The following is a 110,860-nucleotide window of genomic DNA, read 5'->3' as shown; positions in this document are numbered from 1 at the left end:
ATCAAGTTTTTATCCTCCCTCTGATGCTTTTGTGCTGCATGTCTTCAGAATGCTGAGGAATGCTGAACACATTCATGTTTGGAAAGATCAGTAACAGGAAAACTTTGACAGATCATATTTCAGATGTGCCATTTTGTGTATCTTAAGCAGCTTTCCCCTCAGATCAGAAATCAGAAACGTTCTCTCCAAAACAAAGAACAAAGCTGTTCATCTGGGCGTCTTCTGCCAGTCAACTGTTAGCACTGTAAAGAAGTTATACATATGTATACCTGGAATGTAAATAGTGCATGCTTGGTAACTTATATTTAGAATAAGGCATTGGCTATTTTAGGTTATTTCTACACTAACATTTGCAAAAAAAAAAAAAAAAAAAGCCTTAAAACATGTCTTAATTTTAATTCTCCATCTTTCGTACATCAGTAGTCTCATCCTCTTTACACATGGACTGTCTTCTTAGCTTTCAACTGAATTCACTTATTGAGTTTGTACAACATGGACACAGTGGTAATTAATAGGTCATTAATGTAAGAGTAATTACTGAGACAATAGGGAGGCAAAGGCATCCTGTGGGCAGACTGCTCTGAACGTAACAGAGGTTGTGAGAAACTTGTACTGTGTGTATAACTCCCAAAATAACAATGCTTTCAATAGCTGACATCAATATTTTAGTGTCTTTTGATCTTATTTTTTTAAAAGTGCAGCAACAGATGAATATTTTATCTTGGTGCCTCGTGCTCATCCTCTGTACTACTCCACTGTAAAGTCTCCTGAGGTCAAACATACCGGGTCTTATAACAACTCCTGTTTCCTGTTTTAAATATTCAATATAGCTATATGAGATTCAGTCAAATATTTTTAGTGTGTCTTGTCAAAATAAAGTATGAATGAAGTATCAATAGCAACACTATTTGTATATTATATCTTTTTTTATTCATACTTCCAATCTCTATTTCACATGAACCAGAAAGCCACTTTCATCTTCAGTCTATGAGGCAAAGTCATCGGCAAGTCAAAACCTACGCACAGCGCAGGTTGGATTCTTTTGTCAGTGTGTGTGTGTGTGTGTGTGTGTGTGTGTGTGCACACTGCAGATATACACAACATATACTTACAGTATATTTATCTCATGTATAAATTTCACTAAAAGTCTCTCTAGAGATCAAAACATTTTCTAAAAAAAAAGAAAAAAAAGAAAAAAAAAAACCATACAGTAGAATTCTTTTGAACAGAACGACACCAGTACATATTCTATCAAGACACACTCGAAGAGCATTCGCTATGAGTTTGATCAGTGGTCGTTTTCAAAAGGTTGTGTGATTCCTACCGTGTGTTAATAACCAGGCATGTTAGTGAGTACTGTGTTGTGTGGGTGGCACTAATGTCTCGCCGGCTCTGTGACAGCAAGGAAAATGCCAATTGATACAGTCAATGAGGCGCAAAATTCATTAGTTGTCAGTGACAAAATGGTGGCATCCAGAACTCTCGGGTCACCTTGGTTCCAAAACTGTGAAGCGATCATACAATCCTTTGTGTAACGCAGATTACTGTGTGTGTGCACGCTGGAGAAGAAAGACTGGAGAAAAAAAAAAGCCACTAACCGGTGTTATGAGTGAGAGATTGAAGCTTAGATTTATTTAAGTCAAATTTCTTGGTACCAATGAGAAACACAGGAGTTCTGAAGGGAATGATGAAGGTACAATTTGCATAAATGTAGAGATTGATGAGATTGAATTCAGGTCTGCTGTGACAGTTCCTCTGGGGCCTGTGTGAATATTTAATTTGGACTGGGGAGGATGTGTTTCTTGTCCCTGTGAAGGATTTCACTCAGCCTGGACAGTGAAATAAAGTTTCAGTGTCCCAACATTTAAAATCAGGTGTGAATAAAACCAGAGTTGGGACTTAATCAAGCATTTATCACGTCTCGTTCAGATCAGAATGAGAATGTACGTTTTAAACAAACAAAAAAATACAATTCAAGCATCTGAAAAGGAAAAAGAAAAAGAAATCCATTTCATCATACACTTTTAAAAACAAACACTTTAAAGCATTTCAATCACATTTTCATATATATGACATTTCTGTACCATCATATACATGAAGAATAACTTCATTATAATCTTTCATGTTGTCAGGATTGTGAAAGTGATTTCTATAAAACAGAAAACATTTCCAACCACTCACATTCAGGTCTTAAGGTTTCCCTGTTATCCTTACTCAGTGCCTTCTTCAAATGTACTATACGCACACACACAACAGGGGTCCAATCCTGAAGCTTTTCTGCTGTCAGTCAGTAACACGCCATGCAGGCACACAGACGAGATACCGTTTCCCTCATACAAATCATTCTTGCCTCGCCTTGAAATAGACAAGAAAGTGTCAGTCTTTCATTGGGCTTTGGGATGAGACACTGAAAGAGATCCGCATGTTATCATGTCAAATAGAACAACGCACAGATATTCTATTTGGGCAGAATAACTATTTTTGAGCATTAACAAACCAGCAGGATTAAAAATCCAACAATTTCTGCTGAGTTTGAAAGTTGTAAATCACCAGTGTGATTGTCAAATGAACTAAAATACAGCACAGAAACAGTTTCCTCAGCCCTGCATTCACCTCCAAACAAAACTGCTGCCATTTCTTGCTTTCATTCTTTACCCGAAAAGGCCTTAAAGTGCTTCACTTTCTCTTTTTTTAACACAAAGACGTTTTTTCTGATTTTTGGAAGTGCTTTCATTACTTAAGTCTGTCAGGTGTCAGGGGTCTCTGTTGACAAACTCTTAAGAGATGCTCTTTGCTGCACCTAATCCAGTATATATATAATACATGACATACATGATAAATACTTCATTTAAAACAACATGATCATTTGTGAAGGTACATTTCTACTTCTTTCTTTTGGTTCAATTTAGTTGCGTAAAGTTAATTCTCATGCTTTCATTGCATCCAAGACAGTCACTTGAAATGGGGGAGGGGAGAGTATAATATAGCTTTTTTTTTTAAAGAAATAGTTTGACATTTTGGGAAATACGCTTATTAAGTATATTATCATTTATATGTTATTATAAATAATTACACTTATTTATAGTGGCTTATCCAACTTTTAGCCAAAAGCGAATATCTCCATTTCTCACAATGTCAAACAATTCCTTTTAGCAAAGAGTCGTCAAGCCACTAATGTGGTGACAAGTATAAAGAGTTGCTCACAGAGGGCAGATGAAGGGTTCATCTCCAAAATGTTGTATATCCATTTACAAGAGAAAAAAGTTCATTATTTAATCTTAAATATTTAGATGATTGAGCCTGTCTCCCTTTTGTCAACCATGGATTTCAGCTACTTAGACTGTGACATCAATCGATAGTTTAAGCAATCTATCAGTTTTTTAAAGTAGGTGTAACTTGATTTCAGATTTTGGATATGTCATTTTGGAACAAAACTCTTCGATTGTAAACTGTTCCCTGGTGGGGCTAATGCAAGGCGGCATCCAAATGCATTAGAATAAAAAAAAAGGCAGTCTGGCTGCAGGAGCCAGAAAAGAAAAAACCCATAAGAAACATACAAGTGTGAAATGGTAAAAATGTCACACTTTACAGCACACACACTTGTGCGCACACGCACTCACACACGCACTCACACACACGTGCGCGAATATAATCGCGCGAATGCAGAATCATACTTGCACACTGGACATGTCACAGACATATCTGGCATGCATTTTTAGAAGAAAACACTTTTTGTTAGAAATTCTTTAACTGGTCTAGAGCTCTGATAATTTCTTTATGTACATAAATTAACAATAAATATAGGTAATGTTTATATATTTTGAAATATATATATATTAAATAATGAAATATTCTTATATATTTCAAATATATTCATAGAATTCTTTCTAATTTCAAACATTTTTAAAGAGATATAGTCACAGTTTAGTAATAAAACATGTAAGAACACAGGTCTCCCTATTGGTATGGCTGCAGCATCCCCTTTTTTAAAAAATATTAATAAATTGTGATCAAAGTCTGGCCTTTTTGTTTAGGCTAATACATTCTTACTTCAAGGATGAGAAATAATGCAAAGTAAGGTAGCTAACACTGTGGCAGGGGCAACAGATGATGTGAATTGTGTGTAAAAGTACTGGCTTAGATCATTTTAAAGATTTTCCTTAATAAACATTTCAACGGTCTGACAGGGAACCAGCCCTGCCAGAGACCATACAGGCCAGGTTCTTTTCCTTTTTGGTTGTGGGACGATAACTGTACTCAGATCACATGGAGGTTTACCAAAGGGACACTGCAGCGAGGACCTCTAGGGGACTATTGGTTTGGAACAGTCTAGAGAGTGTAGAAAGCCATTAAGACTCGAAAGGACCCCCCTTTCTTTGACTCGATCTCTCCTCGTCTTCTGTTCTTCTTTTTATGACACACATAGACTGGAACTGGACCACATTAACACTGACTGAGGGGAGCTAGGTTGTCTAAACGCATGCAGTAATTTTCCTTCTTTCTCTCTGCCACTGTCTGGTCGACTTGGCTTACAGTAGGATGCACTTGGAAATAAGAGAGTAGAAGGAAACGGTTTTCCCACAGGTGCAGAGAAGAAGCAAGTCTCGCACTCTCCCACAATGCCTCAGTGATGTTGGGTACACCTCAGTTCCTGTGTGTGGTAGGGGCACATTCTGTCCACGATTTCCTCCTCCTGGGGGTTTTAACCTCTGTGCGCTGGACACGACTGTTCCTCTCTTTGTGTCTATTGGACCAGCTCATCGTTGGTCCCCCGCCTCCCTCCTCTGTCCTCTCTCTGTCCGTCTCGCTGCTGCCTGCATACTGGTTCACGAACAAAACAGGTCCTATATTGCACAGCATGCCCTCATGGCCTTGTGGTGGTGTGTCAGTGGTAGCGACTTCTCTTCTCTTCAGCTTCCGAGCTGTAGTCCCTTAAACCAATACCTCGCTGGAGGTTCAATAAAGAGTCTTTCATCTGAAGAAGAGGAACAAGAGGAGAAAACAATGCGTTACCATGTTTATTAAAGACAGTAAAATAACACTGACCTACATTAATGCATGGGACAAGTAACAATCTCCTTTCTTGCTTTAGGTTATTTAATTATTTTTCCCATGGTGCCATTGGGCAACACTTGCAACTGGTGGTCATTCAGGGGAGGAGAAGGTTATTCAATAGCTTCCCTAAAATACATTTATTTACAGGCTCTATTCAAATCATTGGCTCACCTTTGGGGTGGAGTGGTTTGTTTAATTGTAATATTCTCAGGATGGAAAACTACATTTTTTACAGATTTTTTGATGGCTATATTTGAACTGGGAACGTTATTAATACATGGACAGTGACTTAAACCCCTCTCCCGGCCAAGGTATTTTCTGATATTATTAGCTGCTGGTGGGATACCTCCCGTACTTCAGCAACAGATACAGAAAATACCCTCTCATTTGTGGCACCATACATTGTGTTGTAATGTATTTTATGATGACCCTGATGAAGGTTGTAAGCTGAAAGACCGTGGTCTGACTATAAAGTTGTTCTTTATACTGCAAGTGTTGCTGGGACTTTCACTTCTTCAGACCTTTTCCCCCTTCTCCTCTGCACCTTGAAAGTAAGTGAAGTTGTGCCAGAAACCCCTACTCTGCTTCTACCATTTGGTTGTTTAGCATGAATTTATTATGATTCTTGAGGATAACGGGACAAATGTAGACAATGTTACATCACAGTGAGATACATCAAGTCACACAAGCAGTGTCTACCCATAACCCCCAAAATAAAAGCAAGCCAATTCTCGAGGAGTTGCCGTACCTGGTCTAGCAGCACTACCGACGACTTGATAATCTCCCTCCACTTCTGCAGCTCGGTGTCATGGTAACGCTGCTGCGCCTCCAGGAGTTGGGCCCACTCCATCTGCGTCTGAGGCAGTTTACTGGGAAACATGCACATGCACACACACACACATACACACACACACACACACAACATCAGGGTGCAGCCGCTGAAGCATGACTTCCATTTTGAGGGACTGCCAACAAACAGTTTGGTAAATTGTTTCAGTAAGCCCAGAGCTATTCAGTGGTAATTTTAGGAGCTCAGTGTTTTCCTGTCACACACGTCAACGGCCATATGGATATAGTTTAGTGTGTATGTTTAACTGTGTGTGTGTGTAAATGTGTATGTTTGTAACTGTATGTGTTTATTTGTGTGTGATTGCCTTTTGGGCAAACAGCCAAATAACTACAGCAGAACTCCATTCAGTCTCATCTCTGCAGTGACAGATATGTTTTTTTAAGACTCCAAAATGCCCAAAATATGAATCAGCCATGTTGAATCTCTGTAATAAATAAGTTTTGTATAAATGGGTGCTAAAAAGGTGTGTGTGTGTACCTTTCATGAAGCCGCAGACCTTGCCAGGTTGTTAAGGACTGTGCAGAGTACTCCAGCATCCACAGCTTGTAAAAGAGCATCATGTTGAGGAACACCAGCAGGACCAGGCTGAAGGAGGGCAAGACGGAGAGTCAACAAATGAGTCTTTCCCTTTGCATTTTATTCATTCAAAATTCCCCTAATCTGTAGATGGCAATGCCAATATGCTGGGCATACTGTTTCTATATATGCATCTGGCATCTGGCTATGCCGACTACTCAGATTATGTACCTTAGACAGATCCTATGGATGGCAATGAAGGGAGAGGAGAGAGAGGTTACACTCAAGACACCAACAATGAGATATTTATAAGAGTGCAAAAAAAAAAAAAAAAAAAGTAATCCTATATCAGACAAAAAATCCACAAACTCATTTTATGAACTCATGAAACAAGTGACTCAGAGAAAATTCTCTGTTTTAATATATGTGAGATGAGCATGTGCATCCTGATAGCCAGATATACAAACATACCAATATGAGAGATTGTGTGTGTGTGTGTGTGTGTGTGTGTGTGTGTTGTCTGCTGCGTACACAAAGCTGATGATGAGCAGCAGTTTGGAGACGCTGTAGAAAGCGAGGCCTCCGGGCAGGTGATGGTGTTCTGGACTCTGGTGTCTGGTTTGTGTGGAGCCTGCCACTTGTTTGATCCTCTGAATCACTTCCTCATCTGTCGGCGTGGTCACGGGGCTGAGCGCCTCGTCCAGGTGCTGGCTGCGCATGTGGGGGAGTGGCCTCTTCTTCCGCCTCACCGTGGAATTTTTCACCACCTTGGCCTTCGGAGACAGCTGGTGGGACTCATTTAGAATCTCCTCCAGCTTGGACAGCGCAATGTCTGAGGAAGAAGAGGAAGACAACTTTCACAAATTCATATCGAATCTCATCCAGATACAATTAAAGATTGACAGACGTGTTGAAAATATTTACATGTTGCAGTTGTTATTGTGTATCTGTTCACTTCTCTTCTCTAGTAGTGGCAAAAAAATCAATGTGAAAACTAAATCTGTGATTCAAAGACAAACTGTCTCATCTTGTACAATTTATACAAAGTGCAGTGCTACATGACTGTTACTTTGCAAACCTTCTCAAAAATACCATAGCGAATCCCTACTGATACATCTGTGCAGAAATAGTTCTTTATGTTTTTAATAGTCAAACGAGACAGACTACACTCCAAGTTTACCTAGATGGCGGAAGTTCTCCTCTATTCCGCTCCAGAAGTTTCTCTCTATGAAGCCTTTCACCAGCCCCCATGGCTGTTTCCTGTAGCGCAGCTCTGTCGATACCCTGGCAGACATAAATGCATTTATACTTTTAGAGAGACAGCCTTTTATAATAAGATACAAAACTGGAAATATAAATTGGTAGACTATCCAATTGGGAGCAAATTCAAAAGTAATGTTGAAAAACAATCCAAAATAAAATAACATAATACATAATCCATGTCTTACTTACCGTAACCGACACTTGTTCTTGGCCACCCTGGTGAGAATGTAGTGGTTGAGAGTGTAAAAGTAATCGTGGTAGGGCACGTCGTGCGTGATGACCTCGGCGTCGATGATGTAGCACTCACTCTCCTGACTGGCTTTGTACAGAGTCTGACAAAGGACAGAACATGTGCTTCAAATGATTGCCATTTTTAAAGCCATCTCAAACTCAGAAGGCAGAAACAACACTCAGAAGTGTGCCTGATAAACCAGGGTTGACTGTACCTGTGTCTCACTGGCTGTGGATGTTTTGGGGGCCAGGGGGTTGGACAGCGAGATGGTGTACATGATCTCTCTGGTCTGGTTCCCAGCATCCTCCTTCTTCCACGGCTGGTACGCCACATCTAAACAGCACAATGATGAAGGAGAGAGAGAGAGAGAGAGAGAGAGAGAGAGAGAGAGAGAGAGAGAGAGAGAGAGACACAGAGAGAGGCATGACTTAATTAATTAATTGAAGCCTGCAGGGGAGCGTATTACCTTTATTGGTCAGAGGTCAGCTGTGTAGAGGCATCAGAAATACTGACCTGAGATCCGTCTCTGCTCCATGAAGTCACTCATGAACTGCGACTCTGTGAAGAGGATGTCGTAGAGCTTGTCCACACTGAACTTGTAGACCTCATTGATGTGTTGCCTGCCATTCAGATCTTCATGGAAGGCCTGTACTTCACCTACACGTCCGAGAGACACATAGACAAGAGGACAATAAATTCACTAGTTTCAGATGTTACTGCTATCATCTACATCATCCTGTTATGAGTCACTCAAAGCCTTTCCACTAGATAAATACATCATTTATGAAAAAGAGAGGTGTTCATTCTGTTCTGTACCTTCGTCGTGCGTTTCAGAGGAGTCACTGAGCTCAGTGGGGATGTCTTCGTTGTCGTTGAAATCCAGAGAGGGTGAGGGGACAGGACCACCAGGCCCGCTGGTATCATTGCTCTTCTCTTCCACTACCAGTGGCAAAGGAAGCAGCTCGCCATCTGTTAGGAAGTCTGCATACTCTTCTGCTTGGAGATCGAACTGGGACAAGACAAACAAATCACATCAATAATGTTTTCATATTTATCAAGAAAATATCTTATTATTAATATCTAGTTTTCTGAGAGGTGTTGCACTTGATTTGACATCGATGAATGTGTGTATATATGTGTATATATATGTGTGAGTGTTGAAACAACATATGTCACTTACTGTGATGGGTGTGTCATGGTTGCCTGGGCTGGGGATGGTGCTGTTTGGGACGACCTTCTTATGTAACAGAGGAGGACTCCCCTCAGGCTTGGCCTCAGCACTGCTCTTAGACAAGTTGTCATTGTTGATCTCATTCTCTTCATTGGGAATCTCTTCACTGAACCTGAAGGCACCAAAGAACAGCGACAAGAGCAAAAACTTAACTCACATCTACTCATTTACATCATGAATTAGGTCTTTGTATGACCTGAAGCAGTGTTTGCAGACTTTTTATAGGGTGATTTGGCCTAGGTGCTAGGCGGGCAGTAGTTCAGACGTTTTGATCACAGCAAAATTGAGTTAGTATACGTGTGTGCATATAAATCTGTGTGCAGATGAAAGAACCTCAAACCCACAAAGTAGGCGGTTTTGGATTTCATTAAAAGTGTGGGAATGAACTGAAAATTCTTTCCACTTCACTTTACTAATAGGTATGTAGACTATTATCTCTCATTAACAAAGCCATAATCACTTCAGGACCATCTAATTGGACCTCAGTTCAGCCTTTGAAGTAAATCTTTCCTCTCACATTGTCAGTTTGAGTACATAGCCTACGTTTCCTCAAAAGCGAGTTGACACCGCAAGTGCATTGGAGACCAAACAGGTTCAAACCATGACTCTGTATTGATTTCGCCCAGTAAATCCACTACAGACATGAAGGGAAAATGTAAATGAAGGACTGAAGAGTGATCTTTGTAGCCTACAGATGAATGCAGTATTTGCTGCGTTGCATCTTCTGCAACCTTAAAGCTCTCCCTAGTTGTTGAGCAGCATGCAACCCAGCTGGTAAACCAAGGAGTTCAACACAGATACTACAAGTTGCAGCGTAAATGAGCTGAGAAGGATGTTAGGTGCGTAATTTTGCATCTAAATGGATTATCTGAGTGTGTGCTTGTATGTGACAGAGCATTTTGGCTAATTAGGTAATTGGCTGCTTAATGTTTATAGCAGTAACCATAGTAACTGACGCCGCAGCATAAACAGACTTACCCCATCGTGTTGAAGTCATCATCGGGGGGAACGTAGTCCTCGTCATCACTGGTTAGGCCGAGCTCGTTGCCATAGCACTGATGAACAAAGTGCCACAGTTCTTTGGGGCACAAGGGCTGGAGAGGCATCGACCAATTACAGTAAGAAATGAGAAGACTGTGCGTGCGACCTACCTAGGCACCTAATCACCAAGTAAAAGATCAGATTTGCTTACCTTGTCCAGCAGCGCATTCTGCCACAGTCTGAACATCATCATGTAAGTTCGGTCCCTGGCTCCAAATGAGGTGAAAAAGTGCTGTGAAGAACACACGATAACCATGCATGAGTCTGGCTAGCACTGGAACGAAACAACGCTAACTGTGGAAAACAAAGGCCAGTTTTGAAGAGCACTGTTTAAACCATTGTATTCTGGGATTATTTTCATTACTAGTGACATATTTGGCAGTGGCAGTGGGCATTAATATGCTGCCAACCATTCTCCAGTCACTTTTAGTCAATGTGTGGCAGGAACATGTCTCCTCAATGCTGGTACTAATATAAATGCCTGTATTTTCATTCTGTATCTTTTACCTTCTCAGTGTCTGTGCAGACCTGGATAGCATTGGGAATGAGGCGGGCAGTCTTCTCTTTAGTCATCGAGCAGATGTCCTTTAGCCGCACTGTCAGCTACACACACACAAATGCATACAATTATACACACACACACACACACACACACACACACACACACACACACATTATAGTATGATCCAATGCTGCCAACAACTGCTAACAAGCATACCAGTGTTTCCCAACGAAAGATGTTGCTATAGAAACAGATCCAGTTCTCAGAGAGGTAGAGTCGTCCTTGCAGGAGGATGTCCCGTTGAAGAGCACAGGAGTAGTCTGGAACATAAAGACGTCAAAGTAATCAGAGAAATTACAAAAGGAATCACAGAGAAACTATGTTATTACAATACAAATCATCAAAAGTATGTTCATCTCTAGATCAGAAAAAAGAACAAGCAAATAGCCAATCAAATTCACTGTCACAACCTCACTGCAGTAAATTTCAGTGCTCCGGCTGTGTGTATAGCTTGTTTATTAGCTGTGAAATCATTATTACTAAACCATGTCAAATCAGTCACACTCTAAGCTCAGCTTTACACTAGAGTTTTATGTTTGAAGGCATTTCAGACAATGACAGTATTCATTGGAGTTGAGAAAATTATGCAACAACAAATTGGCTAAACTTGTGACACTATGTGTTCATGGCACAATGCGGTAGGTAATTTAGACTGCTGGAAAAGTTAATTATCAGGTCATAAGTTACACAGAGCAGAGAGAGTACTGTTTGCAGTGTCACTGATAAAGACATATTTGAATCATGTCATCATGTACGTGCATGTCCAATATTTGTTTGAGTCTCCTCTCTGTTGAGTCTCCTCTCTGTCATTTTCTAATCAGTAACAATTTAGCTGCACCCTTCCCATCCCTCAGATGGTCCCTGTTTGTGCATGTCGTCCACTCACCCACAATGAGTCTCTCTGTGTCTGGGAGCTGCTTGAAGAGTTTCCTAAAGTCCTCATTGCGCTGCTTGTATGTCGGGCTCAGCACCTGCAGTGACAGGCAGAGTCAGAAACACCACCACACACACGCATATGCTTCAAACTCACACTCTTCATGCTCTCTGACTTGCTCACTCACAAGTGTTGTCTCCGCCACGCAGCCCGAGTTATTTGTTTCCATGACCATGTGAGAAAACCGCGTTAAAACCACCCACAGGTTTGATCAGGATGTCTGGTTTACTCTAATTATAGCGTGGATATCATTCTGTGGGTGATTTTGACCGGCACTGGAAATGGATGTATGGTGAATGGCAAGCAGAGGTATGTGACCTGAGTTATCCCTAAGGCTGCATCGTTATTGATTCTAAATAAAGTGACTCAAAGCGCAATCCCAAAAACATCAGCCCAGCTGCACATCATTCAATACACATGCTGCAATGACAGAGCATTTCTAATATGAGTAATACAGAGCAAATCTGGCAACGAGGCTTCTGTTTAGTGACGAGGGGTAGCACAACTGATGGAACCCCAAACGAACCTCAAACTTGACACAGTAGTTTTGTTAACCTGGTCAAAAAAACATTTCAGCACTGGGAGAGATCACACTCTCATTTGCTTGGCTTCAGCAGACATGATTATTAACAGAGAGAGACTGTGATGCATAAAATCTCCAAATGTTGCCAAAGTGAGAGCTCTCACTGTCTGTGCCAGATGCTTTTCCTTCAACAGGAAAGCTTCAGGAAACAATAGCCGCCAATACAGTAACAAGAGGTATAGTGAGACAAAAGAAAAATATATTTCTCTGGATCAGGGCTGGTGGGAAAAGAACAGCTCGTTCACATTAAAAATCACTGCGTGTCCCTCCCTTGTAAAAACAATAACATTGAAATACTGTTTGGGAGTATTGGTTTCTGCTTCTACTGGCCGTTGAGAAAAATGCAGTGATGAGAAAAAGTGCTCTGAAAACATGTGAGTGACATCTCTGAAAGCCCCCGCTAATTGCCTGAAATTGAGTTTAACTGCACAGACCATCAGGATGCTTCTTTCATAAAACCTTTATCCATGACCAGAAACAAACAAACAAACACACCTACTCTGTAGTCCAATGAACACTCCAAACAACAGGCCTCTATGAGCTAGGGGAGAATTCAAATAGCTATGACTCATACCCAACCCAGTTGTTTTCTTTAGTAGTGGGGAATTACCACAGAATGCTTACAGCAGTGTACAGTGAAATGTTTTCCCCTCTCTTGTGACTGCACTCTGCCCCGAAACAGAGCTCGATAATCTTTGCCAAGCCAACATTTCTTTAGCTTCTTCACTTCATTTTGTTCACTCCTCTCAGCTTAAGTGGAGGTCAACTTACAGCAGGGATCTCCTCAGAGTCACACTCAGGGTCCTGAAGGTCCGAGGCAGCCCAGCCCCACTCCCAACCCCACTCCCCTCTAGCCGGACCCTGCAGAAGCCACCCTGCCAGTGCCTCATCCAGCTCCAGCACGGCCTCCCAGTCCGACATCGTACAATCCTCGTACAATTCCATATTTCACCGCGCCAGATCCTTTTTGGCGCCTGAAAGGAGGCAAATTTTCCTAAAAGGGGGCCCCAGCGGGCTCTTCTGATGTTGGAGAGAGTTGTCAGTTACAGTCGGTTTGGAAAATAAGAGTGGAGACAGCTTGTGAGTCCAGTGGTTTGGAAGCTGGAGTATCCGCCCCCTGTTTTGGGTGCTGCTCCCAGTTCAGTGTTGAGCGGTGGACACAGCACACTCCAGCCACATGATCCTTGTCTCGCTCTGTCGTTTTCTGGCTCTCTCTCTCTCTTCCTTTCACACACACAGGGAGAGGAGTTACGGCCGTTGCCCTCTAGTAACCCCGGCCAACAAGTCCTTTATTATCATGCCAGTAGCTTTTTCCTTTTTTCCCCAGCTTACTCCTCCTAGTAAGTGTGTGAGCTGAGCTTGTGTGTGTGTGTTGCTGTCCAGGTCTGAGTGCCTTGTAATTGCCTAGTTTACGACCAGCAAAGAATGAAGCAGACTAATGTAAACAAAGACGTAGCTCGAAAGGAAAGACGCTACAGTAAGAAGAAAGTAAACAGGGCTGAATAAATAAAGAGAAATGAATGTTTTCAGTCCGCTGAAGTGTGTGCTGAGTCCGTCTTGCTGTCTGACAAAGTGATTGAGTTACAGAGAACAGATGTGAGCATAACCTCCAGTTACCTCCGCCTGCAAAACAACACCATCAATCTTGACAGGGTCTGCAGTCTAGAGCTTCAGTCGCAGGGTGAAGAGGTTGGACCAACATACTGGAAATATTTCTTTATTTCATCTGATCATTCATTGTATCGATAAAAAGATGCTGGAATCCAAATGAAAGGTATCCAAAGCTCCGATCAGCGTTGACTTGAAGGTATTGAAAGTATGGAAGGTATGGAAGTGGTCCCCTACTTTCTCCCCGCCTAAGTATTGAGGTCATTCATGTACTCTTGATACTTGATCACCCTCTGTCACTCTTAGCAGGCAAGAAAGACGCAGAGCTCGCAGCTCCTATTTTGGCAGTGCTTAAAAAACAATCGGCACGCATGTCCTCCCACTATTCCCAACTAAAAATATTTCAAGAGTCAAGAAGGTGGGCATACTGATGGAGGTCGCAGTGGCAATAGAAGAAAAACACAAGTGTTGCTAAAGCGTGCAGCTCATTGACTCCTGCTGGAGTAAGAAAATGTGTAGCCCACATTTATGTGCACTTGAATGGAGCCATGACTTCCACCTTTCCTCTGCTATTATTTCCCAATCCTCACTTTAACCAGACACATCTGAAGCAGAAAAAAATAGACTCGGAAAATAATCTTCAGTCAGCAGGCCTCATTGGAAAACAGTGCTGATCATTCACACACAGTTATAAAAAGGCCTTCAACCAGTTAAAAATGCCTTTACATCATGTGGATGAAATTTCAACGGAATGTGGGTTCATCTGCTAAAAATCGACTGCGGAACAAAACGTTCTTCGAAACGTCCGTGCTGAGAGCAGTCCTTTATTTCTCGCACATTCAAGTCTTTTTCTCCAATGAATCAAGCAAAGAAAGAGGCTGTTGTTGACTGATGCGGCGTCCAGTGTTCAGGTGACAGTGTGAGAGTTGGGATGAGGTGGAACTGTGGACACACACTGTTTATAGATTTAGTTAACTATTAACTCGCTGGACAAACAGCAGGAGATGGAAGAGGCTGGTACTGTAAACCAGGGTGGGGTTTTAGTGTTTTAAGGGGGGGAGGGCTGGAAGTGTGTGTGTCCATCCTGTAAACAACAATCCTTTTACAAGGGTTGTTTTTTTTTTTATTTGATGGGAAGTCAGGCAAGGTATGTGCGTGGGTGTATTGATCCGAGTGAAGCAATGTGAAAATGCTGATCAATGCAAATCTGAACAAATTCAAATCATTCACTGTCTAAAGTACAAATCGCATGTGTCTGTGCTCCGTTTGTCAGTGTTTTCCCTCTTGTTGCTAACTGCCTGGAGGGTGCCGCGGAAGCGTTTGCGACCAACTTGTGTAGATGCAAAGCGAATGAACAGGCGCTGTCAGAGGGCTGCTGAAGAAAGATGGCCACTGTGTGCATCTCTAACAGGCTCAGAACTCACAATAGGACGGATGGACTTTTAATCATTGTGGATTCAGTGCCATGGGAGGTCATCATTGCCGTGTAGAGTTGCACACATACACACTGTCCTACATGCAGGCGCATACACATACAGTCCCAGCCAACTGAAGTAAAAGTACCGATTGGACATATTTCACTTATTTACTGAGCTTCAGTATTAATTTTATGAGTAAGGTTGCGTGTACAAGATGTCAGGAACACAGCCCTAGTATTGAACATTTTTTTAAATGGTAAATTCACCATCGTGAACCCATGTGATGGTAAATTCCACACAGCAAAAAATCATCTATCTACATAAACCATTTGGTTAAAAACACTGTCATTGTGGTTTGATGATTAGGAACACGTCACCCAGTACAACAGTGTGGCTCACTGATGACTTTTTAATAGTTTTTGGACAATAATGGAGCTTTTTGGCACAGAGGAATAATATATCATAAGATATAGTATCATTGCTGATTGATCTCATTGATGCTTTTAGTCTTTTCATAGGATATCACAAGCTTTATCTTTGAAGCAAATAAGATAAATAAGATTTTGATTTTTTGGGACTACATAGTAGGTAATATAAGTTGGGGGTATACAAAAATCTGTTCATTAGATGACCGTCCTGGTATCTTGTACACTTGATGCAAACTGTGTTGGTAGCCAGTTGTATGTTATCTGTAAACATGACACTTGCATTTGTTAGACATTAAAAGTGTAAAATTCAACTCTACATTGTTACTTGTGTTGCTCATTTCTAGATGGCGGGTCAGTAGAGGAAATGTGAGTGGCTTACTACAGCGGAGTGCATTAGAAAAGTATTTAAGAAGCTGTCTGGACTTTTTGGACCAAGCCTCTTTTGAACTCCATTTCTCTACCTTCCCTGTGCTTTCTTCTGATTGTCGTACCTGGACCCTAAAGCCTAAAAGTCCTACTGCCCTTGTTAATTAGGACATATGTAGACAAAGATACAGAGAGGCTGGAGGGAAACATGCCACGACATAAAGCACCATGCTCCATTCCCCTGTTGTTCAAAGGCATTCAAGGCTCGTCCAGAGGCCCTTGGGATGGTTTGTTGATTTTTTTAGTACAGTGAGAAACTCAGTGGGCCTGCTACCACCTGTTGCGTACCAGAATTAGAAGTCTGAGTGGTGACGGTCAAAGGCAAATCCAGTTCTCTCTTACTAATAATACATTTTAAAGAATTTAATAAGACCACTATTATGAGAATTATTCTGTACTTTCAACTATAGAACTTTAGTTGGACAAATACTGTTACATGTTTAGTGTCAAAATGACTTCCTCCAAAGTATGGCTTTGCTGAAAGGTGGTAACAACACTGACTTGAAGTCAATGAAATGAGAAACAGGCAGGAGAGTTATTATCATTCCACCAGTCTGAGAACCAAAATACAGAGATAGAGAGACAGAAAGATATCCAGGGTTGCACAAGAATACAAGTCATGCTTACTCTCAGGATGTGTTGTCTTTCATGCTGGGGAGAGAGGGGAAGAGTGTATACACAGGGAATAAAAAAAAAGAAATAAAACAACATAAAATGGGAAAAAGTCCAGTAAAGACACTTCTGGAGAAACTACGGTTTCACACAGAGAGGTGTAAAGTAAAACACTTATTATTCTTGCTCACTTTGTGGGCTTAATTAACACAACAGGCAGTGTATAGGTTGGTTGAAAATAGTTATTTAGATTGTTCAGCAACTGACCAAAGAATTATAGTGGGGTCAGAAGTAGTGTTAGTGCACCATCTTGTGGCGCAATATAAAATTGCAACACTCTGGCTTTGTGGAGTCTAAATTGTGTCTACCATGAAGAAAAAAGAAAGTAATGTTATTAAGTGTTTTAAGTCCTGCTGTAGCCTTTGTATTCCCTTGATTCCCTGAATCAGGAAGGTCCACCTGTTGCTCTTTTAAGCCCGTGCTAATCCCTGCCTGGAGGACCAGTAACCCACACTAGTGGTTTGGTGCTCCAGTAAACAGGGTCAAGGACACCGACCTTTCATCACATAAGCAGCACTCGCCACTACAACAGCTCCAGTAGACTTCCAGGAGTCACCCACATGACGCGAACTCACACCAGCACACATATACACCCATAAAAGACTTACAAGATCACATGTGTTGATAATGTAAATAAAAACAAGGTGTGACTTACGTTGTACCAGCTTTGGCTCTTCTGTGGAGAGAGAAAGAGAGACAGAGTATGTATTTAACTGTGTGAAACTACTACAAATACAGCAGCAGGCTTGTGGGTTCACACAGACATACAGAGGGAGCGGTGTGAAGGTCATACTGTACCTCACACTCCTGCCAGGAATTACAGGAAGTTATCAACACCATTTAAAATCCAGAGTCTGTATGTTTCGTTTCAGCTTTGCTTGATTTTGAACCTCAAAGTGCTGAGGTAAAAACAGTGAAATTCTCTTTCAGTTCGCTCACTGCGGCCAACAGATAACACTGATATTTACAGAGATTTATTGAGCAATCACATAAACAAATCTTTCAAAATAAAATGATTTATGAGAATCTGCTTCCTTTACTGGCAGAACTGAAAGTAATTTCACTCCAAACCTGCCATATACTGCGTTAATACATTAGATATATTGTTTTAATACTGTTATCGTGTTTTTATTGAACATTCCTGTAATACGATATGTCAGTCTCTCTGTCTTTAGAAGTCACCTATAATTTATCTGACAATTGTTCCAGTGTAAAATTATTCCAGGAATCTTCATTTCACATTTTACAACCATTTGATTTATGAAACTTCTTAGAACGAATTAATAACAAGTGAAGCGATGTCACCTTCTTAGCAAGTTTTCTTGGTAAGACTTGGTGACCTACTATCATTTATAACTTTGTGTGCTCTTCATAAAACAACAAAGTGATTCTCTTGCAGTTCATAACAGCAGAGGGCAGCAGAGATATATCTTAATCATGACTACGACATTACAACATTTTCCAGCCACATGTAAAACACACTGTTCGCTCTAACAGTCTAAGAGCAAAGGTCCAAGAGGGGAAACATGCAGGTGATCATTCAGAGGGTGAAACAAGGAAGAGGGTATTCACGGGGGGGGGGAGAAGGAGAATAGAGAGGTAAAAAGTGATATCCAGTGTTTGATTCCAGTGGTACAATTTATAAAAGCACCAAATTTTAAGTTAAACCAACAAAAAACTAAATATTATTTAGACATTTTTACGATAAGTTATAGTTGGACCTTTCCTAGCAAGACCACGGTTAAACATTACTGCATTTTTGCAAACTTGATGATAGCGATTATCATAATATAGCCGAAGATTGAGAGAGAATGTGTTTCAAACATTTTCTTGTGTTAACCTGGTGGATAATAACTCTTACAAATGGACACTAAATGTAGAAAAATGTATTGCATATATCTGTTTGAAAAACCTGAAACACATTACATTTCTCTTTGGTGTCTCGCGTCATCAGTTTTCTCTGTGTCTGACAGGGTTTGGTGGGTATCTAGAGTGCCTGGTGTCAGTGGGCAGTACGCTGCAGTAGCAGGCCTGAGGCCTGGCTGTGACGATAGCTGCGCTAATGTGGGCTAATCTGATTTGAAGGTGACAGAGACACGAGAGAGGAATTACTTTGAGGCCACTGTCTGGATAAAGTGTGTGTGTGTGTGCCACTGTGGTTGACTTTGTGTGACTGCACGCTAGTGAGTTTGTGACATTCATGACAGCATTGTTTACATGGAGAGAGACTATTTATTGTGACTGTATACATGTGGAGCAAAAGAGAGACAGTGAGTGAGAGAAAGAGAGAGAGAGAGAGAGAGAGAGAGAGAGAATATCCAACAGTTAAATAGAGTTTTGCCTGGGACTCCTCTGGGATTTTCAGTGGTTTTGGTCTGTTTCTATAACTCTAAACCGTATTATTTGGTTTAAATGTCACCACATATGGGGTTGTAGATTACAGAAATGTGAACAGTTTCGCTTCAGAAGAATTAATAACGACCACATTTCGAGGAACATCTTTTGTGTTAAACTTGTCATTAAATGAAAAAGTGAATTTTGGAGGAGAAATCAGCCCAGAGTTAGAAACATCAAAAATGTCTCGCTCACGATGGCAAGCAGGCCCTTTAAAATACTTCTTGTCAGTACAGATTAATCAACAAAACTGTTGGAAAGTACTCAAGAGAACAGTGCATGTGATGGACCTGCCCAGTCACTGTAAATACTAGGGTGGCATCAGTTTTTAGATTGAAAAAATTTATCTGCTTATGACTTTAATGCAGGCTTTAATTGATGCAGAATCTTGAATATAAAGACATAAAAAAAAAAAAAAAAGCCATTTTACACAGTTCACAAATCACGGTCCTTTCACCACATTAATTCAGGGGATGGAAAGCATGGGAAAGGACACGAGGGACTGAAACTATCAAGGGTATCCTACAGTCGAACAGCTACAGAGGAAGTGGAGGGCCAGGGGATTTAATGGGGGCCAGCAGGGATTGTCAATGGGTCAAATGAAAACAAGAAGAAATGCTTACTTTAATCAGGTTTAGTCTGTCATACTGAAAGAAAATTAAAGAGAAAACAAAATGTTAACCAAAGCAGTGAGCAACATGAACACAGAAAGGAATAGAAAATGAGAGGAAAGGAGCTGAGGTCCAATGAGTGTATGGCTCATAAACCTCTCTGGGGTACATAACTGCCATTACAATGTGATAGTTTCAGAGGTCTGACGCTGAAAATGTTTCTAAATTTAACTCTCCACCTAGCTTGCATGTTACATGAGAAGCCAGATTGATTATTGTCAAATCATCATCATATGGCGCTTGCTCCAGAGAGGCACCCCTTTCGCTGAATGCACTCTTTTATTTGGATTGCATTAGAGCTAGGGTGATCAAGCTCACGTTGCCAGGACGACCTCACGCCATGTCATGTGACCCACTGCTGACCACAGAGGCTCAAGTGTGTGTGTGTGTGTGTGTGTGTCTGGTGGGGGGAGGGGCGTGTTGTACTAGGGTTGGTGGGGCTGGGGGGCTTGCACCGTGGCACACAAGTGAAAAGTGATGTAATCAATTGAGATGTATGTGTGTGTGTGAAACAGACTGTGCAACTGCATAGCAGCAAATAGAGCATCATGAGGCTGCTATTCATATCAACCTCTCATTTATGATCTTCCTGTGTCTGAGCGTCCTATTTCTGCCTGTGTCTACAACATTCTCACACAAGTGAGACCCTATATACTGACTCCCTATATACTCAAACGCCATATATTTTATGAGTGACAAAAAAAAGTGGGATGAAGCCTGACAAGTATTTAATTGAATGGATGAAGCAACAAAGCAGCCTGTGGTGTATTTAAAGGAAGGGGAGGGGGGTTTTGGGCTCATGGTGCGAGTAAAAAGAGCAGGAGGGATCCTCTCATGTGGCAACAGAGAGGTTGCTCCAATAATGATGTGGTGCTGGAGCTCTGGACTGGGATGCTGGCAGGATTTTTAAGAGTTTATCCCTCAGCAGTCGGGCAGCTACACAGCATGACAGATATAAAGCTCTCATTACCAAAATGTAACAACGGGGTAAGTTTGTAAAGGGAAGGACGGGACACAGGCCAAAGCGGATAAAAAAGGAAAAGGGAAAGAGAAGAGAATTTATTTGCAGTATTGTTTATTAGGCAGCAGATTTTCATTCTTGGAAGCGGACAGAATCTTAATAAAAGTGTGTATTATCCTTTTTAATTCTTTTTCTTCTCTACATTTGAATAGCAAAAAAAGAGCAGATTCTGACCCTGACTACGTTTATAGACACGATTGATACAAATATTTGAAAATATAATCAGGAATTTGCTACATTGCATATCACCAGAAAGGGAAAGAAAGGAAAGTACAGGAGAGGAGAGGAGAGGAAGTGAGTGCAGTTGTCTGTCTTAAGAAATGTCCATCTGCTATGGTTGTGGGTGCAGATGGGGCTTGGAACGGTTGCAGTGTGCACAGGAACAAGCTGGGTTCAGGTCGAAGCATTGCAAACGGGATTCGGACATTTCCACAGAGCAGCTCACAAGACAAGAGGTGGGGCAGAGGGGAGGTGGGCACAGAGATATTTGAAGAACAGAAAAAAGAGTAATGCTTACTTTGGAAAGTCGCTTGTGAGACTAGCATGCAATCAGGAGAAGAACAAAGAAAAATCAGATAGAAAAATGAAAAGAAAAAGAAATAAACTGCAAGAAGAAACAGCTGAAAGTACAAACAGAAGAGCTGAACAGTCATTATCAGATGGCACACATTATCATATGGCAGGTAGCAGCAGCAGCAAAGAGAGAAGGCGTGCACACTGTGTTGTGGAGACAAAAAATGATGAAAGAAAAAGAGACAAAAACAACAAGTGATTTAAAACAGATGAGGACAGAATGAGAAGGTAAATGAGGACGGGAGTGACATGGCTTATTTCTAACATTTTGGAAGCTCAAATGAATGCTGAGCATGCAAAACATTAGAGCCACATGCTCCTTCTGTGAAATAACCTCAACGACTCAATCTATCACCGAGTTCAGATGTTAAGGGAGATGCAGATGAGCGGGAGGACAGCAATTACAACACCTGATCAACTGTTCTGTTTTTAACCTTTTCAGTTTCTCCTTCTTAAATAAGCTCTTGCGATCTTAAATCATTCAGGGGCTCTATTCCTGTTTTCTTCTTAACTATTAAGACTTGTAGCAACCACCGTAGAGATCTAAAACATACGTCTGAAAATTAACAATCAATGGCGTGTCTATTCAGGAAGCAGGAAACACGTATATAACACAGCAAACCTGTTGTCAGTGACACTAAGTTCTCCAACTTGCACTTAAAGGATAGGGTCACATTTTCTCAAGTCTGTCTTGAAACAAAACTCACATGTCGATATGTACATTGGACAAGTTTTTGCTTGCTGTAATAATTTATTCTGATCGCCAAGAGATCACTTGCTAATGTGCTTCCATTGTAATTGTGATGGGGAACAAAATACACATCAGACTGCTGAAGTGTATTTTGTTACATCAACTTCAGCTAAACGTTGTGGCGTATTTTTGTATCACTTCTACTGGATTCAGATTAAGGCAGGATCTCTTCACGGCCAATACTAGCAATGGGAAAATTCTAGTAAGTAAAACCTCTTTTTTATTGCCTTTATTTGACAGAGACAGCTGAGATACTACAGGGGGGAGCGAGTGGGGATCACATGCAGCAAAGGACCACGGGTTGGAAACAAACCCGGACCGCTGCGGTAAGGACCCAGCTTTAGTAAATGGGTCACTCGCTCTACCAGATGAGCTACCGGGCGCCTCACCTGACTATTGTTTTAAGACAGACTTGAAAAAATGTGAACCTAAACACACCATTCAACTGAAGTTCAGGCTGAAATCATTTCTTGAATATCCTCAAACAATCTTAGAATCAGAAGAAAAAATGGAAAAAATATTACTCCTGTATTATCAGCAAAACCTTAACTCATGACCCGTCTATGTATGTTGTGGAAGTCTGTTCCTAAGATGTAAGGATATCTATCTAACAGGTAAACAAACCAAAAGGGCCCAAAACAAAACGTAACAGAGACAACAAATCCATCTAGTTTAGGAAGGATATGGTGTTGAGCACATGGTTTTAATTAGTATGGTAAGTTTTTAATAAGGTGCAACATCCTTTGGACAACTAGCATGTCTTCACCAGAGTAACTTTGATGAAGACATGTTGTTTGATAGCTGCTGCACCTTATTTAAAGCTTTAATTATAACTGTGCACCACACCGTATCCCTGCAGATGCTGTTTCATTGCCCTGTCTGCTGAATCACTGATTTCATCCCAGAGTTGGCTGATGCACAAGATTTCTTCATCCTTCCCTAACTCTAGCGTCCCCTTTCGATGAACACAAAAACATCCTAATAGTGAGAAATCAGCTAAAATAACTAAACAAAACACAAATCAGTGCGTCGGATATCAAATTGTAGTTTTAGGAAAGGAAAGGGAGAGTAAAAGACTAGGGAGTATATGGGATGTAAAAATGAAAGGCTGGAATGGAGAGGAAGGTGCAATCTCTCCTGAGGGGGGAGAGTGATAGCTGCATCTCGCTAGTTACATATCAGTACGTACAAGTCAATAAGCAATCATAAAGGGTACGTCACTACACTGGAAAAAAGGAACACAGCTGGGCCGACTCTGACTTGTTTGTGAATGGCTTACATGTGACAGCAAGAGTTGCAACGTCACCTCGACTACAGTGTCAGTAGAGTCACTATAAAACATCAAAGAAAAGCTCTCCGTTGCTAACCTCAATTTGCTGTTGTCTACCTATTTAGGCTGTGTAACTGTTTCACATGCACTTTCATGCTAATGGTTTTCTTCTGTATTAGCATTAAAGTGAACGCAATATGTTCTTTAACTTTGAAAGATTTACAGATACAAGTTTTTATGCTGTATTTTCATAAATTAAATACGTCTGCCTAGTTATCACATACAGCAATGTGTCGTAATGTGTGGTGTTTATGCCTTTAGTCAGAGATCACTCACAGTTTCATAGAAGTGTCTTAAGCCTTACCCTGACCAGTCTAACCTTAATCCATGTGTGTGAAATTGGCACCTTGTGTCCCACAGTGAAGTCTTTCACAACAGCTATTCTGTGAAAATGTTAGAACAGCTTTGTGAGGCACAAAGTGCTGTGTATTTGTTCTCTACCGGGAATCTCTCTCCTCACAGTGCCAACTCTTTTCAGTGGAAGGGACACACTGTTGAGCATTCTTGCTGAGATACTAAATATGTTTTTAAACTCCAGTAAAAGTGCAGCACACCTTCATTTCCAACAGGTACATAAGTAAACGGATAAAGAAGGAGCAACTCCTGGTCGCTCACCTTTGAGTTCTTTCCCCCGCTTCTTGCTGACTGCAGGGAGTATGTTCTCTGGACAACCTGCTCAGGCGTAGAGGGAGACTTGTCAGAGGAGTGGTCTGAACCCTTCTCGACCATATTCTCACCCTCCTGGCTCTGTGGTGTGGGAGAGCGCGACCGTTTACGCAGGACTGGAGAGCAGGCAGGTGTGCTCTTATTTGAGTTACTGGCAGTGCTAGTAGAAAAGAGAAAGAGAGAGGGATAAGACCATCATCTACACATTCATTCTCATCTATTCTTGAAAACAAATGTTAAGAAATCATACAAATACTCCATGAATATACCAGTGCAGACACCATGCAAAGTAGTGCAGTTTAAAGATCGCTGTGGACAGCAGGACAGCACATACACTACTTCCTCATGCTTACACCACTTGAGAATTAATAGGCTTGAAGCAGCATGTGCTAGCCTGGCTAATAACAGTTAAACTAATACGGGAAACCAAAAACAACAACAACAACAACAACAGCAGCAGCAGCAGCAGGGAGGGTTAACAAATGTAGTAAGACACAGTCACACATGACGCAAGGATTTTCTCACTAATGCTGAACTTTAAAAGCAACAAGGAAATCAATATGTTTGTTTTTGAGCCCATCACCAATTTCATGAATAAATGTACTAAGTCTGGAAAAACATCCAACTTGTTTATTTTAACACTCGTAAAATATGAGGCCTTGGAAAGATTAAGGATCTTTTGCCCTGAAATACTAAAACTGCTGGCATGGCTGTAGCAAAGCCACTCTGGGAGATATAACAAGAATGATTAGAGATAAGATGTCTGGTGGTAAGCATCATTCTGGCTTTTAAAGCAGGACTATAACATATGAGTTCATCATTTGAAACAGAGGTACATATGGACTTTAACATGGGGATTTGCTTTAATACCTCCACTAACGGCTCTCCAGCCAAGTGGAAGGACTATTGTCTTAAGATGGGTAGTCCCTGTCCTTCCATCGTACACAAAGTTCCGATCAGGTAGCCTCTGTGATCCAGCACTAGACACTCTCTTTTCTTACACACACACACACACACACACACACACACACACACACACACACACACACACACACACATGCGTGCACACACATACACACGCATCAGTGGCTCAGCAAGAAGCCTACTCCTCACAATGACAGAAGCTAACAAAAGGCTCTGTAAGTGATCTGAGTGGCAGGGCACCCGCCAGGCACAGTTACTTGACATGGCGTTATGCAAGCCATTACGTCACTGCCAGCCAATGGCCGCTGTTAGTGGCCATGAATTACTGATCTACTGTTACATTCAGGACTTCAGAGCAGCTCAGAGCACTGGATCATAGAGGGCAACGTTGACAGCTTCTGTCTGACTGTCAGTGTGTTGTATCAGGAGCTGGTTGATTTTAAAAGGCAAGGACAACAGAGAGCCTGCACATCTGTTTAATGCATGGGGATAGATAATGCACGTCTGGTGTATTATGGTACCTCTGACATCAATTTATATGATTACCAAATGGTCTGTTTTTCAGTGGATGATCATTTTGACTGTACTGTACACTGTGTACTCTGCACTGACTACTGATTAGTCCCTACTGACCTGATTAAGAGCACATTTGCAGGTAAAGCGCTCTTTGAAAGACATTAATTGTTGGACATTTGTTATTTGAAGTAGACATCTACTACTGCCACAGCTCAGTGGTAGGTGAATGCAAGACGACTCCTTACTGCCAAGCTGCAGTTTAAAATGACCAGGTGGTGTATGTCATCCACCAGGCTATGGAGTCTGAGTACAAATCCTCACTCTGGTGGTAGAAAGCATTGATATTCAGCATGCATGACCATCTCCGTCTGAGCCAGGAAACTGTCTGGGTTAAACACACATGCAGTACACACTCAAGTTGTTGCAGATGGGATATGTAAAATATCAATATCCCTTGTTGCACACGGTGTTAATGCTTTTCACATGCTCTGTTTGAGGCGGACAGATTAACTTCCAGGGCCCCCCCCCCCATGGAATTGTTTAGCTGAGATCCGGTTACATCTCGTCTTGTGATCAATTTTGTTAATAGATGATGTCCTAAACAACATCCACATTCATCATTAAATATACGGTATTTGTTGTGTGAAATAGCACCTGTTAAGGTACGTATAGTATAGTCTTTTACAATGTAAGCAGAGGTTTATTTCAGCCGTAGTGGTCTGCCTCCAATATAAAACCCTAATTTCCTCATCTTTGGAAACATCAACAAAACTAAATAAGGCTACAAAGTGTATTGTCTTCTGAAAACACAGAAACTCCCTTTATCTGAGTACAAAATTACTTCTTACTTTATATAGCTAAAGAGAGCAGTAAGGTGGGTGTAGTGTAAGAGTATTGTAGAGACTTTGAACTGATGTGGGACGAAAGAGGTTGGATGTATCAGTAACAATCAAGCATAACAAATGGTATTTGGCTTTAGTTGTCTGTCTGTCCTGATAATGTCATTATGTATACAGTACAAGGCTAAATTGTGAATGTCATTCAGTGGTGGTCAGTTTGTAGCACGGCACGAGAGAGGGAATTGTGGCTACATGTCAGGTACTGGCCCTCCGGTTCTGTTTGTCTAATATCACTGAACCATTTCTTACACTGGGCCACAGTTCTCCTTGGTCAGCGCAACACATTAATAAAATGGGTTATCTCCTCCCAGGATACTTTCATCATCATATGCTGTGGCCATCTCATTAGAGATGCTGTATATTTGCTTGTGGCCATGTCTACATGTCTTGTCCAAGGTCATCAGCTTACTCTTGGGAGCAGCTTTTTGGTCAATTAAAAAGTATTAAAAAGTACACTCTTGAAAATAGCTTTAAAAACACTTGTAGAGGCCCGGGGTTGAATCTAGTTAAAAACAACTGGCCATTATGCCTGAGTTGGAAGTGTGGGATTGTGACTTTGTCATGGCCATAGGGACTTCTCTCGGTTGATCTGAGTCTTTCTAAAGCTTATGCCACTATTTAAAGCTACATTTTGGTCACTTGGGGCACATCATAGTAGTAAACCAAGACAGATCAGACAGCGAATGTAAAGAAGTGATTTAACTATTTAATTTGTTTTATGCAAATACAACAGATGGATGTATCAGTCATATTTTTATACTTAAAATATTCTGGATACCAGCTGCAAAGGTTCTCGTTATAGAGTATTAACAGTTCTTACTAGGTTTACATTTGAACTTGGGACTGGTGGATATCATGGCGTCCCCCACAACCTCCCATCCATCTCAAGAGCACACGAACAGGCCACCCAAAAATAATCTGCCATTAATGCCATCATACATATAAACATTTGGCAGATAACACAGAAATACTGCACACACTGTGTTCCCAACTCTCAAGTAATTGCATCCACCGCCACTGCATATTCTCCTGCAAACAATGCACAAGCACCACCCAAACATTAACAAACACATTAGTCAGTTTTAAAGAGACAAAGACAGCACCATCATACAATGTGCCAGTGGTCCGGTTTTCCATGTAATACATCCTAACTTAGTTAATGATGACTGGTCAGCTTTCATCATATGCTGAGAAGCACACACGCACACGCACGCACGCACACACACACACACACACACACACACACACCACACACACACACACACACACACACACACACACACACACACACACACACACACACACACACACACACACACACACACACACACACACTACTCCTAGCACACTGTAGGTCAGGGTGGATAGGTACAAGACTGGGAGCTTAAATCTAAGCCCCATTAGGTCATTAATTACACAACTAAAAAGCTAAAATCTTTTGATTTTAATATTATGTATTCATGTAGGTTTTAGCAGTGGTTTGGCCTCTTCTGGCAAACAAAGTCATTTAAAGGTTGGCTGAGGAGCAATACCTTTTATGATTAGGGTCTGTTGGGTAACAAAGCCCAAAAAACAGTGTTACATAAAACAAAACATTTACAAGAGGATCATCTCTCATACTTTCCCTCCACACAGCAAGCAACTAGATTTCATCTGGTACAGGAACCCCCACTTGTTGTTTTTAGCAGATGAGGAATTCACGGATCACCTCTCCTTTCCAGATACACGGCGGTAAACAATGGGGACAAGGATCCATCATCAGCAAATGGATGACTAAGCCAGATATCAGTCATTCACACAACAGTTTGCTCTTTGAACTAGCATGGTGGTGTGGATAGAGTGAACATGCAGCTGACGCTAGCCTGCAGAGGAGCAGACAAAAGCTTCTATCACAGCTGCTTTGTTAGTAATGGCTACATGAAACAAAACACAGAGTTTGACATAAAGGAAGAGTACCTGCCGGGGCTTTATCTCTGGACTGTAATGCTCTGGGAATTAAATGAAAAAGCACAATGAGTTCTTCAGCTGTAGAATAATAGACACAGCTGTTGCCACCTGTACAGTAGCTGTCTATTACGAGAAACATATGACAGTTTTGATGTCATGAAGGACCAGTTGATTGGTTGTGCAAAGATGAAAAAAACGATACACTAGTCTCTTCAATTTAAAAGCGCTTCTTGGAATCAAATACAGCAATAAACTACAGCTTGAGTGAGTGATGGGAATGTGTCCCTCACTTATGAAAACTGGTGTTTTTGGCACCACTCACATGAGCTATTGAGTTATAGAGTTGCATTGATCAAGTGGTCCAAAGACTTCAATGATGTACTGTAGAGAGAGAGAGAGCTGACAACAATTTAACAATTAAAAAGCCATTTCACTTAGAGCACCGCACAACTACAAAGCTCAAACAAAGCTCAGCTTAGAATGAATATCACTATAGCAACCGTGAACAGAGAGAGTGGTTTAAATATTCAGAGTGTGTGACTAAATATACTTCACCAGCTCTGCTGTTAGAGATGCTGTCTGAGCGGGAGATACAGCAGGGAGGCAAAGTGACAGACACTGCCCATCACGGCTTAGTTTTTGCACATTTAATGATTGATTTCTGAACTTTTTGATACAAATATCCATCATTCAAATTTATGGATGTTAATATTTTGTAATACTTTTCTGCATCTAAAGATTCAATATGTAGTTGTGTGCACGTAATATTTCTTTTGGTAATTTGTACATCTAACATATTTAGTTTAACTGAATTAAGGCTACATTAATTAAAGTTTCCCCAAAAAAGGCTTGTAGGCTGAACATCATATTTCATATTAAAGAATACTAACATGGGTTTTGGGTATATAGAATTCAAGAGTTGGAAAATTGAATTAATTAGCTCAGTAAATCGAAAAAAACCCAAAACATTACAGGGTTACAGACAGTTACTCAAAGCTTATTTTCATTTTCAAATGTACTGGATCTAGCATTATTAACATCTTACTTAATTATTAAAAGAAAATCTAAAATTTTGTACAGTAAAGCATATTAATTTGCATACTGTGCGAGAGATATCAGTCCCAGAGGCTCAAGCACAAAACTCATCTGCATTACAGAGAGACAGACAGACAGACAGACAGACAGTTGACTTCAAGGTGTGGATCAGACAGGACCCCAGCATGTCAGAGTCACTCAAAATAGGTCAAGTTCCTACATACAGAGTGAAAGAAAAAAATAAATAAAAGAGAAACAAGCACGCTGCTTGTGCCACTTTGTTACAGTCTTTTCTTTAAATAAGCTCTAAAGCTCTAAATCCAACTGGCTCAAGCTGTCCAATCGTTCAGCTTCACAATAGAACAGAGTTCCGGGCCTTTCTGAGGGCCCCGCTTGTTTTCACAGTTTTGCTGACCCTGGAAAATACCCATCTGGCAGTGGCCCTTCGGCTCCGCTTGGTTTGAAAAGGCCATGAGGAACACCACGCTCACCAGGATGCACGGACAGGAATGCGCGTACAGTACACAGAAGCAGACATAAACATGGGCATGCATGTGGACACCGAATACACACGCCCACGTACAGCAGAAACACATAATCTACCAAACACAACAAACTCAACAAGAACTATACGTTATATAATCAAACCCATCCTACCCCACCCATTCATACTCTCCGCACACGCACGCTGGCACTAACATGCATCACAGAGCCTGCCATACCCCTGATGAAAGACACAGTCCCTCAACACCTCGCCGTAGCAGCCCTCAAGGCAGCGACAGCCCTCGTTGGCCACCGTTACACACTCAAACACCACCATGTCCTCGTAGTCAGTCCCCAGTAATGAGCTGTTCATCCAGCGGATCATCCCAAAGACTCCGCGCTGCACTTTCCTTTCTCTCTTGGTGTAAAAGAAGAAAGGTAGCTGGACAGATAAATGGAGAGAGAGATGGACGAGGCAGGCTGGGAGATTTTCTTTAGCAGGCTTAGGGCCACTGATCTTCCCTGGCCAGCTCTGATCTCCTAATAACCAGCTTACATCGCCCTTAACGCCACCTGCCAAAGAAGAGGCACTGGTGGTCTGAGATGCAGCTGCCCTCCCCTTGGACTCTCCTTCTAAATAGTACATGTTGATCTTGCCAAGCAGGGAAACTAATCATTATGCAGGCTCCATCTAAGTCAGCCTGAATGCAGGCAGGTAGGCACGCTGTTGTTCCCAGCACTAACCTGCTCGTAGCCATGTAGAGAGCCGCTCCGCAGCGATCAGCCCTTGTCAAACGGCTTCATTCACGCAGCGGGAGCCGTGGATGAGGCATAAGAGGAAGGAGATGGCTTGGAGGAAGAGATGGGGGGAGAAAGGGAAGGAGGGTGGACGAGTTCTGGACCATGCCAGGAGGATGGGGGGGAAAAGGAGGAGGAAGCGAACGCAGCAGAGGGAGATAAAAAGAACGTATTTTCCTGGCAAATGGAGAGAAACCACTGAAGCTGGAAGATCAGACACTTTCTTTCTCTTTCTCTTCCTATCATGCGCTCTCTCCTCCTTTGTCTAATTGAAGATGATAAGCTCCCATTCTTTCTAGCAACCTGCACTTTTCTGTTCCCCCCTTTTTTTCTGCCGCTCTCCCAACCGTCGGATCATCTGCCTGATTACTGCATCCGCTAGTATCCAAGCAAGGCTCCTCTCTCGCGATTTCAGCCCCTCGTTCACAGAATTTCACGGCTGCAGACTGACAATAGATGGAAAGAGATTGAGGATGAATGTGCAAGCGGATAGAGAGAGAGAGAGAGAGAGAGAGGGGGAGGGAGGGGGAGAGACAGAGACAGAGCAAACGAGGAAAGAGATGGCTTTCACTTTGCATTCCACCTCTACTTGGTGCTGGTGCACTGAGCCTGCTGCTTTCTCAATTATTCATGTGTTTCATGAATGGAGGGGCTGACATCACCGGCATTCAGGTTACTTTACATTTGAAGCTCCTTCTAAATCACACAATAAGCTAGACTAGGCTTTGTGGTAAACACAATTTGTGGGTTCCACATAGACACACCCTCGCACACGCAAATCAACTTCTTTTCCTTTAAAAACTAGAATAGAAAAGTCTGCAAAAGTAAATGGAAATATATATACATCCATCATGAGTAGAGCTGCAACAATTAGTAAACTAATCGATTAGTTGATCGACAGAGAAATATTTGTCAACTATAGTGATAATTGAGTATTCAAAGTCATTTTTCATGCAAATAAGTCCGAAAATTGTCTTTTCAGGCTCTCAAATATAAAGACTTCCTGCTTTTCTCTGTTTTGTCTCATATTAAAGTGAATATCTTTGGATTATGGACTGACAACACAAGACACTGAAAGACATCAACTTGTACTTTTCACTATTTTATAGACCAAATGATAAATCGATCTACCTTGAAAATAATCAGCAGATGAATTCATAATGAAAATAATCGCTGGATGCAGCCCTAGTCTTGAATCCAAAAGTATTTTGAATGTGGCAGCACATTGACTCCAGGTCACCAAGAAGTGGATATCTAAAAAGTAAAGTATTGCAAAACTTGTGGCATTAGATGCTTGTTGTATCCTTCAAATATCAAACAAATAATTAGAATGAATGCCCCATTAAAAAACACATTATACACATATATTCTGTTATTTCATTGCCCCTTGATGCCACAGCTACTCAACGGTGTGGATTGGTTCAATAAATAAAGATAAATGAAAGAAAATATGAAATATTATCCATTGTGCATCATTATCATCTATTTCAAATGGTGTGTGTCATCCAGACCCTCAGGCAATCAAACTGAATCTCAACACATCGCCAAGTGCAACTTTGGTCATTAGTTATTCCTGCCGCAGTGTAAAGTGCTTACTTCAGTTGATTTCACTTTTTTTTTGTATTTAAAGGAACGACTGCAACATTAACTAAGCATGCTCCTAAATACATGTGGGAATGGTGATTTCAACTTCAGATGAACCTATTTTCCCCTTTGGCAGTTAAAATACTTTTCTTCTTGTTTATTTTTTATGTAGTTTGTGACAGTTACAAATTACACAGACTGTGATGTTTCCTTGGAGTATGTTCAAACTGAGCGGATCATCCAAACCTGGTATTTTATTCTTAGGACAACAACATCAGATTTGAAAATTTGATAGACCTTTTTCGCAGAAGACATGTTAAATTTTCACAGTAAGAAAAGCACAGGTGTAAATAATGAAATGAATGATGGATCAATTCCATTTAGCTGCTTCAGTTTCAGGGTCCTGGTATTGTTCATGCTGACTCATTGTCACACTAGTCAGGTTTCCATCCAAATGCAGTGCAAATGTGAACCAAATTTCCAGAAGATTGGCAAAAGAAAATGCTAATTAGTGCATGATGAGATTTATGTTTGTTTCATGTATTAGTTTGAGGAACGTTAGTCTCATCTGTAGTGGAAAAAGTTTAAAAGAATAAGTCACATCCTCACATATGACATGATTCAATGTATTTGTGTTCTGCTGTGAAAACTTCTATTATATAGATTACAATATTAATACTGAGATCTATTAAAAATTTAATTTGGAACATTCCACACAATAAGTCTGTAGGTGTATTGTTAAATCCTCTTTTATACATAATGTGTTATCATGTATGTTTTTAAAGTTAGAAAATGTAAATAATTTGACTAGCTTGATTGACCTCATAATCTTAAAGCCTGTAAGGAAGTTGGATGAGGCCGAATTTCAAACATCCATACAAATCAATCATCTCTTGCAAGAAAATGTCCCCCATACCCCGACAGGCTTTATCTAAAGGGCTGGGACTGGATGTCCGACATTGGGTTACAAGGGTTATGGTGGATTACACATTTACTGTAGCGTTTATGAACTAACTGGTGTTTCCATGTGCAATCAACTAAGACATAAATTAAAAGATGACAGCTAAAGTGCTGTTTACTTGTTAAAATCCAACTATCACCCAAGCTGTTTTATTAAAAATGAAGGTACAGCATTTCCACTGCTCATTCTTTTTTGATTGACATCTTATAAACCCTAAACAACAATGATTATTCACAAGAACATGCCAGGAAAGGTAATTTTAAAGTAATCTTTTCACACACACTTAAAGATTACCACAGTCGGTAATCACCTCTGTATCTCTATAAAGAAGCTAACAGAGCCCTGAGCTGTGCTGCTGGAAAGACTTGACCCCGAGGCTACAGCAATGCTGGCTGCCTCTGTGGGAGCGCTGAGCGGAGCCGTGCTATGGAACAAAGGGAGCTGGTCCACTGAGCCGGACCACTGTGTGCCCAGATAAGCCTGCCCAGCCTCACACCAACAACTGACCTACTTAGGGGACCTCTGTTCTCACTGTTGTTGCACCCAAGGGAAACGCAGATGGTCAAACTGACCACACACTCAGAGATATGGTATGTAATGAACAGCCACAGGCTTTATTCATCCATCTTATTCACTGATGACTGACAGACCTGACAAGCTTGAATTGTTTCAGTTTCATTTTTTCAAATTAATTCTGGTGTAGATTTAAGCCGAACACACCCCAAATGTTAACGACTCCGAAAAAATGTCTTCATCTTTTTGAGCAGGAAGGCGTGCTGTTTACAGAGTTGTCATGGCAACATCAATGTGGCGACGCCTGGCTGGGTCGGAAATGTCTGTCAGCCTGGCTGTGTCTCGGCCGTGCAGTTGCCATGGCAGCCCGTCAAGCCATTCATGTGCACCGCCACTTGAAGTGTTCCCAACTAGAGGGAGAAAGAGAGGCCTGGAGGAGGGTGTGTGTTTGTGTGTTTGTGTGTTTGTATGTGTGTGTGTGTGTGTGTGTGTGTGTGTGTGTGTGTGTGTGTGTGTGTGTGTGTGTGGGGGGGGGTGTGATGTTGCTGCATAAAGCATTAACACACACAATTAGTTATCTGGAGTTTAAGTGCACTTTGCTGTAAACATGTTCTGAGTGACAGGAGTTGTATCAGTGGGGCCCTGACGGCTGACATCTCCATTTTACTCATGGCAAGAAGACAGATCATGACACAACACTCAGAACTGTACAAAAAACAAGCAAATACAGAGTGAAACCACCGTGTGTCATTACCTTTCCTAAAACTATTTAAATCCAATCCCGCAAGCATAACTTTAGCATTTAGTCCAAGGCTTAATTAAAATGCTTAATTATCCTCAATGTGTAGCAGCCTAACATAGGCAGGCCTGTAACAATTTTTGGGTTATTATTGAAGCTACGACCTACTGTACCTCTGGGTACAAAAACCTGTTTTAAAAGCAGCTATAATTAAACACACTGATTCAAATTCAAGAGAGCAACTCGGCCCGGTGAGGTAAATCAAGGACTGGTTGGTGATGTCAGAGAGGGGCAGGAGGGTGCAGGAAACTGGCGTCCGGATTAAACCCCTGTGGGACACGTTGTCCCAGTGGGATGGCTCACAGCCACTGCCATCTGCAGGGGATATATAGGCGGAAGGAAGCAGGCTGGGCGACAAAGAGCAGAGAGAGCGCGAGGAGCGGTAAGACGGAGAGTGTGCGTATTTGATCTTAGTGCAAGGATATTAAAACTCTTTTAACGTCTCAAAAGAAGTGTAACGTTGCCATCAAATTTATCATCAAAATTAGAGCTGAAATTATTGTTTAGGTAATTTATTAGTCGATGAACAGAAATAATAACCAAGAATTTTGAATCCAATAAATTTTCATCTGTCTGTTGACTTAGACTTTCCACCCTGCAGTCCACCAACCAGTCAAGTTGCTGTTTACATTAATTTACATTTGAGTCTGTCCAGACTCATATAATTTGTGCAGTAAATACTTGGAAGGGATTGAGGTGAAAGTCACTTACTCCCAGGATCACAATTATCTAGGTGCGCTGCTATGCGTCATTATGATGCTCGGAATTCAGAACGAGGCAGTAAATGAAAGGCAGAACGGATGAAATGGAAAGATGAAAGTCCGTACTGTACTACTTATTGGTGCGTCATCCCAGTCAACATGTGTGTGAAATCTGCCCAATTAATTCTTAAACTATGGCTAAAAACTTATTTTGGGGTCACAATGACCTTTGAGTCATAAGTGTCACCAACTGTGTCTGACCAACTGTGAAATACGGTCACGACCTTCCGTTCTCAAGTTATGCTGTTGAATAATGGCCAAAAAAGTGTTTTGTTGTCAAAAGTATATAAGGAAATATCATTTCATTACATTGTATCCCATTAAACATCTTTGTGAAACGATGTCATAATTACATCAATCCTTGAATATGACCAAAATGTGTTAATGTGTAATATTAGGCCACAGTGACCTTTGAGTTAAAACTGTCAACCAGCTGTGCATTAAAAACACTTAGTTTGATATCTAATAAATGGATATCTTTGGATTTGGACTGTTGGTTGTCTAAAACAAGCGATATGAAAATATCAAGTTGGACTCTGGAAAATTATACCAGCCACTTTTCACCATTTTACAAACAAAAACAATTAGCTGATTGATCGAGAAAATAATCTGCGGATTAGTCGATAATGAATAATAATTATAATTGCATTCCTACTCAAAATGTGGTATAGTGTGACTCAACAGCATTTATTTGTATATATCTGTGTTTTTTTTAATGTGTAACACGGAAACATTTAAAAGGAAAAAGTTAATTCCCACTTTTTCCACATTTAGCTGTTTATGCTAAATGTTAGCAGGTAAAATGAAACACACAGGTCAGTGCTAGAGTTGGTGGACAATATCTAGATAAGGTAGCTAAATTATATGAAAACAGTCACCAGTATATGACACCTCTATGTATACAGAAACATGGGAACGTTTACAGTTCTAAAAGGAGACCAGGTTAGGTAAATAGGAAGCTAATTTTTGCCGGTGTAGAGTAGCGTTAGGGTTTCAAGGCAGGGAGGAGGGGAGCAGCTTCTGATTGTGCTTTTAAAAAGCATAATGGAAAATGGCCTTATTGTTGAGACAGGCTTCATTGGAGAAACAAGTGTATGGAACGCTAATGTGATGTCCTTTCATCAGACATCCATCAGGGAGGAGGTACATATGAATGTATGTCCCTAAACGCAGCTTCCAGTCCATTAATAATGAGGCTGATAGAGGCTGAGGGAAACAGGGACATTCCCTCCCACAGCAAGGTATGACTGATGTTGTAAATGTTGCCTCGAAGTAAATGCACCTGTTTGTCTATGATAAGATTTCTTTTAAATAAATGCATAACATTTTACTGTAGGATTAATGCAAATACAACCAAGCCTTCCTTGTTAACATGAACACTTACTGCCAATTCTCACACACACACACACACACACACACACACACACACACACACACACACACACACACACACACACACACACACACACACACACACACACACACACACACACACACACACTTCCTTGACCATAAAGTGCTATGCAAGGATCAATTTTCATCACTTTATTAACCGTTGCAAAATCAATGCTTCATCAATCATATCATCTCAGTCCCAAACAGAAAAAAAAGTTGCTTATATTGGGAGCAGGCGGAGGAGTGTGTCGAGGAACAATATAGAGCATAATCAGCGATGACAAATGGGAAGGATGCAGCAATAAAAAAAAAAAAAAGGAAAATGGGACAGGGGACGAGAGAGAGGGAGTTAATAAGCTGTGGCCAGGAGGCAAATAATTCTGCAGTCTCTCTTCACTGCAGAGCCCCTGCTGTGAACTTTCCGTCCATTGTGGCCCAGTCTGATGGTACAGTGCTTTATCTGTGAGGCTGCAGTTGGTTCCGAGCCTCCCAGTCCATCCCTAAAAAACTCTGCCGTGGACATTTTATGATATTGTTTTCAGAGCAAGTGGAAACTGTTTTTCTTTTTAGGGAGGGGGATTAATCATCACTGCTGATGACCACACTAGATCTAAAAGCACCAGCCGATCGACCAGTAGTTCACCTACAGTTAAAGCAGAGGGTCTTTTCCTTCTCCCTCCCTCATACTTTACATATTGAAATGAATCATCTCAGTCAGTCTAAAATAGCCCAGAGAGACACTCCTGGGGATGTGGTTGGCATGTATGTATGTGAGGATCTGAGGCATCATGTGTTTCTGTGTATGACGGCATGTACAACTTGTACTTGTGTATAGACTAGGGCTGCAGGATATGATAAATTCATTATATTGCGATTATTTGGACAGTTCTTGCAATTACGATAGGATTCAAAATTAGTGTAGAAATTATTATTTTTGCATCACAAATTTAATTTTCACTTAAAAAAAACTATTAAAACCAGATTTGTAGCCAGTGCATCTCTGCAGCACTACAATACTTCATTATAATGCTGTTTTGTCACATATTTGACCTTTATCAAAAAAAGCTTCTGTGATTTGCATATTGCACTTGGCCATATTGCGCTTTCAATATTATTTTGATTAATTGTGCAGCCCTAGTGTGGACGCATGCACCCTTGTGAATGTGATGGAGCTAAAAGCTGCAGTCTCAGAGGCGTATAAAAGCAGAAATCACACATGGGAGACTTCTCTGCAGTGTTCCACTCGGTTGCCCCACTGCTTTGTGACCACAACATGAAACACTGCCTCTGCCTGCTGATTGGCAGCAATCAATAAGATAAAGGGGATGAACAACTGACCGGACAAGTTTGGGGTACAGATTCACAAAGGCATTTATGTATGCAAGTCCTCGCTCACAGTTTGTCCAACTGTCCTGCAGCAACAACCGGCTTGTCCATGGTGCCACGTGCAGAGAGTAAGCTCCAGCTCTAGCCTGCTGTCAGTGCCTTGCTGTTGCTACAGCTGCTGCTGTTGGCTGTGTGTGCACATCTGTGTCTGAGTGCATGTGTGTGTGTGTGTTTATGTGCAGATTTAAGTCACACCAAATGTCATATCAAGACCAAACATCCCCACTGGGGTCACTGCCAAATCCTGAGCAATCTCTCTCTCTCTCACACTCACAAGCATGCATGTACGCACACGTGGTTGCTTTCTCTCTCTTATCTCTTCCTTGTCTTCTGACAAGGAAGTAATGCTGTAAAAATATCCCCCCAACCCTGCCTCTCAATCACAGCATGCACTATGACAAACATACACCCAACAGGGCAGCCTGGTTTCCAATCTGAAAACTCTTTTGACACTCGCCCTGACAGTAACTCACAGTACATCACATATTACGTTTTTTATAACAAAGACCAATCATTTTACTCACACTTTCGTAAGATCAGACTCAACTACTCTTTCTTTGGATTGTTTTGATGTCATTTTATTACATGTAAAGATCCTTTTGGGACCATATGCCTCAAAAACAGTCAATAAATATAAAAGCAAACAGAAAAACCTTAAAACAAAGCCTGGCTACTAATGTAAATCCTAACACTTCAGTAAGCCTGCCATGGCACTAAGGACTTTTTAATTTATTAAATGAATTACTGTAGTAGGTTGGAATTACATATGCTGGTTATAATTTATGAATACTGTTGCAGTCTGGAATTCTGATTCTATAAATTATGTGAATTGCTTCTCTGTGTTTCTTTTTACTGTGTGTTACTTTTTTTTAGCATTATTTCAAACTGCATGTGCTGCATTTTGAATCAGCTTTACATTCATTTGTGGTATCTTTTAAGCCCATCTAGGCTAAGCCTTTTTGTATGCATGCCACAATAATCAGAAGTACATCATATACCTTAAGCCATCTCATTTTTCAACAAACAATAAAATGGTTAAGAACAAATATCTTTGCACTAATATAAAGGCACTGAAATACTACAAGAATCACAGTGCAGTTCAATCAAATACATGAAGAGCTCTAAACCAGTTAGCACTGATAATCCACTGGCAGCTAGTGGTTTATAACACTCAACTAATGTTCTTATTGAGGTATTGATTGATGGAATGACCTCTAGGTCACACCGTTTTGCTTACGTAGCACACACAGAAAACCGAATGCCACTCTGATAGACACAAACAACAAGAGTGAGATTTCAGCTAGTTCTTCTCATTGATGAATCTACTAGTGGGAGTACCTTATCATTTGCTTCTTGATTGATTTGTTTTCCTTCAAGGTTGCTTGAAACACAGCTGAATATAAGCCATTTTCCATGTTTGAAACTACTTTTTAGAAACACATTTCTTGATTAAAAGATTAAAAACATGTTGTAACATGTTGTACTTTAGGAGAGCAACCACAGGCATATGTGCAGTTATATAACATGACAGCATGGCATGCACTATACCCAGCTAGCCAGCCCGACAACTCACCTCCATGTATAGCAGGCTACGGGATACTAACAGATGGCTGTACAGTGGTAAAGTAACCTGTGTCTATAACGGTGCTGCATACAGATTAAGTGACGGCAGGTTTAATAGTGTTTCTCTGCTACAGAATGATAAAGAAGCCCTGGATGTCTGACACACATAGAAACAGGAAGACACATTGCCTGACACGCACATACAGTATGCACTCAGTCTGATTAATCTTATGAAGCCCTCAGAGGAAATGTTCAAAGCTACAGTCTACAGCCTAAAGAAAAAACGAGTGGAGGATTAAGTGATAGATTTGAGAGGCATAAAAAAATAAGAAGACAGTAGAGAAGAGAGGGATGTAAATGAGAGAAGGACACAGACAAATATAGAGAGAATGAAAGAGAGACAGAGACGTAAGGGAAAAGAAGAGGTCCTGTAGGGAAAAGAAGAGGTCCTCTTGAAAGTGAGCAGGAAGGAAGCGGGACGCACGTTGCCGAAACTGCTCCCCCTCTGGTTTTTTTTCCCTCCTGCAGTGCTCTGTAATTCGTCTCTAAAAATATCAGGCAAGAGGAGGAGGAGGAGCATAAACAAACACAAGGGGAGGAGAGGAGGAGGGAGGATGGAGGGAAAAGTGCACCGGGCGCACGCACCGTAGCAAAACAGGTTAAAAGAGAAAGCGAGAACAGAGCCACCTGGATGTGGATCTGCTTCGTCCATGTGAGATGACGAGGGGAAACAAGGAAAACAAGCGAGGAAGACTGCGAGAGGGAATGTCGGGGAGAGGCCGAGGGAACATGTGTCTGCTCTTTTCCAGGCAGCCACGTGAGCGCTTCTCCTCAGCTGCTCCGCTCACACTGAGCCCGCCAGAGGGGAGCAGAGCGGGGTCGCCACAGTCAATTGTGAAAAAAAAAAAAAGAAGCACACTAGCCCACACTGGTTGCACTGTATATACACACTCTGGCCACAGCTTAGTGGTGTCTTGTTACATACTGGTACATTTTCTGGAGATTTCCATAAGCACATAGGAACGCACAGGTGGAGATGGACAGATAAGCACACATTTATCTTATGTGCTCTTACCAGCCTTGCCAAGAGAGGTCTTAGAATGACATATGTCATTACAACCACAGTTCAGAAAAATACCAGAAAACGGTCACACACTAGTCGCAGACAGTCTAGTCCCTGGCTAGGTTGTGCTTTGCATACATGACAGCCTTAAAGCTACACAGCCGAAAAACAGGTTACATTTCCAATACACAATCAGAGGAATACAACTCTCTATTACGTCTTACCAGGCGAGCTTGAAGCCTTTCATTAGTACAGTGAGGAGTGTCTGACATCCATAGCGTGTTGTGGGCACTGGGCTGCCCGTTCACAGCGCCGCATGCTGACTGACAGCCTGCCAAAGCCTCACCTCCCATACACAGAGCAGGAGAGATGCACGGAGGGAAGAAGGGAGGAATGGATGCAGAGGCAGATGGATTGTTGGGGACTGAAGTCTGGAAGGATGATCCTCAGCTTTGCCCACCTTTCCGTTACATTCCTTCGCTTGTGTCGAGGTGCCGCAGTGCTGAGCGATTGTGCCAGAAATTCACACCTCCCTGGGGTTCTTCAGTTTTCCCAAAAGAGAAGTATGTGACCTGCGCCGCAATATTCACCACGCACACAACTGCAGCATGCAGCAGTGGTAGAAGGGCTTGCAATTGTAGATAAATGCCAACATGGCTGATCGCTGTTCCTTTCTAACTGTCTTTTCTATCATGCTATCACACTGTCCCTCAGAGCTACTCTTTGCTCGCTCAAACTCACTCCGTCTCTCCCTTAGTCTCCGCTGCGGATGAAAGCTGCACTTGCTGTGCTCACAGTGAGCAGGCGCAGGATCTCTATCCTCCTACTCCCCTCCTCCCTCCCACCCTCCCTCCTGTTCTCTCTTTCCTCTTCCATAGATGGCTCTCTTTCTCTATTTCTCTCCAAGATAAGCCGAGCTGGCCCAGTGTGGAGGACTAGAGCAGGATTGTAGCCTCTGGTCATAACATCCTCTGTGCAATGACCCCCACCCCCAACCTCCACCCTCCATGCTATGTATGAGAAGGGTATTAAGTGTGTGGGGTGGGGGGGGGGCTACTGCAATTCTTTCCTCTTGTATTGGACTGCAGCCCTGATCAGTGTCAGCAGCTAACCCTGTTAATCTCTTAATGCATTGAGTGTACTGGGGTACTCCCCATGTTTATAGCTGTGTGCTGCGTATGTGTTCTGCATACATAATGAATCAGATGGACATCGTGGTGACTCAGCTTGCTCAGTTGGCGTTTTAGTGTTTTAGAACTGCAACAACTTGAGTGTAAATCTCACTTGGGCTTCCTGTCAATTATCCTCATTTGGCTAATTGACCAGAACCGTAGGCCTGACATGCTGTGGATTACTCTACATGCCGAAACGGTGTGCATGGGTTACTAGTAACAGTGTCAGTCTCTAGAGTTAGGAGGGTGGTATGCTTCTTCCTTTCCAAAACACAGAAGAAAAGGTGTAGGAAATGGACTTAAAGGTCCAGTTTGCAATATTTAGGAGCATCTTTTGGCAGGAATAGAATATAATATTCCTAGGTAGGTTTTCGTTGCTGAATATCACCTCAAAATAAGCATTGTTGTGTTGCTGTTACCTTAGAAGGAGCCGTTTTTCCTACAGATCCAGATCCACCATGTTGAACTGCCATATTTCTGCAGTAGACCAGAATGAAAAAGCAAACACTGGCCCTAGATATGGCTTCTTATGTTTTTCTACATGTTTTGGGCCACTATAATTTCTCCTTTGCATTTGGAAGGAAAGGGTGAAGCGAGGAACTTGCAATCTGCAACTTCACCGCTAGTTGGCACTAAATCCTACACACTGGTCCTTTAACTGTGTGTTGTTCTAGATTAAGCCAAAAACGTTAGTGGGCCCAGCTATCTAGCTTACAACAGTACCACTACCAGTGTTATTTCTGAGCTAACTACATTATTTAATGGGGTTAAAGGTTAAAGATCAGCTGACAAAGTCCACGGCTAGAAATGTGAAGCTAGCTTTTTTTTCGTCAGTGTGAATTTAAAGATCAGTTAAAAAAAAAAAAGTTACTATTGATTTCTGGAAAGCTTGACAGTTGAAGCAACTATAACTGTACGGGAGGAGGGGGTTAGCAAACGATCAATGGCTTTAACAGAGCTTAAAGTATTAATTTTAGTTTGAAACATTAAAAAATTAACTAAAATTAAACAGAATGCAAAGAAACAACAGTTTTGATATTATGTAATTCTTTGCAGCGCTATCTACTGAATATTCAGCTAATAGTAGTAGTACTCGTAATTCCACTTTGTACATCAAGAGGCAATAGTGAGTCACTGTAGCGTCTAGTCTATCGTCAGTCCAACATGAGAGGATGAAGCAGTAATGCTGCCCTGAGGGTAAGGCACCACGTTAACGACATTTAACAGAGTGAATGTTTTCTAAATTAGCTGTTTGTTAAAATAAGACAGACCTATGGGTAGGGACTGTGCATTTCCTTGTTTCTCATGATAGGGGTGGACATCCCAACTTAAACTGTGAATTCACAAGATAAACCATTTGAAAACATTTTTAACAAGAATCTGAATCATACACCATGTAAACTCATCATAGCTACATTTGTAATGGATTAACCTTTACACGATTGTAGTCCACTGACAACTGCAGAAGTGGTTGCTTAATCTCCTCCCTTGGCCACTTTAGGCCACAGAGGTCAGAGAGCAACCGATCATTCACTTTCACAGAAGCTGTCATCAAAAACAATGGCCGACTTGACCACAGGCACTGGGTCAGGGTGCAGCACATTCTTCCTGTTTAATCTTCTTAGAGCCCTGCACATTACAAGGTACACCTCATTAGGGATGACTAATACTACAGCTAATGCAAACCACTCTCCACCATCAGAGTTGACATTATGGTTGACCTGCACGCACACGCCCGCCCACATGCTCTGATGATCAAGAGGTTTAATTTATGTTATTTAATTGATTGATTGATTTAATTTACTTAACTGTTTGCTCAGTGATCCCTTTCATTGATAGTCTTTTGTTGTTTGATTTTTATTTGTTTTGTAATGGCAATACACAGTAAAGCACTTACAGCATGATATAAAGTTGTTGTTATTATTGTTGTTATTGAGCTTAGCCTGCTGAGTCACTGAGCTCCATTCACTCCCTCTGCTTTTTTCCTCCGATACAGATGGAGCCAGGAGAGTGCAAGTGCATGACTGACTGATAGAGAGGCGAGCAACCAAAACAAGATAATGGCACACAGATGATGCAGTTGTCCTGGAACTCTTGGTCTGGGAGGACATGTTCCCATCACAGAAAGTTCGCCCCAAGTCAAGATCAGTGCGCGTTTTAGAACAGAGATCAGTATACAATTCAGTAATGGACACCTATCTTCGGTACAGTGGCGCGCTCTTGTGACATTATCTATATTACAGTGACTTTCCAGAGACTTGTGACGACGGTCTAAAACATGCCGAAGAATTTAACACCGGTCCCAGTTCGAACAATCTTTTTCCAAATCATAACAAATCAAAAACACCTTGTAGAGCAGCACGACACAGTAGGCTGGTAATCATATCTACTGACAGCCTCGGAAAGTGATACAGACATTGACTCAAGGTTTGTGAGATACCAACCATTTGTATGTACTCTCCTTAAAGGGGATGTGGGGTTTCTGTCAATGGACAGAGCTACTATGCAAAACAGCAGCATTAGTATTGTCTTTAATATGTTGCTGTTGTTTTTCCGTATTTGTGTATCTTTAGCTGAAGATACTCCATAAAACAATCCATAACTACCAATCAATAGCTGGCAGTTGCTGTCTCTTAAAAGCACCTCAAACCATACTGTGATTACTTTTATTATGGAAGAGGATCATTCATCTCTGTGCTATGGGGGCAGGCAGGAGCAGGCAGGAGCAGACAGGAGGACACAGACTCTCTCTCTATTGTTTGCCAGCACTGTGTCTCCCCATGGGCTACTGTGAATGTGGTGGGACTGCAGGGGGAGAAAAGAGAGGAAAAGATATGAGAGCGCACTCTAATCCCTTCTCAGGGTGAAGCAGTGAGTGCTGTAACCTGAGCTTCAGTCAAGCAAGAGGACAGTAAGTCATCTCAAACAGAGTCCATCTGGTGCCCACCTGCACCAACAAAAACCCTGAAACAATACCTGCAGGCAAGATGCACCTTAATAATCTTAGTATAAATCACACTGGACATGACAGGTGGCCCCTAGCTGCAGAGTTCAGGCAGTAAGATTGTACCTGCCCCTGAATATTGAGAATTGCACTCTGTAATAACAGAACATCTTGACCCAGGTTCCTCTACCAATGTGACTGATGCATCAAAAGAGGATGCATTGTTAATGTCCATCAACTTTATAAGTAAATGTATTAAAGCAGTCAGAGGGGTCATTCTGACATTTTATTATTTCCACATCCCCCCAAAATTGTACTATAGCTGTAAATAATGACTGAAAAATAGATACCTAAGTTACCTAAATGCAATGTGCAAAAAGTGTCATCCTGAGACAGACCATAGCCTGTTGTGTCATATAATGCAATCAGGAGGTTGTTTACCTCAGTCTTAACACACAGAGTCTGGCTTTGTTGCATTTTATTTAATCAAACTAACCCAACCCATAAGAAGCAGGAACATCAAACAGAAACAACACCATGCCTGATTATTGAAAGATGGATTTTATGCGACAGGACAAACATTTGGTTCCATTTGAGAGTTTTGTTGTCTTTGAAGCCATCCCTTCTTTATCAGATTTCTTTCATCTTTCTTGCTTTGTGTGATTATAGTTTGACTCTTGTTAGTGCTCTGTCCAGCCTGCTGATGAGAAGCAGCAGTGCTGAATGGACAGCTCCTCTGGAGAGGAGTCAACCACCAGTCAGAGATGTTTCCTCTCACTGACGCCCCCTGCTGACCACACCACAGCTCAGTTCTTCTATAGTAAAACACTTAAAATCAAAGAGGTGTTCCTACTGGCATCAGGCAAAAACTGAAATTCAGGTTCACACTTAGATTTCCTGAATACATGCCATGTCCCCTATGTCCCCTATTTATAGGAAGGATTCTAAAATAAATACATCATTCTCTGGGCTGTTTGTTTTGCTTTAAAAAAAGATGAAAAGAATAGACATTCTATCTTGTGCTTCACACCTTTACAGATAGTAGTCATAATTGTTATTATTTGGGAAAACAGCAGTCATGTGATTTCTGCATCAGGTTCTTTTTTAGTATTCCTTGAACCCTAATCTGGCCCAGAGATTTTTCATTTATTTCTAAGAATAGCATTGGCAGATAATCTGGATTAATCCCTCTACACTGCTTTGTGGGATTGGTTGCCGTGGCGAGTTTGACTCTCCCATTCTACCTCGTGGGCGTTTCCTTACTTGGAGTGTTCCTTAACGGAGTATGGATTGAGCTTTTCTTATTCATGTTGAAAAGATTGATTTCTACTGTCTGATCGGAGAGGGAATTGGGTGATCATGTGACCGGATGGTGGTTGATTTATTGCTGAACTGACCATGTTGGGTAATCCAAGCCCTCAAGGCCACAGTGGGGAGACAGAGAGCAGAAATGCATTCACAGGGTGCGGAGACATACGTGTGTGAATATATACACATTGTTTATCCAGAAAAACTAATTATATAAAATTATTCTAGCATTAAAAATATGGTGCAAAAGAAAAACAAAATAAATTAAATAGGTAAAATAAGAATTGAAATTAGCAGGGTGCACAGTTTTTAGAGGTATTGTCATCAGAAGGAAGAGAAGATTAAAGGCAGACGGAGATGTAGAATAGGCTCACTGATCTGATTGATTAACAGGCAACAGATAAGTCAGGAAAACATGAAAACAGTACAGATAAGGCTACACAGGTGCAAACATGGGACAACAATGCACAACAGAAACCAGTAGGAGCCCAGAGTAAATTTAATATTAAGCAGAAAAACACAACAGCGGCAAACATCCCACTGAGGACGGAACAGACGCTATGCAGACAGCCAGCACTGGCTAAAACATAAAAGCAGCCCAGGGAGGGGGAGTACAAGACAGAATGATGACAGTGATGATGAATGACATCATGTGTTTGATATCAAAAAAGAGCAACACTGCGAGGTATAGACATCATGTTCAATATCAGGTCAACCAAAAAAGTGATAAAGTGAAATACAGATGGCCTTCTGTGAGGCTGTCACGTGTGCCATGAATAAAAGAACAAAGTACTGCACGTGCTGACATTAAAGCACTCATTTAAAAAAGCCTTCCATTTCTGTTTCTGCTGCAGCAAGCAGGATGAAAATAGACCGAGGTTTCTTTTTCAACACACACACACACTCTTAATTACTAAACAAAGCCGAGCGAGAGGGAGGAGAATAGAGGAATAGAGAGGTGGTGGAAAATGGAGTTTGGATTATCACTATTAACCTAAACAATAGGTTTAGGCTTGAGAAGAGAATAGACCTCCACAAAATGTAAATATCCAGTAATTATTAATATTAAGTCCTGTTAAGACTTAAAGATTATTTGAAAGCTCTTTGAAGCACTCGCTGTCCTGTTTTCATATTTGCGGATCCTCTCAATGCTATGTATAGATGCACTTACATGATGTCTGCGCCAATACTGGCTCTATTAGGCGGATTGCATTGGATCTTTTTTTATCATGCTGCTCTGTTTATTTGATGTGGTGAGTTCATGTCACTGCCAATATTAACTTATAGCTTTCACTTTATGTTTCCCTACACACAGAGGAATGGGTGGGTGGGTATTAATAATACTGTTAGTTAAATGGTTATATATATATGATATCTACAACATTAACACACAGCAAACAACTATTTGCTATGTAATATATAGCGGAGTGAAGGTTTCCCGTGCAGAGAATGACGTCACACTGCCTCTCCCTGTTTTGATCCCTGAGTATGTTTACTTCTCCGGTCTGGCCCTGTGTACATGTGAGGGCATGTGAGCAACTGCTGGTCTGACAGCGACTTCAAATTCTGTTTTTCTCATCTATGTCAGTGAAGTAAGGATTTATTTAGACCAAATCAGAGTTGGTGGAAAGACTGGTGAGTTATATTTTCTGTTTTATGATTATCTGTGAGGTAAAAATTGCTGGTTTTGTCAATGGAGTCTGGTTTAGTCTGGGTTGCTGTGCTCTAGTGCAACATCTAGTTGCAGTGAATTTCATATATGTAGCCATCAATAATTTAAAATGGATTAATTAAATTCTATTTACTCTTATTTATCATTTACTAGCTTAAGCTTAAGATAGCTTAACTGACAACAACAATAGTTACATTTATCATAAATAGCAAACGTAATGTTCATCACCCATATACTATATGGTCACTGCATCACTGTATAAACTTGTGTAACAGTAGCTAAAGCATTGTAGTCAGAGAGAGACTGTGTACAAGGTGTATTGTCTGAATTGTTTCCTCGACTCAAGGAATTATGTCTGTTTTGGTGTCACTGAAGAAGCATATAAATATAAAATTCTACACTAGCAAGAACCCACTCACTGCATCTGTGTTATTAGTGAGTGAATTACAAATTCAGATTCATCAGAGGAGATTATCAGTATTAACAAACCGATAATCTGAGCATGGGCTACCTGCAAAAAAGGCACAAGAAGGCTGTGTGTATCCCCATCTTACACTGGAGCTGTAGCTATTATGCAGTACATCAATGACTCATCACATCCATGACCCTGAGAGCTTCAAATACACAGCCGCTCTGTTCAGAAAAATGATGTCACGACACAGAGAGATCAGGTTCAGCTGATCTCTCCAGATCCAGTCCACATCCAGTAATGTATGGTATACACTTTAGCTGCTGCTGTATCACTGCACTGCTGACACTGCTGTCTCCGGACAGAAATGTCAAAGAGTCACTTGAGGGAAGCTTTAACCACACTCACTGCTCACTGGAATGTACATTTTTAAAATGTATTTGGTCTTTTTAGTCATATTTTTACAGTTATAGTTAGGAAACAAAAACTGGAGGCCCTTTGGGAGATTCATCCCTGTGCAGTTTTTTCTTCTTCATCTTATTTTCTGTTTGAAATCAATGCCAAAAAAACCTTTCCAATATCATCAACACCTTTTCCACATTGTTCCTAATTACATAACCGTACAATGCCAGTTCAGTTGACACACAATTATCAAATAGCTCCACATGACCTCATCATCAGTGAGCGTGAGATACTGTGGTGTGGAAGCCAACGTGGTCAGATGTGCTGTCGCTGTGGGGTTGTTCACTGTTGCTAACACTCAAACACAAACCTCCGCGGGTAAAAGAATAACCCCATCTGTGTCCTCGTGCTCTGTCCTCACAGGAACCTTTGTCTAACCTTTATTTAAACAGGCAAGTTGATTAAAAACAAGGTAGCAGCATGGATGATGCTGTCTAAATTCTGTCCGTGTTCATTCTGTATTATATGTTCTCTGGTATTGCACTGACTTGCTCTGAAGCAAAAGGCAAAGGCTTGAAAGTAGTGAGGAGAGCTATATTTATATTAAAGGACGGTTGTAGAGTGGTGGAGAGAGATATTGACTGACCCCTCCCAGACAATCCTTCCATCTAGTCAGTCAGGGCTGTTGCCACAGAGACGACCCTGTCATTATCGAAGCTGGGAGCGCTCTCAGCTCGCTGCTTCAGGACCACATGCGTACCTTGCCTGCTCTTTTCAGTCAGACAGGCAAATCGCAATGATAAGCCCCACAGAAGAACACACACACAGACACACACACACACACACACACACACACACACACACACACACACACACACACACACACACACACACACACACACACACACACACACACACACACACACACACACAGACTTTAAATTTGCTTACCACTGGTTGCTATGCCATTATCACCCACAAGGTCTTCAAGGATGGCACTTGAACTATTTCAAGCTTCACAAATCATCCACGTCACACATGGTGACAAAGCCACAATCACCCAACACGACCTCAGAGTTTCAAACACCTCAACTTTGCACTGACAAAATCTGCAAAGCTAATGTCATGAATCACAATGAAGACCCACTCCTTTCTCCACATCGAGGCTATACGCTGTGGATGAAAACCTGAGACCCTGGATTAACTTCAACAAGGTCAAATATTGCAGAGAGGGTGATCTCTAATCTCCCCAGACAACAAAAAAACCCTAGCTCCATCTTACAAAACTCCTCAGATTGTCCAATCGATACTATTTTAGTTCACGGTATTTACCAACCTGTCACTAACAGGACACAAATGCACCACTCTGGAAGACTGTATCTGTCATTTTATCTTTTGTTCTTCACCATATTCTTAGTGGCTGATGGTCATAAAATAGCCAGTAACAAAAATGCAGCGGGACAGATTGATGCCTGAAATGGACACTGCTCAGCACCCATCATCACTACCAAAGTATAAAGTAGAAACTGGTTGATAAAAAATGAATATTATGGATTTCCTGTAAGAAGTGACATAGTATATGAATAAAACATGACATGTCTAAATGTTTGCACTGAGCATTGGGTTTTAGCAATTGCATACTTTTCTGTCTTAACCCCTACAAAACTTTACACCACTTGGTATGAATAAAATAAAATACATTTTTCCTTAGTCATCTCTGCTGTTACTGTGCACACACAACATAAATCAGGCATGCAGTACACACCAGCTTAACCAGCTGAATTACAAAATTACACCACCAACTGATTTATTTCCATGAAATTAAATGTATTATTTTCTACTAGCACATCGCCAATTCACAACGTAACACAATGGTGTCCAGAAATGCAAGTTCTATAAATGAAAGGACATAGACTTATGTCACTAATCTGTACTTTGCCGTGTCAATAGGGTGTTTGGAAAATAACTCATAAAAGAATAAAATCCAATGTGTGAGCACTGTTTTTATACACAGATTGGATCTTCAGCAAAGGGTGTTACCTAAACTGGACCAAAAGAATTATGTATTTCTATTTAACATTTAAAGACATATACCAGCAATTTAATATTGCAGTTCCCTTTTGAAGTTGGAGGATTCACTAGAGAAGGATTAAAACCAAAATCGTCAAAATGCAGCAGAGGAACAGATATCTGGACTTTTCGTTCCACGCTTCAAAAACACTGGATCCAGAATTTCCAAATAATGCAACTCAATAGCATCTTGTGCTAGATCGTCCTTGCTTGGTCAACGTTGACATTTTTCGAACTTTGTAATCTCAGAGCTGATCTAAAACAAATCTCAGGAATGACAAAGCTCCTCCAGAGCCACAGAGCGAAGACATTATACAACAGCAACATTTTCACCTCACAAAGTTTTTAACCAGTTTCTACAGTTTTGTCCTTGCAGCAAGGCTTTGAGGAGTGGTATTTTAGTTGACAGACAGGCTATATTGGAACCAAAATGATTACTGTGTCCCCACCTCTAACCCTGCGGTGCTCCTGCAGAGGACATTGCTGACAGTGTTTCAGTAAATGATGGTACAGCAGTTTTGTTCCTGGATCTCACACACTGTGAAATCTGAGGACCACAGGAAGTGGGGAGGAACTATGCATTTGTCGGATTTTTGCACAGTATGCCACACTTGAAGGCTCCCTCTTTTGGTGTGTGTGAGTATGGCATTGTCAGATCACTGGTAGGGCTTTTTACAAATAATGATGACTAAGATACGTACTCATAATATATGTATACATACAATGGGGGAGTATATGCAGAGGATCAAGGATGGTATAATGTTCCACAGCCTTTTATAAAGCACTGCCGTATAATGTCACTGCTCATGTTTGGAGTGTCTTTTGCTTGTTGAGTTATAGCCTACGTACCTTTGGGGTTTCCATATCAGTTTCTTCCACTTCTTTTGCTTGGCCTATCAGTGAAGGTAGAGAAGAGTGAATGAGAGGTTTTGGTGGGTTACCATTACTTTTTCATGATGTGATTGCCCTGATGGAAGTTGATGCTAACTAAAAGGCACGAGTATCGATGCCTCATGCCTGCTGCAGTTTCCTGAATTCCCAAGACTAAAAAATGAACACATACACAAAAAAATCATCTGTGTTATAATGAATAATCTGTGCTTTTCACAAAAGCTAAGAAACCTTTTATTTTATTTTATGTAGTTGGTTCAGATGACCTTTTTGCTGGTGAGAAAACAAAGAGGAAACCACACTTTTAGACATTTCACACAAAATTACATGTGCATTTGTATGTGTGTGTGTGTGTGTGTGTGTGTGTGTGTGTGTATAAAGTAAAGTAATGGGTAATTGGGCTTGCAGAGTGCAGTCCTTTCACTCCATTCGCTGCTGCCGCCAGTGACTCAATGCAGAGCGCCCACATGTACCATGAATCACTGTGATCAGAGGCCCTCAACCACTCCTCCATCTATTCAATCAATTCATTTTTGCTGTGGCACCTGATAATACATTTGCCTCTCCAGTCAGAGCAATTTCCACCCACTCCTTTACCCCTGACTGAGCTTCCCTGAGCCTATTGAGAAGTTTCTTTTGACTGTGCAACACCTTCTACAGATCTTATGCCTGTCATTGAGGTAATAGAGTTTAATGTTTTCTCCATGCTTGTTAAAATAAATGTGTCAAAAAAATAAATAAAAACCTTATTATATATTCACTCAAGACTGTGGAGAAGCTGAAAGGGTTTAACATGACCCTGGGTGCTTCATTCTGTTGCAAACATAGGATGCAGAGGAACAGAGGAAGTAAAGAATAATCCATGGCCCCTTTGGAAAAGCTAGAGGGGAAATCAATCATGTCTGCTACGGAGGAAGGCAATTCAGAGGAGACAGATTACAGATTACACCACTTGATTTATGAAACCTGAAAAACAGACTTTCCATTACAGACGAAATATGTTCAGGAAGGGCAATCTGCCACAGAGGATGGAATTTGACTGTTAAGGTCTTTGGAGTTTACTGTTAATACCCCAACAGCTCTGTAGAGTTAAACCCCTGGATGGACATGCAGTGTTCAGCATAAAATAATTATGTTATACATTTTTACATGACAGGTGGATTTGCCACCTAAAGCATATTCAAGTTTCATCTGTGTGGATATGCATCTGGATGAGAGTGCTTATTTGCAAAATAAATATTAAATGTTGGCCTGCTGGGGCGGAGATACAGACATTTAGCGTGATCAGCGGGATTGATTTGCTGATGAACATATGTGAATTACACCGTGAGTCACTAGAGGTCCTGTGATTAGTCAGCAGTGAAAGCCTGCTGACAGACGCATGGCCCACTCTGATAGATACAGAACGGGCTTTAAGGTTCTGGATCTACATTATGGCTGGTCCTAGCCTGCTACCTGTCCCCTTATCCTTTCCTACATACTGTAACTGCCCCAATTTACGACTTTGAGTAGTGCAATAAATTGAAGGAACACCAGCTTCATTATCTCGCTGACCTCAAATCCCCTTCGCAACCAATACTCCACTAATAAGACAGTACATTAAGTGGGCTGTGGACAACTGACAAATGGATTTGTATTAGTTTCAGCTCCAACAGACCGACCCATCTCTAAGAATCTCTGAAAGACAAAGATATGGCATATGTGCATGACAGTAAGGCAGATGTCCACCCAGCATGAAAACAAGACCTTTCACAAAAGCGGTAAGTGGGTGTGCCAGTGACAGACATTTTCTACAGACAGGGGTACTTAATGAATCACCTACAGTGAAGGATGTCAACAGCTGGCCCAAAATACAGGCGGTGATATCATGACGACTTAAAATAGCTTTATGTGCTTGTTTGTGGACTAGATTTTATTGAGAATTCATAGAGAATTAGCTATAAGCCGACCTTTTGATCCAATCAGTCCATCCAAAAATGAGAGTCTGCAGATAAAGCACCATATGTCCTGTTTTGAGGTTTATTTCTAAAATTCTAAAGCTGTTCCCAAAGTGGGTCGCATGCAGACTGGCAAGGTATGATGGAAGAATTACTTTCTATTTACAATGTTTAATCTCTTCAACACACTATTTACATTAACTACAACTGATATTACATTTAAAAAAAATGTTACACCGAAAGATGCAGAAAGAAAAAGTGCACCATTGAATTTGCATGCATGTGAAATCATCACATTTTAGGGCCATAAAAAAGAAAACTAACAGATTTTCAGAGTGTTTTAATTCCAATGTATTGGTTAAATGGATAGTGCTGCCAGAGTGTTCTGTGTTCATCTTACCGACCAGAAAGAGAAACGGAGTAAAGTTCATGTCTAAGATGGTTTGACTGACCTCTCAGTGGTGAGAAAAGCTGAGAGCAGTAGGGCAGAGTACACAAGGTACTACTGATAGAAAGATTGGTCTCTTTAGATAAGACATGTGTGTCATTTTTAGCTTGAAGATGGTGGTGGGTGGCTGTTAACTATGATGGGTGCTGTAGTTTTAAAAGAAGCACAGAGTTGTTAACGCTGATCTGAAAACCGCAATTTGAAGAAGAGATGGGCAATATGCAAAAAAAATGATGTTGTAGCATTTTACAGATATTGATATTTGATAACAGCTTTAATTTTTGACAAATTTAAGTGATCCAAGTTTGGATTTATTTCATATATTGTGCCACTTATTGAGTCACTGAGGCAAATGTTTCTCTAATGTAGGAAAAAAGTTAAAAGGATTGTGATTTACATTTGCATAAAAATCTACACACACAGAAATGCAGTAAATGATGTAATCTATACACATTAGCAGCAGCTAATCAACTGCTTAGTAAAATAGCTTTTACATTTCCTAAAACTTCTATATATATTTTTTTTTATTTCTAATTGCCTTTTTTTCATTTCCAGAAAAACTGCTCAATATTCTTGATGAATAGTTAGAACAGGACGCTAAGAGCATTTCAGAAATCCTCAGGAACAACAGATGGTGTTTTAGTAGCACGGTAATATCACTCCATTTAATGTCATACTGACCACCTCTTCTTTGCAGTTTTGTCTATGGCCAAAGGGTTGTGTGTTTTTTTGGTCAACATTCCTAATAATTTGAATAAACTCTACATTTTGAGGTATTTTGGCTGCAAATGAGGTAAACATTGATATATGGAGACACTAAACCTTTTATGTAGATTGCATACAAATAAATATGTATATGAAAATCAATAATCAATAATAAGTGGATATAATTAACTGCAGTAGTAAAGGAAAACTTGATACAAATTACACATCCTGTATGAACGGCCTGACACTATTTATATTACCATTTTATAAAAGGAGTGGAGCAATGGGCCCATTTTATAGAAGAAATTTGATGCTTTAGCCAGCAAATGCTTTTTTCCCCCATTAAAATAAACATTTCTTTTTTCATTCTCTCATCATAGAAATAATTAATCAAAGTGTGCTTGAGCTACTAGCACATCTTTTGCACCTTAATGACTATCACTCATGATTCATTTAAGAGCTAACAGTTATGTGAGGGTAACACAGTAATACCTTCCAGGAGTATTTATCACATAGTAGTAACCTAAAGCAAGGCTAGGACTGCCCTGTATCCCCATCGACAGGCACAGTAAATCTAACCAAACTGCCCTTAATGGACCTGGAGAGCAGAGATCACAGTGGAGATTTAGGAGGCCCACAAGCCAGCTGGAAAAGCCCTTCTACTCAAATGTGTGTGTGTGTGTGTGTGTGTGTGTGTGTGTGTGTGTGTGTGTGTGTGTGTGTGTGTGTGTGTGTGTGTTTGAAGTATATTGCAGAAATACTGACATACGCTGATTTATTCCACCACCCTCCATTCATCAGGTTATGGTAAAAGCATATTCATCATTTTGACAGATTTCTTCGATTTGAATGAATTGCAGAATAAAGCAAAAGTTGACAAAAAGTCATTTTGACAGTGGGTACACAAACATAAACCCTGCCACACCTACAATAATCAATATATAGAATACTTAATGCAGTCAGTCACACATTTCCTGTATTGACTGACATTTCTGCATGATGCATTAAATGTATCAACTAGCTAGCATAGCAGCTTTGCATTGTTCCCTATGTTGTAAAAGACGTGTTTAAATCTTTTAATGCCACATTTCTTAAGCAAGTCAAAACAATGAAATTGACATTTAAAAGTCTGCTGTGGACAGAGAAAGCAGAGGCATTTCCTTAGCAAAGGTCAAACAGAAAAGGGTACAGCTGCAGAACAATACCAGGGTCGTCTAGGCCATGTCAGTGGCAACTATATTAGCACTTAGTTCAGTAGATACTCAAAGTGTGATTATTAGACAGCCAGCTGACCAATTGTTGATTATATAGTATATAACGGATTATAGAGTAGTAGTTCATATAGTAGTATATGTGACAGTGTAAATCAGATACAGTATGTTGATGTTTTACACTCGCCTTGTTCTGTGGTTAAATCTTTGGAACCCATGTTATATCCTATCTCTCATATAAACACTGAAATGTACCAATGCTACAAACGGTAATTTCTTTCAAATATAAAAGGTTATTAATGACATACATTAGGTTTCATATTAATTGCATCTTATCCTCTATGTATGTCAGCTTACGTGCCGTTTGATCAAACTCAAGACTAGAGAATAACAAAGTACCACAGCTAAAAGAAAGGTAACAGAAATCAGACCTGACCTTATGTTTGTGCATGGTGAACAGGCAGACACCATCCTGGCCTCTCTCCTGGCTCTCATGGCCCCTCTTCAATCACTGTCCCGCTGTCTCGTTGTCAAGATTGTCACTTGTCCAGCATGCTTTGTCATCATCGTCAAGCCTCATAAAATCCCCCTTGTCCTCCTCTCTTACACAGCATATCCAAAATCAGTGAGAGGAAAAATAATGTCACCAGCTCAGAAACTGAAAGTTGCAAACAGAGGTAGATACAGACAACACACTAAAATGCCTGTCCACAAGCCGCAGGATGTACAGACTGACTTGATGCTACTATCCTGATATGAATATATCTAAAGCAGTGCTTTCCTCCTTGCCCGCATCGCCTCACATCTGCTTCGCTGAGCCGTGGATGAGCAGTTGTACGAGGGAGGATGGGTCAAGGATGTGAGCGCACCGATTGGCTGGCTGGCAATGGTGTGTGTGTAGGAAGGTCCCTTTGGTAGGCTCCCTGGGAGCCGCTATGCTCGATAAGGGTGGTCCTTTACCTCCTTTCCTCCTCTCCCTGCTTTATCAGCCTCCCTCCCCTGCTCTCTTCTCTAGTCTCTCCTCCTCCTCTGTCTTCCCGTCTGTGCTACAAGCTGCAGTCATGCATTCGCGGTCCTCGACCAAAGCATCGCGGTGTCTGTGTGGGAAGCGAAATCAGCGATATGGTGGCTGCACGCACACAAATACACACATGAATATGGAGAGTGGGTAGCAACTATGTCATGAATTCATATCATCCTGTAGATGTAACTGCCCTGGCAAAGCCCATGGCCCAAATTAACCAAAAAATACACACTGACATCATTGTCATCATCATCATCACAACCACATGGATGTACTGATATGATCTTGTGGGCAGCTGGAGCAAGACTGGTGTGCAATTACAGGAATCATGGGGGAACATTGCTCAGAGGAATCAGATACCATTGCCAAATAATAAGATAAGATTGGACCTTATCAGTCACACGATACATTAGATTTAGAGATAAGAGCAGAGATGACTAGAAAAATTGTAATCCGAAGGAAAAAAACATTATTTGAACCCACAACTTGCAGGAGTTGTGTGTAACATAATGTTTTTGTCAGCATAAACTGAGTGCATGAATTATACTAGATTAGAACAATTATGAGGACAATTTTAGTCAAGTTTTTTCGATTTAAATTCAGCCTGGATTGGACAATCATGATTCTTTCACATGTCATCTGGACCTGTCTTGGGCGAATTATGAGTGACTGTACTGACTGATCCTTTCCTCATTTCAAAGTCACCCAGAACAAGAAATTGGGAACTCGTCTATTTTGTAAGTATCATTTACTGATCCCTGCTTTTCTGAGGCTCCTGCACAGAGTAAAGAGTAAGATCAGATTATGCTGACCTCCATCACTGGAAGCTAATGTGTCAAACCACAGACGATGATCGATAATCCAGAAATTGAGACGGCGGAAAAGCAATGCGAACATTAGAACCAAGACAGAAAAGGCAGAGAGTATAATACAGGCCTGTTAGGGAGAGTCTCAGCAGCTGGATGATAGCCATTATGAGGACAAGATCAGTTAACTGTCACATTATTCAACTCAGCAGCCACTTATTTTATCATAACAGATAATGCCTTATAGAAACACTAACAACAACTGATTGCAAGTCTTCTTTCAAACATGCAAACTACAGTTTCCAAATGCACTTGCATCTCGCCTACTCCATCCAGCCAGAGAGCTTTTTGCATGCATTATTTACAGTTGGCTTTATAACCAACTAAGTATCGATCTTGTGAAGTTTGTGCGACTTATGAGCACTTAGGAAATACCTGCAGTGGGGTACAAAAACAACACATCGTACCAGAGAGGTGCTTGGCTACTGGCAAGACGGGGATAATTTAACATTACCTAGCCTGCAGATCCAGGAGACAAAGTATATTAATCTATTATCAATATTGTATGTCATGTGACATTTTAATTAATATACTGATGTAATGCATAGAGCTTGAATGCTATATCATTGTCTGAAATGCTGCATTACAGTTCATTTTGTTCTGATAGGCTCAGCTTTGACAGTATGTCACCCTATCAACAACTTCAATAGTTTCCTAAAATATGGAAGATGTGTTGGTTCTGCTCAATATTGAGCGACTGTATGAGGCTGACTTTAGTTTCCAAGTTGTGTATTTATGCAGCTGATTTCACCAAAAAAGAGCTTTTATGTTAAAATATGAGCTGGATCTCAGCTGAGTGTAAATCGCCAACAGTTTAATTTGCACTCTTACTTCAGGGGTGGCTGATTGTAGTTGAGCTAACCCTTTAAAAATCATGTTCTGTTCTGAAGGCATATTAACCCTGAATCATTAATTTCTTAGATTTTCTCTCTCCACACCTTTCCAATTTTAGCATTATTCTAACGTAATTCATATGGGGTGCTACGTTATATGTACTCTTTATTGCTATAGAGGACTGAAGGAAAATTAGCTGTACACTCACTTTCGGTTCCAGATCACCCTGTTACCACCAGTGTGAACTAATAATTTGTGTCTGTTAATGTTTATCCACAAAAAAAGTGATTTGCGAGTTAAGAATTCTTGTAATTATATCGATTCCTTTCCTCTCATAGAAAAATACTGAATACATGAATAAGCAAATATTTCTAATTTCAAAATTCTAACTGCTGGACACAAGATGTCCCCTACTTCACTGAAATGTCCAGTGTATCTGCACTTGAGACCTTAACTTTCCACATTCATACTTACACAGTATGTGTGACCATGATGTGCTTCTGAACTAGTTGTTGTGTCACCAAATCATGCTTATAGGTAAACTCAGATTAAAGGTGTGAAACTTTACCCCTCCTGCAGATTAATGTGAAAACCACCTTCTAGTGTCAGACATCCAGGTGAAGTAACCATAAAGCAAAATATATCTGTGAGCGGACTGGGACTTACTCATTACTAGAACACAAAAAGAAAACATGACTTATTCTAATAGCTGACTTTCTGCCACATATAACACTCAACATTAGAAAATTGAGTCACTGTTGCACAAAAGTGTTTTTTCACACTGTGCGGTCCGTCCACAAAGTAATATATTTTGTCTAACATTCAGAGAATCCAACAAGACATTGAAACAACTGAAATTTAAACACTGAATTTCTCTCAATTTCCATTAAAAGGCACAACTACAGGCTTGAAAGACAACAAAAACCAGAACAAATATTACATCCCCTGCTAGAAAGTAATTACAGAGGAAAACATGTTTATTTTCTCTTTCCGACGTGGGAACAGTAACAGGCTTTTCAATGAAGTTGCTACCGGTTATTGTAGGCTATTTCTAAAAAGATCGGGGATGTCAGTTGGACTGTGGGGTAATTAAATGACTGAACTTAACTGAACTGTACACAAACAGCGTTTGGTCAACCATCTCTTGGTGGTGTGTTGGAGTACAGAGACTCCTAGTGGTTTAAACCCAACCGACTCGCATGACTGATCACTCAAAGCATACCAAATCAGACACACACATACCAGAGTGCACACACACAAATACACCAAAATAACAGTGTCCACTCAGCTCAGAAAACATGGCAGTCATAGCACTCCTCCTGACTGATCACTGCACGCATAGTACACACACACACACGCACCCGCCAAAAAGCAAAGAGCTCTCATGGTTATGGCCTTATAGCAAGCCATGAATATCACTTCTCACAGCCACAGTTTATCTCAAATAATGCACAATATGTAGTCAGTGCAGAGTTACCATCAGACATCACTGGGGGAAATTCTGCTGTGCCATTCGTGCACACATAAATTAAAAACATGCAAACATCAAATGTAGATATAATTAGGGAAGCAGACCCTTATTCCTATTATTAATTGTGCAGTATACTGTACACGTCACAAAGGAGGTGTTTTGTGTAAATAAGTATGAACACTGACACTAAATCAGTACATATTAAAGTTCTCCTTCACCAAGTTAAGCATGAAGGACAAACTATTCATAAAATTGTCCTGTTCCAACATTTCTCATGAGGTGCACCGCAGACTAAAATCGTTACCTATCACTCACCTTTACAGCTTGTGCCTTGAATCCCTTTGCTGCAGGACTGGCACAGTGTCTCTTGTGACAGCAAAGCCTTCGCACCCTGAAGAATAAAGCGTCTGTGCCCACAGTGTGTGTCCACAGTGCTGACCTGCCACCGGCTGCCTAGCTAAAAGACTAAAAGCTCCACAATAGTGTCGAACTCACAAAGCCCTGTTTGTGTCTGATGTTGTTTGTCCAATAAAAGCAAACAATGGCATTCCATGGCTTGCAACTGTATTCACTGCTGGCCTCTCCAAATGTAAAGCGCATTCAGACACCTTGGTTAGCGGACAAAGCTGTGAATCTGTGTCACATGCGGGGTGGGCGGCCCGGGGCAAATGGGGTGACAACAAGGCCGGTCCCACTGTATCTGTGCTCCATAAGCCCACAAACATACGATGCACACTCACGCTTCTATAGGTACTGTAAAAGATGAGTAGTCAGAAAGCAGACTTACCTGATTTTGTCCGCTGCACTGTCAGACCTGCACAGGAGAAGAGAGAATTCAGCTTAAATTCAATGTTGTCTTATACATTGCACTACTACTTTCACAATTAACAATAGTAATATTTAATACAAATATTTACTTGGCATCACTTTAGTTACCATTTTAGGCCATATATAAATAATTGATTAATGGTAATCAGTTTAATTATTACCATCTTTGTAAACAACTGTGACTCCTTAATAACACCTCCTTTAAAGCATCCATGACTGGTATATAAATAGCTGATGTATGATTAATAACATTATATAATCCAGTTTTAATCATAAATTCTAATATAATATACACAGCTTTAAATCCATGCTTGAATGTTTTGTACATATGTATTAGAATTGATACATCCTTTAGAATCCACTGTATGGATTTGTTCATGTGTGTAATTTTATAATATATATTATATATGTATAACCATTATATATAAATACAAATATGTTATTTTGTGTTATCAAGCATTAATTACAATCATTGACAAATACATTAATAAACACTTAATGTCTGCTTACAACTACATTGTAGTGTTTTATAAAGTAGTGTTATTACACCTGTACATATACCGCTCCACCATCTACATGCTGGGATTATGGAAAAAAAAAAAAATTGAAAAAAAACCCCCCCCCCCCCCCCCCCCCCCCCCCCCCCCCCCCCCCCCCCCAAAAAAAAGGTCCCATACTGAGTGGGCACTGAGTAATCAAACAAATCAATGACTGGATGTGCTACAATTTCCTTCACTTAAAGGACCAGTGTGTAGGATTTAGTGGCATCTAGTGGTGAAGTTGCAAATTGCAACCATTTCGATACAGCTCAGTCCGATGACTGCAAAACTTACGAAAAATGCGAACGGCCCTATCTAGGCCGTGTCTGGTTTGTCTGTGCTGCAGAAACACGGCAGTTCAACATGGAGGCCCTAGAAAAGAGGACCCCCCCCCCTTTAAAAAAAAAAAAAAAACTAAGGTTAATTAACTATTAAGATTCCTTTTCAGGTGATTATACACTGAAGAAAACATACCTATGGTTATATCCAATGCCTGTCAATAGATCCTCCAAAATCCTAATAATATTTTTGGTAAAAACTCCCCAAAAAAAAAAAAAAAAACTTTTTTTTTCCCTTTTCTTTTTTTTTTATATCCTTTTTTATAAACCCCAAAAAAAAAAAAAAAAAAAAACAAAAAAAAAAAAAACCCCCCCAAAAAAAAAAAAAAAAAAAAAAAAAAACAAAAAACAAAAAAAAAAACCTAAACTAAACTAAATTTTTTAATAAAAAAAAAAAAAAAATAAAAAAATTAAAAAAAAAAAAATATTAAAAACAAAAAAAATTTTTTTAATTTTTAAAAAATTAAAAAACAGGTCTGTTACTGTCCCCAAGTCAAAATTTACCATGGAAGCCTTTATGTGCCACATATCTGGAATAAACTCCCAGAAAACTAGAGGTCTGCTCTTAGTAAAGTACTTTGTAAAGTACTCACATGCCGTTAATAGACAGATTAGAGTGAAATATTGCAATTACCCTGTAGTTACATAAATATATACTCTATACTATAAATCGACATGTCTCGCAGTGTTTAATCTCAATTCACAACTCACAATCATGTGCTGCGTCATCTCCACTAATGACTCATATTACATTGCCTGAGCAAAGTCACATTGTGTTATTACATAACTCTATCCGCAGTTATAGTGGGGGAGTTGAACTTGGCAGAAGCCTGAGATGCAAATATACAAAAATGACCACAAATGAGCAAACTTGTCCTCGTGTAATCATCTGAATTTCATTAGTTTCTCTCCCTGAACCATACGGATGCCCTGATAATCTGGCAGTGCGCAGCCAAAATCACAGCTAGTGGTACATAATAGCCGACAGCCTGCTGTCACTTCACCAGAAAATGCAGCTGCACATAGCACAGTAAGCAAACCGCAGCACACAAGACAAACAGACAGATGCGGTAAGAGCAAAACAAGCCTGATGGAGACAGAGAGACAGGTAGAGAAGCAACGGTGCAAGCCTCCAGGCAGAAATGCAGCTGTTTTTACCTGCAGAGGATACATGACATTCCGTGCCCTCTAAAGCCGGCTACAGAACGCTGCTCTCCCTGCAGCTGCTGCAGACGCCCCTTACTAGCTATCACCAGCACAGCAAAGAGAAGAGCAGTGAGAAATCCCATAGGTTTGACAGGTACTGCTTCCTAATTCGAGCAAGTGGAGACACTGAGCGATAAGAGTGCGCGGGAGGGAGAGCCAGAGAGAGGAACATGGGGAAGGAGTGCAGGACAGAGAAAGAGTGGAGGTGTAGTGAACGGTAGACAGAGCAGAGAGGCAAATACAGCTGAGTGGGTGGTTAATATGAGGCCAGACGAAGGAGATTCCAACACGTTTCCCGACACTTTTATCAGAACATTCCTTCACCATTTTCTGGATAAATTAGGTATTACTACGGTATTAACATACGACAGAATCAGCAACGGCAGCAGCAGCAGCAGCAGGAGCAGCTTCTCTGTGCAGCCAGTAACTATGTAACAGGAATAAGCACCGGATTGCATTCTATTTTTGGAAACATTATCTTATGTTTTGCAGATGCTACAGAAGAAATCTTTGTGTATTCCTGTATTTTCTTGCCTTGCGGTTTTTGTAAGAAGGCTGTGATTATTAATAACTACTCTGCTAATTCTACAGACTTATACAGTTCAAGCTCAATACCTTTGCCCAGGGTTTAAATGTGTTACATCTGGCTGGGGTTTGGTATAAAGGTAATCCTTTATTTGACTGCATTTATGTGCTAGTGGGAAAATCGAACATCTGGGACCTTTTCCAAAAAGACAGACACTAATCATTGATCACAATCAGGGCTGTATCTTTAGTGTAATGTTGAGTATTTGGAGACTGACCCCTTTCCTATTTTTTACCGTCATTTTGTGTGTCATAACTGTATCTCAGCCCAAAAAAAGACAATATGACAATCTCAATAATGTTAATGATAGTTCTACTATCCTGATACATCCTCTTCCTAATGTGTTGGCAGGCAAGAAATTGCTCAACGAGTTTCCTCCTGGCTGCATGGCTTTACATCAGGAATAAAAAATGAAACCGCATATCACATCCCAGGCTACCAGGCACACATACACACACTTAAAACAGACACGTACACACACCTACACACGCAGGTTTAATAACTGATTTTATGTCCAGGTCTGTCACTGGTGCTCCTGTGACAAGTGCAGCATATTCCGAGGTGATAAAGAGCTAATGATACTGCCTGTCTCTCAACTCAAACTGAGCCATGGGGAAGAAGAGGCAACAATTACTGTAGGCGTAGTTACTCATGGGCACTATTACATGGCTATTAAATAGGCAGATACCCCAGAAAAAGCACTGCTAATATTGACAAAATTGGCCTTTTGTCAATATGCCTTCAAAGTCAAAAACACAAACACACTCATCAGTCTTCATTAATATCACTGACATTACTCTATTTGTACAGAATAAGTCTGTATTCAATTTGCACAGAATAAGTATTTCCCAAGAAATCATGTTTATTGTGGCTGAAGGCTGCTTGAATTTGTATTTTAAAAGGGAAATAAATAGATCAACTAAAAAGCCACAATGAAAGAGATATCAATACCTTTGTCCACCAGTATTAAGGGGAAGTGCCCCCTTGTGGAGAATGCATGAAAGACATAGACTGATGTGACCAGAAACTAGGAAATACATTAGACATTTTGAGATTATTCTTCCAAGTGGCACATGTGACCTGGTAGACTAGAAAATAAAAGACACAAAAACTGTACTGGATGTGCCCTGACTTGCCATCAAATTTACTCTAATATAGCTATAAAAAAAAGAATAAAAAGAATACATTTAATTTTTAAATAAAAACTGTGAAAATCAGACCTAAGAATGATGCCCATATGGAGGTAACACACACACACACACACATCAACATACACACATATAGCTCACCTCTCCTCTCGGATGAACGGAGTCAAGAAGCGAGTGTTGTCATCTTCATGGCTGCTCTGCTGGCTGCTTTGCTGACTGCTCTGCTGGCTGCTGCACATGAAAGATAAAGTTACTGAACAGTAAACTTGATGGTGTACACACATTTCATCTTGTGTTGTTATCTAAGGAAAGGTAATTGTGAGTAATCTCATGAATCAGGGTTTTTCTAATTTATTAGTTACCATGAAAACTGCTGTGGTATATTTTCCCCAGCTCACACTAAAAAAACCACTAGGTGAAAAACATGCATGGCATAAATAGACCCTCTTGTATAAACTAGGCAGTTAAGTTTATTTTTCACTGCTTAGCACCTGATTATGCTGAGCAAAAGTGTCATAAAAAAAAAAGAAGTCATAAATCTGTTGCTGCAGGGCATACCATCAGCTGCCCAAGATCCTGCAAATTAAGCGTCAAATATATGCAGCAACTGTCAAATATATAATGGCAATAGTGAACATGTACATGGCAACTTTGTCTGCTTGGATAATGGTGGAAGTCCTGTCCTGTACCTGCACATAACCAGTGATGACACTAGAGGGGGCTATCTGACACAGGCTATGCAAAAGATAAGGCTTCTGATCATGAGTAAGAGGGCTACAGATGTGTAAATGAAAAATAGAGAATCCTTGAGCATAAAGACTTTGGCACTTTGACATTTAAGTATAAAGCAGTTCTGTTGGGAAAGCTCTTCATTAATTCACACTCTAACTCTGCAGGGTGCACAAACCCTATTCCAATAGTAGCACTGCTCAACACAAGGCTAGATGGGAAGCTGGAATGTTTTTAACAGCAGATTTTGAGAGTTGAGAAACTTTCGACACACTGTAGATGAACTCTGATAATATTTTATGAACTCCATAGTAGCGATTCCACAATTATTTAACCTTGTATTGAGCCTTGTATATATTTTTCTCAAATTTTCTCTCTATAATATACTCAATATTTATTCAATTAAACTAAACAACTAAAACAAATTACCCGTTTAACACTCATTGACTTGTCAAAATGAATATTTGACAGTGTGTCATTAAATAAAAGTCAGCTTTAAAAAGTATTAATCTCTAAATGAGTGGCGTGCAGTGAAATACAGCTGCATTAAGGTTGAAAATATGTATAGTTCATTAAAAAAGGTCAGAATTTAAGTGCAGAATGGCGCACCAGTTGTGATTTATGACCCTGCACATACATGCTGACTGAGTACTGTTAGTGGATTCATTCAGAAATTGCAAACTTTTTACCACCACGTATCAGAAACGGTCCCTCAGATCTTAGCTCATGCCCCCTCTGCAGCAGGTGCGGCGTGTTTGCAAGCTGTTCTCTCAAAAGGGAAGACACATGTGCTGCAGATGTGTATGTTCAGGTGTATGAAAGAGTTTATACTTGTATCCCTGCCCTTTAGCGCGTGTTCATTTGACTTCACAAGGACAGAAAGTTGACATGTGCCCTCACTGAATTATTCATTACTCATACACAATTGATTGAATATGTGCTTTGAACATGATAGCAAGGACGCATAACAGAACACTGTCAAGGCAGAGTTGCAACCATCTAAAGTAGACAGTACACAAAATGTGCAAAGATGGATTATTTTATATTTTTTTCCAACATACACTGCAAAACGTCCAGGAGAACACAGCGTTTCTGTGATTAAAGAATTCTTATTTTTGATCTGATCCAAATCTGAATCATATGTGAATATTTTTAAACATCTCATTGTCTTCTAGCCGCATGGCTCTTCAACATTTGGCTGCCACTGGTGTAAATATATTGTAACTTATAATAACTGTTGTATTTACTATAGTCTGAATTGCAATCAGAACCAGCAACATTGTTAACAGTTACCTAAAACCTGATGAAATTATCATTTTATAAAAGGTAATCATCTTACCGCAATTGTAATGAAGCAATTTGAAGAACTGGCAGACATATTACCATTTCTTCAAATGCTAACTTTGTGAGAGCTTGTGTGTCTGAAATATTTAAATGTTTGGGTGAGGTTGAAGCGGTGAAGCCTGGTGAAAGATACTGCACCACTTCCTCAAAATAGCCCTGCTCTTATCAGCCTGCAGAACAGCAGATTCCACTGTGTCTGCAAGATTCCACTGTTCCCAGACATACACACACACACACACACACACACACACACACACACACACATATATGCATATGCGTACACACACACACACACACACACACACGCACACTTGACAGTCCACTGCTCTGATATACCACAGGAAGTAAGACGAGAGAGAATGACGAGATTAAGACTGAGATGGAGTGACGAATGGAACTGAACAAACAACAGTGAGGACTGTGCACACTGGCAACACTCAATTAAAAAAAAATATTCTCATGATTTTATACCTCATCACAAAACCTTTATGGATTTAAACCAATATGAATAGAAAACAGCCTCCGTCTCAGTGAAGGAAAGCTGGAGCTGGATCAGAAAACTACATTCCACATTTCATGCATTTCAAATAATCTCTAAACCAGCGAGATTTACACTTCTCTGCATGACTTCAGTTCTGATCTAATCAATCTAATCATTACTGTTAATCGAAAAGGCAACATCACAGCACTGAGGCTCCGCACTGAATTAAAAACCTTGTGTGAATACTTACAGTATTTCTGTGAGGAGAAGTCAGTGTTGACAGTGTTCACACTACACCATAAATACACCACGAGTATTCCATTAACTATAAATGTTTGTATATTAACTGGCCAATGTCAGCAGGTTTCAAGCCAAAATACAAACTGTATTTATGAGTAAATGACATTCAAGAAAAACTTTTTGTTCTGCACACTTTGTTCATGTTCACTGTCATAAATGAACACTGATAATAATGACAAACTGTAGTTGAAATAGTTTAAGCACAGACAAGTTTTAGGAGTTTGAACCAGGTACATATTTTATGGCACAGAAAAAGCTTTAGACGGTCAAAGTGCTGGGCAGTCATGAGTGTCATCATTGCTGGAGGAAAAAGGTCCAGTGTCTTAAAAAGTGGAATTGACAAACAATGTACTGTAAGCATTACACTGACACAGAAGACTGACTTTTAAGATTCAACCACATAGTTAAAACTTTGACATTTTTACACTACTTTATCTCAGTCAGACCAAAACTGATACAAGTACAGTAAGGGTCTCCTGCTTAGAGTTAATATTTACAAAACTGGTTTATAAGTAGTTCAGTCACAATCACCATGGACTGGAGTGGAACAAATGACATACTTTACTCAACCACTGCACTTAAATACAATCTCCTCCACTATATTCACATGGAAAAATATTATAGTTTTTACTCCACTAAAATCATTTCACAGTTGTTACTAGTGACTTTGTGCATTTAACTTTTAAGAAAGTATTCATAAAAGAATAGCTATTGTCGAACATCCCCCCCCCAAATTCAAACTATTATTCAGAACAAGGCATTATTGTTAGAAAATCTTGTGTCTACACTTCCACTTGGTATAATTGTTTGACAGATACATTCAACAACATATTTGCAGATTGTGCTATGTATCCACCAATTTCTGTAACTTTTCTGCCACCAACAATCTGACATTTACACCCACTTCACACATTGGTCAGCAGGTGAGAAGCAGGTTTTGAGCTTCTCCCCTAAGCTTCGAATGTGGCCGTCATAAATACTTTCAATATCCAACTGGGCTACATGATGCACATGTTTTTTTTTGTTTTGTTAGAAAAAAGCCCTGAGACCAAGAAAGTGGAACATATAAGTCAAGTTCTCAGACCTTTGCAATAGCTTCCTGTTGAATTTAAAACAATACTTTTGCTTTTTACAGCACTGAATGGCTAAGGGACAAAATTGCATTATTTAATCTGCTGCTGTGTTTTGAACAGTTCAGACCTCTCAGTTCACCAGGGAAAGGTTTGCTTATTTTACCCAGGGTCAAAACTCATGCAACTCATATCTGCAATATCTGCAACTCTTGATATCTAGCTCCAACTCTCAGTTAAATTTAGGCTTAAAACTACGTCTGATGGTTCTGCCTGAAATTAAACTTCTGTTGATGTGGACTGTAGCTGCACTATATTTCTTATTCCTATGTTTATTCTGACGCACACCATTTTAGCCTATTTAGCATTTAGTGTTATGGCAAGCACTTGCTTGCTGTTGAAGGGTGTTATAGAAATAAACTTGCTTTGCCTTGCATTGCTGCAGGTGCAGCCACTGTAAGAACAACACAAGCTGAATCTTATGTATATCATCATCATCAGTGAGCATCCTGTGTACTTCCTTCCTAACCATCCTTCCAACCCCTGCATGGCTATAACACCAGAGCCAATATGCATTCATGAAATACCTTATATATATGTGCTATTCTGAAACAAACAGGCTGTCAAAAATGATGAACACACAAGGCAATAATAATAAACACAACAGTGCTGCTACTGATAAGAAAAGCTTATGTGCAAGGACATGGGATACAACTTTAAATAACAAAACCTGCTATTCTGCTTCATCAATAATTAAATGCTGATAAACATGAAGACCTGGATTATTTATGTCACTCCCACGCTGCTTTAAGCCTGTAGAATTTCTTATATACTACATGCAGCTAGTAACAGCAGGAGATTGAGGCGGAGCCATGTCTTCCTAATGCTACGGTGTGGTATTAAGCTGAGGGGCGCTTGTTAGAACAGTCCATGGTACACCCTGAGGGGGTGCAGGGCTGTACTCATGACGTGCTGGATAATGACAGCATTTCACACTCAGTGGTGTCGTTGGGGTTATGCACTCATGCCTTTGGGGAGATGGTGTCTTCCACTCAGAGAAAGATAACACATTGATGGAGTGAGTAAGAAACCTGTTCCTGTCTGCCATCTGTTACCAGTAACTCTTAGGATATAGCAAAGACAGAAGAGAAATAACTACCAGATATTAAATTTTTCACCTCTAAGAACTGTCATAGACTGTGAAAAACATGACTCTGTTTCCCAGAAAAGGTGAAAGTGGGTCACGTCCGATCAATTTTCCCATGACTCATTAGAAAAATACAATGAAGCAAGCAGAAGGTTTAACTTAAATTGGTGTACTAGAAAAATGCTACGAATGGGAAAAAATTGCTGTCGTTGACTTGTTTTCCCTTAAATGCAACTCAGTGATGGATCTAAGCTCAGTGCATTATCTTAAGGCACCAGGGACAGCGCCAAACTGTCAGGTAAAATAACAATCAAACAACAACAATCATGACTATATTCATAAAAACACAACAAAAAATAAGTTGTATCTTATATCAGAACAGTTCTTTCTGGCATATCTTTGTAATACTACGAAGAGTCCTCCACATAAGTAAATTCATAGAAACATAAATGAAACTGATCAAGTAAGTTTGCAAGATTTTGTAGAGCTTGATCGAAATCTTAAGTTTATAGTATAGTAACCAGATTCAAGTACTTTTGTTCCTTCTCACGTTATGCCTCTCCTTGATTTTAATGAACTGAAATCAACTGAAAACATTGGATAATCATTCCAAACACTTTTTGTCTTGCTTTCTTATTAACTACTACCCATCCAATCTGCATATGCTCATTTACCACGCTTCATTAAGGAAGGGGCTTTGCTTTATTGGCCCTATGACATTTGTCTACGGCCACCATCACATGCATCCAGAAGGAAGAAACCTATTGATTTTGTAAACCCCTCAACCTTTCCACTAGTACTGCTGTCAAGCCAACCTTTTAAGATTCAAATGACTGTGCAGTATCTAATGAGCCCTTTGTTTTGAACACACAATATTGTATTGTGTTGCTCAAATTTGACTTGATTCTGTCCTCTGCTGTTAACAAGTGTAACAATCTTTGCCATTAACTGTCCTTTTAGCAGCTCATGTTGGTGAACTTTTTACTTCAATCAGCTTTTGTCTGTCTTTTGATTTAATTTCATTTAGAGCTTTCTTCAAGGATGTTGTTTCCCCACTACTCTGAAGTGAACCAAGTCACCCAATTCTGACTACAAAACAGCCTCATGAGTCACCAAAAAAACAAAAAACCAAACATGCTACATCACTAGACTGGAAAAAAATGCGGGGGATGCAGATTTTTGCTCAATTAGTACAGGAAAACGACAACAGTTTGACCAAGTGATAAGACTCATAAGGGAACTTTTTTGTCAACTCATCCAAATACAAGTACACAGACAGGTTGAATTTTTGTTTCTCTGGGGCCAATGGTGCTACATTTAATATATACAGAAAATGTATGCTGTGTTTCAGATTTAACATAAGAATCTCTACAAAAGCCATCACTGCAACTGCCTCTAGGTCTTGCTGATGCACAAGCATCAACCTCTGAAGGTGAAAAGAAACCTCAAGCTAAAGAGCAACAACTAAATATTAACTCTCTTTGAGTTAGTGGTACAACCATTAGTGCAGGTAGCAGGAGTCCTGAAGCAGCATGGAGGTATTAGGGGAAGATGTGGGGAGAAGAAGGGAATGGGGAGAGGTGAGTAGGGTGGGCCCATACCAACCTGCTCTCACTGCCTTGCTCTTTCTTCTCTCGGACCTTCAGCCACTTCCTCAACAGGAAACGCTTGCGTTGCGGAGAGGCGCTGGGAGTGGAGCATCTCGACCAGGAAGATGGGGCGTCTTCGTCACTGGATGGTGTGATCTCAATGGAGGGCAGCTGAAGGTACTCCTTGGAGCTGGAGCGCGATCGGGTCGTCAGGTGACCGACAGCTAGCCGCCCCCTATCGATCTCCTTCTCGCTGGGCACGTTCCTCATACGACGCATCTTGAAGCGCTTGCGGCGGAGTGTCGGGGTTGAGGAGCTGGATCGCATGGAGCCATCTGACACGATGTTGCTCCCTCCGTCGGAGTATGCAGGAACGTCATTTGGAACGCTCACCTGGAGCGAAGGGGGTCTAAGAGTGTCGCTCATGGTCCTGACTATCTTTCTAAAATGCAAATACAACCCCGTAAAGCACTTTTGTTTTAGATCCCTGGTTAAAAGAATTGCAAATTCTGTAGTTCTGCAGCTTGAAGAGCTATTAGCTGAAGAAAAGTTGAGGTTTAGTGCTGAAGAGATGAGGCACAATTTAGATTCTTGACAATCTTTGGTGGACCTCTGTTCTTTTTGTTTATTTTAAAACCCTCTCCATGTGCCAGCCAATGGACTGAAAGACTGGCTAGTAAGTCCTGATAGCAGATATCTTAAGTCCTTCTGCTGCTCCTCAGCTGTTGGTTGATATGTATCAGTTCAGTGGCTGGCTGACAGACTGTGAAGAGCAGTCTTGTGGCAGTAAACTCAGTCTCTCAGGCTGGGGAAGAGAGGGCTGGATTAGATAACAAAGGGGGCTTCTGTTCTGAGAGCAGCAGATGAAACATGTATAAGGCCTGTCAGGGAGTGTAACACAACTCCTTTGCTGGTCCTCCCCAGGGACTGGCAGGCCAGGTTACACACACACACTCGCTTACACTTTGGCTATGCTACTGTCCAAGCTGCCAAAGCTGTTACCTTAGCTGCTGTTGCTAATGCTAAAGAGGAAGGCACCAACTGTCAGCCCTTGAATATTGATGCTGATGTTGTGAAAAGGCTGGGAGGTTGTTTGTTGTCACTTTGTACTCATTTTGAAGTTGCTGCAGCAGAGGAAGACACTGTCGACCCTGGTTGTGCCCCTATCGGAGAGTGAGGTCCGTCTTGTGCCAGTCAGTGTGTCGCTGTCTCCACGTAGTTAATGCCTACAGGTTAGAGGGAGGTGATAGGACTGCAAGGTACAGGCAAGGCCGAGGGTGATGATGACCAAGTTAAGATAATCAAAAAAAAAAAGCAGGCATAGTGAACACGAACACACACAGGCATGTTCAATCACAGGAAACAGGCAGCACTTCTGATGAGATGCACAAACACACTCACACACGGCCAAATTCTGACCTACTAAACATACAGTGCCTATCCACCACCATGCACCAGCCCAAATTTATCAATCCCTAATGCCTTCCTTCCCTGAAAACGTTGTTAAGTGTTGTCACATACCTTTAAACGTTCTGTCAGTTTCCTCAAACAAAGAGAGATAACACACAGCCTCTGTAGATCACTGCCTCTGTACACAATAGACACCTAAATGGTGGCTTACTGCTTTATGAGTTAAAGGGCAACCACAGAAATGACAAGTGCACACCACAATGAGGACAACTACTTACAAATCTGAAAACAAAAGAACCCTCTCACCAAATAGCTGACTTTGATAGACAGCCTAACAATACCATTTATTACTCCCAATAATAATTTTAATTCATTCATTCCACAATTAAATGAATCAAATCTAGCTAGACTGTATGGTATGTAGAGTTTCAAATCTGGCCTAAAGGTTTAGACAGGATGTTCCGGAGTCAAAGAGCTGCTGGTACAGACTTAGAAGATGAGAAATGTGGAACAGGCTTGTGTAAGTGATTGGGAATCTGTTCTCTACTGTAAATTTAAGCTGTGTTGCTGCTCTGACTCAGAGAAGAAAATAACCATGCAGTAATCTAGCCTAGAGGAAGTAAAGGCATGAAAAAGCCTTTTCTTAAATGGGACAAGTGAAAAGGCCTGATCTTAGAGATGATTAAGCATACTTTAGAGAAGTGGGATTTGACAACAGCAATACAGATGATAATATGAGGCCAAGACAAAAATTACTCCAAGCTTTCTGGCAGAGGGGTTTTTAAAAGGTGCAGCCAAGCAGCTGAAGTGATTATAAAATTCCTATCTTGCACCCTGAAACTTTAAAAATAGATTTTAAGAACTGCTGAAATATAATAAGACAAAGGGAACTTTGTATGCAGAAGAAATAACATTAAGAGCCATTAATTTGTCAGTCATATGATGTAATACAACATTTAACCTTCAATCGACAACTAAAATGTATGGTTATGTCAACAAATACTGTGTCTTTGAATATGAACAGAAATGCAGAATATGACTAAGAATGAGAATTGAGTCATTTAAAATACAAGTTTCGAATATACACAACAAATATCTATTTATACATTTCTATTTTAAAAGCAGGATGTTAATCATTAAAACTGTGACACACCGACCCACTGCATCAGTCTGCTCATCAGTGGAGCCTGATAGGTTGAGTCAAAGGCTGCACTGAGGTCAATGAGCACCAACACTGATCACTGATCTGCAGCCATCAAAATATCAGGGGAGACATGGAGCACTGCAGGCTCAGTGCTATGGTATTTAAAGCAGCCTGACTTAGAGTGCTTGCCTTCTTCTAAAGCTTGTGAGTAGATACATTTTTCAGTGACTGAAAATAAATAAATAAAAAAGGTAATTTAGAGATGGACCTTTATTTATCCAAGACCCAAAAATAATTGTATAGTGGTCAGATGACTTGAATTAGAATTAGACAATACCAATGAGGGGCAGATCATTCCTTTTTCCACAGCTCATTTTGAGCTATTAAAGACAAAACTGTGAATTCAAACATTGCTATCAGTGTATTTATTAGAGACAGCCAAACAAATATTGAGGGTACCCTTTGGATTCCGCCAGCATGGAGTCATTCAAAAATATTTGACTTAATGCTATTTGACTGTTTAAAGGTCAATGCTGCAAGGTAGGAATACTGTGCACTTCTGTATTAAAAATGACCCTCTTGTTTTCAATAACACTAATATAAAATGAACCATGATGACCTTTGCATCAATATTGGTCTTAAAGATCCCATATTGGTCAGGCTCTTTACATGATTAAGATAGAATAGATAAGCCATAGACCATAATGAACTATTAATTTGTTCCACTTGCATTATTAAATCATCATGCACTCATTGTTTAATATTTATTGTCATAGGAGTTCTCAAATTCACGTGAAGATGGAAGTCGTAAACAAAAAAGAAGCAACTACTGACAGACAAAACGTAATTTATGCATGTACCCATCATAGCACTGTTCATGTTCCAATAAAACATGTACAATGTAGACCTAAGCAAATATACAACGACTCACACACACACACACACACACACACACACACACACACACACACACACACACACACACACACACACACACACACACACACACACACACACACACACACACACACACACACACACACACACACACACTGTCCTGGAGGCTGAGGGTGGAAGTGGGGGAACATCGTGCATTAATCATGGCGAGACAACGTTTCTCGTTACAGTTTCACACGTTCTGGTAGCCTCGGGTCGTCCTCTGGCATCTCCGGGCTCAACTCAGGTGAACAGCTGATGTCATGGTTGAGCATGGCTGAGAATGTAGTTAACGAGTGCTGTTTCAAGCCACCGCCATGATTTGTATGCGTTTCAGAGGCATGTATTAGAAATGAGAAACACTGTGAAACACTGCTCTCTAGCTGGAGAGTGTGTTGATACACCTGTGCAGTGTAAGTACACTGTACAATACAACAATATTAAAAAATAGAGTGCACAGCAGAAAGGACCCTAATGGTCTAGCCATCTTGTGTCTCAGTGCCTTGTGCACTTTGCCATGCATACGTTAGTGGAGTAAACAGATGGACCTACCACGGAGAAGCTTTGCTGTTACAGCTGAGACAGCAAGCACAGTTTTCCATCACCATGATGGCCGCACAGCAAAGAACAACCATGTGATTGCTTGCCTTTCACGCGCCATTACTGACCATCAAAGTTCAGCTCTATTGTTCCCTGCTTCTCTATTCTTAGCACTGTGTCCCTGTCAACACAATGTCAAAGAGCGTGGGCAGATTACAGAGGCACGCTAATGGTGATTAAACTAACACTCATGAAAATACATGCTGCATAAAGTGCTCTGATTAGTCAAATGAATTCTTTACAAGGGCACAAAACATAGAGTATCTGAGGACGGGGAAATCTCTTTTTCAGGGTGGATAAAGTATGAAAAGAGCTGTAAAAATGAAGAGGTTGCTGTAACAATCTTTACCAATCCTGAATCTACCTGTATGGAGCATAAAAAAGGTCTAGATGCTGTAAAAATGTACCTATGCACTAAGGCTGCATGATATGGTAAAATAATATTTTTTTGATTATTTTGACAAATACTGCAAATACAATATGATTAATGTTAGTGGGAATGATCATGTGGCATCACAATTTTAAGCTCCCTGAAAACATGATTTATGAAATTTTGGGGGGGTCTAAAATATAAACTATATTGAACATTTTTGCAATGCATTCCTATTCTTTTTTTAAATAATCTTCATCATCATGGATCATGCATAGATTTGGGCAATTATTGATGTATGATTCATGAATGAGGGCATTTCATCACCATCCCTGCCATCACCATCCAAACATGGTGGCACAATATCATAGAACTTCAATCACATTGACTCAAAGTTCAGTCTGCTATCCAAATCACCATTATTCCCTAAAAAACACTGAGCTCCCCTGAAAGCCATGGTATAGTAGTATAGCACACAGATTATAATGCTGTTTTGACACACATTTTATCAAAAAATTGCAGCTTCCAATTTAGATATTGCACTCGGCCATATTGCGATTAATAGTGCAGCCTTACTATCCACCTGATACTAAGTGGTGCCATGAAACTTTAGTGTAATTATTATAATGTGACTGATCGTAGTTGTAATAGTAGATGCAATTTAGGGGCTGCTACCATAGTTTCATAGTAAAGGTATATGTGAAAACCATTTATTTGAATGAAGAAGAGTGCATTTTCAGTCATTTATTGTATTCTCCTTGGCAGGTAAACCATATGTGGAGAGATGGAGGAAGTAATGGACATAGAGCTGCTGGTTGGCCGAATCAGAGGTCTAGCGTTGGCATCCCTGCAACAGTCAGGAAATCTATGACCAGGAACAGACTGACAGGAAGTGCCAAAAAGTCCAGAAGTACGCCCTCATTATGCATTCAAGATTCAACTTTTTATACCAACAAGAGCAGTTTTGAAATGTGTCTTTGGTGTTTAACAATCACATTAACTATGTTAGTCACAGATAATTGTGTGTTTTGTGGTATTAATATTACTTTCATGTGTATGAAGTAATACGGCCGTATCTAACAATCACACTATTTTCAAAGGGAACTAACAAAAAAAAAGGAAGACAAATAAGATGAAATAATATTTTCACATAAAATATTTATACTCTGCCTCTGCGTAATGACTTTCTCACAGGCATGATGCTATTGATGTCCCACGATGTAGAGTCCATACTAATATCCCGCTCCCCATACAAAGACTTATCAGTTTACTCATTCATGTCGGAGTGCATCATGCAACACAACAGGGTTCTAGTGAGTTATTATTGTAGAGCTAGAAGGGTGATGGGAAAATATTACACGCACTGTGAAGCTATGATGAGATTAGAAACCCTGCTCACGTAACAGGCTTTACTCCATCTTACCTTTCCCCTTTCCTGTGATAATCTACTGTGTAAAGCTAACCAGAGTCACACTGGCATCGGATTCTACGCCGACTCGCTGTAAAGAATGAAGGAACATACTGTACTGCAAATGACTGCATTCAAGACAGACTACCTTCTTTCTTAGAGGAGCCCAACTACACTGCTGCGTTGTTTACCAGCCAGTTTACTGTAAAATGGTTTCGTTGTAAATTAGTCATACTCATCATTTATTACTTACATAAAAGTTACATAAACAGCAACACAGCAGCAAGGCACATTAAAAGACTATCCCCCAAGGCTTCCTAAAAAAAAAAAAAAAAAAAGCAGAGGGTTTTCATTAGACTTCCTGTACAAGCTTTAACATACTTCAATAGTATTAGGTATGATGATGTTCCCAAAGTGCATCCTTCATAATCAGAGCTGGAAGGCAATCCTATGTCATGCAGTTGTCATCATAAAAAGGGCTGCCTCCTCCCTCTCTTTGGTCCGTGCCTATAGAGACTTTCAGTACTGATCAAAACCAGAGCTTTCATCTCTTATTTACACCCTGCCTTCTAAAAATAGCCTTGTTATGAGAACGGGCACAGCTCTTTAGTGAAGTATAACATGTGCTGTTAGGTATGGGAGGCTATAGTGAGGACCCATTTTGGCTGAACCTGCGTCACACCTATGATAAAAACGAACCCGTAAAATAGTCTCTACTTTGTTTAAATAAGTAAGACGGAGTAATATAGTTAGAAATAACTTGGAAAACACGATATCCATAAAGACATAAATCCAACAATGCTCTAAACCAAAAAGTAAATTACTGATTTACTGTAAAACTGAATCAAACTGGTTTCAGTTCCAGAGTGCATAAAGTCTGGATTCTGCATGCAAAGCACCAAACACGCAGCCAGATCACGGTTCTGGCTGGGGTTTTAACCTATGTGGCAGCAAGATTAGTCAGAATTAGGTCTGATTGGTTCTATTAGATTTCAGTTTTACGACAGTAATTAGAAGCCATTAAGTGATGGTGGTTAATGAAGTGGTGACAAGATATTTGTTTCGATCTGTCATGCTATACTGCCGCTCACATTTGGTGTTGCTAATATGAGTGATGTGTTTATGAGGCTGTAGGGTTCCATCTGGCACAGACGCTGCACTAATCTTGTACAAGTGCTGCTAAAAATTGTGATGATATCTGGAGGGTCTGAACATGTCAAACCTACAATTAATTGGCAGGTTCTTCTTGTAGTTTAGAAGATGCTCCTAATTACCTCCTTTTCAGACTTTAAGGTAGCACACAGCCAACATTGTCCAGTGGAACTGAAAATGAAACAAAAATCAGCAGGTGCTGTCGCTTTTGGAGCTCCACCAGATACAAAAATCTCCTCCCATCTGAGGATGTGAAACTGTGCCAATTTCCAGATCCCTGCTCACAACTCATCTTCACAGCTCAAACTTCACACAACCCACTAATTAACTGCTGATAAACTTTTATCATTCTTTACTTCTTTATGAACAAATTAATGCATCTACTTGCTCCTTGTCAGGTATTCCAACTGATCGCTGAAAGCCTGTTAACAGCCTCTTTGCTATAATGTGGCAAAATGAAAAATTGGGTAAGTAGAGTGGCCTCTTTCTCAGTGCCAACATCATCATCAAAAAAAATCAATACCCAGGAAATCCGACACACAATGCTTCGGAAGGAAAACAAACTGCCCACAAACCTACATATTCTCTAGAAGTGATGTACTGACACAGAAACTCTCATAACCACAGCACAGTCATTTAAATAGTTCATACTATTAACACCAAACCCAGTATATATGGGAAAAACCCACCTCTCCTCAGCGTGTACATTCCCACTGAAACCACATATTTAAGCAATCTAGACCATTTATTTGCAGCCCTGAAAAATATATAGCCCTGTGCAGGCCTAGATAATAAGTTGTTATCAGGGTCACCAAAACAAATCCTGAAAAGACAGGACAATAATCAATGCAACAATAATAATAATAATAAAAACACATTTTATTTAAAGGTGCCTCTCTGGGCACTCGAGGAACACCCTACAATACAAAAAAATATCCAGCGAATGCTAACAATGGGATTGTATGTCCAAAATAAACCTAAAAAACAAACACAAAATCCCTAAAATCACCCTGAAGAATCTCCTGTACACAACCTATAAAACGACTTTACTTATAGAACCACTGAGGTAAAGACAACTGCAAGCAACAGCACTGTCTGTTCACCAACTGTCATTTCCTGTGGGGTTAAGAGGCATTTTCCCAGGCCTGACAGCCTCAAACAGCTGAGAGAAGAGGGGCTGTCGGAAACTAGGAGGCTGTGAGATGCATTCAAATTCACTCTTATTCAGAGTGAGAGTGAGAGAGAGAGAGAGAGAGAGAGAGAGATGGCCGCAGCAACAGCCACAAACAGAATACTCTCATGTTGGCATTATGTTTTGCTGGGCTTCAGGCCTTTCCTCAGTAACAAAATCTCCACAACAGTAAAACATTCATGCGTTTGCAAAGATGTGCAAAGGTGCAATTCCACTGTGTTGGTTAAAAAACAATAGCTCTAACACCTACTGTAACTGTAAACACAGTGTTTAACAGTTTGACTGTGCTATAATTGTGTACTATAAATTAGTTGGTAGTTGAAAGGTTTACATTTTTTGTGCTAAGCTACGATAAACAAATCTCAAGGCTGTGAGCTGGACATCGAAAGGAAATTGAGTTTGGTAAAAAATGGAAGTGTATTTTCTGAAAGTGTCGACCTGTCCCTTTAATATGGTTATTTTCTTTTAGCTTCAAATGTCACATGTTCATACCAAGCCCTGAGAAAGAGCGGCAGACTTTGAAGCCAATTAGAAATAGTGGCCAAACCGTGTAATAACAGCAATAGCGTCTATCACGTGATTCACACTGGCCAACATTTTTTTCCCATTAGGTTACTTTATGAAAGAAGCAACTGTATACTGTAAAAAAGTGGATAAACACCAATCTTCATAAAATAGCTTGTTTCACAATCAGAATTTGATCCAGTAACATTTGGAAAGCCTAAAAGAGCTGTATGGTTTAATCATTTTATCCCCATTCAAGTTAGCGGAGGTCTAAAGCAGAATTTAACGGCTTTGCTGCACACGGCCGGTGCAAGTCTCTAGTGCGCTTGTTCTATGGGCCCCAAAAATGTTGGAAAATATGCAAAAAATCCAAGTAATTTTAAACATGGAAATCAAACTTCATGTGGTACTGAGCAGCTTATGAATGAATGGACCCGCGCCTCCAATGCTGTAACCAGTCTTCCCTTAATAGATCCATGGTTCATAATGAGAATAGACCAATTATAGGATCTGATATTAGTATTTTTTTCCAATTATCGGTCTTGTATTGGTTATTCATTTATTATTTACATATGTACCGTTTATAAAATAAATTAATTTAAAAATGCGTTACACTGGTTAGGATGCAGCCACCTCTCTCTGTCTGAGAAATAGTAGAGTAATATATTTTTTAAGATAACACTGAAAAGTTATCAGTGTAAAAATACTACAAAAGTACTGACATGTTTTCACACTAGTATCAAAAGTGCAGAATGGCCAATTTCTGAATGATAATGGATTTTATAATGATTATTTTAACTCTTAATTCATCAGAATTTATTAGTTGATTTACATTAGTTTCAATAATATAAATCTGCAAAATAAAAGTAACTAAAGCCATAAATGTAGTGGAGTAAAATGGACAATATTTGCCTCAAAAATGTAGTTGAGTGGAAGTACAAAGTAGCATAAAATGGAAACACTGCACAACAACATTCGACAGAACCGGGTTATCAGTTTCCTTCATTACTAATAACTGGTATCTATATCGGCCCAATAAAAACCATATTGGTCGATCCAGTTTAAATTCAGGTTATCATGTATAAATAAATAAATAAATAAATAAAATGGCACCTGCAAAGACACACACACACACACACACACACACACACACACACACACAAAAACAGAACTGAACAAGATCCCGCTGTGACACATGGGGATGTACTGCAGATTCTGCTTGAGCCTCTCTGAAGAGTTTTTCTCAACATATGCTGTGCTGCATGTGCATAACACCACAGACACATCCTCTCACACAGCTGGGCAGCAGTCTCATTATAAAACCAACCAACCAAGGATCAGAGTCTGTAGCAGTCACCACCACACATAAGACGTCTTGTGACTTGAACGGTAGAGGTAGTTATAGTAGTATTTTACAATCATTTCATATGAGTTATAATAGTAACAGTTTCTGAAACAGAGCCTGTTTTGACAACCCGCCTCCTTTTGGCCTGTGACTCCTTAACAAAACTAACTCTGTCTGCTTGGACCTAACCCTCACACTTTAGAGGTAAATACAAATAAAATGGTGATGTACACAGGTCAGGAACAAATGAGGCAGTCTGTGCTTATATTAGGAGCAAAAACATTAAATTGTGTGCACTTCCACAAACCTTTTATTGAACACAGTACAACCAAGTGACTGTTGGGACCAGTGTCAAGACTGAGACCTGTAAGCGGTAGTTTGACAGGCTGGCAACATGTCAGTTAGGACCTAGTATATGTTCACACAGGAAGAACATGCATTCCTGTTTAGTACTGTGTTGTTTGTAAGTGACGCTTCAAGAGTGAAATAGGAGGAAACGTGTTACGAGGATCCATATATAGAACTTAAAAGAACAAATAAATAAAATGCAAATAAAGGAAACATAAAACAACGTGAAAAAAGAAAATTGAAAATAGACATTTCTATGCAGAGACATCACAACTATCAGATGCAAGCTGTGGTCTGATCTAGATGGTTTCAGGAGGTAAATGGGCAGACACGCAGACAGGAGAACCCAACACTTTGTTTCATCATTAGGACAGTCTGGATTAAAAGGCACTGGGAACCCTTGGATGACCCAGGACCACACACACATCATGTAGACCTCTGTACAGTCATAAATAGATAGATATGTTTATTTTGAACACTGAATAATGATCAGTGATGCACACACCCAGCAGCATGTCTCAGACAGGCAGCAGGAACTTGAGACAGAGCAAGTGCATTAAAGCTCACAACGATGCAGGAAATTAAAGCCTACAGTCTGACACGCTGCCTCTGGTTTGTGTACAGTTATCTCAGAGCCCTGCTTCATCAATGCACTTCATCACCGTCGACATATAAACTGTCAATGTATGTGCTGCCGTAAGTTTCCATCCGTGTGTTCAACCGCCTGCGTTATCGACTAAACTGTTCGTTCCGGGTTGTGCGTTTTGATACAACATCGACATAGACAGAGCAACTAGTGTTACATCCAACACAGCAGTAAAGCGCAAACAACCCCGGGAAAAGTCCAACATGTTTCATCAGTGTCTTGAGTTTTTTTTTTTTTTTTTTACCTTCGGTTCGACCTCGCCAACTTCCAGAAACTTGTCCGTCCACCTTTAAGCTCTCTCACACACACACACGCACAGAGGCAGGAGGGTTTCGGCACGGCACTCATCCATGCTGACAGGTAGCTTTTGAGAACCCGGGTGAAGTCTGCTGCTTTGTTTTGACGGAACTCAAAATCAGTGCATCTCGGAGGCGGAAACCCGCAGTCCGTTACTTCACGGATGAGAGCGGCAGAGAGCAGACCACTGAGCGGTGACCTATCAGTGTCTGACCGAGCACCGTGAATGACCTCCCTTCTTTTAACCTCTTAGTGGCCCGAGTGCTACCCCCGAGATCCACCTGCTTTTTAATTTTTGATTTCTATAACGTCATTATTCATGCAATGTAGTGTCTGTGGATCAGGGTGCGTTTAAATGTCTATTATATACATATATATATGTGTGTGTGCAGTGTGCAGAAAAATGGGTTCTAAACACTGAACAGGTGATCCTCCACACTCATGATGAATGAATTCATCAGAAAAGCATTGATAAGGTATACATAAAAAACATTGATTAGATATTTCTATTATTCGGTTAACACATATGGCAGGTTTGATGTGTGGTCTACTCTAAAATGACTAGAGGGTTCTAATTTTTCAGCCCAATTTGACTTTTTTACATACTATTTCTGGCAATGTGCACTATTATTGGCCTAATGGAAGTGATATTAGACATTAATCGAATCTCCAGTGCCTGAAAAAGTATAGAAGTTTTTGTTTTAGTGTTTTACAAAATCTAATCAAGTAAGATTGAATGTGTTTTAACAATGATCAATCCAAAAAAGACTCTTTAATGGTAAAGTAAGTAAGTAAGTAAGTAAGTAACATCTCTAAAAATGAACATGAAATACAAAATCTTCCCCCCTATAATAGGACACACTGAAATCATCACTGTTGCAGATAACTAATAGAAGTCATCATTAGTTTATCACCTAGTGTGTGTAGTCAAGAGTTTTTGGATCGATTATAGTATATGTGAAACCTTTGGGGAGTCAGTAGTGTTACAAAACCTCCACCTTGAAGACAAAAGAACGCTCCAAGCAACTCTACTACAACGTGATGTAAAACATAAAAACTTCCAAGAGGGGTGAGTACTTTTCATAAGTACAATAGATGGGAATGAAAGAAACACATTCATATAGTAAAGTACTACAATATACTGAGTGTTACAGTATGTTTCATGTTTATGTGAACCACAATAAACACACTACTCCAGTATGTGTAATTTATCATTGACATTGTTCAGGAATATAACGTGCAGACTGAAATGTGTAAGTACGAACTGTAAATGGAGAATTTACTAATCTTGGAAATCACTTTATTTGTTTTTGTTTGTTTTTGTGTAAGCAAATGCTTCCACATGTTCAATCAAGAGTTATATCCAGCCCTATATGATGACTAACACTAAGTTTATAATGAATATATTGACATAACACAGAAATTGAAAAAAAGTAAGGACAGCAAATGAGTTTAACAGGTAAATATCACAAGGGTTTGGAGTGAGTAACACTGGAAGTAAGACAGTGGCATAGTGTGTGTATGTTGTAGTGTCTGAATGCATCAGCTACAAAGACAAAGGCCAAGAAACACACCAGCAGGGAGCATACTCAGACTTTTACCTGAAAACCACCAGACTTTCTAACAATCAAAAGTACTGTGTTTTTCATTATGCTTTCACATTTTCTTTCTGCTGCCATTGTAAAGAATTAACATCACTCAATAGACAGTGAATGTCCAGCAGGATTTCTGTAAGCTGCAGTATCCAGAGCGGATGTTTCCTCCACCTGAGCATGTCCACATGTCCTTTTCAAGTTCTGTGTGAGATTTCAAAAACCAACAGAGATCCAAAACTCATCTGAGCATCTTCAGCGCAGTCAAGCTGATCTTCATCAGCAACTGAGCAGTTTTAAAAGACGGCACAAAGAAGGATGATTACAGTCAGCAGCGACTAGTTATGTCACAGAGCACGCAGCCTGGACTTTTCTGCCTCTTTGGGAACAAAGGGTTAAAGGTTACAGACAGACAATGTGGGCTGTCTGTCTGTCAGTGTGTGATTGAACTTTGTGTGTTTTCGTATTTCCAACCATCCCTCTCTGAGTGTGACTTTGTCTGCGGCCTTGTGCATGGAGCATGCAGAACGCTGCTCTCTGGCAGAAACAACTCGATTCTTGGATTCTATGGACAGCTTGAACAATGTCTCTATTGATGAGAAAGTGACAGAAAGAAAGAAAGAAAGAGAGAGAGAGAGAAAGGCAGACAGTCCGACAAATGAGACGGAGACAGATCTGCAGTTATTATCTGATTACAATCAACAACATTCACTGTCACAAAGACTTCTTACGAGAGAAATAAGGCTTTTGGGGAAGCCGACTGAAACTTCCACAGCTGAAATCTCTCAGTCAACTTTTGAGATACATTTTGATTTGACATTTGTATTTGCTGACAGAGATTTGAATCAAACCACAAATGGCCTGGGATTTCCATTGCAGTGCTATTTTATTATGCAGATTAATTCAACATATTATGCAGTCCGTCTACATAAAGGTCCAGTGTGTAACAGGAGGATGTATTTGCAGAAACTGAATGTAATATTTATAGGTGTGTTTTCATTAGTGTATAATTGCTTAAAAATATGAATTGTATTTTTGTTACTTTAGAATGAGTCCTTTTTAGTCTACACAGGGAGCGGGTCACCTTCTCTGGTTTCCGCCATGTTGACCCGCCATGTTCTAGATAGGCTCTAGATAGGGAGCGGCCACCATAGTTACCTACACTACTAGATGGCACTTCTATAACATGACAACTCCCATTTCTCATCATGGCTTTGTATTAACTTCCATTAGTCTGCTCTTCTCAGGCTGCATAATGGGTTAAAAGCATTCTCTTAGATCCATACATCAAACAACTGTGGAGCAAACCTGAGTCTCTCCTCAGTCTCTAAAACACCAGAGAAAATTTGCTTAATTTTTATATACAGTGCATGGAATTTTATATACAACATAGTCTTGGATGAAGCTCACTGCGTTCCACGTTTCAAGATGGACAAAGCATTAAACTTATTAAACTAAATTGCTGCACTGGTGCAGTTAACAAAGTTTCACACTTGCATGACGGCTGTTACAGCTATTGGTACAGACACTTGAGGGGAATGAGATAAAGATAGATTTGATATTTGCACCAAAGGAATTGAATATTTGACCTGAACTTATATACGGTAAATAAGGCACTAGTGATTTTTAGCATTTAGGTTATTTATAAACTGATAATAGGAATACATGACACGCAACATCTTACGTTGATTTTTCTTTTAGTGTCCATCTATAGGATGAATTAACCTGAAGCTAGCCACAAACCCCTGCTGAAGCAACTCAAAATATGACTACACTGAGATCTCCAAGGTGTGTGAATAACTGGTATTGAGTGATAAGAGGACAAGGCAGATTAAAAGCTTTAGAGAAACAATTCATTTAAGTATTTATAGTATAGATAGATAGATAGATAGATAGATAGATAGATAGATAGATAGATAGATACTTTATTTATCCCGAGGGAAATTCAAGTATAGTGTATAATTAAAGTATTTTGTCTTTTTTGCTTCTCCTAAATCACCTAAACTAGTCCATGTTTGTGTGCCTGAGTCTAAGTCTGTGCTTGAGTGGTAGAAAGGTACACTGTCCGTTTTTCTACATTGGATATTCAGCCTGAAATAGCTACTGTTTGATAAGACTCCAGTTATATTGCAAGAAGCTTCTGTTACGACTCAGTGCTCTGAGGAATAGGAAATCACTGTAGGTGCTGTTGTTGTAATGTGCAGTCACTGAGAGTAATTCATGGCACACCCTCTGTAACTACTTTGCCATTCATAGAAACCGCATTACTGTCAACTGGGCAGCTTATGAAGTCATAAAATCCCATATCAGTTATCCATTAGCTCGCATGCACATAGCTGCTGATGCATATAGATAAGGTGGACACATAAATGTGTATACGTTTGCAATATATAAGACAACGGCTGTGTCTGGAATCACTCCGTTTATATGGTGCACTACCACCTTTTTGTTTGAGTGTCTGAATTCTTAATTATTTAAAAAAAACAACAACACTGGAATAAGGAAAGTAGTTTCCGTTGCATTACGATATAGTCAGAAAGAGATTTCTAAGGTAGTTTTAGTGCTGTCAGGATTACCTTATTACCTAAAACACTGTGTAGTTTTGAGGTGTTTGACAGCTGGCAGCAGTGGCAACAATGAGTGATATGGTAAACAAGCCAGGCACCACTTAATTGCTGCATTTAGCTATTTCGCACAGCTTGGTGCACTGTACAACTGAATGCTCTTATGAGTCTGTGAATGCCGGAGAGAAATAATGGAAAAAGGGAAAATTTAAGGGGGGAGAAAAAGCAGAAAAGAAAAAGAAAAACAGAGAGAGATGGAGAAGGAGAATGAGAGAGATTTACAGTGGCAGATGTAGGAGAATCTGCAGGCTTTGTACCAATCCTGGTAAAGTAATTTCGGTTTGCTCCAACATCACATTCATCTTCAGCCGCCTATCTGGCAGCTCCAGAAGAATGGAGAGAGTGGAATCTGCTGTCGTTATATTGTACTCGCCCTCCTCCACGTACTGATTCATGAAAAGACTCTTTCACATACATTTTGTGTACAGGACATGAGGTAATAAATACAGTATGCAGAACAGGCGTGGGGTTGAGACGATTTTGCCTGGTTTCCATGGTTACAACAGGAAGGAACTTTTCACTGCTATATTTAACAGGTTTAACTTTATTAAAATGTGTTCACTGGTATGGTGCATTCATTGTTTACTGATTTTTATTTGTAAAGGAGTTTAAATAAGTAGAACTGCAATAAGAGACACCATTCAGCACACCATACTACAGGAATAATGTTTGAAAATACATAGATTTTTGCTTCATGTATAAGGTTGATGTCATCCTCTAAAGTGTCAAAGCAATCTTACACATATTCATATGGATAAAAACCTACACATACACACACACACACACCACACCAAATGTGCATAATTATCACTAAAATGATGTTGCAGTGAGGAAATAAAAAGCAGCTGCCTCTGTATGTGAGCTATAACCTTGTAAGGGTAACACTTTTTCACCCACAGTCTCAGAATAAAATTGCAAAGTCCCTTCCTCTAATGTGGCAGTCTATGAATAAGAGTGGGCTGAAAGGAAGTTTATCATTAATGTGAATCGAGTTTCAAAAGAGTCAACATCGACAAAAGTCTTATTTGTAATAAGAAGGGAAGTGAAGTCTCAGCTATTAAATATGTTCTAATGGGGAACTTTTAGCACCTACAGTTCAAATACAGTTTCTCGTACCCTCTCTCTCTTTCTGTCTGCTAATGCAAAAATAATAGCAAGATACATCTTGAAAAGACTAAAGGGCCACTGATAGAAAATACAAAGGATAGAAAAATACTTTGGCACTGGAATAAGGGACAATAAGGCACTGAAAAGTAGATAAATCTGTACAAAGCACCTCTACATACTGCTTTAGATAAAGGTTTTTGTAATGGTCTTTTCCAGACCTGCAGCTTATAAAAACATAAAAAAAAGCTAATTTGTGTGTATATTGTTTCAGAAATATATTGTACTGTTCATGTCCTTTACTCCTGGCAGAGATTGTGGAGGAGAAAATAGGATTGCCGATGTTGCAGTTCCAACTGGTTACCATTAGATGTTACTATAGTGTCCATAAGATACAGATTGCTTGACCCTACAAACATTACCTTAGGAATCAAGTGTCCATCTCTGCTAGTGTCATTCATTATATTATAACACGCTAATCATCTGGCATGAATCCCAGACTCAGATCACTGACAAAATTATTTTCTTTTCATAATGTAAATTTGTCCATGTTTATGTGATTTCCTGCTTAAAGACCGACATTACGTTTATGAGCTCTAAGGGCGGGGGAGTAGGGAGACATAACATATATGCTGCAGTTTATTTGACCATTGATCTAAATACCGTGTAAATTAAAAACTGTTTCTCATGAATTAATTTAATGGCTATAATGGCTTTTTAAGTCATTATAATATCTGACCACATGAGCAGCTCTCTCAGCTTGCTGTAATAGGATAGGAGTCACTCACAGCAGCTACTAAAGTTAAGACTGTAAACAAAAAATCTCCACAATAAATGCAAACATCTAGCACAGACAGGGGAGAAGAAGAGCTAGAGTTCAGAGTGTTGTGTGTGTTGATGTTATGTACTGATTAGGTCATTTAGGTCATCATTCATGGAAAATAGTTTCTGTGCTGCATCACCACCGTCTGGGAAATAATTCTAACACTTGTACAAGAGTGCCACTGATTTATTACACAAAATAAGTCACCTAGCTTGGCGACATGGGGCTAGACATGAATTATCAATAGCAGAATTAAAGCAAAATTAAAATTTCAGCCATATCCAGAGCACTGACATGAAGATTTGTCTTTGTGCTGTATCTGTAGTAATTATATAAGTATTTATCTGTAGCACTGCTGAGTGGGGAGGCAATAAAATGATTACTTAGGTGATTTATTTTGACAGAAATGTCCATAAGCGTAAGGGAGAGTGTTAAAGATATTAAGAAACTAAAAGTAATGTGATGCAATGTTTTGAGATATTGATACCTTTATGTTAATGTGACAAATGTTTTAGACAGCATACAGGTGTTGTATTGTAAGAATGACCTGGCAACGTATAGTCTTCCTGCTAATGCATGGCCTTTTCCTGTTCTAAAAAATCAACATCTCATCCACTTCATGTTTTCATGCTGCTAGAGCACATATAGAGAGGATACGCGAAAACATGCTAATTGTTTCACTACAGAGACTCCGTAATTCATCACCTCTTTTCCGGTGACACAAGCGATAAGAACCCAGCTAGAGAGATGAGCTTGGTATTGCCTGAAAGATTGATCCTCATCTCTCTCCATACTTTCCCCTACACAGTACAAATCAGATCATAAATCCCCAAGATTATGGTAAAATGACACTGAGATGTTAGGGCCTGCCACAGTTATAAATGAACCGTCACTGCTTAACAAAGTGAATTATACTATTTGTCCCTCTATTCCCAGATGAAACTTCGCTGGACATCACCACAACACAGTGACAGGTCTCTCTAACATCAGAAGTTTGCACACAGAGACTTTAAATCTACATTATACAGTATGTACCTTAGTATGGTGGGTCATAGCAGTAGAGTGAAGGACCTCGGGGAGCTGATTATTGTTGGATGAAACTATAGTTGGCTTTTTGAGGATTTCAGCTCTTCAGTCTCTTTTGAAAAGCTTTTGGCAACAATCCTCCAGTCCTTTTCAGTGAGTGAGTATGGTTAACTTCTCTTTTTTTGTAACAGAATGACAAACAGCGTGCAGCAGTGTGCAGACAGGGACAATCTGTTGTTTCCACGATACACACTCTTAGATAACACTGTGATTAAGTCACAGGAGTGAAAATCACACTCCCAGAAACATGTGAAACTGCTCAATATGTCATTGTGGCAGTGTCTATGTGTATTTTGTACTTTATGCACAGAAATGACTGAACCTGATTATCATCATGCAAATATATATACATTATATACAGTTTCAGTAAAACAAACAAGAATATAGAATATAAATGTGTTCGTAGCCATTACTTTGGACAATAGAGGCATTGATGATATTGGATTGATAATGGATTTACAGTAGAAGTGAAGGCTCAGACAACAATGTGATGATCTACATCTTCAAAAGCAGTTATCCCACAGATTTGAACCATTATACGCATTCACTTTAAGAAATGTATCAACCTCAACTAACATAGATTGGATAGTTTCAAGAGCATTCAAGGCTAAAAAGAGTCAGTGGCTAATTAAAGTCAGCTGGCAGAAAGCCAGGGCTGTTTCTGTTATCAGAAAAATAGATTTTTGTTAATTGTTGGGACTAGAGGCTGAGTCATTGTCTATACAGTATGGGGTCCAAGGTTGTTACTCCAGTACTGATAGAGCGTCCCAGAGCTTTCTCTTCATGAAAAGATGGAGGATGTCAATGTCATTTTAATACAGTCAAACAGTGACACTGTCAATGTTGGCTTAATACAATGATGGTTAACGGTTGACAAAAGAGTGGGAGCATCTTACTGATGGTCATTTACAGCCCCTTTGGCTTGATGTGGTTTTGTAGAGGGAAATTAATATAAGCTTATCATAATACTATGAAAATCATTTTTTAAAATAGTTTATATACATAAAGTTTCTCTCTGTCTATATATTTAGCTGTTTATTAGGATACAGACAGAATAGTATGCTATATAGGTGATGATTATGGTATTGATCTATGGGAATTTTTTTGTTTTCTGATAACTTTGATGATTTTAATTTTACTTTATTATAACCTTTAAACCTCAACAAAAAGTCCTTATAATGCGACAATAAAATTAAAACTTGATTAATCAATTAAATCGATCATAAAATTTAGATTTAAACTATGGATGTTATATACAGTTGCTAAGGACTCTGTAAAACAAGGCCCTCAAGTCACTCATCTACACAGAAGGTGCAGAATCATTTTGATATAGTATCCCATATGAGAAGTATCCCAGTGATAAGACATTACAGATGCTGTGGCACTTTACAATGCCAAAGACATGGTGTCATTTGTAGTTTGTTTTTTATTGGGAAAAAATCATTAAAAAAATATTTCTCCCAGCCCTCTATTCCGATACTAAATGGACTTTGTTGTGACGCCATTTTCTCAGCTGCTGTTTCCAAAGTCAAGAATAAACTCTGAACCTAAAATGATGTATGATTGCCTACTTTGATTTCCTAAGATTAAAGCCTGGTGCCAGCACTATCGACAGCTCAGTATTTTCTCTTGCCACTTCTCTCTCCTCTAATATAAAAGTGTGTAATTATGCCCATCCCTACATAACGTCCCTCGAGTATGCACCTTTAACTGGGCTGCTACAGAGAAGATTTAGCATCGCCTAATTAGGTGCCGTGTAATTTCAGCAAGGTTTGGTGTTAACCAAGTCAGGGTTATTTGTTTCAAATTAAAGCTTTTGCAATAACACATAATATAAAAGTCAATGAGTTATTGTTCCTTTAGCATGGCATGTCACCCACTTACAAAAGCAAAAGCAGATAAAAATAAAATGTTGTTATATCAGATTGTTCTCTTTAAGCATTCAGCATTCATTCTTACATTAGAGGCTGTAATCAAATCAGTGTGACATTACCAATATCACTTTCAGAATTTTTTTGGCATGTTGTTTCACACTTTATGAGAAAATGCAAACGTTAACTTTCTATTTCAGCCTGAGGTTTTGTTTATAAGCGAGCTGAAACCTTGATGTTTCAGTGTAAAAAAGAAAAAGCAGCGACGTGATCGAGCAGCCACTGTCAGAAGTGAATAGCCATCTGGAAACAGCCACAAGTAGGTAATTAGCACTGAAAAAACAGGCACCTTTCCAGCTGTAGCTAAATAAAATTTCAAACATAGGGCCATTCAGCGTCTCGCTGGGGACCACAGCATCAACTGCTCATCAATAATTAATGGAAAAATGTTTTACTTTTTGACAGTAATGGATATCTTCAATTTTGCTCCATTTTACCTAAATCAATATGCAGTCTTGTTGTTATACAATGCCACCCTAATGTGTTAAATTAAACATCCCCTCAGACTACACTTACCACATACAGGGTACAATGAGATATTGATTTATGAAAAAAAAAGATCAGGGGAAGTCAATACTTTGCAGACTTTGCATTGCCTTTCCATAACAGCACCGTGCAGCACCTTGAGATCCAGCATAAAAAAAACCCCATAACAACAGGTGTCACTATCCCAGACTGCAGCAAATTGGCAATTTATGTAATTTCTTTTTCAAAAGACACTTAAGCCTTAAAGCCTTTGGTGTATCATCTGCAAGTCAGAACTCATTCATAATATACAATTAATTTGTCACAATTACTGTTTAACTGTCCATTGAGACTGACTGTAATATTTTGAGTACATAACTGCAATAATGTTGAAAACGAGTCCTACCAGTCTAGATGCTGTTGCAATTAAGAAGGATAGGCAAAGTAAAGAAATGAGGAGAGCTGATCTTAAAAAGTTCTTGACAAGAAAGATCCAATCATTCTAATGTGCATTAATCATTTTGCAACAAAACTTTCATTAGCATATTTGTATATTTGCTTATTTGTGAGTGTGTCACAAATTGGCTAAATTTCCGGCTACTATATCTTTTTGAAGAGGTCCCTACGGTCACCTTGTGGGGAAAAAAAGAAGTCAGAATCACAGACTGTGACGATCAATGACAGCTCGACAGATGGAGGGTAGTGGCTGTCAGTCCAACGTCCAGATGATAAATTAATTGACAAGACATTTTTCAGCTCCACTTAGGAGCAGCTCCATTAAGCATGGTCTCTGTCCATATATATCTGCCATCATGGCTCTGCCCTGTTGTTCAACAGCTGGGGCAAAAAAAAAAAAAAAAGGGTTTTGACACTGAGTGTTGAACAAGAATTACAGTTTTTACAAGAGCTGCCTAGATTGCTGTAACTATGTTAATTTACTTATTACAGCAAGCTGAGAGAGCTGCTCATGTGGTCAGATATTATAATGACTTAAAAAGCCATTGTAGCCATTCAATTAATTTGTGAGAAACAGTTTTTAATTTACACTGTATTTAGATCAATGGTCAAATAATCTGCAACATATATTGTTATGTCTCTAAACACAGTTAAAATGGCACCTCAGATATGTGTAACATACATCTACTGAAATGCTGACAGTTAATGTTAAGGTGACACTATATCAAATGTAGTCAAATGTCCATAAAAACACTAATAATTCAATAATTCAAATGTTCTGTATGTATTGTGTTAGAATGTCCACCTGCTGTTTACATCAGAAAAATATCAAACCTGTTTGCATGTCATAATTCTGACCTGTCATACAGGAAGAAAATAACTGAGTATGATTTTGAACAAACAGCTACATATGGCTCAATTTCAGTCTCTGTGACAACTGCATAGACAATCAGTTTTTAAAGAGGTCACAGTTATTTCACATTACTAACAGAGGCTTTATCCCTGAATCACAAGAAAGAACAATTTCTCTTACTTCCCAGTGAGAATAAAATCCATCCACTCAATTAATCTGTCAGTTTCCACTGTCAGTTTCCACATAAGAGGCTTCTCTTACTCTGGAACTGACATTAACGGCCTGCCGTATAAAATGAATTTGTCCATACAAATCAGTCAGCATAATAAAAGCTCCTCAAGAGAGAATGGAAATGAAATGGCCGTTTCACTTTGATCTCAAAGGGTAACACATATGGTTACTCACTTTGAACATAGGAATCGATCCAGAAGGCATATAGAACTATATCAAACCAAAAGTACTGCCAACTATTTGAGACTTTCGTATTTCGACTGTGATTATGTTTTTCTTTTGAAATAGGATTACAAGATAAAAAGGAAAAATGCACATTATGTAATACTTTCTTTGCACATAGGTTTGTCTATTTTTTTAACGTGAAAACAGTGCACGGTCACAGCCGACCCGGCGCAGGACTCTGCTTGGCTGCTCAGTAACTAAGTGTACTGAAGTTGCAATGTTATAATAAGCAGTGTTGTTGCTCCATGCAGCCAACAACAGTCCTTCTGTGGTCCATTTCATTAAATGTGTGATATGCTTGACAGCGTTGCGCCTTCAGCTGTTTTGGTGTCTGAGGTCTGCTTGTAGTCTTCACTGTCTTTGGGTTAACTACTATTGGGATATGCTCCCAAGATCCGTACAAGCTCCTCTGAGTCTGTCTGCGTTATTATTTTGTGCTTTAAAACAGCCTCACACCAGTCTTCACACATCCTCTCACCTGCATGTGACTTTACCGTCTACCACATCCAAGTGATTTTTGCATTCAGGTTTATTTTTGTGTCTCATTATTTCCTAAAAGCTGGGCATGATATCCAAGCGGATATTTGCAACATGACATCATTAGCTCTCGCTTTCTGAACATGTCATGATGCAGTTCCAAAGTTTGTTTGTTTTGTGAGTTCCCAATTTACAATCAGTGCAATTCATCACATGCTTTACAAAACTGATATGGTTAACAATTCTGGTACAGTAAAAAACTGATAAATAACACAGGGTTTTATTGTTTACTGCAATAAGTTACAAATTCAAAAATGCAAGCTTGGGTCTTGGGCAGGGAATGAGTGATTAAGTGGAACAGAGCAACAACAAACAATTAATTAATTATACCTGTCTTTACCATATATATACAGCCCACTGAGATAGCTAAAGTAGAAAAACAAAAAGCAACACTCCATAACACCAGAATCGAAAGCAGAGAAGCATTTGGAGGTAACAAATACAGTTCAAGATCAGCCATTACAACGAATAAAATAAATGACTTTTCTAGCAACATCACTCAGAAATAAGAAAAGCTGGAGATAACTCAGTCAAACAGGACAAATAGTTCTAGCAGTAATAGGAAAGGTTGCTGTCAGGGATATTCCTGAGGGTTTTGATATCAGTGCTGAGGAGGTGAGCACTGCAGTGCAGACAGCAAGGCCCACAGACAGGAGTCCAGACTCCTGCACCTCCTGTAGTGATGGAGCATCTGATGCTCACAATATTTAAGACGATTTACAACAAAGCTGTTAAGTTGGAAGCTATTCAACCTCTAACAACAAGTGTTGAAGAACAAAGCCTACTGTGTGACAAGGGGATGTCAGTGAAATGGCAGCATCCAAGGTCTGCCTGCAAAACAGGGATGTCAGACAGTGACCTCTGTGTTGTTGAGGAGACCTGTCTAACAAAAAAGAGAAGGGGTGACTCTCTTGTGATAGGAAAAGGCTAAAAATAGAGAAAGTTGTGTTTGTTGTAAGACACAGGTGTACCAAGCCTGTAAACTGCCTTTCTATACTTCCTTTCTTTTTTGCCATTGGGGTTTAATCATTAAGGTTCCCTGTGATTGATTACTGTGTTGTGAATACCCAATTTCACTTTTGTCACCTTGTTTCATTTCCCTTGAAGTGAAACGCTAATGTTGTCATTGGGTAAATCACCTGGTTTGTTTGAGGCTGTACCACTGCACAGTAGTGTTTTGAGCTAAATGGTATCGTCACCATGTTCACCATCTTAGTATAGCTAACATTTGTTAATTAGCACCAAGCACAGAGTACAGCTGAGGCTGATGTTAATTTCATTAGTTTAGCAGTAATATCACAATATTAAAATTTTGATCTGATCATGAAAATGAAAAGTCAGGGGATCACTAAAGGTTATTAAAATTTATTTTGAGGGGGGCATCAATGTGTGTTGTTAGTATACCCATCCAATTATTTCCCTCAAAACCAAAAACTATGAACCTCTTGGTGGCACTAGTGGGGAAGTTGGAGACTCACCAAAGTCATTAGAATTCGTCTTCATAGGCCCATGAATGTCAGTACAAACACATTTAGTCTTTAAAATATCTACTGATTAACATCTGCAGCCTTCTGCCAGGACCTCATCTACCTCTTCCTCCTCCAGCTCCTCCACTCTGAATCTACATTTTCATTATCTGACACTTAAATTTGCCACAAACGGATGTTGTGTAACACCAAGCCTGCCATTAATTATGTTGATTTTCCTTTCGGGGCTACAGAAAAGAGATCCTCCAAATCTGTCCGGGCATCTAAATCTAGCCATCAGCGCGCCCAATGTCTGCTCCACCACTGACACGCTGTGTTTATGGGCTGTGCTGTACTGATCCTCTGCGCTATTGTGTGGGCTAAACACCGACAGGAGATGCCAAGTCTCTAAAGGTTATCTGCAAAGTGGAAAAGGGTTTAATTTTATATTATGGTAAGCGTCCAACACACGCACAAAGGCGGAGAGGGCAGTCATTTTTGAAACATGACTTTGTCACCATTTTCAATTTGAATTCTTGTAAATTACTGTTGTTAAAGGGGCTCAAGGATAGTTCTTGGAGACAACTGCTGCTTGCAGTAAGCAAAATCTTAAAAACTTTCTTCTCTCATACAGGCATCATGATGACAGCTGCTTATTATAGCATGTGCTGTGCCCACCCTCTGGTTTGTGGTTTTGTCTCATCCATTCTCTTGTGTGACATGGAGGAAGTTAGTTTTGTTTGCTAGCTGCTTGTTAATTTCCCAGAGGTACACTAAGCAGTTTCCTTGCATTACCTAAACGATCACTAGATGTTATCATTTCTGTTCAACTAGATGAAAAAGAGTACAGTGCAGCAGAAATGAACTAATAGGTTTTATAATATCCGGAACACTGTTAACCACACGGAATCTACTCACTGTAAAACAGCGAGAGATGTAAACAGGAAGGAAAGACACAATTCTCTGAGCGTAGACCTTTGACACAGGCCATGTTCTGATTGGTCTAGGTCACATAAGGTTGCTTTCTTTATAAGTAATTCAAGATGTATTTTTCCCTTGCCATCTCTTAATGGCTCTCTACTTTGGCTTATACACACCAAAAATATTTTGAAACATAAATGTTTAACATCCACTTGCAAAGGGTAGAATTTTCATTTTCTTCCTCACTGGTATTAGTATAAAGCAAGACTTTAGTCACAACTGATGTAAAATGTGTAATATTATTCTCTTTTTCATTAGTGTGGAACCTTCTTTCTTCGCTCACTACCTCGAGAGATTGCGCTCAAAGTTGCAACTTCCTTGAGTTGCTCTCCACTGTACTCATTCAACTTCACTACACTGCCGTAACAAAACCTACTGCCACAAAAAGAGACTGCAAAGTCTGTATCAGAGGCTTCAAAACAGAGAAGACAAGTGCAAGCCTTTGTAATGAAATGTAGTGAGATAATAAAATGACTTTTATACTAAAATAAAGTTTTAGTGATCAAACAGTCAAGTAAAGAACTTGTAGAGAGAAAATACATAACACAAAGAAATAAACTATCAACGCTAACATGCAGACTAATCCTAAAGCAGACACAGTAAATCTTAAATTAGCACTAAAGTAAGTCAGTAAATTATTAGCTGTTGTGGGTTAAGAGCTCGTACTAATTAAATAGTTGACTTAATAAAACTCAGCATGACACCCCACAACTAAAGTCAATCTGGCTTATGGTAACACCTGTTAATACCAGCGAAACATGCCAACTATGCTTACCCTCCAAGCACTTGATTTTTATTAGGGAGTGAGCAGGTGATTAGTGAGGGAATGCTAATAAAGGGTGTTTATTAGCACGGGGATTACACAGGGACACACTTTCAACACAGGCCACTAGAGTGTTGGATTATATTAAATTGACGCTATGGCACTTGAAGTGAGGGAAAAGGCTTTAGAGCTAAGCCCCCGTAGTATGTAACTAAACCCAACATTCATACAGGAAAGTGCCACACAAAAAGCAGAAAATGTATGCTCTCCAGATGGCAGCGATGGTGTCAAGATAATGATAATGCAGATGCTCACAGCAAGATGGTGAGAAGAGTGGGCCAAAGGAGATAATAATCATTTAGTGGCAAGAATAAAAAATGTGGTTATCGCAGTTCAACATCAAATAAACCCCTGTGGGCGTTGCTATTCTAATTTTGTTTTAGAAAGGGCGATGTCATATTTATAAGAAATGTAAAATAGAAAATCAAATGAATAAAAATAAGTAAGCACCTGCAAGTCTCCATGGAAACGTGACAAGACGATTCAAACCTTATCTTTTTGTACATACTGTTTAGGGTAATTTCTCCATCCAGAGCAAAAAGGTCACACTCTGACTGTAATGTGAAACTTCAAATCCTCTGTTTTCTCTCTGACCTCATACAGTATACTTCATTTATCTCACAGTCACATTCTCACAGTTCTGTCAGCTGAGGCGGAAATTGTTCAAACCACTGGCACTGCGGGGGACAACAAATCACCTGCCTTGACACTTTTTTCTGTGAGACAGGAAGCCACAGTGTCTTTAATCTATAGCCGATGGTGTGAGTTTCAGTATGGGCACTTGAGAGCAGGAGGGTGACCCTGGGAATACAGAGGGAGGGAATCCAACATCAATCTTCATTCTGAGCAGGGTCAATGAACGCTAAAAATAAACACATTAAACTGACACTGACAAAATACCACAGCTTGAACTATGCACCGACGGACACCTCTTTACACAGAGGTAGCTACACATTGCAAAGAAAATCTTTAGATCTGTTGATTCTCTGTGTCCATTATAATATTCTGTGCAAAATGGATGGAAAGATAACCCTACAAGCAAACCACAAACCCCTGGAGATCATGCAAAACCATGATAAAATATTAAAATACTTGTCTGTCTTAGTAGAAAGTTCTACAAACGCTGAGTTAAACTGTTATTTTCCTGTATAGCACTGACTTCAGACCACTCTTAATCTGATGTGATTGAATAGGGTCTGACATTCGTGTTGCCATGTCTACTAAATATTTAATTAGCTCAAAGTATAGTATTTCTATAACATGCATGCTGAGAGTCTGGGTGAGTGTATGACTCAGATGGCTCTATTATTATCTGGTGCGGAAAAACAGGATTATAATTACAATATTTGTGTTCGTCTATTTTATGTACTATTTTTTTATTTTTTTATTCACATGTTGTTTGATGCCTCATTAACCTTAGCCACTGCTATATTCACGAGCCACCTAGTCTCGTTGGAAGGTGTGTAACTGACTGTGCTGCTGAGGTCGCGACTTCAGCAGAAGTTTGTGCAGTCACTGTGGCTAAGCTAGCTGCTCGATGGTCAGTAAATATCTCCACATTGGAAGGCTGCCATGTGATTGATGTCGCATTTTCTGTTTCTACATCTGTAGAAATGATGACGCTGGGCTGAGTAACGAAAGAAAAGTGCGGTATTACTTTTGCCACTGAGTAATTAGTAAAGTAATGCAGTTACTTTTTCAAAGAGTAATGTGCATTCTGGTGCCTTTGAGACGTTGACATTTTAGATTTAGTTTAGTTTGGTTTTGTTGAGACATGCACGTGTAGTTTGGGTACAGATGATTTTTTTTCTTTATTGGGCTTTAAAAAAAAACAAACACCAAAAGTAGAAGTTCCTTTTTTCTACTGCATTACGCTGTCATATTGCATTCAAGCTAATAGGATTCACCTTGGCAGTGTCTCTAATTCTTATGAATTACTTTTGAGCCCTCCCTTGAGACAAGCTGGTTTACATTTATAGATCCCACCTGGAATGTGCTTTTCCACTTAATGCATTTACTGTAGTTGACACTCTACATATTGCAGTGAGTGTGCAGGTGGGAAATCATTCTCAAGGAGACGATGATGAGACACACTGTTGTGATGGAGACGGAACCAGTGAACTTTAGCAAAGTCTCACTGTGACACAATTCATAAGAACCTCTGTTCGTAGGGATTCTATAATGCACCATAAATCAAATTACATCAGGACATAACAAAAAAACATCTGCAGCCTAAAAGGCACAAAGAAACTGTTTCATACTTTACTGACTTCTATCAAAGGTCGGTAACAACAGTAAAACAAATGTCTTCATTCCAGTAATTCCCTATGTAGCCAAAGCAAGTAGTAGGGAGGCCATATTTCAATTGTATATTTTAAAAAATGTCAAATTGTTGTCTTATTTCACTGTTTAGGTACAATCAATGTTCTGTTCCTGATCCCCCCGAACATCAACCTCACGCTGAGAGGAATTAGAGAACAGGAGACAGAGACAGATTGTGTGTGAGCGAGGGCTGCTGAGGGAAGGTGAGTGATTTATTACACACAGACCAAGCTTGGTTACTCAGCTATTGTTTCTGATGCAAACTTCCCTACATTCAAAAATCTCAGGTTTTCACTAGATATCAAGGAGACTACGGAGTCATCTATTTTTCTAAGGAAATTAAACAATACATTTCCAACAGGGTTGGCTGCTTGAGAGAAGTTAGCACATTGTGTTGAGAGCATGGGTTTTAAAAGAAAGGCTGGCAAATGGCCAACAAGTCATCTGATGTTAATCTTGTGTAAGAAAGCATGCAAAAGTGGAACAAAATCTAAATATCTCTGGTTATATGTACTTTCAAGTTAAGATGATTTCTAATTATTCCTAATACAACTCGTTATTCACTGTACAATAACTGTTCTCAAGTATAGTATATATAATATAGATATGTATGTATATCTTAGTACAACAATATACTTCAAACATGTCCAGAGTTCAGATTTGGTTTCTTGATAGCTTTTTGTATCTTGAAAGCTTGAAAAAGCTCTTTATAATTATGTGCAGTAATTGGGAATATTTGGCAGGTGACTCTACATTATTTGGCGCACAAATCCCAAAGTCTCCGAGCATCACACCTCGAGTGCTGAACCTGCAACACCCCACATCACATACAACTCCACTCCAGGGAGGCTGGCTATTATTTCCAACACAGCACCTGCTTCTGTTGCAACTTATGCCACCATGATTTGTACGTCTGCTACCGCCAGTTGAGGCGCAGAGACAAGCAACATCGGTTTTATTCATGGAAGGGAAAAAGTGCAGGTGGGTGCAGACTCATGAGAAAAAGTGCTGTCGGCAGGACGCTGCCCTTCAGCTTGCTATGGACACCCTTCAGTCTGGACCTCAGGTAACCCTCGCACACAGCATGTGAAGGTCAGTCATAGTACACCTCTATCACAAGAGGAAAAAGAAACACCGCTGATAAACACAGTTGATAAACAGTTCCACACAGCTAACCTATGTTAAATAACTCCGACCAGGTGCTGATGAGGTGGTGATTGAGCTAAAGTACTTCCTGTCCTCTCATCCCTCTTGGCACTGCCTATGAACAAAAATTTCAGGCATACTTGCATGCACACTGAGCTGCCATATTCATTTTGCACATTCATTCAAGCACATTCAAGGCAAACAGCAGAATGACTGTATGAGCATGCAGCTTTTTTTTGTCTTTTTTGCTAAAAGCTGTGGAAAAGGAGCTGACATACGTTACCTCAGTGAGTGGAGCAAGGACTGGTCGCTGGGTGAGAGTCAAAGATCATTCTGCCAGTGCCATCTGTCAAGCAGGTTGGGCACAAAGGAAGTAGGAGCAAGTGTACCTCTCCCTCCTTCCTGTGCGCCTCTCTCGCTTCACCAAAAAGTCTGGTGTTACATTAGAGGAGAAAGCCGTACTCCACAAGCGGGGGGAATCCTCTGTCAGACTGAAGCCAATCTAAAGCCAGTTTAAATCCCCAATGAGGAGATGGAAGGATGCACCTCCCTTTTCCTGGGGAATTGCGACTTGCTCCTGCTCCTCTCTCTCTCTTTCTCTCTGTGTTTCTTCTGTCTCCTTCTCTGCTCTCTTCCACTCTCCTTCCTGATCCTGCTCCGTTTGTACACTCGCTCGCTCGCGCACTCTGGCATGCATTCTTATCCAATGTGGCTCAGGCGCCCACCGACACACACACCGACCGACACACACACACACACACACACACACACACACACACACACACACACACACACACATACTGTACGCACAAACATATGCAACACAGACGTAACTGCAAAAAAAATCCTGTCTGCTTCTTCACTATTTGTCTAGAATCTAATTAGCTACTTCCTGCTGTTACACAGTGGAACATGTGTTGTATTCCTACTATCGACATATTCTCACACATATCACAATATGTGGGTCAGAAAATGTAAGCTCTTTCGGCTTTGAAAAATGTTTGGTCTTTGTTACCGCTGTAATTAAACTGGATTATATTCATCCCTTGCTTTACGGGTGACAAAAAATTTCTCACACATTCAACCATTAGCAATGTGTGTGGCGGGATTCAGACTGAATGGAGGATGCCTCTGCTGTGATGTAAAAATGGATATAATGAATAAAATAAATCTTTCAGAATGAGTCACTGTACAGTAAGACTTCCCTTGCAAATCCTATTTCCTCATGATCACATGAAAAAATAGGCTACATTGCATGTATGTGTGTGTGTGTGTGTGTGTGTGTGTGTGTGTGTGTTTGTGTGTGTGCCTGTGTGCATAAAGCTACCGCACGCGCGATTGGATAGTCTCTAGAGATGTTCTATTTTGAGCCTTAAGCCGTAAAGCACAACAGAAAAAAAGAGGACAGCAAGGCGCTATTATGAGTCTCCCCTAAAACTACACCCCCTCCTTCCGACCACCGCCACTACCTCCCCATCTAGGTCTCTCCATGCTTAAAATCTCAATGCTTTAAGGGGAAAGCAGCAGGAGGGAGGGAGGGTGGAACTGAGTTGTCTAAGGGATAAAAATACCGCTGGAGTGACCTGAGCAATTAGCAGGTGGTAGGAGAATGGTTCAGTGGCTAACATAATGACAGGTATACAACAGTAGACTGGGATATTGGACCAATCACTAGAGAATGTATTATTTGCTTTTAAAAAAAAATAAAAAATCTACACATGAACAAACACACTAATACACAAATATCAGCCCTCGTCTAGTTGGTTTCACCCTTGCACAGTGACAATACAATGAAAAGTCAACCATGCAACCAACCATAATATCCAACAATAAAGTTAAAAATGTAAATGTATGGCGCCTGGTTACCTCAGTCGGTAGAGCTGGCAACCCATATACGGAGTTGCTGCAGCGGCCCGGGTTCGAATCCGACCTGCGGCCCTTTGCTGCGTGTCATCCCCTCTCTCTACCCACCTTTCCTGTCTATCTTTGGCTGTCCCTATCTAATAAAGGCACGAAAAGGCCAAAAAAATAACTTAAAAAAAAACAAAACAAGTAAATGTATATAGGTCTATGTATAACCAGCCGACTGAAGCTGCAATCAAACGAGCCTTGAAATTCTTCCAAGAATTAAAACAGCACAAACAATTCATTGTGATTAAAAAGTAAAGCATGGCAGCTCTAATCTGTAGATAAGCTCAAGGTTTACACAAAGATGGAAGTCACCTGCCTGCCGCCCTACTGCCAACAGGCGGCTTGGGACCAATAAAACCCACACATAACATTCTCTCAGTTTGGGAAATGCTTTTTCACTATTTCGCTCTGATCAGAAGACCCCTTAAACAGCATCTTTGCAGTGCAGTGCAGTTGTTGAACACATACGCTGTCTTGGGAATTTCTTTGGTTAAAATGAAATGTTTCATTATTAAATGTACCTTAATGTAATGAGCTCTAACTGTATCCTATTTATTCACCACCATAGTTTCATTGGTATTTCTTTGATATTGATAGATGTAAAGTGATTTTGTGATATTTATTTATGTGTATCTGCTTGAAAATCTGACAGTATAGACTGGCCATTAGATGTGCAACCATTGTAGAAAACCCACCGGGCATGCAGGGCATTAAAAGCTTTGTTGCTATGGAGTCTATCAAACTGAAAATGATTGTATACTTATTTCACCATTTAAATTACACTTAATTTTTCACCTTATTATTTTTTGATATTTTGAATCATAAACTACTTTAATGTGCTCACGTTGTTTTTCCCTTTTTCCACACACACACCTAATTCTCTCTTACTGCAGCCCACCACTTGCCTTGACTTTCAGTAATTTTTTAAAGTCGTCAAAACAACACATTTTGGATTTTTTCATGCACGATTCTGTTTCCACAGCTGCAGTCTCATGAGAGTCTCATGTCCTCTTCACCCACGGTGAAAAACTTTCACACCGAGGACATGATTTAGCGTGTGTGTGTGTGTGTGTGTGTGTGTGTGTGTGAGTTTTCTCCGTCACTGTGAACATGAACCACCACAGCATTTGTCCAAATCTAAGTAAGTAAATTTGATTTATAAAGCACATTTAAACTTAGCATAAACTGACCAAAGTGCTGTACAGTGGATAACTAAAAACACAAATAATAGAGAAAAAACACATCGGACCAATAGTCAATAATTCTATAAAACATGAATAAAAATATGAGAGTAATCAGCCGATTCACTTTCAGGAATGAACATGAAGTAGTAACTTATAATTAATAATTTTCCTGATGTGTACAAATACCTCACACTTTGAAATCTAAACATTAAAATAGTTACAAGTTATAGTATATACTATATATATATATATACTAACGTTACTGCTAGCAAAATACTATCTGAGTAGATTTGTTAATTGCCTAACATTATTTAGCAAAATTACTTAACGGGCTAACGTGATCCATGACACTAACTTGTGTATTATGACAATTATTATAAAAATGTATAATAATTAGCCAACAATAAATGATGTAATGGAAGGGCCTACAAAGCAAACACAGCCAACTCTAGCCTAAGCTAAGCCGGGGTTGGCTATTCAGTGTCGGTCTGCCGCTGGTTGCTTTGTGGTGTTGGCTGATGGGATGATTTGTAAACGGCAAGCTAGTTAGTAGCGTGGAGTCAGTGGTCCAAATAAAATACAGGAACACTGCAGATAGTAACGTTATTCTAAATGCGATTGTAATTTGTTTTCCAGCCTTCAGTCACTTCTGGCCACTTAAGGACTGTGTATGGAGCTCAGGCAGCAGGTCGCTGACTGCAGTTCACTTAATGGCCACTGGTGTCACTATTAACAATGTTTTTCTGTTACAAATAGAACCTTTACGTTTCTGTTGCGGTGTTTGAAGAGGTCCCTCTGCAAAATTGTGTCTCTCTGCAAAATTGTGTTTCAGCAGGCTGGCTATGAGGTCAGACTGACAAATCTTTTTCTCCTGCAGGATTACAGGTCAGCTCCACCATTTGATGGTTTCCGCCGTGTACCTGTAATAATGATCCTGCTCTCTCTGTATCTCTCTTTTTTCCCCCCAGCATGACACCCTCAGAAGTAGCCTTCTTTTGGGCTTTTAATTTGGTTTAGAAGAAAGGACATACAGCACCAGGCCAACATGACCATGAAACATAGGTCAGTTTGACCCAGCCCCTTTGTGTGATGATGATGAATGATAAAGATACACTAGCAAATCTTCATTGTCTCAGATTCTAGATCTTCTTCACCATTAAAATAAATACACACTTTTGTGGGGTTTTTTTATTCCATGAATTAGCACAATAAAATTACCATCTGCCATGCTAATATACTAAAATGTCAGTTTAGACATTCATTCTGTGAGTAACTTTAACTGGTGTCTGTGCTCTGCCAAAGATTTATGAGGTAAAAGAAGCATCACTCTGTAACACTGCTAAATAATTTAAGCTCATCAACCTAATATTTTTGAACCAGGCCTTCAGAATTTGGATCAAGTAGCTCATGAAAAATAAGATGTGTCAGGCAAAGTAGACTTCAGCTGTTATTTGAATGTGTCAGATACGTATTTTATCAACATTTAAGTATTGGATAGGATACTCAATACTTGAACCAGGGCCAAGTAAACTTGATTAATTAACTACTGTAAACAACTGTGTCTTGTTTCTCACTCAGAACTCAACCTGTGTTTCCATCAGATCTAACAGACACTTTAAATGGATTTACAACCTCAAACTAATTTGCACAGCCCTTTTTTGAATATTTTGTTTACATGTTTACTTTGGCTTCTATGCATTTGTTTAATGGCAGATTGCTACCTTTCTGCGGTGTGTCACACCACCAGCTGTCAACATGCAGTACCACTCTCTGCCGTAAGCAGAGTCTATAATGTCACCCTCATGCTTGTGTCCATTAGATGCAAACAATGCATGTACCTGGCTCCTCAAAACGTATTTGTACAGCACCACCACTAGTGAAAATGTCCACATGGTACCTTTACCTGTACCTGTCATTCGCTTAATTGATCCTGGACTTCTGTTATGTAACATTGAGAGCAGCTATGGTATGCATACTGTGATGAACTGATATGCTACTGGTGAATTACACTACCTTTTAAACAGTAAAAGCAAACAAATTATTAGGACAATAGTCAAACTATAAATAGTGGAAAAAATATTTGTTCATATTTGAAAAATTAGCTGAGATGAAATGCAAAATATCTTCCAGCCATAGTTATCCAGGATATGGAAGAGATTATAAATAATAAATAAAAAAATGTTTTTTTCCTGCCAAATGCATTATCTCTGTAAATACAATTGTGGTACCTTTTTAGTATACTTGAAACATGTATGTTAATACCAAAAAACATATTGGTCATTACAGAAGATTAATAACTTTCTGGCATATTTTGTGGCAAAACATCTGATCAAATAGTGATCAGTAATAATAAAATGATATTCCCACCCAGCTGGGATGATGGATGCACTATTAGCAGATGGTTCCTGACTTTGCATTTCCACTGTGTAGCTCATAGTCTGGTGAGCACCAGCTCTTTAGCTAATCTCATCATTGAAATCAGCAGTGGTTGTAGTTGGTTGTCGTTTTTAATGCTCAATTTTTTCCTTTTACATTTGCAAGTGTTGTTCTAACTCTATGGTATATTTTAGTTTATGGCGATCCTATGCAAATGTCCTTCAGCCAGTGTTAGTGACTGTCTGCTCACAGTTCCTCTTTTCTTTTACTGTTTTGTGTCTGATATGATTTTTTAATACTTTTAAGAACTTATACATGCAGGTGGCTGAGTGTCATATTAGAAAATGCTCATACAACTTGTTCTGGGCAGCAATGACAAACATATTTAGTTTGGAGGACTTGCTGCCTGGACTGGTAAAACCTTTTCTGTGCAATAACATTTTCTCCTCTTTACTCATATTACTATGTGCCTCCACAATGCAAGCAATACATTTTAAATGAGCTTAAATTACAAATAAAAGGCACAGAACTGTAATCAACATGATTGCACTTTGAATCCAATCAGAAGCCATCTCCCCTGTCACTTGGTGGTCCACAATAATAGACAACGGCTGATATCGTGCTGTCATTTGATTAGTGCCCTGGTCCAAATTCATGATGGTGTGCTGTTTCTAATTGAAGCTTGTATATTTAAAGCTGAATTAATTAATATTTTACATAATTACATTGAATCAAATGACAACATGATAATGTAAACTCTTTACTTAGATTTTAAGTCTAATTTAGCTTGCTATTTTGGTTTTATTTATTGTATGTTTCAGCCACAGTGCTCTCATAACTAGAAAAGGAAATGTGATTAACTGACTGTATGCTATTTTTCAGTAGCAGACAACAGACAGCAACTATCAGAAAGTTTCAGAAACATCTAGCAGCTAAGGGACAAGCTACTTTTTTTTGGCTTAGTGGAGATAAAGTGAGAGTTAATATTTGCATTACAGAGTATTAGTCAGTTATATCCCTTGGTACAGTAGAGTTGAACAGTCAATGTGATAATTGTATAACTCCACCACAACACATGCCGCACACACATGAAACTGGCCTGCCAGTCTTATGGAGGATGGCCAATCCACCCTGCTTTCATGGGAAACTTCTGATATGCCAACAGAGCTAAACTAAACAATAAAGCAAGCAGGCTCACAGAACCTTTGCAGCTGTGCCCCATAATGGCTCACATGCTTTGCATTTTTTGGAGGTGGATTGTCCAACTGACAGATAGTGTCATTTATTTGAGCTTCTGGTTCCAGCTTAACACTTAAAGACTCGGCACTAAAGTAAATGTCTTGTTCAGTTCACATAAATGAGAAAATATTTATCCTCATTGATTTAACAGAACTGAATGTGACCCCTCTCCATTTTTAATACCCTCAATTCAACAACGCAATTGAAAGGCTCCAGCAGTGCAGACAGTGCTCAACATACCCTCTCTCTCTCCAAAGCAATCAAAGAGGGCACGAATAGTAAGAGGATAATTACAGAAGAGAGGCGAGGGAGATAAAAGTCATGGCACAGAGGGAGATATTGTTACAGAGTGACACTTTATTCCACCCTCTCCTCTTCTCTTTGTCAGCACGGAGGAAAAAACCCCCAATATCATACATTTGAGAAGGATTAGTAAAATTGCTCTTACAGCATACTGTATGCGCACTGAGGATAAAATGATGTGCTTGATTTTGATAAGGCAGCTGTGTGGAGGAGCTGCACTGTATTGTATGACACAAGCTGATATTTAGCGTTAATACAGGTATAATCAGAGGCAGAACAGGCTGATTCCTCTTAGGGTGGACAAATGGTGTTTGATTACATAGAAGCCATTACCAGGCTTAAGTACATGAGCTAAATGATTAGTGTCCCAGGGTGTTGTCATAGAAGAGTGAGGGAGAGCAAAATGCACACTGGGAAAAGACGTGTGTTTATGCTCCACTGATGTATTAGAAATTGAATAATTCAGATTGGTAGCTCAGCTGTGTGGTAAATGAAATTCAACATGTGCAAGAAGAGAGAATTGGTGGTTGTCATTTTGGATTTCTGATAATAGCTTTTATTTCACATGATTATGTTAGGTCATTATGGTCCTTTGCCACTGTGTTATTTAATTCAATAATTGCCTAATATTCCACAAAATGGCATTTACAAAATAAATGGACTGGGACTGCAGCATCCTAACTCTAAGACAGATGTATAATTAGACTGAGAAATACAAGGAATTAAAGGAATAGTTCGACATTTTGGGATATACACTTCTTAGCTTTCTCCCTGAGAGTTCGATGAGAGTACCAATCTCATATCTGTCTGTTAAATATAAGGCTACAGCCAGCAGCCAGTGAGCTTAGCACAAAGACTGGAAATAGAGCGAAGCAGCTAGCATGGCTGAGGCAGAAGATCAGCATTTCTAAAGTTCATTAAACAAATTTACATGTTATACATCATTTGTTGAATCTGCACAAAAACCAAAGTGTAAAAAAGACAATTCGCTGTTTTACAGGAGGAAATATGTGGACTATTTATCGGCTGGGATCAGTGACTTCCCGGAGTCTCCACTGGTTGCCGGGTAACTGCTCCCAGCAAATAATAAAACGTCAAAACAAACGAGATATAGCGCGTTAATTAGACCTGTGTTAGAATAGTATAATTGTCCACTGTTGGTTTGATTTGTATCAGCTTGGTTTCCCCTATTCCTTGGAAACATGTGAAATCTAGCATAGTAACAATAAAACTGCTTTTTTAGACATTTACACACATGGGATGAATGTGGCAATAAAATATATGCCTGCAGTGTGACAAAAAAGACCTGCCTTTAATATTTGAATGCCCAAAAGTATAGTTTTGTCTCTCCAGCAGTGTGTGTGCAAGATCAGTTGCCAACTGCAGCAGTATTCAGTTTTTTACTTTTGCGATATAATAACCAGAGAGTTATGAGGAGAACAAGACAGATCGTTCATAAATATTTCATAGGCTTTTGGGGTGCATTGTTATCTTGGCTGATTCAGATGAATGCAATGTGATTATGACTTTACAGTGCTTTGGAGTGACATTCTCATAGGACTTTGCTGAAATTCTGGGCTCATTTTGTGTGGAGATATTTTCTCGTGCCTGCTCCATTCACAGCTGCTGAAAACTAGGCTTAGGTTTGCAAATGCAATTTGGGGTAGCTAAATACTGTATGATTCACTTCCTTTAAACAGGCATCTTTCTATCTTGTTCTTGATTCCCATTAATAATCCAAAACACCGTAGCAGCAGACAGAGAGCCACTCTCCACTTATAGTGGCTGACATGTTGGTCCCCCCTGTGAGTGCTGTTAAAAGGCAACTTTCATGCTCATTTCCCACACTCTACTTAACCTTGGGAGCTGGTCCATAAAACAGTCTGTGGTATGTGCATGTGCATGTATGTGTATGTGCGCAAGTGTGTGCGCGCCACTCCTGCTCCAGGAGTATCAGAGATGACAGAGATTTGTTTTGGCCCTACTCTTTGGTCTGCAGCTGCAACATAATTTAACTTGTCTGGCACTCTTGGCAGGACCCTGACATGACCTGAGGACAACCTGAAGGGTAACCTGTCTTAACTCTGTCATTATATAACTTAAACCTTTTCATTTACCTTGAGAATTTCCAAAATGGTAACTTTCTGAGGCTGACTCTCTGTGTTCGCTGTGTTTCTAAGCAAGTAAGAGTGATGCTATTGTGCCACCATGTGGACAGTGATCTACACCACATTGAATGATATGGAAACTAACAATGAATAGTTCAAATAGAATATGATTAAGAATGGGAGATGTAGGTGAGGTTTGAG

General features: G+C 39.9%; 1 protein-coding gene across 19 annotated transcripts; it reads right to left on the bottom strand.

Moving 5' to 3' along the window:
• Positions 1-1,603: 1,603 nt before the first annotated feature.
• On the bottom strand, positions 1,604-102,205 carry gramd1bb (GRAM domain containing 1Bb). Of its 19 annotated transcripts, none has more exons than XM_051398212.1 (24): positions 101,822-102,205; positions 71,538-72,747; positions 65,003-65,092; positions 61,004-61,030; positions 24,175-24,385; positions 21,423-21,443; positions 19,837-19,860; positions 17,475-17,495; positions 16,775-16,798; positions 11,637-11,721; positions 10,907-11,010; positions 10,696-10,791; positions 10,340-10,420; positions 10,126-10,202; positions 9,097-9,259; positions 8,733-8,925; positions 8,430-8,573; positions 8,131-8,249; positions 7,874-8,016; positions 7,602-7,705; positions 6,953-7,253; positions 6,383-6,490; positions 5,804-5,924; positions 1,604-4,975 (listed from the first exon to the last, which is right to left on the bottom strand). In XM_051398212.1, exons 2-24 carry the CDS (start codon positions 71,945-71,947, stop codon positions 4,886-4,888), a joined length of 2,757 nt encoding a protein of 918 aa, XP_051254172.1. In that variant the 5' UTR covers positions 71,948-72,747; positions 101,822-102,205; the 3' UTR covers positions 1,604-4,885. The 19 variants fall into 19 exon arrangements, with proteins under 19 accessions (XP_051254172.1, XP_051254167.1, XP_051254166.1 ...); XM_051398207.1 differs by having other exon boundaries at positions 10,126-10,241; positions 65,003-65,089; XM_051398206.1 differs by having other exon boundaries at positions 10,126-10,241; positions 101,822-102,204.
• Positions 102,206-110,860: the final 8,655 nt, after the last annotated feature.

The sequence above is a fragment of the Dicentrarchus labrax genome, unplaced genomic scaffold (assembly GCF_905237075.1).
Source record: "Dicentrarchus labrax unplaced genomic scaffold, dlabrax2021, whole genome shotgun sequence".
Classification (NCBI taxonomy): domain Eukaryota; kingdom Metazoa; phylum Chordata; class Actinopteri; family Moronidae; genus Dicentrarchus; species Dicentrarchus labrax.
The sequence above is the reverse complement of the archived record's forward strand: the minus strand, read 5'-3'. Positions and strand labels throughout refer to the sequence as shown.

Coding starts and splice junctions, on each gene's coding strand:
- gramd1bb (XM_051398206.1), bottom strand. CDS start 71,947: ATGAGCGACACTCTTAGACCCCCTTCGCTCCAGGTGAGCGTTCCAAAT. Junction 24,386..61,003: donor AGTGCAGCGGACAAAATCAG/GTAAGTCTGCTT, acceptor CTTTTCTACTAG/CACTGCCAGTAACTCAAATA. Junction 9,260..10,125: donor GATGACTTCAACACGATGGG/GTAAGTCTGTTT, acceptor TGGTGCCTTCAG/GTTCAGTGAAGAGATTCCCA.